Source organism: Anarhichas minor, unplaced genomic scaffold (assembly GCF_050575085.1).
Source record: "Anarhichas minor isolate MPS153535 unplaced genomic scaffold, ASM5057508v1 ptg000018l, whole genome shotgun sequence".
Classification (NCBI taxonomy): Eukaryota; Metazoa; Chordata; class Actinopteri; order Perciformes; family Anarhichadidae; genus Anarhichas; species Anarhichas minor.
In genome coordinates this window covers 10,357,189-10,499,043 of record NW_027466464.1, presented here as the reverse complement: position 1 = coordinate 10,499,043, position 141,855 = coordinate 10,357,189, and the positions used below count along the sequence as shown (strand labels likewise).

Below are 141,855 nucleotides of genomic sequence, written 5' to 3'. Positions count from 1 at the left end.
AAACAGTTTTTCAAATAAATCACTCTGCAGGCAGAGTCAGTGTCTTACAGTTTATAGATAACGTTGTGCAGTTCAACAGCTTTAAAGGTTAAAGGGAAAGAAAAAGAGGATGAGTTGCCTTGTGTTAATACCATCAGCCTTGTCACAGTAGAGTCAGACAAATGAGCCAGAGGTGGAGGAGACTGTGGAGCGTTCTGCTCCTTATCTGGCCAAAGCAGAAGAAGGAGTGTTGGCTGACCAGCCCAAATTAGGTCAGTGGCCACTCAGTTTTTCCTACGATGTGGAAATGATAGTGACGAGTGTCTAGATACACAAGCAGAGCATTCCATGTTCCCATCCCATCAATACTTGTATATCATACCCCAAAACCCAAATCTGAACTTCAAATTTAATTCTACGTTGCATAATGATGTCAAATGTCGGTGACTGACAGTACATATGGTGCCCTATATAGTAAATACGGAGTGATTTTAGATACAGCAGTTCTCTAACTTGGTTCAATTAAGTTCCATCTGTGAAGCCAATCAGTGCTCAGAACGAACACAGGAGGACCAATCAGATTCAGCGCCTTCAGCACGTTGCCTCACGGTTCTGTGACTGCAGTTGAAGGAGCTGAGAAGATATGAAATGATGCTTAAACTGAGATTTTGAGACGTTAAATATGTTTGTGTTATCAAATAAATGATCAAGGCAAAGTTAACTTCATGATTGATTAATTAATGAAAAATTCCAACTTGGTATTGGTATTTTTAAACTAGTTTTTAATCACATTAGCTACAATGCTAGTCAATCACACAGGTGCCGCTGTTTGTTATCACCAGTAACTTAAGTTGTGACTGTTGAGTTGCAGCAGTTCGCAAGAATATACTTTATTGTTAAAGTCACAGGGACTACTTAAAGAACAACAATTTAGATCAAAATGTTGCTGTCAAATAAATGCATTTAATTAGAAAATACAGTCTTTCCCTCTGACATTTATTGAGGTTGAAATAAATGTACTTAATTACTTTCCACCACCGACTACTGATGAAAAAAATCCAATTTTCCTTTATGAACACATCAGCTGTAAATCTTCTTGAAACCTTTTTTCTAATGATTGTCATGAAGGCCAGAACATCACATCATTTCTGGCAACGGCGCCACCGTGACATCAACAGCTATCCCATAAATCTGTGCACTGCAAAGTCTTTTCCGTCGTTCCTTCTGTGTTGCCCTTCTCTTTCTGGATTCACTTTGTCCATAAAGTCAGCGTTTAGTTGCATATTTGTCGTCTAAACTAGACGACGTTCTCATAACGTTTTGGAGAACTCCAGCGATGAACTGACGCATTTGTCAGAATGTGTTTCGAGTGTGAAGAAGTGGCTGCACGTTGTGTGTGTGTGTGTGTGTGCGTAGAGGCTGTCGCTGAATGTGTCATGTTGGTGTGATTCCTGACCTCAACACGGGGGCACGCTGGTGGGGCTTCAAAAGAGTACAACTGCAAATATCTGAGTCACGTCATATGCTGCAGTCAGAGCGGGGAGTAGCTTTCCTTCCCATAAAAGGAAAGGTTTCAAAAACGCGTGCTTTTCCTGTACCAACATTTAACAAACAGAACATATGTTTCCCGAAAGTTTAGAATGTCTGAGTTTGAAACTGACCAGACAATCTCTCCTAAAACATATCTCATCTTCTCATTTATCATATCAAAAAGTTTGAAGCTGGCTTTGAGCAGGAATGTATAAAATGCACCAGGCTGAGACATCTTTGGGAGGAATACAGGTGTGCTCCTCAGCAATCACACGTCGGCTACAGTTGATGAATGAGGCAGATTTCTGTCTCCTCACCAACAGTTTTAGGAGTACTGATATCTTAACAACGCAAAGGTGAAGACAGATCCTGCTCATGCACGCACTGGAATATGTGTGTAAACAGCAAAAACATCTGCTTGACAACTTCCTAAAACACTGTATAACTGTTTTTTTTGTGCAAAGTTTACAACCTCGAAGGTGAACCGGCAGAGACGGGAACAGTAATAATTAATAACCCCCCAAAAAAATTACAGATCGCTGTGCTGTGTTTCAAAAGAACAGGGCAGGTCCGGGTAATAAGTATCTCAGCGATGGTGAGGACATCGCCGAAGAATGTTCTCCATCGGATCCACACTAGTGACGTCACCACCGCTGCAGTTAAGTCAACCAGATGGCATGAAGATATATTGTGTGCCCTGCAGATCATTAAGACGAGGAAGTGCGGTGTCACGTTAGCAGCTACTGTGCTCCCCCCTAATGATAATAATAATAAATACTGATTATAAGTTATTGTGCCAGTACATTACGTCAACACGTTTGTTTCATATCCTCTGCGGACTGTTTTCCCATCACACCCTTTGTTTCTATGGCAGGTTCACAGCTATTGAACACGCTCATGAAGGCCCTGATGCATTGTGCAAGCGTGATGACTGATAAAATACAGGAAATGGTGGGAAAGTACGCACATTTTATTAATGTGAATCATAAAATGTTGCTGAAATAGTGACATTCAACAAGTCACAGACATCTGATTTCAAAATGTTTCAGCTGTCGTGTAGCCCAGGATCATATTGGCAATAATGTCAACCATGCAAGTGAGACTTCCATCCAAAGAAACCTGGATTCAGCAACACTAGACCTTTTGCCTCCCTTCAGTATAAAATGATCCCAGACCAGCTGGCTTGGTAAACATGAGGACGCTGTGTGCATTTTACTGCCATTACATCACGGCAGTTCTGCCGCGCTTCCAAGTTCATGTTCCCGTTCCTGTCATCCGGAGACATCAGCTCGTGTAGCTTTAAAGGGTAACGATAGCAGGGGGCTCGTATTTCCACGCGGCCTCTCTGGGTTCAGTGCATCACATGTCAACATGAGCTGAACTCCCCCACACACTGACTTCAGTCAGTATGATCCGAACGTGAGCCGGGATTCAAGTTTTGTTACGCTATGCATGAAATCAGAGGATACAGATGGTCATAAAACGAGTTTCTGTGCAGAAGAACAAAGGCGAGCAAAATGCCTGCTGTGGCGAAGCTGTACGCAGCGTGTGTGTGTGTGTGTGTGTGTGTGTGTGTGTGTGTGTGTGTGTGTGTGTGTGCGCGTGCGCGCTGAAGTCATGTCGTAGGTAACATCTGTTGATGGTTAAGATGCCGCTCTCGCTCTCACACCCCTGCTGCTCCTGCAGTATCTGGCGCGTGATGAGGTCATCACTCATGGACGGCCGCTTGATCGCCAATTAATCGGAGGGGAGCCGGGCTCCCCCCCAGCCCCCCTGCCCAGATTAACTTGCTTTTTAGGGGCTTCCAGGGTGAAACAGTCAGCAGTCGGAGTCAAAACCCTGCTATGATATAAGGTCAGAATAGAAAAGGCAACAGCAGGAGGGATGTTTATAATTGTACAGCGCGAGTGTGTGCTTTTAAAGAGGGTTTTCTCCAGGTTACTCCAGGATGTGAGCACAACTTTCCAGGACCCAGTAAAAGGAAATGATTATATCCAGCTAAACTGCATCATTCAACAACGCATTAACCAGAGTGACATTAAAGCCCAGTGCGACCTGGTGCCTCTCGTACTGTACGTGTCGAGCCGTGGCTGCCGGTCTCACAACACAGAGAGCTGCTTCAGCTCTCCTTAAACAAGTGATAAGTAGAGTTTCCTCTTGAAGGGCAAAGCTATTTTGGGGTTTTCAGTTTTTCTAGCCCTCTGTAATAATGTTTTGGACGGAGTGCAGAGCAGAACAGAAGCCGCTGAACAAACTCTGGGTTTTGTGCTCGGGTGAAGGACTGAAATGCCGTTTACTCAAGCTCCTCAGGGATTCTTTGTTTCTTCCCGAGGCTGCCTTGATGCCATGTCTACCTCTACATCTTTAGAGGAGTAGTGGGCTGTTACATGAAAGAAATGTATCTTCTTGTTAAAACGTTTTTCGTGATCAGCACTGGAGGTTTTGACAGCACATGGGAGTTCATCCCCAATTTTATTGGCTGCTGGACTGCAAGTTTTAAAAGATAAGTCAGTTTGTTTCCGCTTGCGTCTGATTTAGTTTTGTTCTGGGAACACAGGGACATCACTAAAACGGTACTGGTATTAGTACAAGCTTGTAACCTTATAGTCGATACCGAGGTGTAGTCTCAAGCGAGGGTTGTCTGGACAAACATCTCAGGGAGGGAATGAGGTATTAGAGGACACCTTCTGCACACACACCTAATACCTTTACACATGACACACGCCTAAGTCTGCACTCAGCTACGTAATCAGCGTTACGTCCACCTGCTGAGGACAGATGACAACATACTGAACACATACTTGCGTCTATGTACTTTTACTCACGCTGACGTCTGCTGTCGAACCTGAGGCTGAAAATATACACCCTCATCAACTATTTCCCTGGTAATCTGGCGTCTTGTTGAGCATGCAGAGTGATTGATGCTTCTCAGAGCCATTAGCTTCGTTTTTCTTTTTTGCTCTCCTCTCAGTCATATAAATCTTTCGCTTTTTCTCACGCGGTAATTAGCTGGACCCTGGACAGAGGCCTATTTTTCATGGCAGCCTTTTCCTTCCTGATCTGCCCGGTGACAAAGCGCAGGCCGCCGTCACACAGTCCGCCGGTCCAACTCAAACATTCTGCTGCGGCTAAAGTGCAATGAGGTGATAGACGATATGAAATGTTACGTTATGAAATGAAATGTATGGTGAGTTTTGTGTGTGTGTGTGTGTGATATTGCTGAGGAAGCAGTAAACAGAACACTGCAAGTGACTGCTCTGTATTTGACATCCACAGAAGAGACGCGTTTCCACCTCATTTAACACGTTATAAAACGGCAGCATAGACAATCTGATCGTCAAGTGTGCCTCGCTCTGAGCTGCTGCCTCTGAGCTTCGGTTGCACTTCAGCTCTGAAGAGCATGCTGACATCGACGCATGAAGACGCATCGTACCGTCAGGGCAGAGGAGATGACGGATGAAATAAGAGCGCTGCATCAGTCGTAGTTTCTTTGTTGGAAGACTGCCATCTTTTCTCAGTGACTTCCTGGTGTTAACTCGTACACTGACCTCTCGCGCTCCTGCTCCAGCAGGTTGGTGAACTCGTCGCTCTTCTTCATGAACTCTCCGTGGTTCCTCTTCTCGTCCTCCAGCTTGTACAGGGCCTGTTTGTGCGACTGCTCCACCATCAACAGCTGCTCCAGCATCCGCCGGTGCGTCTCCCTCTGCTTCTCCACTAACTTGTCCAGCTGTGGGGGCAGCACATAGAAAACACCTGTCACATCTGGACTGCTCTGTGACACTGTCACTGAGGGTGTTTCAGACCCTATATAGAGTCTTTTAATTGAGAGTTGGTGTTACCTCGACCATGGGCCTCTCGTAGATGTCCTCCTGGAAGACGTCAGCCTTGCCCTGGATGGCGTCCCTCTGCAGGGACTGCAGGACTGTCTGTGGTGTGACAAAGCCATATTTGGCCTCCAGCAGGGCCATGTCCATTTTCTCTGCCTTCAGCACTGTGATCACCTCATCTCTGGCCTGCAGTGGGGGAAGAAAGGGGCATTTGGTTAGACTCAACTTTGTGAAACAGGATTAACAAACAGCAGACTTCAAATATGCAGCAGCAGGATTACGTTTTAGCAGGAGAGACCTTTTAAATATTATATATATTTGCTTTTCTCTACCTTGTATCTAGCTTCTTTAACCTCAGTGATAATGCAGACTTTGCCATGTTCCTATCATACAATAACATTGATTGATTCCTGGATCCAGAGCTGGAATGACAGGAAGTAGCCTCAGCTGTTGGCTGTCTATTAACACAGGCTTTTAGTCTTTCTCAAGTGCCCACTGAGCCACCGTGTCTGACTCTATGTCTGACTGGGGCCAGTGCCATGTCTGCTGTTCCCAGGGCCCAGTCATCTCTCCAGTCTGGATTACCTGCAGCTCTCCCTCCAGCAAGCTCAGTAGAAAGACGAGGTCATCTCGGGAAAGGTCCCTGCCCTTCTCCCTCCGACCTGCTTTCGCAGCTCCGCTGGCGCTGCTACTCCCACTCTCACTCCCACCAGCACAGGTGCTGTTCTTGGCCGTCTTGCGATTCCGCTGAATGGTGCCGGTGTCGTCCGGCGGCTCCCGGTGTCGGCTGCGGCGCTCGGCCCTTCCCGAGGGCTCCACTCGCTCTACAGATCGCTTGCGTGTGTCCGCCTGCTGCTGCGCCGCCTTGACCTTGGTTATGTCCTCCAGACTGTTGCTACGGGATCGCATGTTCCTCGACCTGTTGAACGAATGGAAGATCGAAGAATGAGGCTGTTTTTTTTATATCCTTCATCCAGACGCACACACTGCACCACGTCTCCTGTTAGTGTCTAAGTGTCTTGCATTAGTCTTGTGTGTCTTGTGAATCGAATGCATTATTTATCTTTGCATTAAGTTAAAACGGAGGCAACACAACAAACAGAATACATAATGTGCCACATTTGAATCCATGACCTTGACTTTTAAGGGCTTAAACTAACGCTGAACAGTCTCAGATGCTCTTACACTGTCATGTGTAATCAATCTGTGATGTTTGTTTCCTTCCAGGAGTTACTGTGTGACTGAGATACCTTGATTTACATTTTCTGGCCAGATGATTCAGGCATTACTGGGCATGGATGCCACTTTTACTTAAACTGCTTCACTCATTGACGTCTTTTCTATTTTTCAAACAAACCCGACAAATCCCAAGAAATAAGAAAAACCCTCCGCAGTGAGCACAGACATGTACTGTGAGGTACATGTCCAGAAGCAGTAGAACTGTTTACGTCTGTGCTTGTAAATCCTTGGAGTTTGTGCATGTCTGAACATAACTTTTGTTTCATGCACGTGCAATTGGATCTCGTCACACCGTGCTGAGCCGTAAACTAGACCTAAGTACAGTTACACATATAGCGCAGCAGCATGTCGTCATTGCCTGTCAATCATTAGTCACTGGCAAAATATGCCACAAAGTCTCTTTTTTGGACCCCAGACTTTAAGTCCTGTCGTTATGAATTACCCAACGTTGCCAACCGTCATTCACGGTTAATGAATTTTCACGCAATGTGTCATTTTCGACGGTAAAAAAGGGCGGCTTAAATCAGTCCCGCCAGAGGATTTAAGCGCTGTGGTCGTCTTGTGTACCTACTTTGTCTTTTTTACAGATGATAATAGGTGGTCCGATGTGTTTGAGCCCGGTGAGTGATCGGAAAAGAAACGGTGACATCAGAGTAGATAAACAGCATCGTGGCTTCCTACCAAGGTTTGCTTGGAGTGTATAGTTTGTCTTTGTGACATCTGGTTCATGAATGGGCCTTTCAGTGACTCACTGATTTAGATAAATCAAAAGATGATAAATAGATGAACGCTGTAAGCTGCAGACTCGCGGGCAAAGCAACTGTAAGCTCCTTTGTCAAGTTAGTGTCGTTTTTCAGCGTTATGCTCAGCTAAAGTAAATATATTCAAAAGGCAAAGCAGGACTGAGATGAAAACATGCTGAAACTCATTTGTACGAGTGTTTGATGTGAGAGAAGGCATTACATCATCCATCCGTTTGGAATCATATCAAATTGTTTCCAGCTCAAAGGTTTGTGTTCTGGCTGAAGACAGAATTTCACAACAGTACCTGACTTTCATTTTGTCATTTGTCAAGAATTGTCATCTGACAGGCAACACACAAAACATGTAGATCTTAGATTTACTTCTGAAGATGAATGTTGAATTGCTCCACGTCGTTCTAAAAGCTCGTAAATGGTGATGATTCGTTGGCCATTAGGTAACTTAAAAACGCTAAAGTATCTCTTGAGCCATGACGAACCCCGTGAAGAGGAACCGCTCCCTATGTACGACAGGAATGGCTAAGCTAACAAAAACACAACTTCTTAGCTTCAGGTGACACACACTGATACAAATATAGTCACAAATATTTTATTACATTCCTGCTAATAGGTCGCCGATCGTAAATGCTTCACTCTGGACTTAAAGTAAAAGATACTTCTTCCAGCACTACTTTGCAAGTTAATATTTTCAGCCTCAGTGCAGTTGCCGCTGAGACAGGAACGAAGATCTCACCACTCCAACCTAAATTTCCTAATTGGACTTTTGCGAAACAATATGTGCAAGACTCCTGCAGTGTGTGTGCAGCCTCCGTGTGAGGCCCTCTGACAGTTTATGAGTAAGAAAGATGGCTGAGTGACTGCATTGTGCACACTCTCGGCAAGGCGCCACATGATTCAGAGCTGAGGTAATTCCCTGCAGTCTAAGACAGACTCCACATCGACTTAGTCAGAGATCGGGGCTACAGGCGATGGAATGAACAGTGTGTGTTTGTACAGATGTAGGTGATGGACATTCATATCGTTCATGTACAATATGTTTGTAACCTTCCCTTCATTAGAACAGTATGTAACCCCTCTAATGAGTAACTAGACACATAATTAAATCAGCTGTCAGTTACTCCTGCACAACGGCAGCCTGTTGCCATGATGCAACACACACACACACACACAGATGCTCACACTGACACACGCATGGATAAAAAGCTGCTGGATACAGACGTGAGCAGAGATTGTGCAACAAATTCGAGGGTCGCAGACGCGTAACGCGGCCCCGCCGGGAGTCCGACATGTGCAAGTATCGCGTATCTGCAGAATCTCCAAGATAGATCAGAAATGTATCACATAGTTCATAGAATGGTTCACTGAGGGGACAGGAAAACAGCTTCGTATTGGATCCGACGGATCTCCAACTCGGTCCATTACTGTCGTGGTCGGAGTCGAATGAATAGTTTTGAGATCGGTGTTACGTCACTGGTGAGCGCTCCTGATGGTCCTGAAAAGAAGTGAAATACTGGAATGGTGAGCAAGAGTTTAGAAAATCTGACCCAAGCTTTTCTGATTTGTGTTCATGGACTGAAAGGTGTTTTGACCGTAGTTCAAAACACCTTTCTTTCATTACCAATTTGTCATTTGAAGATTTTAATGAGATCAACCCAAAGCCGTAATTACACTTAATGTACCTAAATGATTAGTTTAACATAATGAGCTTTTATTTGAAGCTATGACAGATACAGACCCATAATAAACATTTTGAATGTGAGAAAAACAAAAGCAAACTGTTCAGACTTAAGTGGATAGACCTACATGGAAGCAGAGCTTCAAACCTCATCAGTTTTACAGTCCAAATCTAAATTTAAAAAAGGTGTAAACAGACTTCAGCAAGCCAACGGTGCCAAATGAAAGCACAGCTTAAGCAAAGATGCAATTTGGAAATTTCCTTTGCCGGAGGAGGCAGGAACACTGGCTCTTAAAATGCTTGTGTACGCTGTGTGCGCACATATTTACTCCATGACCGCGTCGTGTTGTCTATGTCGTCAGCTTGGTGAAGGTGTGAAGACAAAACTGCCAAAACACAAAGTTAATTAGCCACCATCTGGGGCGCGAGACCTTGAATAACCCCGACGAAGCCTTATGGGGCATTTCTTTAGCAGATTGAACCATAAATATTAATGGTAGTGAACACGTTTATGTCTTTGAGAAAACGTCTTTGGAAAGATGTTTTTAGTTGGAGACCTGATCGACACAGTCCAGTATTTCTCATGACTTTCAACCTACAGTTATCATGTTTGTACCTGTGCTTCTGACGCAGTATTAATACATCATGATCTCCATCTGTTGAAGTACTCATGGACAATAAAAGCATGAATGAACGGGTGTGTGACATGTGTCAAACGGCCCAGAGATGACTTAACCGTGCTTACTAATCCCATCCAGCCAGTGTGGGGCGTCTTTTTCTCAGAGCAGCTTGAATAAACGACAATCATTTTCATTCTGTTAGCGGGGATCAGTGCCAGAAAGTGATGTTATGATTAACAGGTGCTCAGATCTTATACAAGGGACTTGGCTGCTTAGGTTTTGGCAGTTAAGTCAACTGAAATTGAAAAGAATCATTCAAGCACAAGCCTGATAAACAGGGAGGATTAATGAATGTATTTTTTTGGTGTAACAGTTCCGATGACTTTTCATTTCAGGTATGCATACATTTATATATGCTTTTGTTGACGATCAGGGTTTTTGCAAGTGAACACACACACACACACTGAGGCAAAGCAGCTCTTTTCCATTTATCACGACTACAACCATGCTAGCAGCTCTGTGAGGCTGCTTTGAGCTAAATGCTAACGCTCACGATGACATTTTGATGACACAAAATACAGCGGCGTCTGATGGAAATTTGGTCATGAACTAAAGTACTGGACAGTTTAAAATGTTGGCCCGATGATGCCGCTAGATGAAAAGTCAGAGGATCACCAAAGTTGCTGGGAGTCATCCTCCCGGCAACATGAATGTTTGTCCAAGCTTTCACAGCAATTCATCCAATAGTTGTTGAAATATTTCAGTCCGGACCAAAGTGGTGGACCACTGCCATCCCTAGAGCTACACTCAAAATTAGCAATATTAATAGAAAAACAGCTTATTCATTCATAAGCTCTCTTTCCTTTTCCCCCTCCTTCCCCGAGGCCCTTCCATTACCTTGTGCTCTCATTAAGCAGTCAAGACAATGTCCAAAGCCAAAAGCAAAACTGTTCCTGGAAACAGTTGGCAGTTTGGACTTGTCTAGCCGAGACCACCATCGTTTCTCTGACTAGCTACCAGGTCAAAAGGCTCATTCATTCAAAGAGTTTTTATGCCTGCCAGCCAGTCACTAACTCATAAACCCTCATAAAGTCCGTCTACAACAGCCATCAAGTCATTTTATCACACAGCTGAACACTTCAGAAAGCGATATAGCTTATTGTTTTGGGGCATTTGGATCTCTTCTGTGACTGTTGGGACCCACAATCTAAACCAGCGCCACACCCCTGCCACACACACACAAAGCATTTCCCAGATGTTACACAAACTTTGTCGATACACCTTTAAGTACACTCTCAGCCCTCGCTGTGCCTGAACGCTAAAACAAGGTAGTGATGACTTCACTGTTTGCGAAGCAAAGGGAGGGTCGTTAATGTCAAGAAGGTGAAAGGTGAGGAAGCAGGTGTGCTAAAAAAGAAATACTCCCCTCTTTTCTCCAGCACACACACTTACTATGCATGGAAACACATACACATGCAAACAGGAGCCTGTGTGGTCAGTAACGCACAGTAACATACGCATCGCACCCACACACACACACACACACACACACCGCTGCACAGATTACAGAGTGAATTCCTGCAGCCTGACATCATGCTGCTGTCAATGTGATTGAGGGGGAGAGAAACGCAGATCAAAAGAGAGCAGAGAGAGGGGAGAGAGGGGAGGGAAAGATGGAGGAGCTGCAGTAGATCCTTTGGAGGTTCTGTATGCAGTTTACTGTACACAAAGCGTCCACTAAATCACCATTTTCAAAGAGGGGACTTTGGTGTTTAAATCAACATTTGAGGACTAAATGCTTTCAGGTGGCATGAGTAGATTATCTAACGTTTGTAAAACCTTTTCAAAATCACGGTCGGATACACTCTGACATGCAGTGCTGTCTTTTCAACAACTATTAACCTGCATTAGGAGGAGCTGATATATGCGATATATGGATACATACCCAAACGCTGGTTAGCATCCGAGCACATTAGTCTGGGGCCTGAGAGAATTGCTGGTTTTGACATGTTGTGCCTAAAGTTAAGGATTAGTTCTGCGTGAGGTCACACTGGACTGTGTCATCGAATATCCGTTTTTGGTGTTTGACAGTTTTTCACCCTCTGATGTTATCAGTTCAGTGGCAGTAAACAGTTCAGATGTCTGTTATATATCTATGTATATCTATATCTATATATATCTATCTGTACTGTGCTTTGCAGTGAATGTACCACACACGCTTGCATATCGCATTAGTTATTCATGGCATCAGTTATTCATCCGTAATTCTTTACACATTACACATTTCATCCGTGCACATCATTATTCACAACCATTTTCATGTCTTTGCATGCATGCGGAGGCCACACGCAGAAAGAGCAGCAGAAAGAGAGACAAAAACAGCAAGTTAAACGTAATGTCAGTGATGATTAGACTGCAAACTAACAGAACCAAAGGAGGTCGGGAAGTTCTGAGATGCAAAATTGCCACTTTTCCTTTTTGGCTCAGTGGAAGGCTCACATTGTGTTGGCTCGGCAGAGTGAAAGCATCTTGAAATAAGCGCGAGAACAATATAAAAGAGTCCATATAATGCATGTTCTTGTTTTTACGGTGCAGGAGTTTTGCATTCAGCTGTTAGCGCTACAGGCGGTGAGCTTTCAGAGCCCATTAATACAGCAGATAAGCCATCTATAAATACAACAGCACCGTGATGTCTTAATGACAAACAGACAGACGTATTGTGTGTGAGTGGTTTCAGATATTAAGTGCTCATAAATATGTTGTAGGTTGAATACTTTGGAAGAAGATGTGGGAGTTATTGAGACCAGGCTGTAACATTTAAATAGAGCCGTAGTGTTTCTACTTGCGTTGCTCCACTGTAACTGTAATTAAACGGTGTTAAATGCATCAGTAATGCTAACAGCACCCAAAGAGTGACTGTCAGAGAGTAGCACGCAGAGCCGGAGGGGTTTCCATCATCCAGCCGAAAAAAGAGGCTTGTGAAATGTTTACAAACAGAGCAGGGGTTGCTGCAGCAACAGGTAGCGATCAGCCTTCAGGCCTCGAGGTCGGACGAGGCGCCATAAAACCGTCGGAGATGTTTCCCGCGAGCATTACCGCTGCTGGACCGTAAATCAACAAGAGCAGTGGTTTTGGGAATTCCTCTGCTCTGAAGTCGTCCACAGCTGACAAACAGAGATGTTTCAGCTGAGACGTAGGCCTGCACGCTGTTATTCAAAAGCTGCAGAGCTCTGTTCAGATGCCGGTGTGGTGCAAAAGGCATCAAGGCCCCCCCTCTCTGCTAGATGATGCAATCCCAGGAAATATTTGGAGTGGCCAGAAACAGTGTCAGCTTAGCACAATTCCCCCATGTCTCAGAGACGGGGATCGTATTCAGCAACAATGTAGTTCCACTGTGCAGTTATACATCTGATCATCGTCAAGAGACGTCTTCCAGCTGGAAATGAAGCAACGATAACACACTTTGCTCGTGCGCGTAGAATTGACCAATCCATGCCAGCAGTCGTCCTAACACACCGGACTGTGCGTGTTATAGATCTGTTGTTTAGTTATCTCTTGTCATATAAGAACATATATCTTTCACCAGGGGGCGCCATGTTGCCATTACGACTTAAAAACTCTAAAGTCAGTATAGGTTCCATATGTGCAGAAGTAAATCAACAGAGATACAGCTCCTCAGATGTGAAGTGGGAGCAATGAATCTCAAACAACCAAGTGAAGTAACAATAAGTGCAGCAGACATTTGCATGAGTTTACAATGTGGGAGGAGAGCCAGGTCTGACGTTAAACCATGAAACGTGGCCACGCATACGCGCTTTCTGTAGCGCATGTGTAAACTCTCACGCACACACTTGCTGTCTGGTTGTTGGTCTGCTTTTGAGCAACAGTGTTGCCATTAGAATGTCTTTCTCATGATCTCATGGCTGGCTCCAAACGCTGCGTTTTACAGTGTGTGTGTGTGTGTGTGCATGACTAACATCTGTAATTGTGTAAGTCTTCACAGTGTATTAGTGATTTACCTCGTGCCAAGGTCTTCACATTTAACAAGGCCAAGCTGGCGAAAACAAAGACAGCAGCACAGAAGTTCGGCGACCTCTCAACCAGAACTGAGACCAAGTGACTTTTTAATGGGGCCAGTAATTCTGTAAATCAGGACATGAAGTGGACCTCATTCTCTCACTGTTGCTCTTTGCATCTATGTATAGCCCTGCTGGACTCCGCTTCCAGCCTCTATGCATGTTCTAAACACGCCCAATATATTTGATATCCTGTATCGACTTTCATGCCTTGGCAGGTGCTCCATGCTCAGCGTCATCAGACTGTAACCTTGTCTGTTTAGGAGCAGGTGATGATGAGAAAGGGAGGATGGGGTTTGAGTTGGCGATAGTAATATCACACGCATCACACCATAAGAAGGGTCATCCGGTTCAGGGGCAGGCTGGCTTCGTCTATAAATATTAAAGTCATTTACAACTAAAACTGCTTCTGATTCTTTAGCTTTTTTGTACTATTTGTTTGTTAAATTGTGATCCGAGTACTTACTTCTTTGAAAAAAAAGAAGAGAAGAAGAAGCGCTGCCAGAGCTGCATAATTGTGTTCCCTGTGAAATTAAATTGCCTTCGTTCAGGTTGATAGAAAGAGTTGTTTCCCCCCGATTAGGCAACATTTTAAAAACATCCAGATCATTTTCCCTGTTTTAAAATCCAATCCTCTGTCCCCCCCCCCCCCCCCCCCCCTCCAAAGTGTCCTGTGTGTCCAGACAGATCCAATGGTAGGAAGGTGTGAATAGCTGGAGTGATCTGTCACCACAAGGGCCACCAGGGGAGAAGACAAATCACCTACAAGCCCCACTGTCCTGACACCACGACCCACGATGTACACACAGACAAAAACACATCAAAAGAATAGCAATACGAGGCACAAACACGTTGCTTTTACCGACAAACCCGGACCCATAAATACTAGAAACCATCCTGCGAAGGGATCACACCGGCTGCGACACTAGATCAAGCTCTCCAGATTTTTCTACCCATTTAATTCCGGCTCCTTTGCTCGGACCAAACCCATCTGTGGCCTTCATTTTGATCTCATCTACACACCAGTAGAGTTTTGTGAATCTTGCACGGTTCTGTCCACAGGCAAAGTACCCGAAACCTCTTCCGTGGTAGTTCCTGCTACATTAGGTGTCTCCAGGACCACATTTAGCCAATAAGACACACACACACACACACACACACACAGACTCACTCGCTGTCACAGCTGGTAAATATTGCCACTACACCGGCAGATGTTTTTAAGTCAGGTTGCCTTCTTATCTAACAGGAAGTTACCTTTTTTCAGCTTCCTGTGGAATTCATGCAGCCTGGATTCCACAGGAGGAGAATAAAAGGGTGTTCTCATTAGTACAGACATTAGCTATAAAGAGTTAGATGTGTTCTCCCTTCTAATCACTGGTTTTAATACTTCAGGCTATTTGACCGGTTCAGAAATCAGCAGAGGGACACAAGCTTCAGAATGCATATTTTATTGAAGCTGACTGATGAGTCAGAGCCACATGTGGCATTTAATTAATCTCAGACTCGCACTTGCAAGAGGCGGGACACCAAGAGGCCACGTCGCTGTTTGTGCAGCCCCACTGCTCCTTCAGTTCAGCACAGTTGCTGTACTGGTCAGTGTAGGCACAGGGGTTGGCTGCAAGAGACGGAGAAAAATAGATGCGTGAATATAAAACTAAACATAACCCAGGAGCGCTCACTATTCAGAGTCCACCAAGCATCCTAAAATAGATGAGGAGGTTCAGTGTTTGCCACTTACTGCACAGTTTTTTGTTGCAGGCGTTGCGGCAGTCACCACAGGAGGGTCCTGTTGTGTAGGGGCGAGAGTACTGGAGGTTTCCGCTGTAAAATAGCCCAAAGCATCAAATATTAAACTGCAATGCACATATATATCAGGACCAAACATGTCACAGGCGGAAAAGCACCCTGAATAACTATTTAATGACTATTCAGTGATGTGTAGAAGAAGAAAAAAGAGAAAAATGTATTGTACTCACGGTGGGCAGTACTGGCAGACGTAAAAGTACTTGTAACTAGAGTTGGGACAGTAGGCCACAGCACAGCCGACCTTGTTGGACCTGTACCAGACAACCTGTGCAGAGAACAGGATCAGTGTTGGCCCATAACAATGCAAGTTAGTCATAATTAATAAGTGCTGTTCAGGCCTCAGTGCACCTGTGTGAAGTGTCCGATGACTCCTCCATTGGTAGATCCCACTCCGTAGCGCCAGTCCTTCACCTCGTCATACCAGTCCTGGATAGCGTCGTTCCAGGAGTCCTGCTGGCTGGACATGTACAGGTTCTCTCCGCAGCCGCTAGCTGCAGATAACGAGGAGAGAGAGGTGTACTTTAGTCTTCATAAAGACCATCACGCATGTGCACTCAACACATGATCACACAGGAAATTGATCGTCTTCACTGCACACTGTCTTTGGGGGAGCCAGGACATTTAGTTGAACCCTGACCCGGACATTTTGCCACTTTATGTGTGACTCACATACATTAAGTTACGAGCTATACAACCTCCCCCCCCAAACAATTAAATAATACAGAGGTTCTTGTGTTTGTAGAATGACAGTGTGGCTGACTTTTTGTAAAGTCTAGCTGCAAAACAAAACAGAGCAATGAACTTACTGCTGATCACTCTGTTGCTTTCCGGGCTGTGGTTCATGGAGCAGGTGTTGGCCCATCTCTGAGCGTTGGCTGCAGCCTCGCTGCTCCAGCTCTGTGGGGAGCAGAGGGCGGATCAGCCGGTACTATACATGGACCAGTACTGTACATATGCATCATTTTATCTTTTACTCATATGCTGCACGAGGGAGCACTCAAATCAAGCACTCGATCCAACGAGAATCAATGCGCAGAGTCAAAATCAGTGAAGCACACTATTCCTTTGAAATTACGAAGTGATTTGAATGCATCATCAGGATGTTACCATCTCCAACATGTTGCTAGCAGTAGGCTGAACACCTCTTCTCAGTTGGTTATGCTTGTTCACAATCTTAGTCGGGTTAGTTTGGACTGTGGACAAGTTTGTGGATTCTTCTGCGGGGCCTAAACAACCAAAAAACAAGATTTTATGAAGTGTGAGTGTGTATGATCATAATAAATAATAATAGTAATATTAATGATAATATAATAGTGATAATTTCAAACACTCACCTCCCTTCAGGTATGGTTTTCAGAGAGGGGAGAGAAAGAATGGTTGGTTAATTCCACATTGGTAGCAAAAATAACGATTTTTAAGACAATGTAACACAACAGTCAATATCATTTCCTATTAGAGATGAAAATTGATGTCACTTACCAGCCTGGAACCAAAGGCCAAGGCAGCGAAGACGCCCAAGGCGCACAGGACGGTCAAAGTGTACGTAGTCATCGTTGAGTCCAGGACTGGTAACATCCAAGAGCCACAGGTGTCGCTTATATACGCAGCACCGCACCGACACGTGACAAACTAACATACAGACTGGAGGGCAACGTGGCACCTGTAAGATGCCCTTGATGAGGTATGGAAAGCTGCAGGTCTGTGTTTACGTAGCACACGTGTCCATGATAACTGTGATAAAGAGGCATGACCTTCTTATGTGGCAAGGTTAAGAGAGGGTGCGCAATGTCAAACGGGACATGCTATCTAAACTAAACATTGATAATGAAAAGGTTAAACTAACGTTGGGTGCATTGATAAGATTTAGCTAGAGTCAATCTCGTGATGGGATCACAGCAGCCGCGAACCAGGGGCGTAAAGTGGCTGATGGCCCCTTCCCCACGTCTTACCCCCGTACTTCGGGTGCCCTTGCTCGGATGACACCCATCTTCAAACTCTGAACTACACACCTGTAAAGTTTCTTGACTGCAGTTTGCATGATGCTATCTTTCTGTCCTGACAAAGTACTCGCACCTCGTCTGTGGACGTTCCTGCTACAGTAGTTGTACTTTTTACAACGATGGCACAAACAGACTGACATAGTGAAAACAATATCGGCGTCGCTGGCAGTTTGCGTATTATATGGAAGTTGTTTTTTATTCTCTTTATTCGGTGGATAATGGTGATTCTTAACATCCAGTGTCCATCATACATTCTGTTAATGATAATTCTGTATGTTACAGAGCTTGCATGGAGCCTTATTTGGGACCCTTGGCTCTGTTCAGCCAGCAGAGGGCAGCACTTTTTTAGTTTTGGGAGTGGCCTTTTGGAGTTTTTGTCCTCAACAACAATGCATATTTGTTGAGTTATTTTTTGACAACTCGGGTGTGTTTATTAAACTTTTGGGGCTAGTTTGGTTCAGTGGCCTGAAAGTGCAAAACACAACCATATTTCTCCCAACGGATTTAACATTTCACACAATAGAAATAGGATTCCTAATTCTCTCACGTCTCAAAGCAACGTGGGCTCAGTGGGCCCCTGACTGCAGATTAGAGAGTCAGCTGGTCAGCAGGCTGCCACTTTGTCTGCAGTAATTGCGTTATATTATTCTATAGAAGTAAATGTGCTCATCCGTCTCACCAACCAGTATAGAAATAATTATATCCGAGTATGTCTGTTCAGATAACCTCTGGCCCTTCCCTTAATGTCCGTCAAGAAAAGAATAACAGCGACTGCTGCACTAGCAATACTCTGTTCCCCTTCAGATAGACAACGACAAAAGAAAGAAGTATCAGCATGCACTCATTCATCCACTGGTGCATTCTCAGTAGGTCCACCCATCAGAGTAGTGACAGACTGTAGAGAATTACAGGGTCACAGCATCCATCATCTGGTCCACATGCTGTCACACACAACCTGCCTCTCACTGAAAGATTAACTCAGAAGTGTCAGTCATTGAGTCCTGTGTTGACTCAGAGTGTGTAATTCTCTAGGTATCACAGTCACAGTCAGCTCCAAGCTGTATTATATTAAAGTTTTAGAATTAAATCTGGATTGAAGTGTATATCAATACATGCATATACATTAATATGCATCATTAATTGGCAGGTAACACGTAGTAATCACGTCAGCCAGCATAAAGATGGCGATGTTGGTCAGTCTACCACTTCAGTCTGGACTGAAAAGTCTTTTTTTTTTTTTGATTGACTCCCAGAGGATGAAGGCAACTTACTTCGGTGAACATCTGGCTTTTCCTCTAGCGCCTCCAGCAGGCTGACATTTGTGGCTTTGACAGAAATATCTCCAGAACTATTGAACGGACATGAAATGTGATCATAACACAATCCAATGAGAATAGTTGCTTGAGCTTGAACTCAAATAATCTGTCTTTGGGGACATACAATATGAAGTCACAAACTAAACAGAAATGTTATGATGTTTCTTATTATCTCCTAAGATAATTACTGCTGCGTCTCCTCCTTTTAGCCTGTAATCCAATCTGTCCAGTAGCTGACAAACCTCCGGGCTAAAATTAGGGGTCATCCAATCCCCTGCACAGTAGAAGCGAGACCAAGGCAAGAGCTGAGGCATCGGGGAACTGTACTGTAGTCTGCTGCATTCGTCCTTCAGCTGCCAAGCTTTCATTTATCGAGTGATGAAGGGGTTTCCCACCGATCAGCCTAAATCACAAAGTACAGTCGGCTTGTAATTGAGATTCCAAAATGAAGAGTTTGAATGAACTTAAAGGAGGAATTCGGAGCTGTCGCTTTAACAGCAGTGAGTCTCTTCACCGCCTCCAGACACCAACACACTGACGTCTGAGGAAGTTTAATATCAGTTCATCTGCAGCTGTGTGTTCCAGATGTCAGAGTTGATGGAACTGTTAGCTTCACTCTGAAGAAAAATCACATTTGTTATAGTTTGCTTTTTTCTGAAGTGTTCCTGGAGCTGTTGGTGAAGTGCATTGTGGGAGAGCACAGCTATAGCTTCCTTAAAACACCTTATATTTAAACTTCCTCATCCAGGGAACAACTCTCAATTGAACTCATCAAAGATCTAAAAATGATAATTAAATGTAGGCTTTGCTTCCTTCCATCTTTTTGTCCCCGCAGGTTTGCCCCCAGCCCAGTTGCCCAGCAACCGCCTCATTAAGATGTGCGCTGAGTCATGCTTGCGTCTTTTCACAAGTCATATGCTGTTGTATACACACACTACAGTGTGCCACAGTCTCAAGGATAATGCCAATCAGCAAAACAATTTGGTGGACTGTATTGAATTTCCAAACAAACAGGTAGATGTGATTTGTTTATAATGAGCAGTTTGTGCATCCAAAATGTCCCCCGCCGCTTCCTGTTGGCACACTATTACGGGGGATCAAGATCTCATTATAGGAATGTCTTGAGGGGAAGTGAGGTGATTGTAATATTGCCTGCGATGGTCAGTCAGTTTAATCACATTCGGAGCTCAGACGTCTGTGATTTGCCGCTTCATCAGCTCAGCACACAGTGTGAGGATTTTGATAACCCGATCGATCGCTTGCTTTGTACCACAAGAGACAGAGATGTCCCAAGGTAACCCCAGAGGGAGAGGTTCTCTGGCTTGTTCTCTAGCATTTTTTTAATATTCAGCTGCTTCCAAGCAGCAAAACAACATTTCTCAGTGAGCTGATTCATGTTTTCTCTTTCAGAATAATCGGTGTACTTTAGTCGTACACGCTGTGCTGCGATCCTGTTCTTTGGCCGAGGATCGGTGCATTGTTACACTATGAGTCATCAGTGCAACGTGTAGGCCTACATCAGGTGGAAACTTTTCCTTCAAGCCAGCTCTCTCTCGGAATACATTTTGGATCTCTTTTGCACATTAGACGACAGCAGACCTTTGTTTCTAGATCATGTCGTGCACAATTTCTCGGCAAACCGGTGATTCAGGTAGAAAGATGCTAAAAAAGAGGATGCGAGGATATTTTGAAATAAAAGCACGTCACTTTCAGGATGAGCTACACAAAGCCACAGTTCATCCTGCACAATTTCCACAGCAAACTCTGGAGCACTATTGTGGCTTTGGCCTCCTGCACTGCCTATGAGTCATCTTGGCAGATGGGTGTAATGCACCCTCCTTCACCCTCACCGACACTATGCGCTGTCGAGCCCTGGGCCTCCTCCCTGCAGCACTGCTGCCAAACACAACCCCACTCTGAACAAATCACACCCATTTAAAAGATTTCCCAAATCTGTCCAGTGTTGTTTGGACTAAAGTGAGTAAATTAACTGTCACAGGCTGCAACGCTGACTGTGACACGCCTGTCCGTCCCTCTTCTGTTCCTTTTGCTCTCAACATGTCTCTTGAATAACAGGGAGCAGGGAAAATGTTAGTGGGTCAGCAGAAAATAGCCTGATAATTGACCCTGTCATTTAGCGAATGCGAAAGCCACGCAAAGTCACAGCGCCATGCTAAGCCCTCTCCTCTCAGCCGGGTCTGTTTCTGGAGCAACAGCAAACACAGAGTGGGGCAACAATGGGGGCTTGTGCTCCAAGAACAGTGCTCCCAGCAGGGCTTCCTTGTTTATTCTTTCTCCGGTGCATATTTAGCATCAAGCTGCCACCTGTGTCGCTTTATCCAATCATGTTACATATGCCAAGAATTGCACAGCCAAAGCCGAGTCCCTGGTGGGAATACGACGCAGAAATAGCAGCGAGATGTTCACGTTGGCATGATTCAGAGCTCTGTAAGGAGTTCCTTTACATAATGTATGGCTACAAAGCAAGCTGTGCTAAGGTGCACCCATGGAGAACATGCAATGCTTGGGTGCAAGTTTAGTAAACTTGTAGTTTTTCATCAGTAGTTTATAACTGCATCTAGTGTGCTAAGAAGGTGATAATAATACTATATGATATATACTTTTTTCAAGGAACAGTTTACGATATTTTCTTTCTTGCAGAGTTAGGTGGGAAGACTTATACCACTCTCACATCTGTTTGGTGAATATAAGGATATAGCCAGCAGCTGGTTAGCTTAGCTTAGCATAAAGACTGGAAACAGGAGGAAACAGCTAGCCTAGCTCTCTCATTTGATTAAGCCATTAAAAAACAAGGTGTAAATACAACAGAGTCTCTGACAATTTCAGGAAGTTACTGCTCCCTTTTAAGAGGTAGTCCGGCGCATAACGCCCAATAAACAACGACGTGTTTATTAGTGAGCTCTAGAGATGCTGGTGGGCGTATTTTGTTACCATTGGACAGAGCCAGGCATTTCCATCTGTTTCCAGTCTTTGTGCTAAGCTACGCTAACAGCAATCGGCTGCTTAGAACTGCAACATCGTTGTAAAATGCAGCATTTGGTTTTGCTTCCAGATCTGACCTCTGATCCCAGACCAGCACACTAACTGTGACTTATTGACCAAATGCTGAATATTCGTATGTGATGAGTGGTATTTCCTCAAAGAATTCATATTAAAGTAGAACAGAACTCGACAGTGTTGAATGGTAATCGGTCTGACATGCAGACCAGTCAACAGTGGCTGAGGACTTCATCGTGCACATGCTCCCCGACCATTTCTGCTGCATCATGGAAAGCATCGGACCCGACTAACAGCTTGCAGAGGAATCTTTGTGGTATATTTAACAAAGAACATAGGCACTAAATAAAGTAAAGGTGGTGACGCACTGACAAATCCGAGCTACGTAGGATGACTGACTTTAATAGCATCCGGAGATTTAAGCACATTTTTTGTTCAAGAAGTGAAAGGCTAGAAATATGGAATCATAATTATTCTACCATCTCCTTTTTATTTCTGATGCAGAACGGTGCTTCTGATACTCTCTGCTGGCTCTCTTCCTGTTTAGTTATTCTTGTCACAGCATGTGTTGCATGTGGAGTGAAAATAGTAAATTTGTTTCTCTAAACCTACAGAAGAGCAGGACTTAGACGTAACACAAAATTGGTTTGAGCTGTTTGACTGCTGTTAAAGGAAACATGTAAAACTTCAAAGCCAGTTCAAAGAGTTTGCAGCGTTTCTCCTTTTGAATTCCACCATGTTGCATTTCCATACACAACGTTTGAGCCTCCAGCTATCATCCCCCTCTGATGGCTTTCAATGCAGAGCAGGCAGCCATCGGATGGCTCAAGCATTACTCACTTTTACACCGTGTCTGCCGCAGCAGCAAACGGCTTAAAGATATGTATGTGAATTATTTATGCGCCTGGTGTCAAGCTGTGTCTGTATTAATACGCCTGGGGAGAAGGCTCTGCTGAAGTAAGGTGTCAGCAATATATTGCAACATAAAGATAATACGACTATCCACATTGTGTTTAATCAAATCATTTGAGCTGACACTGACAGCTTCTCACTGATAGTCAGGAAATAGCTCGTTCTTCCCGTCAAAATCTGACTGAATCGCACGCTTTCCCTTCTTTATATTCACATGTCCCTGATCATCGTATCCTTGTCTTCAGTTGCTCTCATGGGAACGGGTTCTGCGAAAGCACCTTCCAGCTGGTCTTTCAAAGCCCACCCCGCTGCACAAACTGATCTCAGTGGGATTATTTTGACTTCACGTCAGAGAGACTAATGTGGGACAACATAGTGCGTTTCTCTCCGGGTATATATATAGTGCTCTTTTCCCAGAGCTGTGAGCGGCTGGTATTCTGTGAGAGAAACAGGATCCACGGGACTGAAACAAGTCACTGTTTCTGCAGCCAAACGCCATGTGTCCCTCAGTCAACGCTGCTCGTGTACTGGGTGACCCCGCCAGAACAAAATCGGCTTGTAGATGACTTATGGCGAAGGAAATGCATTCAACGCATTTTTTTTAGACCTCAGGGAATCAAACTAGACTTTCCTTTATGGATGTATGGGGCAGGACAAGTAGCCTTATATGGTATTATCATTACGGTATTACAGTCTCACTTTTTTAATTTCTTTTATATTCAACCGTTATTTTTCCGGTATAGTACCACTGAGATTTAAAATCTCTTTTCTGAGGGAGTCTTGGCCAAAACGGCAACATGAAAGTTTCAAACATAAAAGCACAAATAATAAAATGTCCTTGACACTTTTTCTGCCCCAGCTTCTTCTATTAATTCAAATTAATAACAAAGTCCAGCAGCTTTGAATCATAATTTGATGACAGCTGAATGGAAAGAGACATATTAAATGTGCAAGATATTTAAAACATGATACAATTCATTATTCTGGGCACAGCTCACCTCAACAACTGATCTCATCGACTCGGGGATTCTGATTACCCTGAACCAGGTTTCACAACACCCTGATCCAAAAATGTAAAGCAACACTTTATTTATTCTCCCGGCACCCCTCCAGCACAGAGCTTTGGTGTCCTGCTCAAGGACACTTCAGCAGACCTTTGGTGGTTACGAGGGACCGCCGCGGAATGTCAGTTACGACCCATGAGCTTCACCCCAACCGTCTCCTCGTATCATGTGACTGTTTTGTGGCGCAGAACAAGACATGATGGGAATATGAGAGCAATAAACCGTGGGAAAGTTCTGTTAATCCGCACTAGAAGCAACTTAAAACTCTTTTTCCAGGGATAGTGTTAAAATCCTGGAGGATGAAAAAGCAAGTTTGATCTATTTTTCAGGGGTTAACCAGGAAGAGACTTGCTTTGATTCGTTCACACACACATTCTCTCTTCCTACCGGGACACACACCACCAAGTTCTCCCCATTAATGCATCAAACACCGTCAATAAAGCCTCAGAGCCAGATCTTCTAATCCGACCTGCAGCTGGGGGAGCTCAAGGTGCCAGCAGGTTCAGCCTTAATGCGTGTCTTGTTTAATGATCTCTGCCCCACTTCTCTCAAACTGTCAATCACGCTGAAACAAAAGGAGTTTGCAGCAAGTCGATCTGCCGCAGAGAAATTCTGAATATTTTAAAGATATTTGAGGATTGAATAGAGGTTAAATTACTTTGAATGCCAGTGCGTCCCCGTCATGTTTAACACGCGCTGTTATGACCATATACGTCACACTTCAACCCTCATGACCCCGCAGACACCAGTCACTCTAAACCTGCTGATCAATCTGTTTGTCAGCCGCCTTGTTGTTGGCTCACGGCAGATTACGAGCACCAGAAGGCCGCGTGTCTCTCCGCCCCGCTATGATACGCACTTAAACAGATTAACCTGTCACTTCTAGTGACATGCCAAACCCCAAGCCTTTTAAAGCTGCATCTGGAGCGTGCTGGGGTGTCCTTCTGTCTGCCCAAATATTTACTCACAGGAGGGAAGTTTGTCTCAAAAGGAAGCTTTAACACCTGTTGGTTCATTTTGTGTTTATTGTTGTCTACTAAATGTCAGGAGAAAAAAAGGGGAAATGGCAACGCGGCATCTTCAAATTGCTTATTTTGTCCAACAAACAGCCCAAAACCCAAATATATGATTTAGTATACAGCGAAAGCAACTATGAATGCAACTGTAAGCTTCATTTATTCATAGCCTGTGAGGAACTGCAAACCTGAATGGATGGTGATGAACAGTGAGAGCTATGCTAATACTGTCTTTTACATGCTTACCACCACATACCAACACATCATCAAACTATGGACGTCAGCGCAGGACATCCAATCTGAGCAGCGTGACCTTTTTTTAAAAGGAAACGTGGAAAATAATAACGTCTGCGTCCGAGTTTTACAATTAATCTCAAGTGAAAATGCTTTATTGGCCAGACATGTCACTGTTGTCTCTCCCACTCCCCTGAGTGCGTTTCCAAACTGAGACACGAGTGCAGGCCTGGTAACTTGACCCTCACCCTGTCCTCCCTGCACTAGAAGCTGTACGACGAGCTGCCCTTTGGAAGTTCCCTGGCTGCAGCCAATACTACCCGTCGTGCGACAGACAGTATCGCCGCAGAGGAGCGGGTAAATTATCACCAGGGCTTTGATGTGGTGGGCAGATTGACCACGGGGTGCGTTACCGTCGCCAGGGAACCTATCACGTTTGCACTCGTCAGCAAATGCTCTTGAAACGCATCGGTGATTGACTGTGAGTGTGCAAAACTCAAGTATGACTTTGAGCTCGAATGCATCTTTCTCAGCAGCGCCATGTGCAAATGAAAGATGCATCAGCTTTGTTATTTAGATCTCTTGTCTCCTAGCAAAATATATTCAACCCAATTAGAGCAAATTGAATCCAGTTAGATTAAAATAAGATCAGCAGACATTCCCTGTGACCCCCCAGAGCCTCCTGTGGTCTCTCTCTTCTGGTGTCTAATCTCTATATCTGTCTAATTAGCGACAACCTTGCAGAAAAGCTGCCACAACGCAGATTACATACCGCTCACTTAGTGTTCTGTAAATCCACTCAGCATTTCAGTGCATCTGTACTTTAAGATATTGTTCACGAAGGCAAACTGCACCATGATCTGTATGTTTGCAGACAAATAGAATATCCAGATTTTTGTTTAATTAAATGCATAATTAATGAATAGCATGTTGAATATTAAAATAGATTATATTGCCAGACTGAACAGCAGTGATTTTTTCTTTTTAAGTCATGTGATTCTCTAAAATGCTGACTAACCTTCAACACACAGAGATGCATATTTGCCTCCAAGATGAAAGATGAATATTGGGCTCTGTCAGGGTTTGAGCATGAACACACACACACACACACATCCTCGGCCACACAGAGCCTCCCAAAGCAAAAGCCTCAGTCTTACCTCTTGCAGCGAAGCTTTAGCCCACTGTGCTGTTGTGCCTCTGCAGTGCCACCGGCTGTGTCTTCAACCTGCCGCCTCCAATGAAGCGGTATCCTCACTGAACGTTTGCTCCGCTCTCCTCCCCGGCGTTTCTCTCTCTATTCCGTCGCGTCCTCAGCTGGCCTCTCGTACAATCCAGGTGGTCTGATGAGGTGGGAGAGAAGAAGAGGAGTGTGTACTGACAGACCGGGGGAGCTGCTGTGTGGGTTTGTGTGTGTGTGTGTGTGTGTGTGTGGCTGGGGACTGTGAAGACAGACTGTGTGTGTGTGTGTGTGTGTGTATGAGAAAGAGAGAGCAGAGGGGAGAGAGACACGACCTGTCATGCAGATATCAGCCCTGTTGCAGTTAAATTTAAACCACCCTCCCTTCTGACACCGTGAGCCACGGCTGCTCTCCTTCGCCGACACACACACACATACACACACTCGGACACAAACACACACGGAGCTCTGACGGTACCATATGGCCCTTGACAGAAGACTGAGCCCTTGGGAGTCTGTGACTGTCCCCGAGGACACAAAGAGCGAGGGGGGTGGAGGGTGGCAGGAACAATATTTAGACAGGATATTTTTTCAGTTGTTGGTGGGAAAATAAAATAAAAAATGTCCCCCAGAACTGCTACGTCATGCATTCCCTATACCCTGCACTGTTTGGGTACAAAATGATGTGTCACATGATATATTATATCTGAAACTAACATTTCTAATGCATGCCACTGTCTTAGGGATGCATCATGGTGGATATGTCTTGATATTAATGTCACTATGGACAGTTTAAAACAAAAAGAAACCTTTTTAGTTCATCCCATTCATTCTTCTTCATTGTCAAAACCTGGGGGCCTACATTACCCACAATGCAACTCAAGCCTTTAGTGTGTAATGCTAGTAGAAGTAGCAATCTAGCAGACATATCTAACTCCACTCCCCCAGATTTGTTCCAATGTTCAAACTCGTAGCTTTCAGCCCCAACCGACGCTGACTCAAGTGACATCACTTAAGGCGATTCAATAGATTTTGCGCAGTTGCTTCTGGAGCCACAAAAAGGCTTCATACGACCCACACATGTCGTACGACTCCCTTAGAGATGGAAGCAGTCTTTCATGTGTAAAGTCGGTAGAGTTCCCCTTTAACAACTCGTTTTTTTCAGCTTGGAGTGGAGTGTGTACCTGCATTTTAAGAGCTGAGCGCTGCACCGGTTACTTTGTGATGCAGTCAGAGAGTCACAGACTGTTGAGTCACAGACTGCAGCGTCTTTCTCTCAGCCGACGTCAGAGCCATAATACAATTATGGGCATTGTTCAGCTTTAGAAGGCATGCAGAGCTTAAATGAACTGCTTTCAAATGATTTAGTTTTATATTCAAAGTCTGCTTTTATTTTCTGGACAAGACAAAATATCAGACGAAGGTCACCAAATAAGGATTGACCTGTATACATGTGTGTGTGAACGTGACTCCAGAGTCCTCCAGCTGTCAGAGGTTCCACTCCTTGACACGCTGCCGTAAATCTCCAGGTCAACTCTCTTTTCTTTTACCTTTATTTACCCAGGTGTGTGTGTGTGTGTGTGTGTGTGTGTGTGTGTGTGTGTGTGTGCGGCATGGATGTCAATGTTGAGTGCTTTACAAATACTCTTTTACGCACTATTAACTCCCCTCATTGCAGTTTTGACGTTGTGAATTGGGGAGAGTTGCTTATTCTGTGGTGATTATAGCGTTTACCGCTCCTGCTGGATACAGTACAATGATTAAGGAGGTTCCAGTGAAGATAAAAGCTGTTTGTTGTATTTTCACACTCAGCAGAGCTCTTCAGATGAACATCGTTGGGGAGAACTTTTATGGAGTTTCTTTGTCAGATGAGAAAACGTCTGCAGGAAGCAGAAAAACAAAACCACAATTAAGGATTTACGTATGTTGAAGACTTTACAAGTGTTGTTTTAATCATTGATGCCACATTGAGCCACAATACGGGCAGTCTGGTGTTAATGAGCAACCGTATTTATGTTGTTTTGTTAATACACAGCCTTACTTATGTATGTTATGAAAGTAAAATTTCATATTTAATGTAATCAAGCATGCACGTAAAAGCACATAAACAAACCCTTAGAGAATCACAGACTTTATATATTTATTGTGGGAGGAGTAGGATTGAATTAGCAGCTCAAACACACATTATCAGGTCCAGACGTTTCACAGTGTACGGCCCACGCAGGCTGGTCTGAGGCCAGCTGTAACTTTACTCCGGTCACTAATCACAAACATCGCAAAATTAACCTCACTGACAGCTCTGAGAGCAGCACGACAGAAAGCCCCGAAGTTTCCAACGAGCCATCTCTCATCACCCGCGGACGGTTATGAGTGTGTGTGCGTGTGTGTGTGAGTATCCTGTTACTTTACTCTCATTCTATCCGCTCACTACCATATTCAGTCACGTAGTTTGTTTACTTTGAGGGGTTTTTATATAGTCTTTACTGTAGTTTTTTTCTCGAGTGATATCAGGAACGTCTTGAGGGAATTTCTTCAAATTCACAATCGTCCACTTGGACTCAAGGATGAAGTGATTAGAAGTTTGATGGTTACAGCTCAATGTGACCATGAGAAACTGTTCACAACTGGTAGACATTTGCAACCAGTGATGAGGGATCATAGCAAGACATTCCTTTATTATTAAGCCAAACCGCTGCTCTGAACACATATTTAAATGATCCGTTTTACAGGTCTTGCAATAAAAAAACTCAAAAAAAGCGTATTTAATCTGGTTCAAATAATCAACATGATAAAAACAATGATTTTCATATGCGACACAATTTGTTTCTTTAATAAACAGTCTCATGCTAACTCTCTGTACTGAACTGCAGTAAATGACGTCATTTCTCCGTCTTTGTCAGAGTCTCAGTAAGTCTGGACACCTGTCTCTGTGCTCCTCCCTCTGTCTCACATCCACAGAGGATATAGAGAGGAGTGAAACTGGAACGTTTGGTTAAGAGCTTCTGGCTCAGAAGCTGAGAGAAAACAGCCTTTAAAGATATGTTTTGTAAAGTTATATACATTTTGGAGACACTGCAGGTGAATATTGACATCTTAATTCCTCTTTGAGGACAAAACACAGTTTTCAGTGACAGCAGGAGTGGTCCCAGAGGACCACCCGCTGAACGTTTCCTCCCAGTTAAGAGCAGATACACGGGAGGAAGAGACACTTACACCGGAGAGGAATTGTCGGTATGAAGAAGATGATAAAAGTAATTTTAAATTAGATTTTTATTGAGGAATGATGTGTTAGTGCAACGTAAAACCATGCAAATGTTTTCCACTCGGCGCGATGCCAAGGCAGTGTCACAACTCACCAATCTATCCCACACACTCCTCGACCTCTCCCTCGGCATTATGGGAGCAGGCCGTTTAAAAACAGAGGTATTTACGACTCAGCACTCTCCTCTAGAGTTCCTGGAGCTCCAGGAACATGCGGGACTGGCAGTGTGACACCACCAGCTCGGTTTAAAGATAGAATTAGTTAGCTATCTGGCTATTTTGTATCGGGGGGGGGTCCATCTGTCTGCCTGTCTTGTGCAGTTAAAGCAGGACCGGAGAGAGAACTGGGACTGTGAAACGAACTCAGCATGACTTTAAGAGAGAAAATCAAACACACGAGAGCTTCTTATCTACATTTGGATGCTGATAACACTATTATTTCATAGATTTTGATCTTAATTGTGTTTAATTGTGATTCCCTAAGCATTTAGATTAAGTACTTTGTTTAAGTAAAAGCAACAGTTAAACATTGTGAAAATATTCAAGTACATGTCAAAGTCCTGAATGTACTTGACCGTATTTTACTGTTGTAGCTGTTTGACGCATATCTAATTTAAATTCATGTTTATTCTTTTAGGTATAGTTTGAGCCATAAAAGTTTTAAAATGCTAATATTTAATAAGAAGCATATTGTTTTAAATGTACAATTTGAATTTGCAGAGTAACAACCGCTGTCTTATGTGTCCAATAAGGGCACAGTATAATTAGAGTATAATATTTGCCTCTAAAATGCAGTAAAAGTATGAAATAACACAAAATGTATTGCACTGTAAAGTACAAATACCTCAAAACTTAAGTACAGTACTTGGGTTAACATACGTAGTTGCTTTCCAGTTGGTCTGGTAGTGGTAATATAAGTACTGCTAGTGATGCAGTTTACATCATTTAAAAACGAGGGGTCATTATTCACTGTGTGTAGTTTTTAAAAGTTGTGTAAAAAGTGTAACATTTTATTAACTTCACTGCCCTTTTTTGACCTGATATAAATAAAGAAATGTGTTAAAACTTTCAAAAACTTCTTCCTGCTAAAATAAAAGGATATGTCGCCATCTACTGGTCAAGAGGAGTAATCACACAACTTTGAGCCACAGGTGAAAACAATGATGCCGTGATTTTTAAAACGCAGCGACTCCACCTGTCCAAACAAAAAGGGAGCGAGGAGGAATAACCAAGCAGCAGAGAAGACGAACCTGCAGCTGGTTGAACGGTGAACATGTCGGACAGAGTTTTAGAACTTCTGAGAGAAAGCTGTCTTTCGCTGAATCCCATCCCATCAGGGCGACAGCTGCCCAGGACTCCTCCTCCTCTGACGGGTGTGAAGAAACAACTCCATTTCTGCAATGAGGATGATGAGGAGGTACATGCGCATCGTTTCACTGCACGTCTTTATCACGTTGTATGTTTTTATTGGAATTATATATGTAATCCGATCTGTTCTCCTCATCAGCAGACCGGTGGTCTGGATCCACATCCACAAAACAGAACGTTTGATTTCAACACTTTTGGGACAGAATCAGGTACCAAATTATAAATACAGCACAGACTGATTGTTTTACTTGAAGACCTTTTAGTATTTTGTATTCCGCTTCATTGCAAATTACTTGGAGAATAAAAGCATTCTTGGATCTCAGTTGATCTCATGTGTTGAAATGTTTTCCCTGATTTTTATTTTATTGCTCAACAGAACCAGATGACCCAAACTCCATGCTGAAAGGAATGAAGGACTATCAGCTGACACAGACTGACTTGGAGTTTATTGAAAAGATGAGAGTAGAGAAATGTATGAAAAGACTGCAGGTGATTTTTGGCTTTCTCTCTCACTGCTGCTGCTTGATTGCAAAAATGTTCTTCACTTTGATTGCAATCAGTGTTGCTTCGTGTTTTTGTTCGTATACCAAGATGGCGTTGTACTGATGCTTTGACCGTCCTCAGGGAGATCTGGAGGAAGTGCAGAGGTTGTTAATGAAGGAAATGATGCCGTTAGAGCTGGCGTTGGCTTCCAGGGAGAAAGCACAGGCTGAACTCCAAATGGTGAGTTTGAATGACGATAAACAAGTTCTCTAATCTTAAACTTGTGTGTGTAAAAGTAAAGTGTAGCTTCATTCATCCTGATAAACCTGTTCTTTCTGTCAGTTCCCGTCCTGTGAAGACCTCACCGAGTGGGTGAAGGTGGTCCTCAAAATGACATCGCCATCAACCGTGTTAACAGACCTCGACACCAAGTCTCTCCTGGCCATGGTGACGGGAAAAACCATTCAACGAGCCAAGGAGGAGAAGAGGATTGAGCTCACTCGGATGGAGAAGAGGGTGGCAAACAAGTAATTACCAGCTGACAGAGGTGCCACTGAAGGCGGTCAATGTCACATTTTTAAGGATAATTTTACCTTTTTAACTGATGTTTTATATTTCCGACTGTTATGCAAGAAGCCATCAAAATGTCCATCTACATTGTAGGTGTTGTAGCATTTAAAATCCCCCTCCAAAAACATGCTAACAAGGATTTCTTCAAAACTTAGAAGGAAGAAGGAGGTTCAAGCAAAAGGGCAGCTGGAAAAACAAGTTGCCCATGAGCAGGTAAGAGAGGCTCCAATTTGTGCAACGTTTTATTGTTCCGTGAAGTTATTTTTTAAAGTGTGTTTTGTTCTGCTTCCAGCTGAAGGTACAGGGATTAATGAGCCAGTTATCAGACCTGAAATCTCAACTTTTACAACAAGAGGTGAGAATCTGCTTTGATCTGGTTTCAAATGTACATTTTTGGTGTTTGGCTGAGTGGGCAAAAAAGTAAAGCCTGTAAGGACTCTAAAGAATAACTATTGTTTCACAGGATGTCTATAAAGCTCTTGAAATGCAGATCAACGCCCAAGAATCACCAGAGATCACAGCAGAAGAAGACGCTCCAGAGGAACTGCAAGCCGCGAAAAGACAAGCGAACTGTCGAGGAAAGGGAAGAACAAAAGCTCTGGAATCTACTGAGAAGTTGCAAGACGCAACAAACCAAAGTAAATCAACAAGGAGCAAACCGAGGGACCGTCGCACCGGTGTGAAAGACGATCATGGAAAGAACACAAGTGGAACTCTGAAGCCCAAACAGAAGAAGACGGCAGCCAGAACTCCATCGCAGGAAGTCGAGACGACCGCACGAGAGTCTGTAGGAGGTGTGAGGGGGAGAAGGAAGCCTCCGGGAACCTCGACTCCACCACTGAAGCATCAAAGTCGTGCAAAAGCTGGGGAAGCCACGTCGAGGCGAGCTGCTGGTGATGCAGGAGATGAGACGCAGCACACTGTTCTGAGGAGGTCCAGGAGGATCGCCAGCAGGGCGGCAATGTGTTCGTAGCTTTATATTAGCTGGATTATTATATAGCGTACAGGTGCAATCCTCCACCACGAGGTTGACACTTGTGGTTTTTAGTTGTCTGATTATCACATTTTAATTTTCCCAGGATCGTCTTCATTTTGACTTGTTCCTGAATTAATTCCAACAGTGTTTTTAAATTTTTTTTTTTTTTTTTTATTTATGGATGTTTTAATGTATGAACTGCTGTTTTTAATTAAATGTTCATTGTGGCATTACGATACTTTGAAGCTTACGTCTTCCACTAAAGGTGTACAATAAAGTCAGAATATTGCACTTATGACTTGAATTTTAAATGTAAAACCTGATTAAGAAAGTTTATCGCCTTCTGTAAAGGTGGGGGTCAAAGGTCGCGGATTAATGCACGTGAGCCTGAAGCCGACACTCATGATGACCTGGATTAAATGTGATGTTTGATTTGTGGTTGAACAGGAATTGGTCGCATGTCACACATGGGTTTCTGTAGATTGATACTTGATTTAGAGTTCCGTGAGGTTTGGAATTTTTTTTTTCTCGTCTGTCGGAGCCAGCGGCCATTTTGTCACCGCCTCTCTGTCGTCCACTGTCACGTGTTCGAAATGAGCTGCAGAATCACTGCAATTTTCCCTCGAGTGGTAATTCGTGGACGGCCGAGCGGCGATTTGGGTGTAACGTTGGTTACCTTCCATTAACTCCCAATCGGTCTGAGCGGGGAAAAGGAAAACACTCCACGTTCAGGCTCCGTGGGTCTGGAGTGGGAGAACATCGTACTGACAGCTGGAATGTTTCGAGGCACCTTCTTAAGTTACAAATTAAGTTTGAACTGACGGTCCGATTTCTCCGTCATTTGCCAGGATTTGCTTCTCAAACGGCTGCAGTCTTGACAACTTCCTTCTTAACAGCTAAAGTTCTGTTCTGTTCTGTTTCCCACCTTGGGTCTTGATCCTTGACTTTTCCTGCAATCTGGGAGGCTGGTTGTTAGTCTGATTGTAATCCCCCAGAACCTGAAGAGGGATTTCCCTTGTCCCCCCCCCCCCCCCTGTATGCGTGGACACATCCATGATTGGTGAGATGTTTTGTCTGATGGTCAACGACCCGGCCAAGACCAAAGTAATACAAGCACAGGGTGGGAATCATGGCGCCACATCCTGTCATTACGTTTAATAGTCCGATACCAATACAGTCGAACTAATCATGAGCAATGAGTTTATTCTAGAAAGGTTTTAGTTCTCTTGTTATTCCTGCGTTTTCTCCTCTGTGGCTCAGCGTTCCTCTGCTCCTCTTTGCCAAACCTGGAACCCTGAACTGCTTTTCAGTAAACGAGGCATGGGAACGTTACCTCAAATGCGTCAAGCTTCAGAAATCAGATCTTGTTTACGGAAGGAGTCCAAGCAGACGGCCGGCACCCCGGCCCAAGGAATTCTGGGTCATGGATTATAAAGTAATTCCTCATGTCTTTCGCAGTGTGGCTGGATAAACTTCCCCCTGTATTTAGGCACTCCTATAAACATTTCACAGATTTACAAAATATATCAGTAGCCTCATGTTATTATGTAATTTAGTATATTAAAGGCAGCTTCTTGCAGTGTACAATAATAGCTTATAATAGTTGAAAGTTAATGCCATGATGTAGCAAAACGGACTATAACTGATGGTGTTTGTGCAGCTACGTTATGAACTGTACCAGTAATATGCTTTGTGCATTTAGCGTGAGCCACCACTAGAGGGCAGTGCTACGGACCCTCAACTTTATATATTTAAAATCTTACATATTTTATTAGCTGTTGACATATTTCTGCTGAATCATATGAGGGGATGAAGTGGGCATAACTTTGCATTTTAGAAAGCTTTTTAACACCTTCAAATCAATGACTCGAGAGAAGAGATGTCAATTCTTTGATAATGTATCAGAATCCTGATGAGATAACAGGCTTACATCTGTTCAAACACCAGTGTAAAGTTTAGAAAGAATGTCTTTGGTTTGACAAAGTTATTTATTTTCAGACGTCCTAACTCATCTGTCCTCTGTTTAGGTTTGGACGCCCGAGACAAGACGGACCCCCGGTCCCCTGCCAAGGAAAACCCTGGAGCAGTATATCAGCGAGAGCGAGAGCTGAGACCAGAGGAGGTGAAGCCCGTGACACATGTAAGTCCAACAAGGCAGGAATACGTTTGTATGTCAGAATGGAGGAAAAGTGGCCCACACTGCACCCCGACAGACTTTAGGATATCCACAACAGGCCAGCGCTTTTAGGACAGCTCTAGGAAAACTGCTGTAAATACCAGTAGCCCAAAAAAGGAGGCAAACCACCTCCACACACACACACACACACACACACACACACACACCTGTAGTCAATTAGTCCCTCTGCCTGCTGTATCTCATGTAACAGACTCAAGTTCACTTCAATCAGCTGAGCGTGAATTCTCACACGCACAGTTACTCTCATTGTGTATTTTAATTAATTTTTTAACGACTTCAATTACTAATTATAGTCGGTAATTAGTACCAGATGTAATTCATAAACTAAAGAAGCCAGCAAGAGGAAGGGGGCAGACTTGTATTCGAGAAGTTTTGGAACTCATTTTAAGGGGTTATTAAAATAAATGTGCAAATAGGTTTCACAGCTGTAACTACGGTTCTTTACTGTATTTCTTTAAGTTGAAGTCTTGTTTTGCGAGCCTTTGGATTTAGCGTCTGTGAACTTGGACAGACCTCCATCGCAGGTTCTCAGTCAACACAGTCTGCGTGTAATCTCCCTGCATGCGGCTCCACGGAGCCAATAAAAACTTGTTCTCCTGGCGAGCGAAGAGAGAGCGCGCTCAGTCCGTCGAAGCTGGACAAACAGGGTCCAGAGCCGAGCTGCTGAGGAGGCACAGACCCACTGCGGAGACCAACAGTAGTCTTCTGCCTTTCTTTTTCTTCGGGGTCTGGCTACGTTCTTGTTATTGTTCCGTCTCTGTTTTGACTCGGGTCTTTCTACAGTCTCTGTTCCTGCTCTTTGAAATGACGCATGCCCTTCAGACACTCTGAGTCCTACTGGCATCCGCACGATGTGAGGCAGGTCTGAGGTCAGTACATCAACACTGAGGCTTTGAGTTGAGAAAGCTGGATGGAGTTGAGGCTGATTTCAGCTGTTTCTATGTCTGGAAGTCATGTTGCTGCTAATAAAGAACAGTGAAATGTCTGAGTAACCTTTAGGGATATTCCTTTGTATTTAAGGGACATTTAACAATCATCTCCTAAGTTTGTAGGTTTTTTAACACAACCATGCTCTTTCACTTCACGATTTTGTGCATTTCAACTGCAGCAGTTGAAGATCAGAAGATACTTTTATTTTTGTACCAGTGATTTATTTTGGTTGACACAGACCTTTATTTGGAGGACTTGTTGCTCTGCAGATATCCACGTACCAGCGTTTTTGCTACAAAGAGGGAAAATCTATCTTATTATATTGATAAGCAATGAAATCAGGACAATAAAGTGTGTTTTTAACGGCCATATAATGAGGAACGTAGTGTCATGAGAAGAGATCTGCATGTGTGTTTTATGTTGCACCCTGTAAAGAGCAAAGTGGCTTTGGTGTTATGGCTGCAGCCTGTTTGTCCGGGAGCTTTTGGATGGAAGTGGAACTGGACTGCGTGTGTGTCTCCGTATCGCGTCTTGAGTGTGTGCTTTTGAACCCGTAATAGACGGAATCTGGGATCAGCAGTCGGTTTCTCATGCTAGCCAGTGCAGCGTTGTGGTCTGGTTGGCGAGGCGTAAAAGTGAGCCTGTTTTCTTGAAGATATTAATGCAAATATTTTGCCAAGAGCAGAAATAAAACAGGGCTTTGCAGGAAGGAATTCAGCCTTTTTTTGTTTTTTCCACTTGCACTAAAAAGTATTTCTGTTCATCATCACGCTCCAGCACTTGACAAATGTTCCCGACAACACATAACAATGCTCTCTAATGATACTTTCAACTGTTTCACTTCTCAAATACCTGTGGTTTGGTGCTCACCATAGATCAAAGCGTGTAACGTGCGCTGCAAATTACCCGTGACGGAGGTGGCTGTAAGTTCCCACCCACCCTCGACAGCATGACCTGTAGAATAGGTGGAAGAAAAGGAATCCATCATTTATGGGAAAATGATCCCTTAATTAGTCTGGACAGCTCTGACAGCTATGTTTCATGGAAAAGAGGCAAGGTTCGTCTACTTTTTAAAATTATATTTCATACCTTTGCCTCCAGTTGCATGAATGTCAGACAGCCAGCCGTTCCTGCTGACTGCAGAATGTGAGCTTGTTCACGTTTTAAAATGAAAGAAAGTGCGCGCGCACCCGAATATTTGGACAGTACAGCAATAAGTGGTCCAGCTGGTACTGGAAGTTTGATGATGTGTTATGTCGTTGGGGTTGTGCTTTGTTTGTGGTGAAAGGAAGAAGAACTGGTGTTGCTTCTTATTTAGCAGGACAGCCTTGAGACTAATATGCAGTCTTTATGTTTCGCCATATTAAGTTCAGAGTGTGAGAATGCTTGTGTGGAGTTCAAGGCAAACATTTATTCGATCCCCTGGACCCGACTTCTTGTTGCAGGCTAATTCTTTCTTTGGCCAGACTGCAGACCACATCAACAGACAATGACTCAGCAGCTTTCCCAACTGTGAGCAAGCTCTTTTTTTTTTTTTTGTGGAGCCACCTTTTAAATTGATTCATTTACTTCCCACCATCAAACACCGGGGGTTTCCAGTCCACACAGATATTTGGCTCCCGTTCCAAGGGCAGCAGAGGAATGACATGCAAACCCAAGCGTTTGGCTCAAACCTACAGCCAAATAAATGAAACACAGAGAGGGAGGCTCTCCTAAAGCTGCGGTATTCTCTCGTATACATGCAGTGATCTTGACGGACAGAGATGACCTTCATGTCCAAGGCCGGGGGAGAGTACTCAGAGTCAAATGACAACTAGTTCACATAATGTGGATGGAAGTGGGGAAAGTATTATCATGCTGTGGAAAAGATACGACTTCAAAATAGATTTTCTCAGAGAGCATGAATGTTCCATTTTATTTCAAAGTGGAAACTGATTTTAATTATTGGTATTCTGGCAGAAATAAAAAAACGCTGTTGTAAGTAAATGTCCTTATCCTGCGATTATATTCATTTTCAGTGACAGTAAATGTTCTTTTAGCCTCCAGAATGTTTAGAACATGCAATAATATTACACAAGTATGCAGTCTTAATGTGTAGGTACTTGCTTTTCTTTAAATAGGAGTAAAGTGACTGGTACTTTTAATCTAATTACTGTCTAGTCCAGTCAAATTTGTGTTTGTGTGTGTGTGTGTGTGTGTGTGTGTGTGTGTGTGTGTGTGGATATATGAGCATCAGGCAGCAGCCAGGCACTCTTTAGAAGCTGGTGACTGAAAGACTGCAAAGAAGTAGAAAAAGTAAACAGTTATGGATCATATTCAGCTATTTTTCATAATGTAACTACTCTAATCTTTTTGGAGGTAACCCCGCCAAGAAACACAGGGACACAACTTTGCACAATAGCTCTATTGATGGAGACTTTTTGAGAAACGTGAATGCACCTCGTGGGTGCTTAGTGTTGTTTAGTGTATTCTTATTTATTCTGCACATGGGGAGAGGTCAAGGTGGCCATGTGGGACTAAAAACACAGGACTTTCACCTAGGAGACCTCTGTTCGTGTCCCGCGTTTAGTTATTTGTCACATAACTTCCATGATTAAGAAATGTCACGATTATAGTATCTCAGAATCACGAGTTTTCTTGATTGCTCGTGTGAAAACACACCAGAAGATTAAGAAAAAAACCCTCTTTGAAAGATAAGGTAAGAGGTATGTATGAGGATACGCTGCAGGGTTAGTGTAGCAGTAAAATCACACTGCAGTTCTCCCAGAACCAAAAGCTAATTCAACCATTAACTTCAGCCAGTAAATTGGTGTGGAATGATTAATTCTTCCAGGTCTGCTGAAACCTAGACGATGGCATCATACTTGGGAAAACATCCACACCGGGATCTATCCACATTCCACACGTCGACATGTTTCCAGTGCGGCGACAGACAGAGCCAGAGAGGGGGGGCTTGCAGCACCGAGTAGAGGTGATTTGCCCTCGTACAACCGGGCTGTTTCTGCCTTCACGTCGGCCTTAATGACCTCAGGAAATGTTGGTGGAGGCGGTTAGCGTCTAATGACCCTTTTCCTGTGATATCACGTGGAACTGGCGTGCTTTGGTTTGCTCTGTAATTGCCCTGACTTCACCGAAAGGAAAACACACGGTGACAAAATGAATAAACGGTATTCTGTTGCCTTTCCCAACCGTAAGTGGCACGACCGCTGTTATGTATCATGTTTTCACAAGCTTTGACTGGCTTACTCACTGTGAGATGTTAATGATAATATTTGACCTTCTGAGCATTTAACATTTCTTAAAGGTTCGGTGTTTGCGAGGGCTCTTTATTTTCTCTCAAAGCTTACCGTACACATCTGTCGATTTAAGCCCCTGTGGTACTGTTTCACATGTGATTTGTGTGCAAATAGCAAATTCTCTTCAAGAAGTTCATCTTAGATTCTGCTAAAAAAAACTGCTGTGAAAGTGTATTACATCTTGTGGAGGTGCAACAAGGTAGTTTGAATGACGAAAACTCTCAAATCTGCCTTTTTCTGTGTGTTGTTTTGCATCTTAACAGTAAGTTGGTACAACGTTCTCCAAACCTCTTTCTTCTTTAGAGTGCTGCGTTACTGTGCCAGCATAGTAATACATTTTGGTATTACAAGCACATGTGTAGCTAGGTTACTCTTCATCAAAAACAGATTTCATGTGATTTAATTAAATGCGTGTTCTTGGAAATGTTGTCAGAGCAGTGAGACAGCTGTGACACTGTCTCAGCTCTGTTTTTTTAAATTTGTTTGTGTAGTAAAAAGTCGAAAAGGCACAGGTTTTGTATCGGAGTAAAGGTTTCTTTACTGTACATTCTTGAGTTAATGTGAGAAGATACACGTTTGGCATATTAAGCTGCATCATGACTTCAATTCATGACTATAAGACACAGTCTAGAGCTCAAAGGGAAAGTCAGAGGGCTAAATGATTTTCTTCGTCCGTGGCAGACCTTTGAACACCGCCTGCTGGCTTTAATGAAGGGATGAAGACAACCTATTGTCTCCAGAACCTTTTGTATCCGGCTGCCAAACTCTCAAACCATCCACCAAAGATGGAGAAGGAACATTGGAGCTGGAGCAGGCTCTGAGTCGGAGGGATTAACAGCCAGACAGAAACATTCAGAGGTGGTCATGAGAGAGAGAGAGAGTCGTTACCACATTAACTGGTTCCAGCAGGAATCAGTGGAAGTACAGCAGACAGTGTTGACTGATATATAACCTTTACTTTGTTCACCGTATATATGTTGTGACTGGAAACGTATGTACAGTTCTGTATTTAGTTTGCATCGTTTCATGTAATGACGTCATAGCTACAGTCAGTCTGTAAAGTGTTTTTGAGCCAAAATCTCACAAAAACAGACAAAAAAACAGATCCAGAATATGAGACAGAGCTCTGTTAGTCTTTTACAAAGTACTGCACGTAGACACATCGAACCTGGGAGACTTTTTATTTTGTAACAAACTAGTTGTAGGAAGGTTTGTTTCTATGAACATTAGAAAAATGTAGTGCTGGCAACAGTAAACCCAGACAGAGCTCGTGAATCTCTCCATGTCGAGGTCCTGTATGACAGACGAGGACTCGGAGGTGCAGTGTTGATACGTTTTTACTGTTGAGTTTCTCAGATATTTATGGTGTGATAGCTGCGCATTCTTCCATATTTTGGATTCTTTAGTATACACGTGTTTTTGCATCTTATACAATTCTACCTGCAGGGGGCGCTACAGTAACGGTAAAACATTATATTTGTGCAATCCTTGATGCTGTGTCTTGAGAACCGCTCATCCTATCGAGCTCACACTTGGTGGGTGTTTTGCTGGGGACCCCATGGAGTGCTTTGTCTAATTGGGTGCAATTTGGCCACAAGACATGTTCAATAATATCAACGTTGAATAAATTAGCAAACCCTGTGGAGCTGGAGCGGAGCATCAGGGCTCTGGGGACTTGAGGGGGGCTTTACACACTGCAAAGCCTGACTGCAGTTGACTTTTGACGCTGGATGCTGGATACACTTAGGTTGCAAAACAAACGCGTCTGGGTACGAAGCAATCGACCCGCTCCGTAAGGGGCACGCCACTAACGAGCAAGGGATTTGAGGATTGTTAACTTGCCCAAATCCAATGAAGAGCAGGACAGAGCTGCCGACATTAGCCTGAACACTGATGGCATCCAATGAAATGCTGCTTGGCCTTGAAAGTAACGCTCTGTTAGCTAGTTAGCAGAGCATGCAAATGTTTGGCCTTAAAGCAGCTAAATAAGAGTAATTGCTCAATTTTGCAAGAGTAAAAAGAGGCCTCTGCAGAAGCTGGGACTAGTCGACTCACGATAATGCAATAAGAGAAAAACCCTCTTCTTCAATTTTCTTTTGCCAAGTCAGTGGTCACATTGTAGAGAACCTGACTGATGTGAAGATTGTAATGGCCCTGCTTGTAAAATAGGTCATTGGCTCCGGTCTGAATTCTCACACTTTTCCACTTTATAATGAAACGTGGATCCTATTTCCCCTTCTTCGCTCCTAAATGCTCAATTATTTCCTTTCTCTGCCAAATAACCAAGAGGTGCACCGGAGGAAGTGGGAGGTCTGCATTTTTCTGAGTCGTTAGGTGACTTTATGAGATGGTCTACCAGACGGTGCCCATCGACCGCCAAAACCGACAGCTGTGGGTCGGCTAAATGGAAAAAAAGTCAGGCGATCCGAGTGGTACTCAAATATGTGGTGACAGAGCTGGAGCCAGGATACACTGTCGAATTCTCTTCCCTTCTCCTGCATCCAGCTCTTGTTTTTCTTTCTCTATCATAAATAAGCTCAATAATGCCCCATTTAAAAGAAACTGACCATTAAATACAACAACTCCAGATCATAGTGGAGGTTTAAAATGTGGTGTTTGGGCCTTGTATTGGACAGCTTTTCTCCAAAATATAGATCAAAGCTTCAGGAAACAGCATAAAAAGAAACCTCTTCTAGTGAGGTGATCGAGGATAAAGTGCGTGCACAATGCCCCCGAATATGTTCCCGTCATCCTCCAACGATCATGTCAGAGAGAGGTGCCAGAGAAAAAAAAATAAAGAGAGCGCTTTCAGAGATTTTCTTTTTTCCCAATGTCCACTTCACTTCATTTCAGTGTTTTTTTTTTTTTGGTTTTGGCGCATTAACTTATTTCTTTTGCCAAATGGCAGATGAAAACCATGCTCACCAACAAATTATGTTCATGATGACTGGATTAATCACATATCTGTCGATCACATAACTGCTGCAACGTTAGGAAAAAGGTTTGTGTGATGCTCATGGATAGAGCCATTTTTATAAAGACCGAAACATCAGACAATAATGTAAACGTCCCACTTTTGACAGAATCAGGACACATTAAACACAAACAAACTGTAACAAAGCCTCCACCTGTTAGCACCACTGCCAACACAAAGATGAAATAAGGCTGATTGAGGAACAGGAAAGGGAGTAATAAGAGTCATTGCCAGGGTTTTGTGCGCTCAGGCAACTTGGCCTGGAGATCTAAGTCGCAGGTTAATAACTACATGAACAGGAAGTCTGCATGCAGACAGGTATGAGGTCAGTGTTTCCACTCAGCCGACCGCTTGTTGTTCTGTTGGGAAGACAGTTTGCTGCTCTGGACTTTGTAAAATGAAAAGGCATTTCATCTGTTAGATTTCAAAAGTAGTCAAGTTTGTACAAATAAGTGTCTGGGATAAGTCACATGCATGAGCTACATATATGTGCAAACCAAATCCTCTAAAAATTGTGTCGATTTCCATGAAATTGTTTACAGATATTCATGGAGCCCAAAAAGGATCAATCCTAATCACTTTGGTGATCCCCTGAATGTTGCTCTTGCGCCACCGACAGCTCAAATGTTTCAGTTGTCAGGTCACCAAGTCCACCAAAATACCTGACATTCCCATTAGCCTCAGCTGTAGCTTGTTAGCATGCTATCACGCTAACATGGTGAACGTTATACCTGCATGTCAGCACTCTGACTTTCCCCTTTAACGTCGTAGAGCAGCTGTAAACCCTTTGTTTCGGGATTTGTCTCATTCCTACCTTTTTTTTAGCTCTCAAATAAAGGGAGAGAGATCGAGAGAAAGGTATAATTTTCTAATAATGAATGTATGTGAGAAAAAACAAGACATATTCTCTCTTTATAGCCCTTTAAGTGGACATTTAAACATGCTGGGAAAACTCCTGAGGAAGACACAATAAAAAGCTCAACAACAGCTTCTAAATAGACCTTGTGGTTAGATGGTTGTATTAACTGCTGTGTGTGTGTACTGTGGTCGTCTCTTAAACCCTAGATCTTCACCTCAGCCATTTGGCTCACCAAAGTGAGACCCTGCCCTGAAATCTTTCTGCATGCAAAGAATGCGGCGAGAGGTCCAAGTCAAACGAGAATCTTCCTCTTTGTGAGATACAGTCGTGCAGCTGATTGGGCCTCGGTTCGCTCCTGTCTTTAATAACGTCTAATGCTGCAAACACGCAGTTCCAGTAGTGGTTTCTCTCTCACACAAATCCTCTGTTCTTTCTGTTTTCCTCCCTCCTTCTCATGCACAGATCCAGAGCTTCTCCTTTCTCAGCTCGTGCAGCTCCACCCACCTGCAGATAAAAGCCAAGCCCTCAGCAGAGCTGCTGTTCAGCGTCTGTCCCAAACCCCTCAAAGCTTTCTGATACTTCCAGCCTGCAGCAGCACACACAAAGGTGAGTGATGCGTCACCTCTGGCACAGCAGGATTTGATAATGTTTTGGTTGGCAGGGGCCGCCGTGTTTAGGTTTTTTGGTGCAGCAGGAACATCCAGTGAGCACTCGTTAGCTCATGGTTTGATTTTGAACGTGTTTTTCTTGCATGGTTATCCGATTGCAACGACTCGACTGGATCATTCAACCGATTTCTCTTTGGAAAAAAACTGTAAAATCATGTCTGGTTTGAACTCTTGGAACGACACACAAATAACTTTTGGGGGTTGCGTGAGGAAAAAAAATGCGAGAGATAAAAAGGCAAAGCAGAAATACATTTCATAAGACATCCTGCTTTACAAAGCTCACTGCTGTGAAGCCTCTGCTGACAGAAGTCTCTGCTGATAACGTCTGAGTTTTCCAAATGCAAAGAAACATCCAACAGATACACCTGGGAAGAATAACTCGGGCTTAAGCTTGTTAAAATAAATGTACGCTGCAGCATCTTGACAGGATTTAGCACCAGTTAATGGAATGTCTTGACATTTTGGAGATTTCAGTTGTACGTCTTTCAACACAGAGGGGGAAGAGTTGGCACTTTTTCATCCAATGTTTGAGGGAGAAAAGGATTCAGTGTTACGGTTATTGTAGTTCTAACTATCCCACATAAATAAAAGAAAACAGGATTAAAGGCAAAGCTTTTTGGCAGCACAATGGCTCAGAGAAATGAGTCAGAGAGGGAACGTTTGGGGTTCAGGAAATCTTTCTTGTTTTTTAGTCTTTGGTGTCCCCTGCTGAAAATAGATTGAATAGAATTGCTTTGATAACATGCGAGTTCAAAATGACAAACTTCCGCCCATTCAAACTGACCAGAAGCTCCAGTGCAGCCAGATGTTATGCCTCTATATCCTCTCCATAACTTGATTACGGAACATCTGAGTGTGTGCACCTGCCAGAAAACAGTTGGGAATCCCTGCTTCACACCTGATGTGGATTTATCACAATGTTGAACATGTCCACGGTGAGGCTGTTGTGTCTGTTTTCTGCTGCAGGCGGGTGGAAATGCGTTCTAATCGCTGCGATAACTTGCATGCAAACATAGCTCGCGAGAGCATCTGTTTTGGTGCCGGGTAGAAGAAGTGGAAATGTGCCTCTATAGCTAATAGCAATAGTAAGCTAAGTGTCTCAATAAAAAGTTTAGATTTACCACAAAGGTCAGTTTTTATGGAACTGAGAGAAACTTTGTTCCGTGTTTTTAACTTTCAGCTCCTTATTGCCATTTAAGGTCGTCATGTTTTTCCTCTCTTAGGGAGAAAACTCTTAATTAGGGGAAAATGTGGGTTAGCTGACATAGTTGAGGTTGCACAATTAAGTCGCTGATTACCGTAAGTGTAATCCTCGGTGCTCAGAAAGGACTGTGTGTTGGCATCAGCAGAATGTGGTAGCAGGCAGCACCGTGGAAGCACACCGAACACCGATCTGCAGATGTGAGGAGGTCACAAACGCTCTAATCAAGAAAATCTAGAGCGCACCAATTTAGGGCAGCGCATTTAGTTTCGGTCTGACTGTTCTGGAAGAGGGTACGGGTATGTGCATTGATATCATGTCCAAACCAACCAAGATGCATGCATGCATTTTTGGGGGTGTTTGTTTTGTTTTTCTGCACGCTTCTTTCCTCCATGTTAGAAAGGGGAGAACAAGTTAATGGTTAGGGGTCTTCAGGTTATGATCTGGGTTTACAGAAACTGAATTTTTGTGCATTTACTTTTCATGAAGCGCAGCTCAAATCACCAAATTAGCAGGTTGAAGTGACCTGAAGAGGTTTGCGTCAGGAAGGAGTCTTCGAAGCAGGTCCAAAGAGAAGAACTTAATTAACATGTGAGCTTTAGAGGTGCTGGTAGGTGGCTCCTGTTACCTTTGGACAGAGCCAGGCTAGCTATTTCCCCTTGTTTCCAGTATTTATGCTAAGCTAAGCTAACTGTCTTCTGCTGCTTCTTCATATTTAGTGTATGATATGAGAGCAGGAAGAAACGGTCAGGTTTGTTATCTGTGCAGGGAGTGAATCAGATGCCTCTGTCAGCAGTTTTGTGACTTTATGTATTTGTCACTCAGTTAATGACTCCCTCGCAGTTCTCACCTCGTGAACAGGAAGTGTTTATGTGGCTCGGAGGGAATGTGTCTCTTGATCCCTCAGCTGCAGCCTCTGTGACTTGAGGCCATGTGTCCAAACATTCTCCTGCTACCGTGCAGAGCACTGCAGCCTTAGAAACGTCTCAAAATACGACGTAGAGATCCCTCTTAAACTGCAATTTGCATTGTTAATCATACCCATGTTTACGCAAGCGGGGTGTCTCTCACATTGTAGTGATCCGTGTGGTATGGTCCACTCTGGAATGAAAGCTTTACATTTTTGCAGATTTACTGCAAAGTATCTCTTATCTAAACTCCCAAGTAGACGGAGTCGTAGCTCTTATTATCCCTCGTAAATACTCCACTGCAAAAACATCTGGACAGTAGGAAAAGGGAGGATCATATTTTTTCTCTGAGTGGCATATTTTACGGTGTGACTGTATAACACATCAAGCTTCCCGGGACTCTCGTCATAATCCATTACTGTCACCGGTCAAACGATGCTTGCATGTTGTAGCAAGAATTTGATAATCCCGGGTGAGTAGCATTTTACTGTTGCAGCTGGTCGAGTTAAAGCTAGTTTAAACTACTTTATATACAATTAGCTAGTATGGTCCAGTGGTTCCCAGCCTAAAGGCCAAGGCCCCTCCAAAGGGTCACCATTCATCTGAGGGGTCGTGAGATAATTACCGCGATGTGAAAGAAGTAAAAACAATGAGCTACAACACAAATTTCTATTTATTATATATTATATATATTGGACTTTTCTCTAAAATTAGCTTCTTTTTTTATGTAAGATCTTCATATGAAATGTAACTAGTAAGCAGTAAAACTGTCATGGAGTAAAAGTACAATACAATACAAATTAGTATCCATGTACAGTGAGTGAATCTACGTGGTTTCTTTCCACCACTGTGTGTTGGAGAGAAACAGAAGACTACATGTGGCCTCTTGCACAGTATGAGGTGTTCTTTTTACGATTTACACAGTACATAAAATGTATTTATGCAGCTGCAAACTGCAGAATTCCCCACTGGAGTCTGTGGTCTAAGCATAGTACAAGTGATCAGATCTGATTATTGGCCAAACGTTGTTATTGCCTATGAAAATAATCATTCACTCGTGGAGTGTCCCTCTGAGAGCCAGTGCAAATATGAGCGAGAGCAAGAAAGAAATGTGACACAACCACATGAAGTTCAGGCGAAAACTTGGATGAAGTTTGGAAAAAGTCTGAAAAGCATCGCAAGTGTTTCCTTCCTGCCGTGAAAGATAGTGGAACAAAGTGGAGTAAATCAAAAGTTCTTTCTTCCCATCCGTGTTTCCCATCGCTTTCTTCTCTCTAAACGTTTAAACAACTTCTGTAAAAGTATGTAAAAACCTGAAATGACTCTTAGTTCTGAAGTGCTATTAAATGCCGTCCACCGACACGAGATACTCTGTTTTGACAGAACTCAAAGCTAATAGGAAAATCATTCTCTTCCCGCTCCAATTTTTGCCTGAAATGAAAATTGTGGCCAGACATCGGGTGACTTGTGGTTCCCGGAGCTGTAGGAGAGGGAAAATCTGTCAATGAGATGGGGTGGAGAGGTTGGACAGAGGGAGGGAGGTGTCGGAGCAATTATGTGCGTGTACGTACGTGTATGTCAAAGGTCAGAGGAGCACTAAGCAAACACTGCGGTTGCCAATTTGAAACTCATCCGCATGCTACTTCCCCTCGCGGTTATTTGGAACATCAGTTTGAAATGTGCTGCCACCTTTTAAACAAGGCTTCTCAATCCAGCTTAAAGGTCAGCCGACCTCTCGTCTGCCGTGTTTGAGGACGCAGACGTCTCCGAAATGGCGACTCCAGGCCTTCGCCCCTGCAAAAAAGGTCGAGGAGGTGTGAAGGAATGCTGTAAAAGAGGTTGGAGAGGAACTGGAGGAGACGTAGAGAACTCTCCTCTTCCCGTCAAGATAAGCCTCGTGGTGGGGGGGGGGCACAATGCTACTTGATGATTGAGGCGGGATAAATCACCTGAATATTCCCACAATCTGATTTGTGTTTTGTGAGGATAATGCAGTGAGAGACTGTTGTAGATGGAAAATGAACGGCGTGATACACCAAACCAACGTCCAGTATTCATGACACAAAAACAAAAAAAGGAACCTGATTGTGCAAAAGTGGTAAAGTCAGCCAGCAAACACAGTCTTCTGCAGGATAATTTGGTCCTTTTTTTGCCACTGGAAGCATATGTTCTCCTCCCAGTCTGTGGAAAACACCAGGAAACAAAACAGACTGATACGAGTGTTAATGGCTTGAAAATCTAGTTATGGAGTTTGGCGCCCTCTGTTGAACTTGGCTTAGTTTGCAGTGAGATCGATCATTTGTCTGACATGTGCTGTCAAAATGTAATTATTTATAGAAACGATTTCTTTACATCGACTGTAGAAGGATGCATATCTATATGTTTGTTATAAGCAGGGCTGTATATGATCGTTTGTTGTATGAAATGTCAGAAAGAAAGTTACCCTAAAAATAGTTTTCTCTGACCCCAAAGATGTTTCATTTGTTATTATCTAATCCACAGGAAAGCAGCAAATGTTTTCATTTTGAAAATAAATTGTTGGCATTTTAGAAAAATGTGTCAAAATTGCCATTTATTTTTCTGTTGATGCGGAGGAGGAGTGTTTGTCTTATAAAGGTTAGATAACAACAACTCACACACGCATGCATGCAAATAGTCACACACACACACACACAGGTACATTCCCCAGATGTTGTCTTGGCGCTTTTGCTGCTTCTGTCAGCTGATCGTTGCATTCCTTTGTGTGTGTGTGTGTGTTTGTGTCTAAACGTTTTCACACTGCACTGACAGAATAGTTGCATGCATTTAGCATTATTTCAAAAGTAGTGTTGCAGGGCTAAATATTAAAAAAGCCACCGTTTAGTTTTGAGCATTTGTATTCAGCTGCCCGCTCTTATGAGAAAAGAAAGGCCCTTAGCAATCAGTTTAAAACACAACAGCCAGGCCTGACCACAAGCAATTAAGACTGGCCCCCGTATCTGTAAGCAATGACACGCCTCTGTTCCTCTTCCTTTATTTATCGAGCGCTGGAGTCCTCCATCTGGAATCGGTCAGCAGAGGAACACAGAGGAGAAATGGAAATTTGATTATTTTCAAAGCCAAGCTGGAGGTGATAACAGACTTGTGGCTCGTCACCAAGCGGGGCCGGCTGTGGTCGTAAGCGTTGGCAAAGAGGTTGAAGAGGAACCAGCATCCATCATGGGATTGTCATCAAGTGAGGGCTGAGGAGGTGTCTGAGGAGTTTGCATTAAAGTTCATGCACAAGATCATAGACTTGAACTAAGCAACAGCCTTTATCTTGTCCATCTCTAGGTGAAAATTGTAAAAGAGTGACAGCACCTGGCCAGGAAGTGGCCAACTTGTTATTTGTACACTTTGTTTTTTTGTATGGATTTAACAAACAAGATTTAAAAATGAAATTAGTGAGCTTTAGAGGTGCAGGACGGCAGGTTCCCTTTGGACAGAGCCAGGCTAGCTGTCCCCCCCTGTTTCCAGTCCTTGTGCTAAGCTAAGCTAAGTGGTAGCTAAGTACTTGTAAGAAGTAGTTTAGTAGAAAACACTGTTTGGGTTCTATTTCTAGAAAAAAGTACTTTAATTTTCATGGTACACTTAGACCTTATTATGACATATGTCCGAATGATAAGGTTGCAAAAACTAGACCCATCGCGATCTGGATTTTGAAGTGAATGCAAAAAGGTTAGCGGGTTATGGTCGGTACATGTCACCAAAGTAGAACCAGAACCTCACCAAACATAAACATCACAATGTTGCTGAAGACAACCGGCTCTTCGCTTGGTCAAATGCCTGTTGACAAATTGGGAAACCAAACATTTTTAACACCAGTCTTCAACAACTCAGTCAGCGGGGCCACAACAGAAGCAAAATTGGCACAAACACAGCACGTTTGTGTGTTTGATACCTCAGTCAAACAGATGTTTCACTGGCAGCAGGACGTATGCAATAACAACACATGTTTAGACAGTTTGGGTGATTGCTTTGACTCAGTTTTCACTCGATTCAGTGTGCATAACTCTGGGCTCTCACTTGTGAAATCACTTAATAAACTTAATATAGTTGAGTGCTTATCAACTCTATCATAGCAGCACAACATTGTGTTCATTCAAATGTGATGTTTGAGAACGACCGCAGTGTTTCTGCAGTAAATATCCAGAACAATGTTTAAATAGTGGCTACAGAACACAAATTATAGACATTAAATAAGTTCAAATGTTTTGTTTATATATATATATATATATATATATATATATATATATATATATATATATATATATATATATATATATATATATATATATATATATATATATAATATAAAGTTGCTCGAGAGCTAAAATAAAATAATTTTATGTTATTATTATATATTTAACTGAAAGCCAAAAGTGTAAACATTGTCTCACAGTGGTTAGCCATGTCCTTGACCCTTACCTGTGGGTCTCTAAGACATTACGTCACCTCTGATGAAACTTTGAAGCTGCATCCAACTTCCGAAATGAGCTCTGCTACTCGTGCATCTCGTCCGGTAAATAGGTTGTTATCTGCTTCGTCTCTGTAATAATGACTTGACGTATCCTTGGAGGTTCGATGGAACATGTGTTTCAAAGCTGTCTTCCTTCTCTTGCTGTCTTATTGTTTCTTACGCCGATCGTCTCATTTCCTCGCCAAGCATATGTTCCCTTTATGGTGTGCAGAGAATAGCTTGAATTGTGGGAGTCCCGGCAGTTTTTTTTTAGACCACAGCGATGATCAGTTTAACATCACCATGTGTGAAATCATGTTCAATTTAGGAGATCAATACTGCTTTTATATCTGAAAAAGATGTTGGAGTGGCTCAAGCTTTGAGGAGACATACCAGGAGAAGTTATTTAGTCTGGGTGCATGTAGCCTTGAAACACTTAAATCACCTCGTGAGTTGACAAGCTCTGCCTGTTACTTTTTATTGGCCCATTTTCTCTACAGATTTGATTGATTCTCACAGGTGGACATGTCTGCAGGATCTGTACATGGTGCTGGATCTGAAAATGTAACTCTTTTATATATTACATTTGTAGCTAACTCTCTAACAAAGCCCAGTATACAAGCAGAGGATGTTTTATAGTGATACCTAGCTCCTAGACGGTTTTATAATTGTACAGTTCTGTTACATTTCTTTGTGATACCTCTGTCCCTACATTCCTCAAGGAATGAGGTGTGTCTCAGCATAACTGTATCAAGGCCAAAATATGTCTACCAGGTGGAGATGGCAGCTGAGTGTTACAAACCTCAGGCCTCTGCGAAAGGTCACCGCCTGACATTCATCGAACCTGACGTTCATATTTTCACAGCAGGACTGCGGCTAACACCTGGCTGGATCCCGTGCATGGCCGCCGTCCCACTCGTGCCTTGGAAAAGACCCAGAAAAGCGACCTGAAGTGAGGGGAAGTAGAGGAGAGAGCAGACGAAGGAGGCGCAGGCCGGAGAGATAGACGCCCTTCAGTTTGAGAGGAGGCAAAATCTGAAAGTAAGAGAATTTGTCGTTTTTGCGTGGTGGACCCTGTGGATGTAAACTGACCATAAAAGACAGAAGTTATAACACATTTATCGGTGAATCGCATGTCAAACTCTGTTGAGCACATTTCTTTTGATTCGTGTATTCAAAACTTTGCACAAAAACACCTTAAGCTGCAATAAGTAAAGTGCAATGACTGTTTTTGGGCTTAAATTCGTTGATTTATGATGAAAAAGTAGGAATTAACACACAAAATGATTTACATTTTTAATTACATGTCAAATTTAATGTAAACCAAATATAAAATTCATATTAAACTTTTATAAAGTGATTCTCACAGCCATAGTTAGAATTCATAAATACTGTATAGCAGCCATCCGAAGTATTAAAAAAAAACATACACCCCTACAATATTATCTAAATGTAGTTTAAAGCATTCTTGCTACCATTTTTTAAGAGAGTCACATTATTAAGTTAATAAGTTAAAGTTCAGTTTTTATTTGTGTTGCTTACTCTGATATTCATTTGTATCCGAGTATCCTATCAGAGTACCATACATTAGGACTTGTGTGCTAAACATGTTGTACAGTAAACATATTCAACCTGACACTACTTAGCTTGCTTTTTTTCGTATTTTTTCCACAAACTTTGATCTCTTCAGTACTGTTTCAGGACATAGAAATACCACATTGAAGGAAAACATACATTCACCCATCACTGTATATTTCCCCACTGTGCTCTTGGCAGCACTTAGCCAATCTCTTTAGCAGAGACATGTTTAAAGAATTATGTTCAAAACGCACCACGTCCCCTGAGTTGCCTCTTAATTACGATATAGGTTTTAGCAGCATGTGCTTTGTGTGTAATTCCCCTCAAGGATATGAGACTGAGGCTTTTCCACAGTATGTTTGAATAGATGTGTAAACAGGGGGAAAGAAGGACCAAAGTCAGGCAGTAGAGGGGTTTTGGTTTCACCACTGTGGGTTTCATGAGTTCTTGACTCAGCTGCAAAATCGTAGAGCACCACCTGCTGGCCGTGGACAAACATGAGGGCTTAATTGTAGTTAAATGGTGTGTGTACGGTGTATAACCTAGTGGTGTAAGCAGCATATTAGACTGCAAGGCTTCTTCCCAGGCTCTTACTTCTGCTTGGCTGTAAATGGTGAGGGAAGGAAGATCAATAACCAGTTAAAGGTGGAGTCAGCGATTCTGGAGGACGATTGGTGATATTTAAACTCAACAGCAAAACAAATACTCCCACCCTAGATTTACCATCCCTCTCGCTCCCACTGCGTTTCTCTTTATACATCCATGGCCTTCCCCCTGTCCTGTTCCACATACAACAGTCTTAAAGTCAAGATATCTTAAATCTACCAAAAGCCTGCCAAATCCTCTAAATTTGTTATGTTTTAATCTGTTATAGTAATGTTTTTTTCTTTCAAGTAGTTCAGGGTTGCAAAGAGACATCTCTGCATACACTGTGTTACATTTTTACTTGCTTTCTTCTCCACTGCAGAGAAATGGCAGCTGTACCCCTCCACTCTCTCTGTCTACCCCTCACAGTGCTCCAGCTGTGTTTATTACACCTGGCCCATGGCGGGGCGTATTATGGACATAAACAGCCTCCTCAACAGCACCAGCCCCTGCCACAGTACAATGATGGGTATCCTCAGCAGCAGTTTTTGGGGAACGAGATGCCACACCTGCCTTACGGCAAAGGAGTGCCATTGCTGCCTCAGTATGGAAAAGAGCTCCCTCAGCTGCCTTTGCAAATGGGCAAAGAGAGGCCACTGATTGAAGGCAAAGGTGAGGTCAACTAGTGAGTGAAAACTGCTCGTGGTCATTTAGTTTTCACTTAATATTTGCCAGTTTATATATATTTAAACATATGTATGCCCAAACTGAAATTATTAACCAGGATCCCGATTATCACAAACATTTTACTTTTTCTTAAATGTTCATGTAAACTCTTTAGTGGTCTCGATATGCCATCAGGAAGCTTGAAATCAGAAAAATGGATGTCAGATCATATCAGGTGCTTTTGTGATTGATGTATTTGATTGACATGGTCAACTATTCCCATCTATCTTTCCGCTCTGCCAAGGGGGGGATTCGATTTTTGCTAACCAATCACTGGTGACCAACATATTCGTGTGAATCTAACGTCAACAGGTGATGTGATGCCATGACTGTTTTAACAGAGTTCAAAGAGTACAATGTTTGGCGATATAAGACATGACATATAATTCAAATTAATTAGTTATTCAATGGAGTCATATCAAATTCAACTATTATTCGGCAGCCCAGAGAGGAGAGAGAGGATTCAGAATGTATAGTAAATTGGTACGTTATGGACACAAATGAGGAAGGCTCCAGAAGAGTAGAGGATAGGGACCGGGATACGCCAACAAAAAACTGAAAAGACCTTGTGCCAAAGTCTCATCCTGGCATCTCATAGCAGTATGACAGAGGGAAATAATACATTTTCCACAGGCCTCAAGCAGAGTATTGTTCGGTACTTTTAATCGATTTAGGAGAACCTCGACCACATCGTCAATGTCATCTGTCATTATTACTCCTTGTTTCTGGAACACGGCTGACAATGCTTGACAATAGCTTGAGAACGGCGTTGGTCCCGGCCATGGTGCTGATTAGCTAATTGTTAGTCCCCCTTTGGCACTAGAACTCGGAGAAGTAGGCGGATTCAAAGGTCTGGACCCAGGCAACATCTATCTACCAAATGTTCCCTTTTGTTTACAGGACAAACATTCCCCAGAGGGGCGAAAGGTCCACCTCCCTCTATTCCCGGTGGAGAAGGTCTCAGAGAGGGGCCCCAAGGAGTTCAGGGCCCCACTGGACCAACAGGACCGCCAGGACCACAAGGCCCCCCTGGGCTACCAGGCCAGGGATTACCAGGGCTACCAGGACAGCCAGGGCTTCCTGGTCCTCAAGGCTACCCAGGTGTCGGAAAACCTGGCATGCCAGGATTGCCAGGCAAACCTGGAGGGACCGGATTACCAGGACCAAAAGGAGACCTTGGTCCTTATGGTGGTGAAGGACAAACTGGACTTCCTGGGCCTCCAGGGCTCCCAGGTCCCCCTGGGCTCCCAGGGATTTCAAAACCAGGAGGTCAAGGGCTTCCCGGGCAGCTGGGTCCTCTAGGGGAGCCTGGCACAAAAGGTCCACCTGGGTATCCTGGTCCTTCAGGCCCCAAGGGAGAGAAAGGACATGGTCAACCTGGTTTGCCAGGTTTGAAAGGACCTTACGGACCACCAGGTCCACCTGGAAATGTAGGCAACCCTGGGATTGGCAAACCTGGCTTGAATGGTCTACCTGGACAACCAGGGATACCAGGAAAACTTGGTCCTCCTGGAGAGTCAGGGCTTGCAGGGCCTCCTGGTAATAGAGGTCAACCGGGACCACCAGGCTTGCCAGGAATTGGAAAACCAGGAAAAGATGGTTTAAGAGGACAACCAGGGCTCTCTGGAGGGAAAGGAGAATCGGGCCCTGCTGGTTTACCAGGGGGTCCAGGCTTGCCAGGTTATGGTAAACCAGGGTATCCAGGACCTAAGGGTCACAAGGGACATGCTGGTCTTCCTGGACCTCCAGGTCTAAAAGGTGATAAAGGTCATGCAGGTCTTCCAGGGGTAATTGGTTCCACTGGTCCTAGTGGTATGCCTGGCCCACCAGGACCAATAGGGCTTCCCGGTAGTCTTGGCTTCCCAGGGCAAAAGGGAGAAGATGGTGTTTGGGGAACAAAAGGATATCCAGGAATGAAGGGTGATATAGGGCCCCCAGGTCTTCCAGGACAGCCAGGTTTGTCCGGTGGGGGTGGACAAACAGGACCAAGAGGTTTACAAGGGCCCACTGGCCCTAAAGGAGAACCCAGTATTAGGGGTTCACCTGGTGCCCCTGGTGGCACAGGATTAACTGGATCAAGAGGAGAAGGGGGGCAACCGGGAGAGAAAGGCTACCAGGGACCAAAAGGTATCCCTGGGCTTACAGGACCAGGGGGACCACTTGGACCTCCTGGGCTGCCAGGGTCAAAAGGTGAAACAGGCCTACCTGGTAAACCTGGCTATCCTGGTGAGGGAAAGCTAGGACCCTCTGGTCATATGGGTCCTCAGGGTAACCCTGGGCCAAGTGGCCCTGCTGGACTTCCAGGGCAACCAGGACAACCTGGACCCCCTGGTCCTCCAGGACTACACGCTGCATCTCCTGATCTCGGACAGATCCTACCAGTGTCCGGCCCATACACCGGCCAAAAACAAGGTTACAAGAAGCCAAAGAATGGAGGCGACATTGGTGGAAATGGCGTGGAGATGCCTGCGTTTACAGCTAAGCTCACAAATCCATTCCCTCTCGTTGGCTCTCCTGTCGTCTTTGACAAACTCCTGCACAATGGCAATCAGGACTACAATCCCCAAAATGGTGTTTTCACCTGCAGTGTACCAGGGGTCTACTACTTTGCCTACCACGTCCACTGCAAAGGGGGTAATGTGTGGGTGGCATTGATGAAGAATAATGAGCCAGTAATGTACACATATGATGAATACAAAAAGGGCTTGCTGGATCAGGCCTCGGGGAGCGCTGTACTCCCGTTACGACAGGGAGACACTGTGCATATACAGCTGCCATCTGACCAGGCTGCAGGACTTTATGCTGGTCAATATGTCCACTCCACATTTTCTGGATACTTACTGTACCCAATGTAACAAATATGTGTAAACAAAGGAGATGACATTGATGGCGTCTTTTACCATATGTATGGTAAAAGTACAGCAGAATAATCATCATTGTTCATATCGTAGCAACATATTTCCTTGAATTATTCTTTGCATTACATTCATCACATCAATAGAGTCTCAGAAAGTTATGCAGTTATGAAATAATGTGCAGGTTATGTTCATTGTTTAAATATATCTGGTCATTGGCTATGACATGTAAGAAGTAATGCTTCAGGTGAGGGTTGTGGAGAGCAGAGGTGAATCAACTACCAAATATCGCAGTTGTCATAATTTTAGTAATTTTACATTTTGCATGTATTCTTATATCCATCCACACACAATATATCAGTGCTCATGTCACAGCTGGAATAATTCCTGGAACAATGAGGCTTTATGTTGCAGAATTGTTTTCAAACTTTACTTATTTTTTGCTTTACAGTTATATACTGTATACTGGGCACATAAGAACCTATTGGTTTCATTGTAAAATGCATTTATTCGTAACTGTCAGTACATAATGTTGTGTTATGTATTTAGGGTCATCTTACAGTTATTAAGTTATTGTAAGTGTTTTGTGTTATTTTTAAAATCCGTCTTTTTAATACAATAAAATGTTAATTTGAATATTTACATCATCTGACTGTAAAATAAGTATTTGGGTGAGTTTTTAATCCAATTTCATACCATATCTAAGTCCACAACACAACAGTTTTGTCCACAATTTGCCGGTTGAACTTTAATTTCATTGTTGTGCTTTTGACTATTTGATCATGATTTGTCTTGTTTTATTTGTAATAGACATGAATTCTTTAAAAGGTTTTTGTCAGTTTGTCAGTATTCTCTGTAATTTATTTGTTTGACTACTGATTATTTGGGATTGTGTTCATTTCTGTGTTGACAGTAAATGATGGAATTCATTCCAAAATGCAGAACGTACATGTTCTGCGTCAAAACATAACAAAAACATTGAAAAATGTGCTCATACCCATACCCATTCATACCACCGTGTGTCTTTTTATTTTGTACTTTATTTCCTTAAACTGTGTCATTTTGTAATGTTTTTTCTTTACTTTGGACAATAGTGCACAGCATAACATGGGAAACAGTGCCTAAAATATGTGAATTTTGTTGTTTTGATTGGTTGATTTGATTGGTTTAATAAAAAAATCGAAACATTGGTCTTTACTTGATTTTCATTCACATCACATTTCAACTATGTGCTGCATGCCACGGACATTATCCTACTACAGTTTAGTGATAAACAAGACAGAAATAAAAATGACTCAAAATATTTCTAGGCAATCTGTTCCTACTCAATTCCACGTCTTTTATTTATATTAGGTCACAGATGAGTCAGACTTCTTAAAAAGTGCTTTATGTGACAAAATTCAGCTTTCTGCAGACAGTGATGTCGTCACAGGCCAAGTCTGTGACCTCATAATGCAGAATGGCCCATTTCAGAATATCTGTCATATAATTGGATTATAATTAAGTATGCATTCATGTGTAAGCATCACTTTAATTTGATGATGGTAAAGATTGGGCTTATATTAACAAATTTATATACTTCCAGGTTGCTTTATCTTTAATAATGAAGCATAATTTATTTATTAATATAATGTGGTATCAATAATCTGCAATGTAACCAGTAACTACAGCTGTCAAATAAATGTAGTGGATCAGAAAGTACAATATTTCACTGAAATGTAGCAGATTAGTGGTTTTATGTGGCATAAAATACCTCAAAATTGTACTTGCGTACAGTACTTGAGTAAATGTACTTTCCAACACTGTCTACATGAGATTTGAGATTTTAAATCTTCCAACTCCACATTGAAAGTAGCCTCAATAAGTCTTTAATTGGCTAAATGGCAGGTTTTGCAAGCCAATCCATTTGCTGCTCGTACGAGGAGTAACGAGAACTTGCGAGAGAACGCGAGAGTGAGTCTGGCCAATCAGAGTTTGACACGTCACACTTCCGGTCTGTGCATGGATCTACTCAGCTAGCTGGTCTCCCTGTTTCATCCAGCGTATTTATGGTTTAATGCTCTTTATGAACAACGGCAAAATAGCAAGTAAGTGCTGTGATTACTCTTGCATATATTTCCACAAACGTTATGTGACAGTTTGGCAACTTAGCTCCAAATGTATCTCAAGCTACCTTGCTAACACTCGCATCTGGATGACCTGCTAACAGCTGGCTAGCATTAGCTTGTCTGCTCAGCTGCAGCTAACGTTCTTCATATCTGTATAATTGGCCCACCAACATATTTTTGAATTTATTCAACCACTTCATCCTATATATGTATATATATATATATATACATATATAGCTAGCAACAAACTTGTTGTGTTTTGCCTCCAGATATCCACTATGGCTTCTCGAGCAGGACCGAGAGCAGCAGGTACAGATGGCAGTGACTTCCAGCACCGGGAGAAGGTTGCCTCACACTACCAGATGAGGTAGGATCTGTTACCATTAAAAAACAGCAGATCCATGCACCCCAAACCTCTCTTAATGACTTCCTCTGTTGAGTGAAATTCAACTGATATAATTTGATCCTGAGGTTTTATCATGAATGCAATGCGGAGTTCAGTAAACTCTTAAATCTGTGTGTTTTGTGTGTGACCGTACCCATCTGTCTCATTTGGCACAGCGTTGCTCTGAAGTCTGAAGTCCGTAAACTCAACATTGTCCATGTGCTGATCTGGGTGCTGATGGCCGCTCAGGTAATGGCCAACCTTTTCTCTGACTTGACAGTTGTACCCGTTTCTTATGTAGGATAAGTTAGTTGTAACTGCTAGTTGTGACTCTGTGTTGTCAATCTTTCCTCAGGTGATAGTGAGCCAGCTGAGCCTGGTGTCGCACAAGGTTGTGGCCTCTCCATACCAGTGGGAGTACCCTTACCTCCTGAGCATGATTCCCACAGTCTTCAGCTTCTTGGCGTTGCCCCGCAACAACATCAGCTACTTGGTCATCTCCATGATCAGCTCCGGGCTCTTCTGCGTGGCCCCGCTGATCTACGGCAGCATGGAGATGTTCCCCGTGGCGCATCAGCTGTATCGGCACGGCAAATCCTACCGCTTCATCTTCGGCTTCTCTGCCGTGACGGTCATGTACCTGGTGATCGTCATCGCTGTGCAGGTGCACGGCTGGCAGATCTACTACAGCAAGAAGCTGCTGGACCAGTGGTTCACCAGCACACAGGAGAAGAAGAAGAAATGAGTTGACATACTCAGCGCTAGAAGATCTCAGCGCTGAGGCTTTTATTGGAAAGCAGCGACTGAACTGGTGGATCGAGCCAGACAAGACAAGAGACTCTCAAAAGTATTGTCTTTTTCTATATTTATATTTGACAGCGATAACATCATTGTTCAAAGTATTCCCTGGACTGCTTGCGACTGCTGCCATCACTCTGTACATTAATCCTGCCTCATTCAAAATATGAAACTGTAAATGTTTTCTGTTTGTACCTTACATTAGATACTGACAGTGTAAACAGACCAGGGGTAACTGGAAGAAGACTGTGATCACATGTAAGTTCATGTTTTGGAAACAAACCCAAAAATAAATTTAAATATTAAACTGGATATTTTGCACTTTAAGTTGCCCAAGCCAGATCTCAGAATAAGGTTTCACAAAGTCTTTATTATCTGTGCCAATATTCTCCCTTCTCATCTGTTTGTTTCATTTAGCAACACAGCTTTCTCAGCATATTGTGTGTGGTAAAAACAAACCTTGCAGGGCAACACGTGTATGAGGGAGTTAAAATGTCCCAACTGACGAAGCACATGAGGTTTTTGAATGGTTTATAGATCTAGATGACTGTTTTCCAGGTCATCTGCTGTTTGAAATAAAGGTAGGAACTTAAGATGAGATCAGATAAACCTTTAATACGGTACATTCGGAAATTCTGTACATTGATCATTTGAAACATTTCGAATAAAACAAACGTTTATAAAAATGTATATTGTTGAAGAAACAAAATCTAATTTAAGTTCAGTTTTTCCCTGAAAATACCAATTTTCTTTTTTTTTACAGTCACCCTAAAAGTTTCAGTACAGTATATATTTCACTCATTTTGAGTGAAATATATTATGAACACCAAATTATTTTTGAAAAAAACAATAGCTAAACTGTTCATCAAATACAATGATATGAAGCATAACATTTCTACCCACGATAGAAAACCTACGTTTATAATCCTGCAATATTATTTTCCAGCAATAACCGATTTACAGAACATGTTTGCTCATTTTATTGCAATCTTAAACGTATCACCTTAATCAAACTCGCCTACCAAACAGGGGTGAGCCGTCTCAGAACAGACCCCGCCCCCTCGCCTGCGCGTCATCTCGCTGAGGCTCTACTTTGCCCTCACCGGTGAACTCTGGCCCGATGACGCATGCGCACACGAGTGACAGCAACTTGAGTGGATCCTCACACGGGAGAAGTTCTCGAGTCCTCCTGAACCTGCTCCATAGAGACGTATGGAGGATACAGTGAAACAGGAGAGGAAGGAAAACAACATGGAGAACTGGAGTTTATTGTGAGTTATTCTGTCATTATTGGGTTATTTAGTCAGAGGCTGAACGGACACACAAACAAACACGGACAGGTAGCTTCATTTGTAGCTAGCTCAAAGCTAACTTATGCTAACGTCTCTACAGTTGGTACTTTGACTGTTTGGGGTGAATAAACGAATGACGCAGCGGTCAAATTCACCTGAATCATGCGAGACGTAAACAATAGATTATTAAACATGGCGTTTTATATCGATTTTATATACTTTTCGTGTTATTGTCAGAGGAAATCAACGCCACCTGTGGATGCGCAATGAAGTTAGCGCACATGCTCTTGAACTACATCCGGTTGTGATGATCCTGTCTAGTCGGTTTCCGGTTTTATTTTGAAAGTTAATTTATGAATGAAATAAAAAAAGACTAACGTTACATCATCAGTTTTTCCTGAGTGATGAAGCTGTTTGTTACATAAATGAAATTTTTTATTGTTTGTCAATCATATTTATTGATACTGAGTGATACATGTGTGACATGTGCCCACTGATCACAAAAAAAATCAAGCTCTTAGAACAAAGTCACGTCCACTTTCGGTCTGTGGGAACTCTGGAGGAGTCTTCAGGTTTGTCCAAATCCTGCATATCTCTGTCATTGTATCCTTGAATGTGTTGCATGTTCAGTGCTTTTATTTGTCTCACACTTTTAGATGTTTGGCCTCAATGACATCTGGGAAGAAGACGTGATGAAGAGCAACTGAGAGAACATCGTCTCTGTGTTACAGCTCTGAGGTAGGATATTTATTTTCTCATTACCAGCTGCATTCTGCATATTGACAGCATAAGAAATATTTTAAATGTAGTGGCCTCTTTAGCTTCATGAACTTGTTGATATGATCTGTAATGGACATGGACGTTCAGTGTGAAGATCATTATCTCTGATGTCTCCTCAGAATACCTGAAGATGATATTACAGCACATTTAAGGAGCTCATTTTCTTCTTTGTTGGTTCTCAGAGAAAAGATAAGAGGCGGTGGGGGAGGAGCAGCAGACAGGATGGAGACAATGGAGACGAAGTGTTCAAGGTGAGAGACGGGCCCCAAAAACACCACCGTTCTTCCACATCTGGAAACTGCAAATGACATGATACTTGTATGTGAATGGTTGTGTGTCTGTAATGTGTTTTGTTCGCATCTCTGTCCTTCAGAAAACGCTAGCGGAGCAGCTGGAGAACCTCAGGGAGGCTCATGAGAAGCAGCTCAGCCGTCCGAGATCTCAGACAGAGGAAGCTGGACCGAGTCAAAGTAAGGGAACACCAGTGAATCAAAACGTTGTCTTAATACTTTGATTATTGTTTCAGTAAGTAAAGTATGCCATAAACATTTCTGATTAAAGTATGTCATTAAAACTTCATTAAACATATACAAGTGGCCATAAAAATATCTTGATACGGTACGCTTTAAAAGAGAAGTGAAAATATCGTTAAAATGTACAAGTATAGTATAATATGCCATAACATCTTTTATTGAAATATCATATAGTCTGTTATAAAAAATAGTATAGTATTCCATAAACATTCAAATGTCTTTTGTAGTATATTGTAAAAAAAGTCAAAAATATGTTTGTCATAAAAATGTACTAATAAAGTTTGCACTATGAAAACGTTGATACCGTTGTATTTATTGTTGCAGTAGTAATAATAATACATGTATGTGATGCATTGTCTAACGTTGTCCTTCTCTTCTTCTCTCCTCAGATGAGTGCAGACTTTCCAGACCAGACCTGAGGACGACGGGGTTTCTTCTCTTCACTGCACAGCAGCAGAAGAAGACGTGGGTCTTCTTCTGTGCGGTTGGGTTACTCTGAGATCTGAAATAGAGAGTGGGGGGTGGATCAAATTTTGAAAATTTGCTGTGCAGCTAAATTTTTTATAAAAACATTTCCATAACCCTCTCCGTTCATTTCTCTGAAAACCCGGGAGGAGACGGACGTCTCGACCCCCGGGGTAGTGGACATTGATGTCCTCACATAGGTGAGGAGCGAACCCGGGTCAGCGCGATCCAAACCGGGAACTGTGTAACCTCACCATCACGTCACTCACGCTTTGACCTCTTCTCTTGGTCTATTTGACTTCTTCCTTTGGCTGTTGGACCTCAAAAGTCACTGCACCACATAAGGGTTGAACCCACAACCTCCTGTCTTCTAAGCAGTCGTCTATCACCTCGAGCTATCTGATCTGATACTCGTGTCTGGTTCATTGCATATTTGTCTCCTCTGTTTTGACTGGTTGACCTTAAGATGTAACGCATTACTGAAGGTACAAACTCATAACCTCCAGTCACTCATAACCCAGCCTCACTTATGTCAAGTCGTACATCTTCATACAATATTTAACTTCCTCATCTTGGGTGTTGGACCTTAAAATTCACCGCGCCACGGGATGGAGCCCACAACCTCCAGACTCCTGATCAGTCCTCTATCACCCTGAGCCATCGGATCTGACACGCTGAGCTGCTGCAGCGTCACACATCCTGCTGCTAAAATAAACCATCACTCTTCTCTATAAAGCTCCTTCAGTTTTGTTGTTAGTGTTTCAAATGTGTGGAGGAAACAGACTGGACCTTCCTGAAACACAGTTAGGGTTTCATCCTTTCACCTCATGTTGTGACGCATCACTTGTGTCAGCACTTTCACTCACAAATCACTGCACCTCACAAGGAGCGAGCTCATGAACTCAGGTCTTCTGAGCAGTCTGCTAACTGACTGAGCTATTTGGTCACACCGCCTTCACTCAGCTCTTAAACACAGAAAACCTCTGGAACAAAACTAACATTTAAGCTCCTTTACAACAATGAGAGATTGTTCTGCACATTTACAAATAAAACACCAGATCACATTATGAATCATCTTCAGCTCTGGTGTCTCTAATCGGTGGTGGAAACAGACCGGACCTTCCTGGACCAGAGATGGATTTGATCCCTTCTCCTCAGGGTGCCACGCATCACTCACTGTCAGCTGCTTATCTCGGTGAGCTATCCCTGAAGCTCGAGGCCCGCCCATCTGTTCTGGGATTTGTTCTTCACACTGCGAAAACCAGGAATCCAAACCGCTTGACCATCTATGACGCTTTTAACCCTAACCCTAACCTATACGAAGTACACAATGTAAAATATTAGAACTCACAATAGAACTCACAATAAACTCCAGTTCTCCATGTTGTTTTCCTTCCTCTCCTGTTTCACTTTATCCTCCATACGTCTCTATGGAGCAGGTTCAGGAGGACTCGAGAACTCCCGTGTGAGGATCCACTCAAGTTGCTGTCACTGTGTGCGCATGCGTCATCGGGTCAGAGTTCACCGGTGAGGGCTAAGTAGAGCCTCAGCGATGACACGCGGGGGTAATAAATACAATTGATAAATACAATTGAGATTGTAGCTGTTGAATATTTTAAATGTATTCTTTTGTAATTTGGGTGAACTGACTCTTAAATGTGATACTTTGTGGATCTTTTTGACACCAGACTTAAAATGATGCATAAAGTGGAATTATGACCACAGCAAACAATGCAATATTGTGTTATTCATGAGAAGAATGTGATTTTCATATAGACCTTTAATACGCTTTCCTCGTGGGCATGATATTGAATATAGAGCAGACTTCCATCGCTGTGTCTGTGGGAGCGTCGCTCATTAAAATCGGATCATTGAGAAATCCAAAAGACAAATCTTCACTTACAAGAGCAATGAGACAATATTCCTAAATGTTGCTTGATGAGTTGTAAGGTGTGCTGGACTGAATTTAATCCCCGTTGGGACTTCCTAACACGACAGAATAATTGACGACAGACATCAGAAGAGAAGAAGAAGGAAGACCAGGCGGTTTACTTTAAACACGTAAAAGGAAATATATTTTTTTTTGAAAAATGAAATAACAAAAAAAGAACATTTCATACAGAAGAGCTGCTTTTGTCATTTGCAGAGGTAATTTACACAGGACTTGAAATGAAAACACTTTACTTGAAGTGGAGCAACAGCAACCACACCACACAGTGGAAAATAATGACTTAAAAAAAAACAACAAAACATTTCATCTTTTGTCTAAGACCCTTCACCTGATGTGCTTACTTACCGAGATACTGTAGGTGGGGCAGTGTCGTCTCACTTCTGGTAAAGCATGAAGAGGCTATGTCACATACTGAGCTTCTTTTAAGGGTTAATATACACTGGCTCTTGGTTATTCACTCGTATGACGTACGCACCATTGAAACATTTACACACAAAATGTAGTTATTTTCTCTCCCTCAAAACAAGGATACTCCTTTATATTTTTAAAGACAACAGTTAACAGTTCCAAAATGGTGGCTCTAGGATTGGATTCATCCCCCCCCCCCTTTCCACAGATATTCCTATAAACACTTTAATTTTAACAAGCATGGCTCACTATTTGAGTGTGGGCAGAGAAGAAAATGGTGGCCGTGGCGGTGTGCCGGGCAGACACCAGGGGTGTGCATAGGTGTTACCGACTTCTTCCCCGAGGCTCTGATAAGGCAGTTTATTTTTTTCCTTCGTTTGTTTTTGTCGTCCAGTTCAGGAGCCAGAGTTTGTGGTTGATGGAAGCGCTTTTCGATCGCGCCGATCGTGCCCCGAGAACGATATTCCAGGTCCGTCGACCACCGATTGGCATTTCATGTACGGAGGGGAGAAGGGGGTAAAAGATGAAATATAAACCGTGAGGTGGACGAGGTGCAGAACACGTCTTCTTCATTGTCCATTTTGTGCAAACTGAGGTGTAAACAAGGACCGTCGGAGGCTTGGAGGGGAAGCATGGTACAATAGGCTAACACACAGAGAGAGACAGCGTAGAGGGATGCAGTGTGCTCCTTCGACAAACTGACAGGCACAGAGGGCCAGTGAAATAAATAAAAGAGGTGGGGGTGGGGGGGGGGGGGGGGGGAGAAACTGCCAAGTTTCCTGTGCTTTCTGCTTCACTCAAACTTGCATTCGGAGCTGAGGGAGTTACTTGTCGCCACTATAGCAGCTTCTAATGTGCTTTAAAGGTTCGGCGTGTATGTCACAGGGGCCGAGGAGACGAGGGGGTGTTGGAGGGGAGGACACAAGATTACCACAAGAAGTGCCTTAAAAAGGTCAACGCGCACACACACAGGCACCCACGTAAGACTGCTTTATGGTCATGCTCGCTATTGCCTCGCCAATATTACCGCCCATACGTCGATTACAAAAGAAAAGTACAAAATATCTACCACACTGCCCCTCCACTCCCACTCCTTCAGCTAGGACAGAACCGTATTCACTTTGTTTTTTAATCATTTATATATATATGTATATATGTACACAACAATATGCCTTTGAGGCTGCTGAGAAAAAGGGGGCGGGGGCAGGATGAAGTCTCTGTAGTGAGTCACTGGTTTCTTCATTTCCCTCTTTTTCAACAACAGTTTATCTACAGAAATGTGTGATTCTGATGAGAGACGTGAGAAGTTTAGCATCCGTGTTGGATCAGAGATGGATCGTCCAGAGCGATGAGCGGATTGCCGTTGAGCGTGTGTCAGTAGACCCAGGAGACGGGGACCCACTGAGAGGTGGTGGACACCAGGTCTACGGCCTCCTCCAGGTGTCGGATGGTGTCGTCAATCTCGTTGTTGATGATGGTCTGGTCAAAGTAGTGGGCGTAGGTCCCCTGCAGCATCTCGGATTCCTTTTGGAGCCGCTGAAGGGAGTCATCCTGAGGGAGTGATGGAGAAAGTTGAAATCACGACATTGATCAGAGAACAATTTGTCATCCACGATACAGGGAGGAGAGGAAAAATGAAACAGAGGGGTAGGGTTGGTCCCTAATAATGAAGATGCACCACTGAGAGGATTATTAGAGGGATTAGAGGAAGTCAAGAGGAATACAAGTTGACCCGGATAAACAACGACTAGAGCTACACAAACACAGAGGCCTGACGCGCCTTTCTACAACATCCAGACGAGCTGAACTCACAGCGCTGAACCAGTACTCACAGGCAGTTTCTTGCACCACTTTGGAATCTTGAGTGCAAATGAAAATAGGCACGGCAAAGAAAATAAAGACATGCTTAAAGCATACAGGGCACGTGCAGTGCAAGAAAAAAGGGATGACAGGAACGCAGATTAAGGCGGTTTACACACAGTGCAAGTTTGGAAGCGGTTCGGTTAAATCAGTTGGACTGAATGAGAGTTAGAGAGTTTGTGCAAATAAAGTAAACTTGAACAATGAGCGTGAGTGGGAGAGGAAGTGAGAAAGTATTTGTACCTCGGTCATGCCTGGGGTGACAGTGGGAGCTGCGATGAAGACAACATAGGGAGCAAAATCTGCTGTCCTGAGGATCTTTAGTGCCTGATGAGAGAGACAGAGAGACACACTTTTATTTTGTAGTTCTTCCAAACAAACTGCCCTCCGGACTTAAGAAACTTTAGATGTTTTGATGAAGCGATGGCATTGATCAGCTGGTGGTGTAGACAGGAGGTCCTTTGTTACCTGTGGTTCCACATCCAGGATGGAGACCATGCCCTGCACATGGATCTGCCGGATCGTCTCCAGCCTGGTTCCGTACATGGCGTCCTCGTGGCTGCCGTACTCCAGGTAGTCGTTGTTGCTGATGTCCTGCATCATCTGGTCGTGGGACACAAAGTAGTAGTTCTTTCCGTTCTCCTCGTCCTTCTTCGGAGGCCGAGTCGTGTCTGAGCAGAGAAGGAATAGATGAAGACACTGAGTCACTGTGTTTCTGGCTTTGTTGCAAAAGGCTGAACAAGCAAATACATGAAACTCTGGCTTCACGATTGCATCTACAGCCGACACTTAAAATCAGACTCGACTGTATTCAAGACTAGCTTTTGTGTGCTGTTGCACAGGAGCGTTTCTACGGGTCTCCCTGCATCTGCAACCACCTCACGCCGTTCCGTTAACTCGTGTAGTCGCTATGCAAGTGTGCGTCTGTCCTTACGAGGGATGGGGTAGGCGAAGCGGTCAGGATGTTTGGTGATAAGTGTGTTCTTGATGTGCCTCCGTCCAACTCCATGTGCACCTGAATGACGGGATACAGCAGAAACAATTCAACAAAAGGCTGGTCAATCCGGAAATAGATTCTAAACTAGGACTATTCTATGACTTTTTTATTGCATGCTGTATCGTGACTTTTGTAAAGACAAACTACACCTATAATTAAGTCTCTCTCTCTCTCTCTCTCTCTCTCTGCCCTACACACATACAATAGTTAACTCACCAAGCAAGACCAGTGTTCTCCTTTTGAATGATGGCACTCTGACCACTTCCTCGTACGTCACCAGATCTAGTTGGTCGAACACTGCAGAACAGAGGAGGAAGATTAGTTCAGCGCAGCATCGGCTGTAAAGGGGCCAACATGGTGGTTACATAAACAATAATGTATGAAGCAAGTGGCTAATATACAGGCACACACCAGTTTATTAGGTACATCTAGGTAAACCAGTCTAATACAACAGCCCTGCAATAGATCCTACTTCATGAAGGTTATAGTGTTGATTTAATGTTATTTTAGAGGCGTTTTTCCATTTATTGCTATAAACAGGGTGGACTAAATATTAGAAAGACCTCTCAGTATAACAGAATGCTATTCTATATCTCTATTCTTCTCCAAGCTAACACTAGAATGAATCAACAGTTTAAACAAAGACTCGCTTGCAGGGCTGTGTCAGACTGCATTAGTTATAACAGGATGTACCTCACAAACTGGCAACTGTACATACTCAACAATAGTGTGAATACAAACATCTAACGGCGAATCATAGGGGACACAAGCAATGCTAATAAGATTAACATTAATTCCGATGTTTTGTAGCCGTGGCTTAAATCAAACGTGGAACAAGACGGCGAAATAAAAACAAGATACCGTGATAAAGCTTTAAAACTGGATTATTTCTAACAAGAAAATAAATAAATAGCCAAGCCGAGCAATTCTAAGCTGACTGGCATCGCGTCATCTTTGCGAATAACAAAGCAGCCGTCATTCAAAAGTCAAGGGGACGTTTGGAGGAGGACGAGGTACACGAGCAGAGAGAGGAGGCAGAAAAACACAGAGGCTGGACGCCAGCTGTCTGGAGTTACTTACATGCAGCCATGTCATTGGGTAAGAGACAGCATGAAATATGGACAAAGGGTTGGAGCGGAAGGGTTAATAAAAAGACACCATAGAAGAAGACAAATTGAACAAAAAAGAAAACACCGTAACAGAACTGTTAATTGCAACGCTGTTAGTCACTGAAAGAAGTCTAGACAGCAGTAGGAGGTCAGTCAGAGGGGAAACGCTACAGACGTGCAGCGGTTACACAAACAATGTGATCATTTACCTTCTATAGCAGTGCAACTCTCAAGTGTACATTTTTAATAAACTGCACAACAAGCACTTCTTCTTCTTCTTCTTCTTCGCATTGTACGGTCTGAGCTCTAAAATGAAATGCCTGTCGTGCGTTAGCTGAGCTCCGTCGCACTATTTGCACGCTACGGTGTGTGTTGGCTTACCTGCATTGTGCTTGGCCAGGTACTTGTCTTTGTACTGTTTCTTCTTCTTGCCAAACCAGGTACAACTGGCCTGCTGCTCCTGTTTGGTCTTCTCCATCGCTATACACGCCACACGCCTGAAAACAACACTTGTACTGTTAAAGGGCCTGGCCTCCAGGTGTATGCGTGACAGACCGCTGCAGGAGGCCTACTCACCACTCCTGTAGCTCAGGTGAGGGGATGAGGCCCGCTGTGGCGTTCTTGGTGTTCTCCAGCTTTCCCTGCCACCAGTTGTGGTCGTCCTTGGAGATGATCTGAATGATGTCACCCACCTGGAAGCGAATGCCGGCCTCCTTGCATGGGATGAGGTCGTCTTTCGTCGGGTCATACTCGAACTGAGCGCGAACGTAAATCTGGAAGGGCGGGACAGGGAGACAAACACTAAATGCGTCAGTTGTTGACAAAGTGGCAAAGAATAGCGTAGCGGTCATGGGAGAATATGCGGGAAAGAATATGATTGGCCAAGCTGCCCACACAAAAAAGGATACTGGCTGCGACATTGTTTAGTTAGAAATGCAGCGGCGACGCTCGTCATTAGGAGATAAAAAGACAGGAAGAGGGAAAATCAAGAGCGTGTCAGCCGAAGCAGGAAAGGGCACAAACATTTAGTTAAATGAAAAGCCAGACGAAAATGATCGAACAACGTACGTATCGTTTATTAATCGCACGCACATCCACATTTTCTGTTGCCCTTCATGTCCACTCACGAACAAGGTATGAAGACTGAGCCTTGACAGCTTGCATGGGATCTAGACACCACTATGATGAGGAACCGAGCTTTGCGATGGGGGTGGGAGGAGCTGGGATCTACGTCTACGAAGAGTCCACTTAGAGACATCTTACCTTGATGGACAATTTGTCCTTGATGGCAGGTCTGGAGATCTAAGGGGTTGAGAGCATCACACACACACTTACACATATATCATGCAGTAGAAAATGTTGGGGGCATAAACAAAGGAGGTGTGATGAGGGACCCACATATGGACGCGGCATCTTATGTATAAAAATGTACCGCATTGTATAAATGTGTGTGTGTGTGTGTGATCTCAGAGCATAATAAACATAAAGAAACCGACAAAAATGGCAGAAATCAAATGATGAATGCATTTCAGATGCATTCTTTTTAAAATCAATCATCTGCTCAACTGTGAGGGAAACCTTTCCGATGTTCAAGGGAGGCGAAAACACAGTCGAGGTCTGACATTGGAGAGCAAAACCTAATAATATCTTAAAATAGATGGTAGATCGCATGAGTGCTTTTAAGTGCATACGTGCAGATTTGGACTTGTTGGGATGAGTGTTAGTTCGTCATACCAGTAGCGGATTGTAAAGCAAAGGGAGGAGCACACAAGTGAATTAAAAAAGGAGTGCAGTCGAGGTGTAAAGGAGGAGCAAAGCTCACCTGACGCCCTTTGGGCTGGATCGTCGCTGGCAGGTCCTAGTCGGGAAGATAGACGTTTTTGTGTAAGTATTTGAGACGATATTCAATGTATTCTCTCCGGCAGTATTTTTACGAGCCTGGTGCCATTTCTGTGTGTGTGTGTGTGTGTGTGTGTGAGGGTGAAAAGGAGGCACAGCAACATACCAGGATGGAGCTGGTGACACTGGCATGACCGTTTGCAGGCGACTGTCGTGACACATCTGGCGACTCTTTCTGCAACAGAAAATGCTAAATTAATATTCTTAACCCATATAGAATATGCAAAAATGCATGAGAGTGTGTGTGTGTGTGTGTGTGTGTGCGTTTGACTCCCGACCTCACAAGACATGGACTGGGACCGGTAACTGGGCACAATCTTGAAGGTGATGCTACCTCTCATCTCCCTCTGTGTGGACAAGGGACAAACACGGTTACTCCATTGGTCCACATAGCAACATCGTTTGGTACAAATGCAAATCAAATGTCACACGATATAACACAGAAACACATGCTATGAATACTGTTTGTTGTGGCGAGCGAGGAGGAGAAAATGGGTTCCGTGCGACTCACCAGCATCTTTTGGAGCTGCTCTACCGTCTGATTGGCCACGCTGATGCCATTAATCTCTCGGATCTCATCTCCTACATGCAGAGTCCCTGAAGCGGAGGAATAAGGATTTAATAAAGGCTACAAAAGAGGCTCTTGGGTGTTGAAACACCAGCGCTTCACAAAGCAGAAGGCAGAGAAAAACCCCAAGAGGTAATTGAGACTGCTCCAGGGGAGCCCAACTTACATAAGGAAGACTTACATTTCATTGTTGTTTCAATTAGCAGAAGTTCGTCCAATAAGAGTAACCGTTATCTCCAGCTACGTGTGGCTGAATGGGCCTAATAAATACGTACATGTGGCGTAAGGTTGCACGTGATATGGATGCATACCTTGTCGATGAATCATTCCACCGTGCATGATTCGGGCCACAATACAGTGGTTCAGTTCATTCATTTTCAGAGTGATGCCCTAGAAGAGACAGAGAGGGTCAATACCTTCTACTACATACTGAATTTAAATTCGTCCACATGTGAAATTTAGTGCAGTGTGCAATATGTGCGTCTCTTGTATCCGTCTACACACCATGGGCTCATCGGTGTTCTTCTGAAACTGGACCAGGCGAACCCTGGTGACGTTCTCCAGGTCCATGTCTCCGTTGGTGCTGTCTGGGGACTCTCCGTTCAGGTAAGGGGAAGTGGGCGGGGGGGTCACCCTCAGCGCATCATCGCTGTAGACCTCGTGGGCCACCACATCGTGGGTCTGCAGCAGAGCCTGGAGTGAACACGGACGGCCACGAATGTGAAGACACAACTGCGTCCTTGGATCATCACTCAACAGGAAAAGGTTTAAAGGGAAAGAATGCGTCTGTTCCTCCCATGTGCTGCCATGCCAAAGCCCTTCACAGCCATTCAGCTCTCAGCACTGTTAAATGTCTGTGGCAGCATGAAAACACCCAGCCGGTCAGGCCAGAGAGCAACACGGGCTAATTGGATTGAACCAAACCGAAGGCGTGACGTGACGGCTCCAGTAAGTGTCACAGACTGAATCAGCAGAGACACCTCTGCTTCTCACTGGGCTAAATACACGGCAGCACCACCGTACATTTATCCACTGACATTATAAATCATAGACTGTTATAATAACACTTCCTCTAGATGAAAACTGCAGCCCCAAAACAAGCTACACTCCTTCTGGTATGGCAATGACAGACAACAGATTTGTACCTTTACATGAAATCCTCCACTGGTTTCTTCTGCCTCAGTTTTTTAACTTTCCGTGTACGAACAGTAATATCTTCCCAAAGTGTTGTTCTACTGACGCTACTGCAGATCCACGCTGGAGCTCTTCACTTCTCCCGGCCACTTTAATGCCTCCCTCTCTGTTCTTTTCCCCTTCCATGTGTCGATCCCTCGCCCAAGCTCAGGTGCTAAGCAGCTTTGTGGATGGAACCCTACTTCTGACACAGTAGGTTATAATCTCGCACACCAATAAGCGTGCGCTACGTGCACAGGACCAAACACAAATATCCCACCATGAAGTGTGGCTGTGTGAGGATCCTCCTGAGCTCCTTGGCCTCCATGTTCTCTGGGTAACAGGAGAGGGTTTCCAGTACCTGGTGGAGAAAATAAAGACGAGGAGAAAAGAGCTGTGAACATTAAGAATGATCCGAATATAAAACATTGAGCAGAGCAGCGAGTGCCTCACCTCTTTGGCTCTCTGCACTCCGTCACTCGGAGGGTTTCTGATCTGAGGGGACGACCTGGTGTTGATTTTGTCATAAAGCTGAAAAGACAACAACTCGCATGTAAGAACAATTTGACTCTCATAAAAGATGAAAACCCAACCAATACCAAGTCCGCATGATAGTTAGTCGAAGGTACACGTTGGACAGATACTGTCTGCAGCCGCCTCTGGACTCTTAGTGACACCTACTGGGCGCTTTTGGTATCCCAGAGGAAGAGGTCCTGATATTGTGGTTTACTCACATCTAACAGGGTGTGGAGGTGCTGGTCCTGGAAGACACTGTGCAGAAAATCCATGTCTTTCTCACTGCAGTCCGTCAATGCATGAATCTCCTCTAGACTGTCCAAAACCTGTGAAACTGCCCCTGCACACACACACACACACACACACACACACACACACACACACACACACGTGTAGAAGTTATGCACACAGAACAGATACACCAACAAGTACACCAAGCATTCCCCAATACGCAAAATGCAAACACTGAACATGACAGACACACTCAACAGGCATTAAAAAAAAGAGACGAATAACAAAAAAGACAAGCAACACATAGTCACAACAGAAAACGCATAAAACACTCAGAACTATTTAACCCCAAGTACCTGCTGCAACGCCCACACATGCAGCAAAACCAGAGAAACAGCGGTACATAGCATCAATACAACATCAGAGGGAGGTCACGTCAAAAAGTCAGTGTGGATGATGGGTTGGGAGGAGTACGCCCAAGAAAAATGCAGATTATAAATATAATATATATATATAATATATATATATATATATATAATATATATATATAATATATATATATATATATATAATATATATATATATATATATATATATATATATATATATATATAGGAAAATGTAGAAAAAATAATCTGATTTCTTAAAAAGCGTTCCGAGGCCTTTAACTTGTACTGTATGAATAACAGATGAAAGATGAATATGGAGATCACGTGTATAACGCTGGGCTCATGATGAGACTGTGATTCAGATATTACTGTGAGGCATGAGAGAGAAAACACAATCTAACCCGTCACTAACTTTGGGAAAACCTCGTTGGAGGTCTGTTTACATGCTTCATATTACTCCAATTAGGGAGACTCATTTCAAGCAATTCCTAGAATTGCTTTTACAGCAGATCAATAATAACTAAAAGCTTATTAAATGCGTACTTACAATGGCTGCCTCTTTGAAAAAAAATAAGGTTTTCGCTGAAGAATTGAGTCACTGCCCATTATTACTTTTCACCTTATGTTTTTATTATTTTCCATCTGACACCTTTGTCATATACTACGTACAGAGCAGAAGGGAGGGAAGGTGGGTGTGTTAAGAGCACGTCTATATGTATTTATTTCTCTTTATGTACGGTGTTCTCGTGTTAAACATCTTGAAACCCGTTAAATGCCATTTTGGAGGATTAGGACCCCCATATATCATTTAACACTCGGAAGACAAAGATGCAACTAAAAAAGCGAGTGATGATGTCATGGTGTCACACAGAGATTCTATGGGTGGGGAGAGGGATACGTACTTTCAGCAGCTAGCAGTCCTAGAGACAGCACAGCAGAAAGAAACAACACCAAAGACAGAGAGGCTGAGATTAGAGGAGGTGTTCTGCAACTAGGGACGTAGAGTTTAACCCCTCACAAAGACAGAAAAAAAGGCAGACAAAAGGCAGACAGAGAGCAGGCGGTGTGGGGAGGCATTAAGGCAGGTAGGGAATAAAAAGGATAGAGGAAAGAGCAGCAACAGAGAGAGAAAATCTGCAAAATCTATGAATAATCTGCCAAGCTGCTGCAAGCATCGACTGTACTACACAAGTCTACGACCGGCAACATGTCTGGAGGTCTGCGACGGCAAAAATGAACCAGTCGCCAGGAAGCATGACTGCTACAGACTGCCAGCCTCAGCAAAAAGGACCTATCAAAGGCACATCTGGCTGCAGCGGCTACACATAAACCTGAGCAGAGGATGTGAAGAGCTTTGCACTGATTCATTGGGAGACGATGAATTACACCGCTCAGGATTCTACCGTTTATCAAGGCGACACAAGTGGTTTATGTTTGCTGATAACTGCTGGCAGGCACGGCCTGCCGTCTTCTTATCAGAGGAAGCGAAAGTCGGCGTATGAGACAGGGAAGTGAGGCCGTTTGGCAACATCTGTCTTCATCGAAACAGAGGAAGTTCTACACAGACAGCTGGAAATCACATATATAGAATAGAAACTGGAATAGAAAGTGAACGTGTTCTTATTTGACCCGACATGACAATATGTCGGGAGACCAAACACAGACACTTCTTATTGGTTATATTATCTATAATCCAGTGTGTGTCACAAACTAATAGCTAAATCCCTCCGTTACGAACACATTTCTAAAGAACCAAACCTCGCTACACCAGGATAGTGTTGTGCGATTTACCTGAGGAGGTGGGGTCATCTGAGAAGTCATGTAGCTCCTCTGGGGGGTCGCCATAGTAGGAATTAAACTTATGGCTGGAAACAGCTGCCAGCACTGCACCCTGGGACACGGAGTACGGATAATACGGCTGTTACATGAAGCCTCGACAGAGCCCCGTGTTGTTGGGCGTAAGTACATGCTTTGTATGTGTTTACATGCGAGGCCTTCAGAGGACAGGCCTGTTGAGAATGTCGGGAAACATTTGACGAGATATTAATCTGGGTCATCAGAAGGAGCTGCGCGCTGTGGAGGCACTTCCTCTCATCTCGGATTCAATCGCGCTGTAATCTTTTACTCAGATCTTAACATCAATGCTGACCTTCAGCTTCCTCCTGCCGTTGAACTTCCTCAGCTGTTCCACTGTTTCAGGCAGGTGGATCTTGTAGGCGTACCTGTCCCTCTCCTACACACACACACACACACACACACCAAAAACACAGATAAACATAAGTAGAAAACACATCGGTGGGGACACGAGCACACAGACGGATATAAGAGCAGTCGCACAACGGATGTGAAAGCAGAGCTGTGGTTCCAAGCAGAAGGAAGTGTTCTTGAGTCACATCAGACCAGTAAGGCCAAAGCGCAAACACCAAATCCCCACATCACACTAAATGTCTGTTGCTCTTAAAATGTTACCACATAGCTGTAGGGAATGCATCGCTAGCTGTATGTGTGCGTATGTGTGCGAGCTTGCCTTCAGCCAGGGGTGGTTGAGGGCCTCGTAGACGGTGATCCTCTCAGCCGGGTCCAGCATCAGCATGCGTCTCACCAGGTCCTTGGCGCTCTCCGAGATGTGGGCCCACTGGCGGGGGTTCATCTGGACGAGCACACACACCCAAACACGCAGACACACACACAAGGACACTTTGAGACGCATGTATAACATTATCACATAACACCAGTAAAGTTGTGAAGTGATGAAACAAACATCAGTTGTCTGTAACCCTTGACGCACAGCGACTAAGAGGAGCTCGCGACTGTGCTTAGCTGCGGCTAAAGGGCACCAATGACGGTGTCGCGTAAATCAGCTCCTACCTTGTATTTCCCCTTAATGATGGCCTCGAACAAGCGCTCCTTGGTGCCGTAGAAGGGAAGGCAGCCAGAGAGGAGGATGAAGAGGATGACTCCACATCCCCACACATCCACCGGTTTGCCGTACGGCTCCCTCTTCACTACCTCTGGGGCCATGAAGTGAGGTGTGCCGACTCGACCTGGAGAGAGAAGACAGAGTTTTCAGTGTTAATGGTAAAAAAAAAAAAGGGACATCTGAGGAAATAACTTCTGTTACAAGGTTATAAGGATGCAGAGGCATATACTTTGTAGGGCTGCTTTGGGAGTTATGCGTTAGTTTAGTCTTTAAAAATGTAAGAAAATGCCTTCATGTCTGCAAACCAAAAGTCATGAAAGAGAGACTAACCCTCCATCCACTGGGAGACAGGCGGGGTATGTGTGTGTGCAAATGTACAGTAGGAAGTGTTCTCTCAGTGAAATGAGCCTACTGTACCTCCAGCTACTAAACCAGACTCTCCCAGCTGGATCGCCACTCCGAACCCCCCCAGCTTCACCGGAGCAGAGTTCTCCTTTGAGCCCAACAGCACACAGTGAGGCTGCAGAGAGACAGAAGATGAACAGTACATGTATGCTCCATATAGTTCAGATACACGACATACATGAGATATGACTTCGGGTTTTTTTTTTTTTACTGACAAAGAAAAAAAAAATTTTCTCTGCAGTTTACAGAAACTGTGCAGAGCATCGCTCTTTCTCTGCAAAAGTGCAAGATGGGATCTTGCTGGTTCGTGAGCCTGTTTCACAATGACAAGACGACGTGCACAACTCTAACCACAGTCTAATCATGATGCTGATTCTTTCCCCAGGAAGAAGTCAGCAGATGAGGGATCACAGCAATAAGTGAGATGCAGGATTCTCTTTAGAGACCTGGCTCTTGGAAAAAGGAAGAGCAAGGTGTTACATTAGACCAAGAACAACATTTTTGTTATGCAAATTAAAATTCCTTAAAACTGTTGGGTTAATCTTTTTTTTGTTTGTTTAAGGGCAGGATGGATGAAGTATTCAGCCAATTTCAGAAATATTATTCAGACAGGGCTGAGGCTGAGGAGAGCTACATGGCAGATGAGAGTGTGGTGGGCTCACTTCCTGTCTTCACTTCTCGTAATGGGGGAATTGAGGGGTGTGGAGGATGTGGACTGAGGCGTTGCGAGATCAGAGAGAGAGAGAGACGCAGTGAGAAGAAGAAGGGGGGGGAACAAGAGCCTTGAAGTTAGGTGCGAGGACCGGCAGACTAAACAGTCACGTCTGGGAGAGCAAGAGAGGGGAGAGTGCATGAGACATCTTTTCAATTCATAAAGCAAGAGAGGACAAGAGCTGAGAGGAGCAGACAGTCTAAAGGATGGAAAAGAAAAGAGTGGCGCAGGATTTATGACTCATTAGAGACTGAAGAAAAAAGGTGAACGTCACAATAAAAGGTGTTGAGGACAAGGACTCTTCTTGCATAATATCGTGTCATACAAGTACGTTTTCTAACTAATAACAGTTTGATGGAGGAAGAAAACAGTCTGGACCGCTGTGCTCCAACACCTCTCTGCACTTTCCCAAACATTTGAACCTGAGGCTGTGCTGAAAGCTCTACGCAACCATTGATGGTGAGTGATTTTCTTTAATTCATCTGTGTGTGCATGCGAGTGCATCTGAGCTCCTCTGCATTATTGTAATACTGGAACGGGAATTTATGGGTTGAATAAACAGTGAACTTTCAGTTAGTCGTGAGTCCAGCTCCCATCCGTAGAATACTACATCTGTTCAGAAGAGAATCCAGATCTTTTACAAGGCTCGGCATCAATAACAATGATTACATGTGTGACCTTTAAAACTACAACGCACATATTACTCACCCGTCTGTGTCTGTGCATTAATCATAAAATATGTAAATGCAGTTTCGCTGTGGGGGCGCTCAACCTTTTCTTGTTTTTAAGTTCAGCTGTTAAAACTCTATTTGTTCAGTGAACTAACTGCGTTTGTTTCTTCTCTCTCAGAGGCAAATGATCGACAACCCTGAAGTGAACACCGCTCAGCCACAATGACCACATTCTCCTCTTCCTTCCCCTTCACTCGTTCAGCCTCCGCCTCGTCTAGCTCCTCTCTTCCTATCTCGACTTCCTCCCTCCCAGTTGCCATGTCATCCTTCTTCTCTGCCACCTCTCTTCACCCCTCTTTCTCCACCTCCTCCCCAAACCAGACGGCGTGTTCGTTTGATGACGCCGCCCTCCGTCTGCCGCTGGCAGTCCTATACTCCCTGTTCTTCTTCTTTGGCCTTGTGGGTAACCTCTTTGCCCTGTGGGTCTTCCTTTTCCTACATTCAAGCCGCAACTCCGTGCGGGTGTTCCTCATCAACTGTGCCGTGGCTGATCTGGTCCTCCTGGCGTGTCTGCCCTTCAGGGTTTTCTACCATGCGAACGGGAACAAGTGGGTTCTGGGATCTGTGGCGTGCAAGATGGTGGGGAACCTGTTTTATATGAACATGTACATCAGCATCACTTTACTGGGCTTCATCAGCTTGGACAGATACATGAGGTTGAAGGGGAAAGGCAGAGCACGGAGGGGCATGAGGATGGTGCTGTGGGGGCGCAGCCGGCCGTGGAGCTGGGTGGCATGCGGGGCTCTGTGGGGGCTGTCGCTGGCGGCGGTGGTGCCCATGATCGCCACAGCAGAGGACAGAGAGCACAGTGACCAATGCTTCCAATACAAGCAGCGTAGCAGCAAAGCCAAAGGGAAAGCCTACTTCAACGCGGTGCTAGTGCTGTTGTTCTGGCTCGTCTTCATCATGCTGGTGGTCTCCTATGCGAAGATTGCGTCTCAGTTGCTGAGGGTGTCCCGGGACAAGCCGGACCTTCCCAACGCACAGAGGTACGGTCGAACCGCCAAGAAGTCCTTCTTCGTCCTCTTCCTGTTCACCGTGTGTTTCGGGCCCTACCACGCCTTCCGCCCCATCTACATCCTCTCCCAGCTCAGCAGGACAGACTCGTGTGACTACTTGCAACTGATGGACCGCACCAATGAGGTGATGCTGTTGCTCTCCGCCTTCAATAGCTGTTTGGATCCCGTCATGTACTTTCTGTTATCCGGCTCAGTGCGCAAAGCTGCCCTCCGAGCAATCGGACACCGACTTGGCAACCGGCTTCCTTTCCTAAACGACGCGACATCCAACAGCTCGACCACGGAGTTCAGACGACCGTCTGCGCTGATGGCTTTCACTAACCCCAACACCCCCTCAGCCACCCCCAGAACAAGTATCTGCGTCATGAACTCCACCCTCCGCTGCACAGGACTGATCACGCTTCCACTTACTGGCCAACAGTGATCACAAGTTAATATCTGATCACTGGAGAGATAAATGTGTGACAAACGCCGGACGCGTCGGCTAATTCTCTGTAAAACTTACCTCCTTTTGTTAAAAAAATAAACGTTTTTCTTACTACTGAGCTATTCTTACTGTGTTGGCTTGAACACCTGTGTTGTGTGGGAATCACTGTTTGAATTCTAGTTTAATGTCTGAGTGACGGATTTGAGGAGATGCACTTCAGTGCTTTTCTGAGAAAGCATTTCCCATCAGAGAGAGAAAAAGGGTGTCGTGGTAATAATGGATCGAGTGTCTCTGATGAATAACGCTAAAACAAACACATCTGGACTCTTCTCTTAAAGTGGAATATGAGATGCATAAACAGAACTATCTTCCCGTCCTCACACAGTGTGTGCTTAAATACCATACATGTCGAAAACAACAATTTTATTTATTTCACTGAAAACCAACTACACTCGTTCCGAATTGCTCCGAGTTAAAAGCCGACCATCTGTCTCCCCCAAGTTAAAACAAACCTCGCAGTAATGTGCAAACTTCACCCAGGTTTGACTCCCCCCCCCCCCCCCCCACCCAGCACACACTGAAAACAAAGCTGCGTTGATCCCTTCGGGGACTCTGTTGTGTTGCTAGTGGTTCAGGACTGCTCCATCTGGTCTGCTAGTGTTTGATGGCTAATCCTGTTGGAATCACTGGTTGGTGCTAATCTGACTATAAGAACTCTTAAAAGGGCTGACCTAGCCTCTCCGACATGCGATACAACCCAGCATGACGCACTGGTTTGCAAACCACAGGGGCTTCCAGGCGGTGAGAAATGTTTCTTCTGAAAGCCACATAAGAAAACTAGCAACAAGTCAATGTGGAGAGCGGATGTTGTGCTTTCTTTTGACCTTTATTGTCACCGCACAGACTGCACAGATAACCATGTTCTCAGTGGAAGGACGTTCATTTATTACCCCTCGGTATGAAGAAGTGTAACGCCTCAGTTAACGGAGATTAGGAGACATGTTGGGTGGTTTCAGAAGCTTAGTCTGGGACACACGAGAGAGATCTCACCTTCACGTCACGATGAATCACATTGTTGTCGTGGCAGTATCGAAGAGCCTCCAAAATCTGCCTCATGTAGTGACTGGATGCACAGAAAGCAGAAACAGAGACAGGACGGGGGAGGGGGAGGGATTGTTTACGGCATCCAGAAATTGTTGTTTTATTTCAGGCTTCATTAATATTTAATATGTTCTACCCACAGTTCCCAGACTGGTGTCCTACCTGGCCACCGCTTCGCTGTACACAAAGCCGGCATCGGCTCGCTTCACGATTTCAAAGCACAGGTCTGCTCCGTCCATACTGAGAAGACAGAGAAAGAGGAAGGAATGAGGGTTCTACCGATTATAGATAAGAGCATCTCTAAGAATAGTGCATGACTCTAGAGCTGTCAGGGAGGCATTTTATGACCCGCTGTCACCGGCTTGAACATATAGGAACTGTATCTTCATTATCGCACTTCTCAGCCAGTAGTTGATTTAGAAAATTACAAGAAATGCCTGGAAGGCGAAGCAGAGAGCCGACTCTCTAACGTCTCCTGTGGATTCATAGAACTGGGCCGCAGGGCCGCAATAGAAATAAATCTGTCACCATTCAGTATGATTCTGTTGCTCGCTGCCATAAAAAAGATTTATCACTTCAGCACTTATTATTTACAATAAAAATGATAAAGCTATTATAACTAATAATTCATATTTCAGATATTCTGGGAATTTCTGAGCATGATCTCTTTAGTTATTCCTCTCCAACAGAAGATATTAAATTACAGTTAATATGGTAACCAGATAAAGATCTTCACATACACACGCCTAAAACCACGGAAATGAGGGGGCTGGTGTGAGATCAGCAGGTGCAAACATCTGCAAACTGCTGGTTAGATTTAGCCTGTGGTCTTAATATTCAGCAGCTGAGCAGAAACAGTCTGACTAGATGGTGTGATGGTGAGAAAGAAAAGGTGTTTCCTGTTTAAGAACAAAGACGAGACATAATATCAAACCCTCAAATAAGAACGCATCAAGGCCGACGGAGACTTACAATTCAAAGACCATGTAGAGCATGCCGTCGGAGCTGTAGGTCTCCAGCAGCTCCACGATGTGGGGGTGCTTCAGCATGTGGCAGATACTGGCCTCTCGCTTCAGATCTGGCAGAGAGAAAGCAAGTACGATGAGACACAACAAACATACTGTAACTCATGATTTCTCTACAGCACACTGAAACATTCCAACCGATTCATCTTTTGAATTTCTCACGAGTTCAAATTTCACAGTGAGCTTCCTCCACTGACTCACTCGAGGACTTTGTGTTCCTCGTAGCATCAGTAGTTCCGGTGTTGAATGTCTGAAACTCCTTTGACATTTTCCAACCACTTACTGTATTTTATGCCCCTAAATGTCAGCACTGAGGGACAGATATGGCTTTGTGCTATTCCCCCCCAAATAATAACAATATGTAGAGATATTAGATGAGGTGGGAGGTTCTAGTGAGACTTTCTAAAGCTCAAAAAGCTTTCATGGAGGCGATGCTGCGGCACAAAGACACGTTATAGTGACATGATGAGAATGCATTTAAACTAAACATCATTTAGAAAACATCAGATGACCTTTGGGGCGAGAAAGCTCCCCGATGTTCATTAGAGAAAGAAGAGACGCTCCCTTGTGGTTGGTCGGCGCCTCGCTAAACCCTTCCACGTCCCTGGAGGACGAGTTAAGGAGATGAAAAGCAGAGAGGCCGCCCCTCCTCCTTTCACACCTCCACAGACCTGCTACAGCTCAGCTCCACCACCAGAGGGAGTTACATGTCATCTACACACAGAGGGAGTCCATTCTGCATGGACGGCAGTACAAGGTGAGCCTTCACATGCCGGGCAGAATGACAAGCGAGCTGACACGCTGGTATCTAGCAGACAAGACAAGTGACACCAGATGTGGGTTCACTAGAAGATAATTTTAATTGCACATTTAAAAGGCACATCTGGCTCACGCTCATTAACATCATCCCCTCTCATTATCCTCCGGCTCGCACGGCAAATACAATTACGGCCGTGGCATTCCTCGTCTTTTGACTGCCTCATTAAAGGAAACAACACTGAGGGGGAAACACTGCAAAGAGGAGTGGACAGTCTCTCTCTCTCTCTTTTCTCTCTCCTTTATGAAATGACCAACAACTGGAGAGACAAGTGGTGAAACATTTAACGGCGAGTGCTGAGGAAGGCTGGCAGACGTGGTGTTGTTGAGCTCCTCACTCCATAAAAACCTAATTTACACACTCCACTCCCCATCTGCAAGTCTAGTGTGTGTGTGTGTGTGTGTGTGTGTGTGTGTGTGTGTGTGTTCGTTGCGTCGTGACAGACCAGTATCATTATGCAACTCAGAGAAATGATGCCGTGTCCCCACTACAGAGCCCCCATTCTACTGTTCCTTCCCCTTCATTATTTCCCCCCCACTTTACACTCGTCTTCCGCCCGTCTCATTGAGTATCTATTCTTGAGCGCAACAATGCTGCCCAGTGTGTCCGCACGGCAGCGCAGGGAAGCGCTGCAACAGAGCGAGGGAGCCAGAGAGGCCTGGAAGCGTCTGAATGAAAGCAACACCAGTCAACTGGGCCCGTTCCAAATGCACTCTCACATGGACGGTCTGGGCAAGACGAGGATGTGGGATGCGGTGTTTAATCATTTCACTCGGTTTGGTACGTGATGGTTTTGCATCCGATGGCTGTGGGACAAAACCCGGCTTACGGAGCTCGCACTGATAAGTCAAAAATGCTCCGTCATGCACTGGTGTTAGTGTGTCTGGGGCTATACAATACACATCTAACTAATATTACTGCAAATTGCACTAATGTATTGTTCAAACCCCATAGAGCTCTAATGTTCACTCTCTATATTCATCTTTATTATTGTTCGTCCACCTCCCTCACATGCTCATACGCACAGAGTGATATTAATACATAAATAGGAATGTTTGTTAGCTTGTAGCAGTTCTGCCTCTTTCTCCTTTCCACTCACATTTATGCTGACACAGATTCCTTCGGTATGAGGTCCCAGGAAACCACTCTGCAGGTCTGGCTGCACTCCAGTTCTCTACCTTGACACATTGAGTGTCCACTTGCTCATTTCTTCTCTTAAATGTCAGAAATGAGGGCGTCACAAAGGTTTCCTTCTGGATTCCTTGAGATGCACACTTCATTCAATATTTAGAGAAGTCTAGAATCCAGTGTATGAGATGATGCATGTTAGAGACATTTCTGTATTGTTGTCTATAGAATAAGTCAGAACAATACTTATTACAAAAAGCCCAAAAATATTTAGGCCTTTGCTTTTAGGAGACACTAGCGTACATCTCTACATCTACGGTTTCTCCTCCCTTGGGTCACTTCCTTGTCTTGCTGTTATTGGCTACCAGGCTGATCTCTGACTGAGGCATCACAGATGGCACATAGCGAACGCCAACATGAGCCCCAACACACACGCACACACACACACACCTATGATCTTTGTCTCCATCCATCTCTTTTTTAAACACAGACCTCAGCGTGACGGAGCACAAAACCACATGGTGAGACGTCGCATACTCACCGCCACACAAGCAGCCAATGGAAAGCAGTCCCAGCATATTATTCATCTGGGAGCAGCGTGTGTGTGTGACATTATGCCTCGTATATTTGTGTGCGAGAATGCCATTATACACTCGGTGTTTGCTATCGCATCCAAACAGTATTGCACAACACAGGTTGGTTAGACTTTTCAAAGACGTAAGTAAGTCTCTGTGATTGACAGCATTGCTAACAGCTATCCTCTCTTGTCCCTCTTGTTATTTGCAGCCACGGCTGGCGTGAGGTCTGCCGCGTTTCTCACCTTCCGTGCTGAGGCCGGGGCTGGAGGTGAAGCTGGCCACATCCACGATCTTTACGGCAAACTGCTGGCCCGTGTCTCTGTTGATGCAGCGCCTCACCACGCTGAAGGGACCCCTGAAACACAGACGTGCCCAGTTAGTGACAGACACCTACAAAAACACACAGAAACCTCGGTGCATATGTGATTTCTTAGTTCAGTTAGCACTTAGGAGAAACACATACATACAAAACGCACACACACCATCGTAGCCGTGCTCGCGCCAGTGGGAATTATAGAGCAGTGGTGTGCAGCACAGCTGTAAAAGCTCAAATAAAAGCTTTATTATAGAGACCTGAGCGAGGGAGACCTACCCAACTCAGGTTATTTCTGGACCAATGGGGCGGCAGATATTACACGGTTGCGTTTCTTGTTATAAATGCAATGGAAGCTAGAACGCATGTGTTCCTTCCTACAACCCTCTGTGAGTGTTTGCACACAGTCCAAGCCACACTGAGTGGTACTCCTCACATAAACACAGAAGTCAAGTCCATGCAGAAACCATCAGACCGTATATTTCATTAGTGTCACAGGTGCATATGATAATTCTTTCTCATAATGCCAGAGCACCAGTAACGGCCACTGAAAGCCGAGACATGTGCGCGTTTTGTGTCTCCTTGCCCACTGAGAGTTACACACACCCCTGCCGTGTTACAGCTGTCTCTACATCTCTCAGAGGCGGAACCAAATGCTACTGACACACACACTCAAAACACACAAAACACACATTTTGCTAAAGCAAAGTGGTGGCCATTAAAAGTTGGTTTAACGGAATGAGCAAATGAACTTGTGTGACGACGTCCGTGTCAAACAGTAAAAGCTATTCGCTTTTATGTGTGCATGTTGGGAGGATGGGGGCTGCAGCTGATTCGCTCTCACATCTGCTGGAATGATTAACCCACACAAACAAAACGCAGGCAGCATGTGCCCACTCTGGGCCCCGGCAGCCGTAAAACGCAACACTCTTCCCTCCAGAGTTCACAGGAATTCTGCAAATTATCCGACAACCCCACTGACCTTTCCCCCCCTGGGTGGATGTGCCGTAGCAGCTGTGTTTCCTATTAAAAAGAGGGCATTGGGTGCGTGGGAAGCTTCCTGGGTGCATGTTGGGGCTTCTGACGCCCCTATTCCAACCCTACAATAGTCTCGGATCTGTTTAAATTGTGCTGTACCGGCTCAAGAAACTCAAGTGTTGGTAATGTTGAAGTGTTGATGTCCACCGTATGCAATAGGAAAGTTTAAAATCCTTCATTACATCATGGTCACTGAGCCGCACCGTCTCAGATCTGTGTTTGACGGGAGAATATTTGGGGGAGTTAAGTTAGAGGCTGCAACCACGGGGACACAGCGATGCAGCGGGGGTAAGGCCGTCTTGGCACCGATCTAATGTGTGTCAATAAAACTCATTACCGCCATTAAGCAATGAGGTGGGGTTGGGTGAACCTGCCAGATTTTATGCATCAACCCCATTTGTAATCTTGGCTGTCAATTCACGGGAGCTGCACGGAGAATCAATTCCCCGAATGGGGCTGTTTCTACGACGTGAAAAGGGGGGGGTTGTCATGGACAGTCGCTATTATAAGAAAGCAAGCGTAACAGAGAGAGAGTGAGCGTGAGGAAGCAGAGAAGGCCGCATGCCGTACTGACATCACTGCAGCTGTGCTGAGTGGGCTCATACAAAACGCCCACACATGGCTCACATCCGACAGCGGCAGTCATCAAACATTAGCCCAAAGTGGCAATCCTTACAGAGTGCTCCGAGGCTCATTTCAAGTCTCCGCTCTATGTAAATCAAAAGACTGGATATTAGGTGCATTTTCAACATCCGTGCTGGCCACGAGCCAAAAAAATCTCTCTCTCTCTCTCAACAGGGAGAGGACACATCTGTAGCTGCAGACTCAACATCACCGGTCCTGCTCTCCTGAGAGCGACCATCTTTGCTTAAAGCAGCACTTTGCTCTTTAGCTGAGGCCAGCAGCTAGCATAATTCACTTGGTTAGTCTGTCCCCAAAAAATAAATTGGGGGGGGTTTGTCCAGCTGTGAGAAACGGAAACATAATTAGAGTTTCTCAGGTAGTTAGTGGCGATGCCCGTGGACACACGGAGCTGACGGTCGTCTCGTCATGACTTCGTACAGAGGCCCGTGCTTTAAAAGGGGAAAACAACATCTAAAGGGATTCTCAGATAAGTGCTGTTTGCCCTACTGCCCAAAATGAGCTCAAGTGGCAAGCTGTTAATTTCACAAGTTAAACAAAGTTCAGTGCTGTTCAACAGTAGCACTGTGAATGTCTGAGCAGCAACAATAATCCAGAGTGCTTACTTATGCAAATGAGAGACCCCTTTGAATATTAGTAGGGGGAATTAATATTCCGGTTGCAAATTGAAATTTAGAGCAGAGACACCCTCAGGAGGTTCTAAAGCTTTGGCATAAAAACCCTTTCCTCTACAAAAATAAGCCAGAAGAGGATCCAGGTTTGTTTGAAGCACCATGTGGAGTCCCTGGCCTTGTAGTCTGAAAGAAAGATCCAACTTCACACCATCCGTTCACACCTATTGATCTGCGTTCACACCTATTGATCTGGCGTGTAGCGGCACATACTGCACATGGAAGGGCTTTAGTTCAAATAAACAATTAAGATTATTATACTAAACATATTTCACAGTTCTGAAATGACTGTACTTATATATATGCTGGTTAAACTAGCTTGAAGCTACTACAACATCTGATAAGTGACAGCTAAGATGTTGCTTTACATAAGATTAAGATTAATTGTAGGAGATGCTACTAGTGGCTTATAAAGTTGGCCTTCTTGCAGCAAAGCATTTTGTGGAAGATTAGATTTGTATGCTCAAGATTGCATCTGCATTCATTACACCACCAAAAGCTATCAAGAAAACGCAAGATTGAAAAGTGTCGTCCAAGCAATTTCATTATCCAAATCAGACAAAGCCAGAAGGCTGAGAACTTCATCGGTTTAGAGTGAGTCGCACATCCCGACATCATTGGCTCTAATGAGCACCCGAGGGCTGAAATAAAGAGCACTGTGACTCCGACAGTGCGTCTCAACAACCTAAGTCCTATTCACACACAATCATTAGAGACAGAAATGGATCCAATTGCTTCAGCGCTTTGCAAACCCTTCAACGTGAGCTGAAATCCCCCGAAACAGGCCTGTGGTTTAGTGCATTATGCTCCCATCACATCATGATCACATATTTACTATGTCAACGACAAAACAATGAAGGTATAATGAGCGGGGCCTGCGCGGCCCACGCCCGTTCTGTTCTGTACCGCGTCGTCTTTCAACGGAGTTAATCCAGTTAGACGTCGATTTGACACCTGACCCGTTTGATCTTCCTCCATTGAAATAAGGCTAGTATGACCACGGGGGAGTGGAATGAACATTTACATGCATGAGCTGTAAAATCAGTCGGTCCCTGTGTCTCTTTATAGCCGTGCCACACAGACATATGCAGCTCTTGCTGTTGCCATGCAACTATAAGCCCTGATGAATGAGGAGTCCGACTTGCTAAAAGTTCCACAAAAACTGTTTTGACTGTTTTGTTCATTCGCTCTCGGTTCTGAAACCTTGCTAAGCTCTCAGTGCTGCAAAAGCACATCTTTCCGTCAAAAATAATGAGGAAAGCAGCACTAAGGATGAAAGGAGCCCACTGGACAAGGAGACAAGGAGCCCCTGTTAATACTAAAGTGTGCACTCACACAGCACCTTAAAAACAATCGTTCTAGACTATCACAGAGGTTGATAAAAAGCCAATCAGGAAGACACCCTCAGGGAAATAGGATCAAATGAAAGATGTCAACAATACTCGATACAGAAAAGGTTTCTTTAAATGAAACTACTAACCGTCTTTCAGTAGCAATCACCCTAAACATGTCTCTCTGTGCAGTCCCAGTTCAGAGGAGATGAACAGTGACCAGTGCTCTCTATCCCACCCAGCCAGGCTGCTCCTCTCCGACACAAGCCGATCAGGGACAATAATAGACAACTTCTCTGAGCAACAATAGGAGGAGGAGGGCCGGATTGGATAATAGGGTTTATGCACAAGTTTCAAAGGAGCCGAGGTCAAAAGGTTAGCAGAAGGCACGCCAGCGTACAACAGCACCGGGATCATCTAATGATGTGAAACAAATGACCGCGAGAGCTCTTACATTATGTGTCAGGAGGTAAAGGACTAACTAGTTATAACAAACAGAAGCAGGAATATTCTCCAACCAGAAACGAGAACATCGAACGGAATGTTTACGATGGTGTCCTGTAGCTACAAAGCATTCCCATTTGAAATGTGAATTAATTAACATCCTCAGGTTTCGGTAGTGCTAACAGTACAACATGTGGTTAAAAACAGAGTCGGAGATGGCAGAGTGCTGCAGTCAATGCCTGCTGGCATTATTTATATCCATAGCCTCAGGGCCATTACATTCCCAACTCCACTTGTCTCCATTGATCTGCCTCAGCCTCCCTTCCCCTCCCACCACAGGGAAAAATGATCATGATCCCCCCCCTTCTTCCTGCAACACATCCCAAGACACCAGGACTCAACACACTTGATCCATCAACTGCAGTTTCACAAAGGACCTGGCAGGATGAGAGGGATGTTCTGGTCCTTTCTTTGACATAATTGTGGCATGCGTCTTCTTTACTAAAGCTTAAAACAGACTACTGTTCTCTTCTACTGACCTGTCTGCACTGTGGGACCATACCCTGGCATGCACAACTGCTCAAACACTCAATAAGTATTGGCAAATACTGCATTTATCAGTGTTTACGTCTGCAAGGAGCACCAAAATGCAGCCTGGTTGTATCGACCCCTGCAAGCAGGATATATAGGTATTTCTATGTAGGTTGATGTTTGCAGGAAAATACATTATATTCTCAATAATATCTATGCATCTATTGCACACCTTACATGGTCACCTGACAGCTAAGGTGGATATAAAACTATCAAAACAACATAAAGGTTGTATGATCCACGGCTAGGGTCAAGCCAAGTAGACATGTTTTCATCCATCATTCTCAAATTGAAGATGGTTTGCACCATTTTCCGCACCAGCCATCCCCAGTGGCTCCACGTACTGGGACTCTAGTGGTCTTGGTCCATCCATCAATTAGTAACAAAGACAAAAGGAAGTCCCAGGATATAGAACAGGGCCTGAGATTTTTAATATTCATAGCACCGGGAACTTTTGCCTCCCCTGGTTTAAATGTGCTTCCGTTAGTCTCCTGGTTCCTATGAAAACATAACTACCTCACTGGTGCATCGGAAAAAGTTATGCCTCCTCTGACTGACACATTTTAGGAGGATGCATATGCAGGTTTGGCTGCTGTCACACCAGGGGGGTTAGGAGGAGGACAATCCTGCCTGCAGACATTTTAGATGTGCAGCCAGATGATTCTCCCACATGTCCTGTGCCTCAAACCCCCTGACTGCCAGTATGACAGCTAACTGTACGGTAGAAGAACACCAAGACATGTGCTCCTCCATCTATTGAACCTGCAGTCAGAGACACAGTCTTGCATGGAGGTGGTGATGGCAGGCACGGTCTGCAACTCCTAATATATATAAAAAGGTAACTGTGTGCATGCTATTCAACCAAATATATAAAGTAAATGGCACTTTGAGGAGCGACCTCACCTCACCCACCCAGCCCAGTGCACGAAAGTCCCCTTGAAAAAACCTGCAGGGCCAGCACATAGGGAACAGTGTACACAACAGAGAAAATGCGGTAAAAAAATATACAAAGCAGAGACAAGCAAACAATGGACGTTTATTAACGACGGGTACTTACTTGCCAATCACCTCGCACAGCTCGTAGACATCCTCGAACAGCACGTCGTCGTCCGCCATGGTCATTTAGGTAAAACGAGGATGCTCTCCTCAAGATATCACACCCACGCGGATTTTGTATTTTCTTGTTTAGGGTTTAAAAAAAAAAATGTTAGTGACAGGAAAAATCAGTGGCCGCTGAAATAGTCCCAAGTTAGCCGGCTAGCCACATTAGCTGGCGTCCAAGAGACTGTCACTCCGCGGCCCCACCTTCTGGTAGGCTGGCTAGCCAGCGAGCTAAGCTAAATAGTGCCCACAGAGCAGACCCCAGGGTGTGGAGATGTCCTCGCTCGTTGCATGCCTCGGGTGTGTATCTCTGCCAGCCACAGGACTCCCTCAGTAGCATCCACGGAGGCGTTACGCACCGACCAAGATGCTCCCTGCACCGCAAGCTAACGGAGAACCTCGAAAAACGGTTGGCTAGCTGGGTTTAATATGAGCTCGCTGTGCACACACACCCTGTATCACAGATGGCTTATCCCACCGACAACGTAATGTGTCCTGGCTGCGATATGCTTCAGCTTCCCGAGCCCAAATGGAAGACCGTCGCGTGCATGTCGACGACTAACTCTGCAGCACACACCGTCTGTGCTTTGTGAATATTAAAATTATATTCCAACACAGCAGCCTGGACCCGTTTAGTCCACCGTTGCTCCGGTTCCTATCGCTGGCTTCAGATGCTGGCTGGCTTCGACTGGCTGTTCCTCCGACTTCCAGAAATGCCAGGCTCCTCCCTCTATCGTCCAGGAAACTGGTCCGGCCAGAGCCGAAATGGTCCGGACCAGACTCGCAATGTAGCGTCGCTCGAGCCAAGATGGCGTACGGCGGGGGTCCGATTTAGGCGCAGTTTCCTAATCCTCCTCCAACGATTGCATCTACTGTATCCCGCGCAAGCGTCGACCATCCAAACCCCCTCCATCACCTTACGTCAGCCTTCTTATGCAGTTCCTTCTTAAGCTGTCTCCTCCGACAGTGTTACGTATTTCCCCAACACATTTGACTGTCAGCTGCACGAATAAACAGAAGTAATTGTCCACATGGTAGGGAAAAAGAAGATTGCATATTCCCAAGGGGCCCCATCTGCAAAATGAGGGACAGTTCAGAGTCTATATTATTTCACAAAAAGGGGAAAAGTGACACATTTGATTGAGGTATTATGATCTTCAACTCTACCCACTGGAAATGATGTGATATCCAGCAAATCTTAAGCCTTTACTTTTAAGAAATTAGTAACATTTTGGCAAAAGGGACATTAGTGTGTAATCATGTGAGGATTAAGTCGATTTACTTCGTTTCATGTAATCTTTCTGCAGGTGCGGGGCAGGTGCAGGGACGCAGGTGGAATTACTTCAGGTGTGAGAAGACCGGCCCTGAGATGTGTTGGTGATGCCCCCTAGAGGTGATGAAAGGAATCGCATCCCTCCCACTGCTCCATTTTGGACATCCTCCAATGAGGTACAGTGCATTACAACATAACATGAGAATAAACTGAAATCAATGTACTAAATATCACTTTCTAATGCAACAATTGATCCATTTTACCCTCTCTGTCATTAATATTATGAACTAGAATCTGTTCATATATGTTGAATTTTCTCTATGGAACACGCCACATAATTCAGAAGTTCATAATTACAATTATTATGTATGTATATTATTCAGTTTTCAAGTAAGACCTTGTCCATTTCCACTACCAACAGACATACTTTGTCAATGTTCTCCTCCAAAAATAAGACATACGTTGCTGGAGTGGTTGAAGTTTCAATGTTATGATTAAATACAAATCTAAATAATAATTTCATGGGTGTGACAACCATTTAAAATATATTTAGGTATATTTTGTTTGACCTAGCAATGCGAAATGTTCAAACCATAGAAATAGAATAGCCCTAATATATTAAAATTCAAGATTAAAGCAAACTACCAATTTAATAAAATGAATTTGAATACTGAGGAAAAGTCAGCCAAGCCTTTTCCCCGGTGCCTACTAGAGACAAAAAAAGAAAATCTAACAAAAACAGAGGGATATACGTAAACAAGTACCCCACAAGGCAACAGAGGTTCTCTGAAGCAGAAAGGTGAACTCATCCATGCAGACAGGAATAAACAAAGACATCTGGTGCCACTAGAGCGCGCTGTACTCTTATGGCACACTCTGCATCCCTTTTTTTTTTTTGCTCACCCATCATCTGCGAGCCTCCCCCATTGGTTGAAGCCCCCACTTGCAGCTACCGATAATCCGATTGGCTGTCGATGTGGTCATCTTACTGTAATGTATGGCAGTGTATGTGCTGTTGAACTGCTCTCCATTCAACACACAGGTGCTTGCAAAACAAACAACACACAAACACAGGCTCTGACACATTTAGAGTAAGGGCAAATGTAAGATAAGAGATAATACAAGTGAATGCTTTAAAGTGAGAGTAAGAAAAGACAACTGGGGAAGCACCTGGGGGGGGGGGGGGGGGGGGGGGGCACAGTTTCCATGGTAACAGGGAGGGGAAGGGTTTTGGTGGTTGCATGTGAAACTGGCAGCTAGTGAACACCACACCGATACAAATACACACGTTTATTTTAGTCACTTAGGAAGATGTGTGCATTGACTTACAGTCATTCCAAGGAGACTTGTTGTCCCCAGATGGAAGGTGACATCACATACTGTGAGTAACACACACACACACACACACACACACACACACACGTGTATCCGCACATTTCATCCAATGTATATGTCCTCCTGACTCCTCCAACATCCGTCCTTCATTCATTTCTCTCCTACTTGTCAAACCTTAGTCGACCTTTTTGATTTCCTGTTCTGCCATAGAACATTTCAAGCTGTACAATACTGTACGATATCAGTATGTTACTGTACAATGCATTCACTCTTTCTCTGTTCTCTGATATTGAGGTGTTATTTGAAGTATAGGTGACAACCACCAACATCACAAGAAGACACACATAAAAAGGAGGGGAGCAGTTCAATGCAAAATAATGAGATATTTTCTGCACAATTTGTGCACAATTACAGCTACAAAAAGTCAAAAAGAAATAAAAAGGCTTGGACTGGCAGTTTCTTCGGTGGGAATGCGTTGGGAAACATCCAAACACAGTGCCTTACAGCCTGTTAGACTCATCTGAAACACTGATGGATATTGTATTCCAACCATTTAAAATGATCTAGTTTAACCATACATATCTTTATTAGAGCAGTGTTGAACTTTAATTTACTGACTGTCCAAAAGGTTGATCAGTTTCACACCAAAAAAGGTGTGATGCAAGGTTAATAAGGTATAAAATGCCACAGAACAAATAATATTTTATTTCTTGAATAATATCGAAATGTGTGGTGTCTCTCCGTTATAATAATAGCAATACAATTATGTTGCATAATTTCAGATTCGGTGACAAATCGTTTTATTTTATAATTTGTGTGCTTATTTTTTACTTTCACTCGCTTTTTTTCTCGCGCTTTACCTTGTTTATTGTTATATATTACTTAATACATTTTATATTTCATTTATTGTGAAAAATATGTTTGGAAAAAAACTAATAAATCCACTTCCTGTTTGGATCGACGTGATTGGCTGATTGTAACCGCGCTGACTCCTGGGAAAGCGCGATGTTTAAATCTGTTTCCGGTTTCTGTCTGCTTCGGCCGATCAGTACGCCAGACATGGAGCGACATCATAACAGGTAGAACTCTATCTTATTACGTACTTAAAATATTATTTTATACATAAATCAAAACATAAGTATGTTTTCCTTCGCAAAAACAAATAAAGCATACTTTTGTCAACATTGTATTAGCTTTGCGGCCGATATAGCGTCGATGCTAGTCGCTCTCAGGCCAAATTACATTCAATAACAGAGTAGTTTAATTTTGCCTTGGTTTTCACGAAAGGTACAAATCTGTTTCAATTATATAAAAGTCATTTTAGGAATCGTTTGCTTCCACTTTTCAATTCGGCATATAAATAAACTAAATGTACCATTGGATGATTGGTTCTCCTGTTGCTTTCACAATGGTCGTCAGCCAAAATACTAGTACTACAGCTGTTTTGTATTCAACTCTACTGACTTCATTAAGTGGGACCAAGCAGTAATCCTGCACCCAAAATCTATCTTTTGAGTGTCAAATCTTCAGCCCATGTTGGATAAACAGGTGGCTATAAAAATGTGTAGTTTAAGACCATGGTCACTACAGCTTAATTAACACATAAACACAGTCTCCTCTATAAAGAGCACTGCAATGACTACCTTTATTACTAACTGGAACAATGAACACCAGCTGATGGTCTGTGTATGATTTCCAGTGTGACGGGCAAAAGTAAGAGCTACCGGATGTCATACCGCAGCTCCTTAGGTGCTGCTGCGTCACGTCTCGGCTTAACTCCAGCGCTGACGGGACGGAGGCTCAACGCCAGCAGGAGGGCTCCGAAGTTGCACAACATCACTGTGAGTTGGCCCCGGGGCCGTTGTTCTCCATGTTTTCATTCCAACTAACATGCGTGAACAGTAGCAGACTGGTACCCAGAATGCTCATCGTCTCCATCCTCTCCTTTCCTTGTCAAAGGAGAAGGTGAATCCGGAGCAGCTGGCCTTACTGACGAAAACCGAGTGGCAGCTGTCGTACGTCACTCCTCTCTATCGGTTCAGACACACCCAGCTGAAGAGCTACTCCGGGCAGCTCTCAGCGTTCATTGCTGCAGGGAAGCAGCAAGGTCTGGCAGTGGAGGTGTTTGACCCGCAGACGGCCTTCAGGGTCTCCTTCTCTTTGGTGCAGGGGATGACTGAGTCGGACGACGATGCTGAGACTGTCCTCATACAGGTAGGCACAGGATTCCATAGAGGCTGATGGTGTCAATTTGTCCCTCCGGTGTTATGGTCTGACTCTTCCCTCGCCCACCACAGATCCACTCGAAGCCGTTGTTTGCCGGGCAGGACGAGCCACAGAAGACAGTGTGGAGCGGCTTGCTGACCTGCGTCAACGGAAACCCCGAGTACCTGCGCTCACTTCCGGAATACTTCATCTGCCTGCCGCTTTTCGGCAGCAGTGGGGCCGAGGGTCTCACGACGTTGGTCAAGTCCTGGTTCCAGCAGTCCTTCGACTGCTGCTTTGGCCCCCTGGAAATCAGCCACACGAGCCTACAGTGGCTGATGGCATTGTGGACCAACTGCCACACGGAGTCCAGCATCCAGCACCTCAAAATGATTTGGACTCTTCCAGCTGTGCCACCGCTGCAGGTCACCTACACGGTTAACCCCGAGGACGCCTGGGAGCTGTGGAGCAGTGTGAGAAAGACGAGGGAGAAGAGGGGAGGGGTGGAGGAGGAGGACTGTATCGACATTGAGGAGGTGACGAGGTTCATGCAGGGGCTGAAGAGCCACTTCTACAGACACTTCAAGCTGGATCTGTCAGCGGGCGGCCTGAACCAGGTCTCCACAGCTCTGGGCTCAGCCAAGTCCAGCGGCAGAATGAAGGTACCACCTGACGACTGTTCTCATGAGAACATTGTTTTCCATGAGACTCTTACACACGGACTAAATGTATTTTCTTTTTATTTCAGATCTCCAACAGCAGATACATGGTCACCACCCTGGCACTACTGACAGAGTGCGCCCTCCTCAAAATGCCCATCTGAGTGACCGGATACAGACTTTTTCTTTTCTTTTTTAAGAACAAAGCCAAACGTCCGCTTCTTTTTCTTAAACTCTTTTCAAAACATGAAATGGAGAGTAATTTTGCACAATATTCTCTTCAATGAAAGTCATATTCTGACCCTTTTCACCCTGATTTGAACTTAAATGCAGGAAGTCTTGTGGCCGTAATTATGACTTTCCCCGGTCTAGCGTTCCCAGTTCGTAATCACCTGTTGTAAATACTATACCGTATATATATACCTGTCCAGCTGTTTATATATTTTTGTCATTTATGGTTGTTTAATAAATAAAAGCAAAAAAGGAGGTTTGACTGATGCATGATAAAATAATTCAAAACAATGATCCCCTTCCAAGCAGCTGTGGGTGATGTGTGTTGTATCTGTGGGTCACCGGCTGAATTTTAGGCTATATATGACATATACATACATGTATACATATAACCCCCCCAAAAAAAAACAGTTTCTAGATGAAAACAAAATCTTTATTTTGAAAGATACACGCACAACCAAATTCATACAGCTGTGATAACAAAATAACATCAAATAAACAATGAGGGAGTATGAGCAGCCAAAATGCCAGTTGGAAACACAAGCTCTTAAAAAAAAAAAAAAAAACCTGTATGTAACACCGTATATTGCACTGGTAGAAAAAGGCAAAAAAAACAAACTCATCAGCAACTCGTGATCAAATTAAGTGGACTCTAATGTGTGGCTGTCCTCCCTAGATGTGAACACGCACGACTCTGCAGCATCTCTAAATGCACAATAGCAACGGGCGTATTAGTCCCGACCGCTGCTCCATTATGCTCTTTAATGACGGGACTGGTGTCGGGCTTGCTATTGTGGTAATTAGGGTGCAGCAGATGCTCATCCTGTCATTAAAAAGGCAGCGTGGAGCTGAGGATTATGGGAATAAAGGGTCTGTATTTAATATTAAGAGAGAGAGCACATTCACAGATGTAACATTTAGTTGTGATTTATGCTCATATGTGTTATTATATATTAATAACTCCTGCTCAGGGTGGAAAAATAACCCCCCAGCCAACTTTAAAAACTGAATTGTGTTTGCTTACATGCTTCAATAGGCACATAAACTTCACAGCTATTAGACTGGGGGATGGTGTTAACTTCCCACTCTGCTGCCTTCCATGTTTATATAATATTTACCCATGTGTGGGTCTTTACACCTCTGAAAAAGGGGGGTTGGCTACGTATTTACAATGGCGCCCACGCATGCCAACTATCGGAGCTCAGCGTCCACCAGGCAGAAACACGAGCGGACGGACAAACTCCGATCAAAAGCAACAAGGACTCTGTGCTCGTTTGTGGCAGCGTGACATATTCAGCAGTCTGGCATAGATCCGTTACGGGTCCCACGAACAAAGTCACAGTATGATCAACCCAGACACACACACACACACTCCAGAATGTGTCAGTCTTTCAAAAGGGAACTCATTAGCTATGATTGATTTGAAACAGGGGGAGTAGAACAATGTTATACCGTTAATACAACAGATCATGCTTTCATTTTGTTGTTAAAAAGGTGAATGGATGCACACATGGGGCCCCCCCCCCCCCCCCCGAGAGGTAAACAGCGGGGGAGGAAAGTGACCGATGTAGTGGTGTGATTCACAGTAAGTGGAGGCTGCGGCGCGTGCAGCGGCATTAGGAGGCCAGACCCAGAAAGAAGCCGCCGACGAACCCGCTGGACAAGACGATGTTCCTCTTTATAAAGTCTGTGGCCTGGGGGGGCAGAGAGTGAGTCCATAAGAGATTAGAAGCATCATACTGTATTAACCAGTTTAATTAATCGACTGCAATACATGTTTAAGACCATCTTATATATACTTAGAATGGATACATCATAAAACATACATACGGGTATTAAAATGTATTGTTAATGTGTCTAGTGGGTGCAGTGTGGTCGGCTGTACACTAGAGGGCACTGCTGGTTTGCAGATAAAGAAATAAACCTCCCCCACCACAACCAGGACATCCAAAACAAACATTTAGTTGTCAATAATTACATGTTACGGGTGATTTTTTTTCTAATACAACAAAAGTAAATGACAGTCAATTAAAAGAAAGGGTGAAAAAAAGAGCAAGCTTGGTTACAGGTACCTTTACCTCCTCAATGAATGTGTTTATTTCAGGGACTGCTTTGTTTGCTTTCTTCTTCAGGTGCTTCTTTGCTTTGTTCACATCCTTCTCCACCTTCTTCCAGTCCACCTGTACGTAGCCGCTGTGATTGGCGATCTGTGGGCGGGGAACAAAATGATCATCTACTTGTAAAATGGTAACCTGATTAACACACTGACAGCATCGCAGCACAGAGTCCAGCGTCCAGATGGCCCGCGTTCCTCTCGAGCCAGCTAACACACAATGCTGGTCTTTCTGCTGTAGAGAGGAGACCAGCTGAGCGTCATGCTGTGCAGCTGGCATGGTCAGTCATATTCAAAAAGATTCAAAACATTATTTTGGTACGCTTGCCTGTAAAAGAAGGAACCCTCCTCCAACAGCGGTGGCAGCGATCTTCCCAACTCTCTGGAAGAGGTAACCAGCACACCTGTATGTGGTTGAGAGGAACACATATCAATCAATCAATAATAGATCCTCAAGCCTTAATGAATTAATTCAGACAGGTGTGTGTACTTTTACAGACATTCACATGGCTTACCATCCAGTCACCCCTCCCATCGCGATCTGAGTGGCCACAGAGTACTTCTCAGCAATCGGGCCGGAGTTGCTCCCAAACACCCGACTCCACCACTGGTGCCTCCGAGCATATTCTGTCAGGTCCACGACCTCGTAGACCTCCTCTTCACTCTCCGGGTCGTCCTGTCCTGCAAGCAACAAAACGTATGAAGTCATCGATCACAATACTTTGTGTCGCCCTTCAGAATAAGAGCTCAGCTGCTTGTTTATTGTGTGTAAATGACTTGGGAAGCTATAATTAGCCGGCTAGCGTCAAATGGGTACCTATTCGATATCCTGCACACTGACTATTATAGGTTACTATTTATATATACTGTTACAAGAAGGATACTAATTCCATTATTGCTGGAGGGAAAAAAGTTCTAACTTCAACTGTTTATTGGGGTAATGAGGCCCGTATGCACAACAAACAAAATCACCAACCTTCTCTGTGATCCGCCGTCGCCATTTTGGAAAAGCTGGTTATGTCACTAGGATGTTGACAATACTAAACCACGCCCACACCATGACGCTCTGCCACTTCATGTTAGAACGTTGTGATCTCGCTCGATTAGGCTCGTGCAATTTAGCAGCGTTATTGCTAAAAAAATAAAATAATCTGCAACTTTCAAACAACCAAGTGTCAATGCATATTACTGAATAGAAGATTATATTTTATCAAGTGGAAATTATTACATTTCTCAGGAAAAGTAAGATTTCACTTTATTGCACATGGGTGACACATGTTCAGATAATACATTATTTTAAAATATGTTTCCAGAATAATCATAGTATTAAAGATGAGTGGTTTGCACGAGGGAAAACGAATATTTAAGATTAAAGAACGTTACAATTCTTATTTTTTAGAATTTAATTATTTTTTTATTTAAAATAATATTTTTTTATTTTATTACTTATGGTGAATAGAAAATTCCAGAATAATCACGTTATTAAAGAATATTTATTTAAGATTAAAGAACGATATATAGCAGGGAAGTCATATGGTGGGATGCGGACGCTCCTATTGGCGGAAGAGGGGAGAGAGGGCGTGGCTAGAGCGGCGCGTGGGTTCGCTTGGGTGACACAATTATAACAACTTTTATCTTCGCGGCCGAAAACGCATTTTTACTGTCAAATTCTCACATCTTGGATTCCTGTACTCAAGTTATTCGTATTTCAGAATAGCGCAACAATATCACTTTGTGATGAAAAATGTGACGTTTGAGGAGAGCGCTTCTGTCCAACCCCGAAAGGATTTACTATATCGAATCGCATCGTTTCATCCTGGGAAAAAGTTTTTGATCGTTTTGTTTTCCTCAGTTTTGCGTCTTTGATTTTCGGCGGAGCAAACCCGTTTTGTCCTCCGCGTCCGCGATTTTTTTCCATGCAATCGTGCGGTGTGTCTCTCGCCGTCGCTGCTGCTGCTCGGAGTCTCGGCTCGGCTTGTTCTTCTAGTGGTGATGAGGGAAAGAAAATGGCGGCGGGAAAAGCGAGTGAAACCGAGGAGGACTTTCCGACACTGACAGCCCAGGAGAGGGACACTTTGGCCGCGATCGACAGGTCGGAATAGTTGCCCCGTGCACTCACTCAGACGCACACGTTGAAAATTAATTGTTTTCTGTCCTTTTGCATGTCGACAATGTGTCTCGAGCCGCTCTGCGAGTGATTCTGAGCCGCCTATGTTGTCTTCTTGCTCTGCAGCTCACTGTTTGGATTTCAGAAGCTTCATGAAGATGGCGCCAGAACGAAGGCCCTGTTGATGAAGGTAGCAAATCTAAACTGGATGTGTTTTTACAATTGATGCCCGGGATTTACTCCACAACCTCACAACTAGTCAATGCATTTGCCCTCAACGAATGTAACTGAATGCAAAGTGGCCCACTCGCAAAGGAGACAAGGAGACCAAGGCCAGCTAGCCGCAGCCCCTCTGTTAGCCACTCAGCTAGCTCTGCTAGTTAGTTCCTCTCATCCGACGCACAGCGACTCTGCACCTGCGGCACACTTAGCCAAGTAGCCACGACTCTCTTGACATAACTGGCTTGTTAGCGTTAACATATGTCAATGTTTGTTGGGCAACCGCCCTTCGCCGTTAGCTTGCATAGCTAACGTTATCCCCCTGCAGCGTTATATCCTTGTGTACTTTGCAAATTGTACCACCAGCGACCAGAACGTCGTTACGGTTTTTGTGCAGCACATGGAAACATTGCACTTAAATGAGAAAAGTTATCTCGTTGCACACATTACAGCGCCGCTAATAACTCATATGTAGGTTTATCTGACTACAAACTGCTATACTGTTGGTGGAAGTGACGTTGTAGCCTCCTTCAGGGTGCACCAAATACAGCTTAGCATATGCCTTGGACACGCTATGTTGGGTGGTTTCCTGACATTGCACTGCTCCACCAAACGTACTCTGGTCCTTTCTGTTCGGAGTTGACAAGTAACAAGTAACGTTATAATGGCTGGCTGCCTGTCCAAGATGGCGGGACATGGCGGAGTGACACCGATAGCTATATAACACGTTTGATTTGAATATATGGCTCCGAATCGTTCGCGTGTGTCTTGACTGTCCTCTCGGGTCTTTGCTCCTCGTAGAGACGTGTTCCCCTCGCTGACCTAAGTGGTGTAGGCGTCCTTTGTTTACACCTTTCATTGCCCCCCCCCCACCATGTTTCGGCTCTGCATGTGCTCTCGGGCTGCCAAGCTACATTGTAGACAGACTCAGTCTGAGCAAACGCACACACCCTCTCCACCTATCTTGTGACTGTATCTTGAACAAGTGGATGGTGTTAGAGAAGATGGTGTTGACAGCTCGTCATCTTGAGGGGGCATCTGCTCGCTAGGTGGTGTGGGATACCTAGGAAGTGTGACTACTCATCCAGCTGCGCAGAAGCAGCAGAAACTAGGTTTTTGACAGTGTGCAACACAATCAATGCAATCAGGCTGGATTTGAACTGTACAGTCCCTATGTTGTGCGTGTTTTGCAGCACATGTGGGTTATTCTGTGCCTTGCTCGACGCGTTTGTGGCCCGTTGACAGCGCTGGTTCTGGTGGCAGAAAGACAGATCGTGCTCCATACTTGGCACTTTCCTTGTCCACCTGACTCACAGCTTCATGTGTCGGGGATAGGAGTCTTGATTGTGATACCGACCCATCAAATGATCCAGAGCACAGAATGACACTTTATGTAAATTGCTGATTGCCCCCCCCCCAGGCAAAGACACTATTGGTGTCTTAGAAACAGAATGATGGGCTTTACTTTGCCATCCATATAGGCGTGTGGTAAGATTCCATACAAGGTTTCTGCTTGCAGATTGTTAGTTTGATTGTTAGGCACTTGTGGCCCCGTTGCTGCGCTGCTGCTTTATCTGCATGCAGATAACTGTGTGTTCAACGTTTGTGACAGAACTGGGTCACCGTTTCACCACCAGTAACGAGGTGGCAGCGACGTAAACTTGTGATAACTAGACGGGAGATGAGCTTCGAACACGAGTGTGCTCTTATTTTCGTTTTCTACGCGTGAGAATATCTGTCCATCCATTATTTATTTTTTTTACACTTTCTGCAGCAAGAAGAGTTTGAGTTTAATGGTCGCGTTGGGACGACTGGTGCCGGTTTCGGTGAAGTTTGCATGTTCTTCCTGTGTTTGTATGTGTTTCGTCCGGGTTAGGGAGGCCAAGAGAGATGCATGTTGGGTATTAGGACTCTCTTTGGCTTTGATTTGCAGCACATTGACCAGCCGAGTCCACCTTTGGTGTGATCTCAGTGTGGCTCCAGAGAAACTTAAGTAGCAGAGTCGCTCCTTCTCAAGTTTGTTTGGGAGGTGACCTGGACAACATGTGCTTTATTTCTTTCTGCAACTCGACTGGTTCTCTTTTAACGGATACCTTTTAAGGGACCAGTGTCGGCTGAAATAAAGCTGCTCCTCTACTCTACTGTGCTTCGTCTGTTGGTGTTGCTGCTCTTTTAAAACATCGGAATGGCCCTTTAACTTACTTAAGATCTTAGAGTGAAGACGCAGCAGCGACTTTTTTTGTATTTATCAGGGCAGAAAGATCTTTCATGGACTTTTGGGGGGAAATAAATGCCTTAAGCACAAGTCCTTATCTGCAGTAAAGCTCATTCCAGTTAGTTAGTCTGAGGCTGATGTTTATCTGCTGAAAATAATGTGAGTCCACGCGGCCAGAATTAGGGAGCTGACGTTAGTCATGCTGTGACTTTCAAAAGTTCTGAGTGATTTTCTCTCACTAGTCCCGCCCCCTTCCTTCCCATGTTTCTGTTCTTAACATAGTACAGACATGTATGGTGCACGCACACAGTTGAGAGACACTTTTTGCGTGTGTGTGTGTGTGTTCTCCCCGCAGGCCGTTCGCTGCTACGATTCGCTCATCCTGAAGGCCGAGGGCAAAGTGGAGCCGGAGTTATTCTGCCAGCTCGGCCACTTCAACCTCCTCCTGGAGGATTACCCGAAAGGTGAGTAATCCCCCCCCCACCACACACACACACACACACACACTCCAGTGGTTCGTCGAGTCATGCTCTCCTCACACGTTTTCGTCCGGAGAGTACGAACCTCTGGAGACGGGCAGTTGGCTCAGTTCCAGCTAGACGTAAATGCTGACGGTGCGCTCTTTCCGCAGTGACGTTGATAAATTCTCAGCTTCTGTCCCCCTTTTTTAATTTTTTTTTATTTTTATTACAGCATTATCGGCATACCAGAGGTACTACAGTTTACAGTCAGACTATTGGAAGGTAAGCGACACACACACACGCACGCTCACTTTCTCTTTCAGCTAGTGATATTCTCACACACACACACACGCACGCAATCTTTCTTTCCTTTCCACTCGCTCGTGCACAGGAAGCACGTATGGTTTCACGCTGGTGTGAAATGCGGTTTCAGGTTTCACGTCAGAGTCATTTTGTGCTCCTTTCCCATTCAGTTGACACTTTGCGGTGAGATTGATGGCTACTTGTTTGTTTTCTGATCCGCGTAGCTGCAGGGTTGTGTAAATATGTACGGGACATTTGATTACATCGCGAGCTGGGTTTTGGGTTTCTTTGTTGGTCTTATAAATCTGTATTTAGTTTTTTATTGTAGCTATTTCTCATAACGCCCTTGCGCCTCTCACCCTCCCACCCAGAATGCTGCCTTTCTGTACGGCCTGGGAATGGTCTACTTCCACTATAATGCCTTTCAGTGGTGAGTACCAACCGTCTGCACGCACTCCTCGACTGTCCACCATCATCCTATGCCGTCTCTTTAATGTGATTTTCTTACTCAGGGCGATCAAAGCATTCCAGGAGGTGCTGTACATTGACCCGGGTTTCTCCCGGGCCAAGGAGATCCACCTGCGCCTCGGTCTCATGTTTAAGGTCAACACAGACTACGAGTCAAGCCTAAAGGTCGGTCCCCCCCCCCCCCCCCCCCCGAAACCGCTGTAACGCACAATCCGGGGCTCTATCGTGATGTTTTACTGATTCCTACCCGTGTTCTCTCTCAGCATTTTCAGCTGGCTTTGATTGACTCCAACCCCTGCACTTTGTCCAAAGCTGAAAGTAAGCACCTTTCTAATTTATTTATTGACTTGTTCATAAAAGAAAGCGCCCAGTCGAGAAAATAGCCGTTTTGTTTCTTCTTCATGTGATTATTTGGCACGTCAATATGTTTTTCTGAACCGTTGTTTTTGCCGCAAGTATTACACTGCCAATAAAGCAGCTTTTTCGAGCGAGGTAGATTTATTTATTTTTGAGCGTTCACACCTTAAATAGGCATCAACCGATCACGTCGTGCCGAAAGGACATATGTGGAACCAAGACGGCAAACTTTGAGTTCTTTCGACCAAACTCCTTACCTTTCAAAATAAAAGCCTTCGACAGATAAACTCAAATTCCCTCAGAGCATCGGTAAAAATAAACTCCATTAGATGGCTTACAGTAGCTCAGGCTACACCACAATGTGACACGCACAGCTCATTACAGCTGCAACAACCGCTGCATCTTCTCCAGCGACCTAGAAAACTGCAGCAATATCTAATTATTTATTTTTTGCACCAGCGTATAGCTGTTTGCCTCTTTGTGTCCCCCCCCCCCCCCTATTCCTCTTCTCTCTCTCTCTCACACACAGCAAGGGCAGCCCCCGTCTTTCTTCCCCTCTCTCTCTCTCTCTCTCTCTCTCCCTCGCTCTCTCTCTCCATCTGCTGAGAGTCACTCAGGCGGCTTAGATCAGACACTGCAGCGCTCCAGACAAAGGAAGGTGCCGCCAGGAGCGCAGCTACCTATCTGGTCCGTTACATTAAATCGGGCAACCTTGGCTTTCCGACACCTATTTATTGGCAGCGCAGCACTACTTTTCAAAAGCTTGGGGGGGAGGGAAATAAAAGACCAAGTGGAGGACTGACTCTCCTCTCAAATAACCTCGACCTAACATGTTTCCTCTTCTTCCCCTCTTGCAGTTCAGTTCCACATCGCTCATTTGTATGAGATTCAGGTAAGTGCTTGCTTTTCTATTTGCTCCAGTTATTCTCCTAAGGGCGTGAGCCGTTTCGTTTTGGCTCCCGTCATTTGTAACTTAGAAAATTAAGTGTTGATTGAATGCCGTCCAAGGCGACGGCTCATAAACCAGCCGGCACTGTGGAGCCACAGGGCATCTGAATGCGGAGGGAAAGCCCTGTTCTTTGGGGTTTATTTTGAACCAGGTGCTGACAAATTGAGGAGGGAGCAGGGCGCATGAGTGGGTGGCATGCGGGGGGGGGGAGGAGATTACTCTCAGCCGATCGGCGGGGTTGCCACGGAAACAAGAAAGTCTGTCGTCGTCGTCGCCGTCGTTTCCCCCCCCCCCCCCCCCCCCCCCCCCCCCCCCCCCCCCCTCCTTTTTGTTGAATGCCGGTGGTCTCCCTCTCTCTTCCTGCTGCTTTCAGTGGAAGTACAGTAGCGCTAGCCGGCTGTGTCGGGTTCCTCGTGTCAGAACACGGAAGGCTTTACTGCAGGCCGGGTGAAGACGACCGGGTGTTGAAACAATTCAAAATCTGTGTTTTATTCTCTCCTCTCGTCCCTCTCGCTGTCCTCCCTGTGGTCCACTCCTCGTGATCCAGAAGAGATACCGGGCTGCCAAGGAGGCCTACGAGAGCCTTCTGCAGACGGAGGATCTTCCTGCACAGGTGAAGGCCACTACCCTGCAGCAGCTAGGTAAGAGCGAGCACAGAAGCGTATCTTTTTTTTTTTTTTTTTTTTTTTCTTTTTTTTTTTGCGAGGGAACTTTTATTTAGTTCGTCGGAGGTTGATTATTAAGGCGTCTTTTCCAGGCTGGATGCATCACACGGTGGAGCAGCTCGGGGACAGAGCCAGCAGGGACAGCTATGCCATCCAGTGTCTGCAGAAATCTCTGGAGGCCGACCCCAACTCTGGACAGACCTGGTACTTCCTTGGCAGGTACGTCACACACACACAAATGTTTTCCATGTCTGTAGCACAGCGCTTACAGCCCGTGTCTCCTGCAGGTGCTACTCTAGTATTGGGAAGGTCCAGGACGCCTTCATCTCCTATCGGCAATCCATAGACAAATCAGAGGCCAGCGCAGACACCTGGTGCTCCATAGGGTAAGCGTCAATGTGTTCAGAGGAGGCTGCAGTAAAGTCATCATTTAACATTCTTTTTTTGCAAACATTGCTCATCTCTCCATCTTCATCATCATTCCTCCTCATTTTCACCCCTCCTCACTGCTCGCTCTCTCATTTCCCGGTCTTTCTCCCCCCCCACAACCCCCTCAGGGTGTTGTACCAGCAGCAGAACCAGCCCATGGACGCCCTGCAGGCCTACATCTGCGCCGTGCAGCTGGACCACAGCCACGCCGCCGCCTGGATGGACCTGGGCACGCTGTACGAGTCCTGCAACCAGCCGCACGACGCCATCAAGTGCTACATCAACGCCACGCGCAGCAAGGGCTGCACCAACACCACCGCGCTGACCCACCGCATCAAATGCCTGCAGGTGGGTGGAGGAGGGGGGGGGGATCAAAGTGAAGGGCAACCCGTGCAATGGCTGTCTTGATGCAGCATCACAGCTTTCCTGCTAAGTTATTTTTGTAGCCGGTGTAAAAGTGTTCGCTCACAAACACTGTCAACCGTTAATTGAACGCTCTGCTGTTTTATTTAATTTGCGCGCTCCGCGGGGTCAATCGTTCCCAATGCTGTTGACTTCCGGTGTTTTGCTCAGTCGGGCGTACGAGAACAAACGGATTTCTATGTAGCGGATACAGATCCATTAAATCAAATAAAATGCCCGGATCGCTAATTGAAACTGCTGAACCAGCTTCCCCGTAAAGCTGTCTCGTGTGGGTAGAGGACATGCAATTAGTAACACAACTTATTATGCAACTTAAAACGCACGTGTAGACAGATTGATTAACGGGGAAGCTAATGCTAGCCGGTTCAAACTTGACCTTCCATGGATTTATCAACCGGGGGTGCTACCAATCCCCATATCTCATGTGTTAATCTATGATTTTTTTTGTCCGAGCGATGTCATTTTCCTTTACATATGCATGAAGGAATGTTGCGTTTCCCACCACCAGTTAGCATAAATCCATGGCATTAAGACGAGCTCAGCGACTCGTTTTAATGGACCTGTCGACTGTGTCTGGGATCACTGTAACTGATCGTCCGCGTGTGGTCGATGCTGTACATGACGTAGGAATGTTAGCCAGCCGAGGCCCAAGTTATCGTTTCCAGCCTAGCTTCACTTGTGTTATAACCTTTTATCTATTTACCATTGCTGAATCATTTCCTTGTTTTGAGGTCATCGTTTTTTTTTCCTTCCAAAAAAAGAAGAAAGAAAGCCTTGTGTTTTTATTTATTTTTTTGTTTTTTCACGTCGTTTTCCATTCCCCTAGGCTCAGTTGAGTAACCCCCAGCTCAGTAGCCCCCAGGGTAAAAGTAAAATGCTCCCTCTTATTGAGGAGGCATGGAGTCTGCCAATCCCAGCTGAGCTAACCTCCAGGCAGGGAGGCCTGAGCAGTGCACCACAGCAGGTGAGAGACCAGATAGAGCAACTTACACCTCCACCCTACTCTCTCCCTCCCCTCCCCTCCCCCTTTGACTTGAGTGCACACTCGGACACATAGCCACGCAACGTACGCACAGACAAACCAGCGGGTCAACGGGTAACGCTTGAGCTTAACGCCACCTTCCACACTGTGTGTGTGTGAATGCAGATGTCTAAAGAGGCCAACACAAAAAAACAACAACCCCTCTCTTGGAAAAGCATTTTTTTTACTCCACTGTTCCTCTCACATTGGGGACTTTTTAAAAAACGTTTTACTCGTAAGCGCACTGTTTCTGCGTCATAGTTAAATAAAATGAAGAAGTCCATTCTTTTTCCCGCACTTTATTTCAAGTGTACCGTGTCCGGGGTCATGGCTGCTTTACGGCATCTGTTTTTCAACGAGGAGGGGTCCGGCCAAGTGTTACCCAGTCCTGCGCATCCCCCACCCCCCCCACCCCCTTTCTCTTCTCCACCGCACAGTAGCCACTCGGCTTCACCCATCACGCTCACTTCAAGTAAACCCTCCCTCCCCCCCCCTTAAACAAATACAAAATGAAATAAAACAACAAAGCACTTTTGTTAATTCTTTCCCCATTCGATTTCTCCTTCTAATAATCCTGTTTTTTAATCGAATGTGGTATTCAGGATTACCCCCCACCCCCCCTGCAGTTCATTTAAAAATCCAATCTGCACCGCTCTGCTGTTTGCTCCTAATCTGCTTTGGTGTAGACCGGGAGAGCCCCCCCCCCTAGTGTGATCGGTGAGGTCGTGCTGTCGTAGCGTTAAACCCCCCCCCCCCCCGGCTTCCCATTGCCTCTGTCCACACTTCCTCCTCCCCCTCTTTTTCAGTAGTTGACCTTAGCTGTCCTGCTCACAGAGGCCTCCAGCGACGCCCCCTAGTGTTTCCTCACCTCTCGCTCACGCCCATCACACGGGTCCGACGCGAGTAGCTCTGTTGTGTCCGTGTCTGTGTGTTGCGATCGCTGTTGTGTCATCGACTTCTAGCATTGGAATGTGTTGGGTTTTATCGGCGTTGACTTGGTGAGAGTCAATTCACTGTGAGACCTAGTATTCCAGGGGGGGGGGGTCGTCTTCAATGGGCCAGATGTGACTTATTACATTCCACTTTTTGGATTGCAAAAAAAGCATAAATGAAACGAGCAATACTAGCTTGAGATATTGAGTTCTGGTGTCTATTTCCCGCCCCTAAATTCCCGGGCAGTCACATCTGGCTCATAGGCCCCCTCCGAGGTAACGGTAAGGCTGCCAGTGTGCGGAGTGTGTCCTAACCGTTTTGCTTTTAAAGGTAGAGTCATGCTATGCAAATGCCTTCATGTTGCTCGAAAGCGCAATAGGGAAATACATGGAACTGATGTATTAAAAGAGTCGCTATGAAGTCGTCGAGGGCTGCAGGTGCAGCGACGAGAGAACTGCCCCCCTCTCCCCCAGGGCTGTTGTTGCCCTATGGAGCAACACCTTCGGATACACAGGGATGTTTTTGCTCGACCTGTCCTGCTTGTGTGTTTAAGCACCAACACAGAATCACAGAATTGCTCTCTTTTTCTCTCCTTTCCTTATTCTCCATCCCTTGCTTTGCTTTGACCTCTTTCCACTTGCCGTATCTTTTCCTCCATTTTGCTACTTGATAAACATGCTTGTTTGCTTTAAATTTTTTACCTCCTCCCCCCCACGCTTGCTTTTTGGCTTTCTATTCCGACCCCCGTCCTCCTCCGTGGCCTTTCATTATGTCCCTTCCATTCACGTTCTTTTCCTCCTTGCTTCGGTCTGCACGCGCTCCCGCCATCCCCCCCTCCCCTCCAGGCTTGCAAGCCCAATCACAGTGCGGAGGGCGGGGGTCAGTCTCTGCCCCCTCACGTGGGCCCACTGGGCCAAGCAGAGGACCAGTCCTGCCCTGCCAAGAGGAGGAGAGCCTCCAGCCCTGCCAAGGTAAACGCCACAGAGACGGCATCATTTACTGCGTTCCTCCTGTAGTAGTTACAGTCGTACAGTTAAATTTGAACGTTGTGCTTGTTTTTCAGGGTGACTCATGGGTCAGTAACCCACCACAGCAGCCAGTTCCCAACTGGTACCTCTCCCAGCAGAAATTACAGGTCAGTAAATTCTTTTATCTCATATTTTACTTTATGCACGATCTGCGCTTTTTAAAATCGAACGGAAACTCTTTATCTGCTGTCCGTCTTCAAGGCGCTGGAACAGTTGCGCAGTAACCGGGCCAGCCTGAAGCCCCCACAGCTTCAGATGCTGGGGCAACTGGAGGCTCAGTTCGCCATGATGCAGCAGCACCAGCACCAGGTAAAGAAACCAACCTTTTTTAACATAATAACTGACGTACGGTACTCGTTTTCAAGCTGTGACTATATTTAAACTGTGTTGTCGTCATGTTTACAGATGAGACAGAACGCCTCGGGAGGTCAGGCGCGCCCCTCGCTCCCCAACGGCCCCACCGCCAACTCCCTCCCCTCCCCCAACCCCGGCCTCCACCCCGCCCGGCCCCACCTGGGACTCCACCGGCCCCTCTGCCCGCCCCAGCCGCTGGCCAACGGGCCCGGTGGACACGGACACTCGGAGCCCGTCCCCGCGGGCGACAGCAGTAACAGTAGTAATAATCAGCCGGGGCCCGCGGCCACGGGACCCAACGGAGACGTGCCTTACCTGCAACCTGCCGGCGGCGGCGGCGGCGACGCAGCACTGCTACCTCACACCTGCACAAGCGCGCAGACGCAGGACGCCGCGCCGCGCCAGGCCCTGCACCTAAACTCCTCTCAGGTTGGGCCTCACTCACCGGTCACCCTTTGTTTGTCAGTCCTTAAAAATGCAAACCCCCTCCGGCCCGTTATCTGTCTCTCAGCTTAGAAACGGATATAACTCTGTTTTCATCCTACTGACCTACTTGACTCCATCGAGTGGTTGCGAATGAAACGAGCTGTGAACTCCCTCCCACGAGACTGTAAATGAAAGTATGCGGGGATTGTTACGCACTGAGCCAAGATGTGTACGCAACACATGTGAGAATAGAAAAGGGTGCGGCTCACACCTATTATTAAGTTACAGCACCTCAGTCCACACAAGGATCAAAAATGTTGTGAGCATGGTAACTTAATTACTAATGTCACCTTGCCTGTGCTTCCTGCTCCCCCTGTGTAACAGTTGCTCTCTTCTTCCTCCAGGGGCTTCAGAAGGGGTGTGTTCCACATGCGACAGGCTCCAGTAGTGAGGGGACCCTCTCTTACCCCCAGACCCCCAACTCCTCCATCGCCCCCGTGCACCCCAACAATCAGGTTGGACATTCCACTAGCGCCCCGTCGCCGCGACAGCAGGCCCACAACCACCTCCCGTCCCCTCCCTCCCTCCCCCACTCCTCTACCTCAGGTGGAGCAGCACCCGGTGCGTCCGCTACCAAAGATAGCAGCAGCAGCAGCAGCGCAGCCGCTCTCGGCAACGGGGGCTCCGAGGGCAAGTCGCCGAGGACGCCCGCGGATGGCAAAGCGGTGCAGGCGGACGGCCTGGCCAATCACGTACACTCGGGGGATGGCAAGGGGGCGGAGGGTGGCGAGAAGCCGAGCCTTAGCGCAGACAATCCTAGACTATCTGCCCTGCTGGCAGGGGGGAAGGGCCCTGTGGCGGGCGAGGGGCCGTCACAAGGGACGGCGTCCACCACGACGGAGTCCCACAAGAAAGTCAACAACATCCACCCGGCCGTCCTGCCCTCCACCCCCCACGCACAGGGCAGCTCGGCTGCCTCCTCGCCCATCTCTGCCATATCCACCGCCACGCCCTCGCCCAAATCCTCAGAACACACCCAAACAGGCGGCCACAGCCCCGCCGCCGCCGCCGCCACCTCTGCTGCACCTGCCGTGAACGGCAACGGCAAAGGAGGCATCTCGGAGGACTCGCAAAGCCCGCAGAAGGCCGAGCCTCCCACCGTCACCAGTCTGAAAGCTACGCCTCCGCACGGACACGGCTCCTCCTCCTCCTCGTCGTCGTCCTCCATATCCATCTACCCCAGCTCCACAGACGTGCTGAAGGCCTGCAGGTGAGGCCCCGGTTGAGTCGTCTCTTGGTACCGAAGCGTTACGTGTTACGGTGACACTAGTTTGTGAGCTGCGTCTGTTGGCAGGTTAAGAGGCTTTTTGCTGTATGTTAAATCGCTAACGAGAGAGAAGGATCAGCTGAGCGGTGTGGTTTGTGTTGACGATGTCTCCCCCCAGTGGACTTTCAGAGCTACTACACAACCAAAGGGAAATAATTATGTAACTGTAAACAACACCGAAGGCTACTGGGCAGTCTTGTTGCCATGCAGATATTATTTAGCACAGATTATTCAGTGGAATATTCCTCCATTTGGTTGCACGAGTTCCCGCTTGTTTTACATATTTATGTAGTTTCTTCTCCAGTAAAATGGACCGCTAGGAGCAGATATTTTTAAGATCTGAGGTAGGTATCCTGTAACGGTGTGTTACTTCTCCCTGATTTATGATCTCGTCACCCGTGCTGCTCCCACTTAAACATTCTCTGCATTGTGTGCAGAAACCTGGGGAGGAACGGCCTCTCCAACAGCAGCATCCTCCTCGATAAGTGCCCCCCGCCCCGGCTGCCCCCTCCACCCTCACCAGCCCTGCCCAAAGACAAGCTCAACCCTCCCACACCCAGCATCTATGTGAGTATCGCCCAAGAGGGCCGCAAGCCACTTCAGGGAGTGTTTGGCAGTTGTTTTTTAAGAAGTCGCGTTCGCTTTGACCTGATGAGTCTTGTTCATTAAAGCAGGTGGTCATAGTGCTATATGATATCCTTTAACTTCCTGTTTCCTGTCTGTGGACCAGCTGGAGAACAAGAGGGACGCTTTCTTCCCCCCACTGCACCAGTTCTGCACAAACCCTTCCAACCCCGTCACCGTCATCAGAGGACTGGCTGGAGCACTCAAACTGGGTAAATGCTTTTGCTTGCAGCAGCGGGGAAGGTATGCCGATCACAAAGACGTCCGTGTTTTAATTATTTGTGTGTCCCCCTCCCCTCTCCGGGTGTCCGTTCTCCCGGCAGACTTGGGTCTGTTCTCCACGAAGACGTTGGTGGAGGCGAACCCGGAGCACCTGGTGGAGGTCTGGACGCAGCTCTCGCAGCCCGCCGACGAGAACTGGGACCCGGCCGGCACCAAGAAAATGTGGCGCTGCGAGAGCGCCCGCGCCCACACCACTATCGCCAAATACGCCCAGTATCAGGCTGCCTCCTTCCAGGAGTCTCTACGGGTCAGTCCTGCTTCGTCTGTGAAACCAAACTTTTTGACGGCTTACGGTAGCATACAGCTGGCTTCACGTGTTCCTCTTTGTTCTCAGGAGGAAAATGAGAAGAAGGCGTTAAAGGAGCCATCGGACACAGAGCCAACATCAGCAGAGAGGTACCTGATGTTTTTCTTTAGTGATTTTTATTTTGTTTATTTAGCCCCATAAAGAAATGGTTGTATGTGTTTTGAAAACCTTTTGTGCACATTTAACCACATGTGGCAAATTTGTTTGTGTGTCTTCAGTGTTGCCCGCAAAAGAAGGGGACCGTTGAAGCACATCAAGTTTGGAACCAACATCGATGTGTCGGACGAAAGGAAGTGAGTCTGGATCTGGATTTGTTGTCTTTTAAGACGCTTTGTAAACGTTTTATGACAACTCGCCCCCCACACTCTCTCTCTCTCTCTCCAGGTGGAAACAGCAGCTCCAGGAGCTCAGCAAACTGCCGGCCTTCGCTCGCGTCGTATCAGCCGGCAACCTGCTGAGCCACGTGGGTCACACCATCCTGGGCATGAACACCGTTCAGCTCTACATGAAGGTCCCCGGGAGCAGGATAGCAGGTTGATGCACAAACCGGCCTGAAAACGTACTTCTGGTACAAACGATTACTGCTGTTTCCAGAGCGTGGATTCGTGCACTCAAAGAGGTTTTTGTCCCTCTCAGGTCACCAGGAGCACAATAACTTCTGCGCCGTCAACATCAACATCGGACCGGGCGACTGTGAATGGTTTGCGGTGCCGGAGCCGTACTGGGGAGTGATGAGCAACTTCTGTGAAAAGTAAGCTGGACGGGAGGGACGTTTTAAAGATGGCCGTCTTCTGCGTAAGTCACGGCCCCTCATCCAATCCATTCCTGTATTCATCCCGACTGTCTTCCCCCTCCAGGAACAACATCAACTTCCTGATGGGCTCGTGGTGGCCCAACCTGGAGGACCTGTACGAGGCCGACGTGCCCGTCTACCGGTTCATCCAGCGCCCCGGCGACCTGGTGTGGCTCAACACCGGCACCGTCCACTGGGTGCAGGCCATCGGCTGGTGCAACAACATCGCCTGGAACGTTGGACCTCTCACCGGTACGCCCGGGATTGTGGGACGTGGGTTCACGATACTCAAGCCGCTAGAGTTCTAGACAGTTTGCCTTGTCTTACAGAAATGATGTCTGATATGATGACCTTTACTGTGATATTTGAAACGCTTTTCTGCTGATTGGTGACCTTTTTATTTCATTACTGCGGGATTTGATTCCCTGCATTTTCTTTTTAGTTGTATGATGGCACGAATACACTTCCATAATAACCAGTGCACCTGTTTACGCCGGCCACATAATCATGTCAAATAATGTGAAATATGTCTTTCAGCCCACCAGTACAAGCTGGCTGTGGAGCGCTACGAGTGGAACAAGCTCCAGAGTGTCAAGTCCATGGTTCCCATGGTGCACCTCTCCTGGAACATGTCACGCAACATCAAAGTGTCCGACCACAAGCTGTTTGAGATGATCAAGTGAGTCACCGAGTCCCTCGGCCGGGTTTACTTTGCGTTATTACGAGCTGGCTTTTCTTTTTTCCGAGCGTGACACAATGCGTCGTCGTCGTCACAGGTACTGCCTGCTGCGGACGCTGAAGCAGTGCCAGTGGGTGAAGGAGGCGCTGGCGACGGCCGGCAAGGAAACGGTGCTGAGGCCGCGGACCAGGGACGAGCCGGCCCACTACTGCACCATCTGTGAGGTCAGTAAGCACACGGGGAGGGGGGGGGTCGCGGATTTTAAAAGTTTTTTTTGTGATTCAGTGTTCAGATGCTCCGTTGACATAGAAGGCCGACGCAGTTTTTGTGTGAGCCAATTAATGGGCACGCTAATGGGTTTAATTTGAATGCAGGGCTTTCGGCTGTTCAGCTGAAATGTGTCCGTATCCAATTAAATGTCTGCCGTCGTGTCCTAGAAATTGCTCTGTTATTCACGGTCTAGATGATGTCATCTCTGCAGTCTCAGATTCACAAATCAAAGCTCCGTTGCAATATAACAGGAGCGACACCGAAGACGGTCAGTCGCCGCCGCCCCCCCTCACGTGTGTGTGTGTGTGTGTGTGTGTGTGTGTGTGTGCTCTGCAGGTGGAGGTGTTCAACCTGCTGTTTGTGCGCCGTGAGCTCCTGTCCAAGAAGCAGCACGTGGTCCACTGCCAGGACTGCGCCAGGAAAGGCAGCGCCACTCTGGACAACTTCGTGGTGCTGGAGCAGCACAGGATGGAGGACCTGATGCAGGTCTACGACCAGTTCACATTAGTAAGTCACCAGACCGAGGGAGAGGGAGGGGGGGGGGGGGGGACTTCAAAATGAAGGGAGATGATTTAGTTTTTCCTGAACTAATTGTCGTGTGTGCTCTTCCTCCCCAGGCCCCTCCTCTTCATTCATCTTCATCTTGACATTAGGTGACACCTCCTTCTTCGTCTTCTGCTGTGGAGCCATGAAGCCCCCCCCCCCCATTCACAGGAACTTGTATTAAGAATATAATGAAAAACAACATCTACATACGCGGACCATTTCTGATATTCAGGAAAGCCAAGGCCCCCCCCCCCCCTTCCCACCCATTATGGCTGGTCTTCATAGCCACGGCTGGAGGCTGAGGCGGCCGAGTGTGTCTGTCTATGCAACCTGTTTTTTGAAGTGCTGGGGCCTGGCCCTTCCAGAGGGGGGCGCCACCGAGCTCACAAACAGGACTTTGTTTCTCCCCTTCTCCCTTCCCCTCCCAGCCCCCTCTAGTGACAATGGCTCAGCCCTGTTTTAATGGAGGACTTAATCAAAAAACGGTTGGGAACGGGGGGGAGGGGTGGGATTCTTAATGCGTGATTAAAAATGTTTTGTAGATACTTGTTAACTGTCACAACTGGCAACACCACCCGTAAAAGACTACTGACTTGACAAGCTCTCTCGCTCGCTCTCCCGTCTTTACGTTTTCTATTCTGGTAACAGGATGAAATGTCGGCTTTGATTTATAGAATTTCCCCAAAAATTTTGTTCAGTTTGTCCTTCTAAGGAGCACTAGCCTAACTGGTCTTTTTCTATGGTAGATAGTCATTTTAAGACTCTTTGGACAGCAAAGTCTCCAAAAAAATTTGTAATGTGAAGAGTTAAGGTGATTTTCTTTTCTTTTCTTTTTTTACAGATTTTATGTTTTACTTTTGTCTTGTTCTTTTCAAAACTATGACTTTTGTTTCTAGGTAAAAAAAGGAAAAAAATGTAGAAAAAAAAACAACTTACTAGCCAAGTCACACAGAGAATGGGTTGCACATAGACTTATGGAAAAAAAGTTTAATTTGTGATTTTTGTTATGTTTCTAATCTTGATGTAAATTTACACTATTTATAAATACATATTTATTGCTTGAAAATATTTGTTGATGGAATGCTGTTATTTTTTTCCAGAGTACCTGCCATTAAATTTGAAGGAGTTTTGTCATTTTAACACAACTCCTCTTACATTTTCTATATATAAATAAAATTGCTTAGCAAGCATTGTACAGAAACGGACATTTAAAATTGTTTTATTGTTTGAAGAATGTTTTATGATGAGTCAATAAACACAACGTTGTCAAATTATCCATGCTCTTCGCTTTCTCAAACGCACCACAATAGTTTCATAACCCTTTGGTATCATTTACAGGAATAATACAAACGGATGCATTGATGTTTAGAGTGGAGGCCTGAAACCCAGCAGACAATGTAGCTGTAGACTGACACACACAGAATCCTACACTGTATGCCAGGTCCAGAACTTGCCCAGTATCTCAAAATGTCATTTTTATTTCAAATATAAATCACTCTGTCCTCTGAACTACCCGTGCAGTCAAGGATTAGCTGCGTCGAAGGCTTTCCTCTTCGCAGTGGGTGTGCATTCAAGACATTTTCTTTGAAATTCAAAAGCCGCGTGGTAGAAAAACCACAAGTGAAATTGTGTGGACTTCAAATAGAAACCGCCGTTCGGAAAAAAGGGATTCCAAATGCGTCTGAAAAAAAAATACTACAGCGCATTTGAAAAAAACGTACAAAAAGAGCTGCAGAAACATGCTCCGAGTGACGTGCCTGCCAGCGGAGACCCAGTAGCCAGATGTAGCTGCTGCCAGCCCCACAGGATCTACACTGACTACTGAGCAACCGCCGGGGGGCCCTGCGGCTCGGGAGCCAAAATGGCCGCACGGCTGCCACATTTTCAGCCGAGGCGGGAAACAAAAACTTCGCACGCAGAGGGAAAGTGTCAATGGTGTCGGCCACTGCTGATGTGATGCAGGTGAAGAAGTGACTAAGAATACTCTCAATTAAAATGTGTATGCTACGATACAGCTCTAATGCAATGACAGTCCCTCAAACATGACAAGATGGCAAACCGTCTTCATTGTAACCAGACAGAAGCTCAAAGATTGTCGGAGTATCTAAACAGTAAATCAATAAAAATAAAAGACAGATTAGAAAAGAGCATTTACAGGTTGTGCTGCATGCGGCTAAACAGCCATTTCTCTCCTCGTCTCCCTCTTTGCCTTCTTGAGCTTTTCCAGCCATCGAAACCAAGATGGCCGTCTGCTGCGGCGACCATTTTGACTACCACAGATGGACGCTTCCACCACCTTTCCTGGCGTGTCCATCTGTTGTTGGAGAGTCTGATGGGAGTCCTGAAAAAGAAAGACACTGGGGGTGAGAATCGGTCGAGTTGGGAGATTAAGAAGCCAAAATTTTATATTCAACCTTTGAAAGTGAGAGTTGAATTCTGTGGTGGTGATAAAGCAGGGCCTAACGTGTACTGTGATATTGCTGCTGTTGTCTTTCTTAAGTACTTCCACAAACGCTTTTACTTTGGCGGAGGCACACGGGGGACAAAACCAAGGGCGGGCTGTAAAAAAAAAAAAAAAAAAAGGTGATTCTAGGAAACGAGATGCTAGTTTTAGAACAGGAAGTCTTCATCAGTTAAGAAGATTAAGACTTCCCGTTGGCATGTCTGAAACGACAAAGACAGGAAACTTGAGTTCTGCGATACAGTGACAAAAGTGTTGTATGTTACGAGAGACGGGGGGGGGGGGGTCGTCAGTCGTAAAATGGTTACGCAATGAACATTCTGTATGCTAAAGTGTTGCACACCACACTATCTCACGCTCTGTGATCACACGAGGTGTTCAATGGGGGTCAGACCCAAAAAAGTTGGACTAGTCCTTGAACACTCCCCGTATATCCTCCACCGATATCCTGTATATGGCAGTGATCCAGCAGAGAGGTATGTGAACTCTGCTTGGCCCGGACCACAACCAACCCCCCCCCCCCTGAAAACCAGACCTCCTAACAATGTCTCCCTGTGTCGCAATGGGGGGGGGGGGGAGGAAAGGAGAGAGAAGGAGTTAAACCAGCAGTGTGTGATCAATGCCCTATGCCCCCCCCCCCCCCCCCCCCCCCCCCCCCCCCCCCACCCCTCTCCTTCCTTCCTGTTCCCTCCGTCTCTGCCCTGCCTGCTTTGGCGTTTCCGCCTTTGTGAGAAACAGACAGGTGGCCATGACTGCTAATTTAAACCGGTCCGATTGTCTCTGCATGCGTTTCCCACAGCTATGTATAGATGCCTGCAATAAACCAAGTAGGTCAGTGTGTGTGACACACACACACACACACCTATAGACGCACACACACACACACCGGGCCCTGACCTCTAAAATTGTCCCTGACTTGTCCATTCATACACTCCCACCTCTGCTGCAAATGATCCTCCCTGATTGGCTGTCACTATCAGCCAATGGCACGGCTTCCTGCTGCCCATTCATAAAACCCTGGGTCATTGAGGATAATGTAGCATGAAGGCACGTGCAAAAGAAGAGGGCGAAACCCTTTAAAAATAAATGAATTACTAATTTAGTAGTGTAAGTGGATTCATGTCACATAAATATGGATTAAAGAAAAAGAATAAACGGATGCTTTTATGAGTTTATAACTGATATTGATGCATATTGGTGGTGTAATATCAACTGAGTCTGTTTATCGTCTGTTACGTGTCTGTAATTGCAAATAGCAAATTCCCGTTTGTGCGTTTTGATAATCTAAATTTCCATTTATTTAAATTCTAAATTAGTGGAATTTCAGGTGAAATTGCATCCTTTAAATTTAAACGTTTTTAAATGTGTCCTTAAAAGTCCCACTCTGACCCAACATTCCTGTGTGTTTAATGAGTAATGAGCCGAGGGCCCCGAGGGCCGGGATTATTTCCCCCTTTTTTTTGTTTTCTCAGGCTATCGCTCTCACTCTGTTTCCTCCGCCTCGTTCGACTCAAAGGCGCAAACTCACACAACTTGAATCCATTCCAGTGTTGTTTCATCCCCCCCCCCCCCCCCCCCCCCGTAATTACAACCCCTGCTAGTTTTCTGACCGTTTTCAACCTCCTCCTCCCTTGAGTTCCACGTTACTATAAGGAAACGTGTGACTGTGTCAAAGTGACTCACTTATATGGAGTCTAATGTGTGACATTCACAGCACAGACCTATAGCTGAGAGGGAAAGATGGGGGGGGGGGGGGGGGGGGGCAATCAATCATACAAGCTGAATGGAACCTTTTAGAATAACTTTGTGAAATGTCCCCATTGAGTGAACAATTCCTCCCACTGGTCAATTAATAATTCATAATGTATGGCAAGAATATTCCATCTGCTCTGGCAGAACGCAGTGACAGGAAGGATGTAAATCACCAGGTAACGTCTGGGCCTCTTTGTCTGTGTTGCGTAAGCATATATTCGTATAAATAATAACATGATATATTTATGACTAAAACAGCAAAGATTGAAGTAGTTATTGTGGGAAATGTATGAAATAACTAACTTAAAAACCCACGTATGAGTCACAAATAACAACACTTCATCACAAAATGAAGCATGTTAAATCACAGACGGATTATGAATGACTATCTTATTATATAAAAGGTGTTTTTTCCTGTTTTTTTTACGTTCGTTCTCTGTAATTTGGGGGATGAATGTCGCTTTGCTTAGCCGCAGGATAGAATCCATACGCTCAACAATACAAACTGTCGCCTTGGCCGCATGATGCGATGGGAAGGCATGTTTGCGAGAGGCTATCCGAGATAACACAAAAACGAAAATGAGAGGTGCTACCCATTGCTATGGAAACAGAGAGTAATTAGCACAGAGTGCTGTTGAGAGAGAGAAAAGCAGCGAGAGTGAGAGGCAGCGTGATATTATATTAGGTGTGCGAGTGGGATGTTGGCCTGCTTTCAGGAGACGAGCAGCGAGAGGAGGAAGAGGAGGGGGATGAAGTCACGGTCGTGCAGGTTTTCAGGTGTCGCTACACGCCGGCGGAAGACGATAACTTCCTTCGCGCCGACTCAATCTTTCATAGTGAAGTCGATTAAGAAATTAGCTCTTTTTGCTGGAGGAGGGAGTGCGACACATTTCCTCCGTGCTGCTGATCTGGCTCACGCTGCTACAGCCCCCCCCCCCCCCCCCCCCCCCATGTTCTACACGGATGTGTCTGTCCATCTGCTGGTCATGACGGGACACATCTTCCCATCGCGTTGGAGCACCTGAAGAAAGACTAGGGCGAAACAGACCACAGTTTGTGAGGTTATCTTGCTTTTATAAATTGGATGCATGCAAGCAGGAGGGAAAGGAAGCATCATGGGATATGAGAGTGATGAGCATTGATGTTTGTTTTCCAGGATGTAAAAGCCGTATACATTTTGATACACTTCTTTTGCTTAAACTAACAAAATTTGGTGAAAACATTACTTTCATTTTATATTACATTATATACAGCCGACCTGGTTTCTAACTGTTTGGAAAGACTGCGGCTGCAATCTCACCGGTACAATTTTGATAAAACTGGAAGCAATGGTGCTCCTCGTCACCGATTGGCGCCTTGTCTCGCTTGCATCATTTTCACGGCGGGTTTACTTTTCTTTCTTTTTGTAATCTTGTGCAATCTTCATTTCCGAACGTTTATTCATAAAAGTGACTCTACCGCAGATATCCTGCTTCAAATTCACACATTTCTACTTGTTTGCACAGTGGAGCAGCTGATAGTTATTGGGGTTGGACGCAGAGTAGGGCCCCTGAAAGTAAACTTCCACCCCCTTCATACAGCTGCTCTTGTCCACCCCCCCCCTCCGCATCAGTCGACAACAAATCTAATCTAACAACAATGTTTAATATGTCAACGCTGAGTGCATTTTCAGAGGCTCACACTCAAAACACCCACACAGTCGGCTCACAATTCTTCTGTTCTTCGAGCGTCGAGCGACTCCTCAATCACCCTCTTTTCTGCAGCGGCTAATGGCAGCCAGGAGCCCACGGGCGCGTATACGCTACGAACAATTATGCAGATGTGCGCTAAAACCACTTTGGCGGCATAATCCAACAATCAGTCCATTATGGTAATTGTCATTACCGAGTGGGCGATTAGAGCTCCGACAGAAATGCTGAAGAACAAGGCAGAGCGACACTGGTTTTATGCAAATGTCCCAAAGCCCCATTTATGTTCGATGTAATGTCACTGTATTTCTGTAGTTAACGCCAAGTGAGCGTGTGTGTGTGTGTGTGTGTGTGAGACCACCTATTGGTTTACAGGCAGGAGCTGTTAACCATAAAAAAAAATTGTATGATAGAAATTTCAGGTTTTTAAGGGACTGTGCACAAATGATTCGGGGAGTAGGCGGGGTCAGAAAAGGGGGCGGGTTATGTCGTTTTTCGTTTTGCTCGAGATTTTTTGGCTAAACAGGGATTTTTTTAAATTTGTTGTTCTCTTCTTGCGCGAGATGCTGTAAAAAAAGATTGAATAGTTTTATCAAAGTAATTACGTCGAGGATTACTTTGTTATAAAGGTGCGTTTCGCCATTTATTTTGAAATGTTATGTTAATCACCCACGAGAGCTTTTTGTTTTTAGAAAGTTAAACATCGGGTTCGGCCCCCTTTGTCAGCAGGATTACGGACAAACTACTGACCTGATTTTCAAAAGGGTTTCGCGAAGAGAAGAACCCACAACATTTCGGATTGGCCGTGGCGTAAACCATAGTTGTGGCCAGTTTAATTTTTCTTCTTCTATGGTATCGCCATAGTTTTTTTCCCCAGTGGTATCTGCGTATCATACGCAGATACCACAGGGGAGCGCTGAGGTCATCGGACCACTTTGTCCAGTTGTAATGCATCAGCTGGGAGCTTAAGGGTGTCATGTGAGGAGGCAACATGTCAGCAGCTCCAATAATGTGGTTAACTTAAAGAGGAAGGCGAGGAATGTATACTGAACTCAACCCCAGTCCTCCTCCTCCTCCTCCTTCCCCCTTCAGTCATGGGTTCTCCACTGGGTAATCGCATACCAAAAACACAAGAATTTCCCTCTCTCTCCTCTCCAGCCCCCCCTCCCCCTATAGCTGTCAAGCTGGCCGGAGTTCACCAGGAGCAACCCGGAGAGTTTTTGCATTCAAACTAAAAGCATCTAGCTCTTGTGGGTGATATTCTAGCCTTAACTTTTATTTCTGGCGAATTAAGACACAGTTAAAGGGAAGTTATATTTAGCTGATAGTAACATCGCATATTGTTTCACAGATGAAATATTAGAGAAGAAGATTAGTTGATCAACAGAAAATTGATGGAGAATGTGATAAGTTCCCTCTTTCAATTGAGATTATATATTGCTCTTTTTTGTTTTATGTTATAGTATACTGATCATTGTTATTTCATAAACAGACTTGCAATATGCCTGTGACGAAATAGGGAGAACAAAAATCTATCTATCTCACTATTGCAACTGACCCTTATTATGAAATAGGTAACCGGAAGTCTAGGTTTTATTGGAGCTTCTTGACGCTCGTGGCAGCGGTTCGGAGAGCGGCTTCCAGAGCGGTTCCCAAACTGCCTGCAATGTGAATGAAATACAGAAGAAACGCCGGGACGCATTCCTGAGACCCAGAGACACCCATGCCCTACCGCGACATACAGACAGAGCGCGTGCGCGCGTGAACCGTGCGTCTCTGCGGGGGTGGAGAGCTTGGAGACCACACACTTTGCGCATTACCCCCCCCCCCCCCCCCCCACCACCACACACACACACACACGGGAACGAGCAGCACACTTTGCCCCCAAAGTAGCAAAACATTAAACTTACAGAAAAAGAAAAGTGAGTGTTCGGCAACGCTGTAGATGTGGCTTTGGTTTTTTAAAAAAACGACAGTTTGGTGCGTAAAAATGCCCCTTTTTAAGCAAGCGGAGAGACTCAAATGTGCTCCCTGAGAAGCCCCCGCATGGCCAGAGAAAAGCATAACTGAGATGATAAGGTGGACTTTGGTCGAAGTGAGCAGTTAGTAGCGACAGTCGCGTTGAATATAAACAATAATACCGGATTGTTTTTCACGTTTTCCAGTGCGATCACACGCCGCGTTGCGCAATCTGCATGGATCGACTGCGATCGGCGGAATGGTGCCGCCGAACGTGAGAAAAAAAAAAAGTCTGTTAAATTTCCCCCTTTCTCCAACAACGAGTGACCGAGGCGGGAGGGGGGCAAGTTCTTAAAGCCCACCGGGAGATAAAGTGCCGAAAAGTGGCTCCACTTACCGTAGCTGCGTCTTGCTGGCCGCATGTCCCCATGAGAGAGTGTTGTGAGAGTGTGTGCGTGTGTGTGTGTGCAACGGAGACGCATACCGATGCTTGTGGTCGGAAGCGCAGCGCGACACGTCAACGCGCGTTGCTTCCATATCATAAGGGGGGGGGGTTCTTCAGCTGCTGCCTGGCTCAGCGGTGCACAAACCAGGGTCCGGGGACCTCCGAGGGGGCCAGACGCAGCCGAGCGGGGAGTGTAAAACAAGACACACAAGTGGCTGTGGTTTCAGGTGATGTAGAGCTCAGAGGCGTTGTTGCGTGAAATCAATGTCAGTTCATTATCGTAAGACCATCTAGTCCCTGCTTCTAATGGGCTGTGGAGGCAGAGCTCCCACTGACTTTTGTTACATTTGGTGTTTTGTGCGTGAGCTTTGGTCTCTGAATTGACAATCAAAACTTTATTTCCAGTAAAATGTATATATTGTTCTTGGCATTATTGTCGTGAATATTAGATGAATAGCATTTTAAACCTCATATATACGTTACTTTTTGTAGTTTATTGGTTATTTTACAAGACCTACTGCATCACCACAGACTGCGGCTATCATATCCAAAATTCCAGACCAAATGGGAATATAGAAGATACAAGGAATACCACAAAGTGCATGTCTTAACACTGAACGTGAGATTTTAGGCTCAAGCAATGATGTCCCTATACGGTGATTTATTTAGGATGTGATGGAACAAGTCCGTCTGTCAATCCCTGCTGCAACATTACATCAATTTGACATTTCATAGAAAACACTGAAACACCAATTCATGCACACACCACACACACACACACACACACACACACACACACACACACACACACACACACACACACACACACACACATACACACAAAAGCTGCTTCTGGGGAATATCACTCCTATTTTCTCCTTGTGAACTTGAAAATGCAAGCAAGTCTGTGTGTGATTTCCCCACCCTGACACCTTCTCAAACACACACACACACACACACACACACTAACACACACACAGTCTGAATGAATCCCTGCAGCAGCAGGAGCGCGCTGCTGTTTTTAATTGAACAGATAACGGGACTGAATGGTTTTGTCTGCAGTGGAATGGGAAGCTTTTGGAGATTTGTTTCTCCTGCTGCTGCCTGCTGCACCAAGGAGACAAACACCCGGCATCTCTACCAGTCTCTCTCTCTCTCTCTCTCTCTCTCTCTGCAGTGGTTCAACACCGAAGCATGGGCAGCACGAGACACAGACAGGCATACAAATAGGCACCCAGGCACATATATGGCACGTAGAAAACAGAAACATCAAGTGCTTACCGGCGGGCTTCCTCCAGACTGTCCCCCCCCAGGGGCAACCCCAGACTCCGTGATCTGCCTCTTTAATTCTCCCTCATCTATCTCTTCACACACTTGTGTCTGTCTTTCTTTCTCCACCTTTTTCCCCCTTCCTCTTCTTCTTCATATCTGTGGTGCTGCATCCTACAGGACCCCCGGTATCCTCCTCTCCATCCCTCCCTCTGCTCTCCACCGGTCTCTACACTGATCTTTTAAGTCTGCCAACCTCTCCACTGATCAATGGACAGCCGGCGAAGCGAGCTCTGCTGCCTCCACCTCCCCCAGCTTTCTGTGTGTGTGTGTGTGTTTCGCTGCGAGGAGAGGAGGCTTCCAACCCACACACACACACACACACACACACACACACCACTCTCCAGAGCTCTCAGCCTCCACAGTGCCTCATCAGTTGACCACTCCACACCCCTACGCATCAATTGTGTGCACACCTACACACACAGTATATAGGCCATTAAAAGCCGAACCCCACATTTCCCTGTCACCTGAAGTAGATTTTCTTTTGGGGTGTGGGGGGGCAGAGGGTGCACGTCTTAAGAAGGGAAGCAGAGCATCCTCAGGAAAGAGCTCTGAACACCTGTGACTCATGTTGCTCCTCTTGGAGTGGCTCGGTTTACGTGTATAACCAGGTGGCTCGTCGGTTGAACAGGCAGCTCCGGGCCATGCGGCAACTTTCGGGGGGGAACGGCTCATCCTGTTGTGATGCCATCAGTGTAACAGAACATAGCAAAAAATAATAATAATACTCGCTTTTAGTGGATTCTTTTGCATGACACAACGCCAAAACTGGAGATTAGAACTGGAAAGGGGCAGCATCACTTCGGCAGTGTCGTCGCACTGCTAAAGCTAGTTTCAGACGAAGAGAATCTGTGACCTGCACTGCAACAGGGGTTATAAATACAGAGCTACACTTATCCTGCACTTCCCTGCTGCGTGTGGCAGAGAAGCCATCAGATGAGAATAAATGCGGGCGATGCAACGGTGGCCATCACCAGGGGTTAAATCTAATAACAGCAAAGAAATGACCGGTTTGAGGCCTTAGACGGAATGTTAATGTTGACGCTAGTGTTATTTTTCAACATGGAAGTTGAATGATTCATGCGTGCAGCAGATATAAAAAGAAGTGGGTAATGAGCGGTGATTGGCACCATGGCTGAACAGGCAAGGAAGGCTGATTGACAGGTGACAGATGCCGGGCATAGAACAGCATAATTACTGGGAGCTTAGAGGCAAAGACGGAAGCAGCCTTAGGAGAGAAAATGAGCTTCGGGCTGCTTTTACGGTTTTATCTGGGCAAAATGGTGCCAGTATGGCAATAGGGAGATGTTCATAATGCTATGGAGGAGGTCCTGGTTCAAGTCTGTACGGACAAAATTGAACCAGGACCAGCATCTTTCCCCAACCTTAATGTTATAACTTCCAATTTGTTGTTGGTCTTTAATCTGCTACACAGACAAAGGATCCACACTCTGTAGCGTTTGGATCGAACAGAGATCTTTGTCAGGATGGACTCTCAATCATGCAGATCACAAACACATGAGTGACGAATGTGTTTGTGACTATATTGCCTGACAAAGACCTCTGTTGGATATCTTCAGAGTTTCTTTCTGATGTCCATCTGCCCATCTGTTGACCCGGCCCTTGCTGAGCTGCACATGCACGAAGCTCGAAAGATAAAGACGCAACAATGGAAGGTGTTCACAGAAGGCGGCGATATCTCGCAGGCCTTGTGGGGTCATTTGTCAGAGTTTAACTTGCTCACACACAGTTCGATGAGGACAGCTGCGTCCTGATTTCCACGTAGCAACAGAAACTCTCTAAATTGAAAGCTTCGGCAGATGCGGCAAGTCATCAGTGGTTCGGAATCCGAAGCGATTGATTAATTGTCATTGAACGGACCGGTTGATTAGCTTCACGGTCAGACATCACAGTCAGTTGTTTTCAAGTAGGGTGTACATGTGTCCTGTCATGCTAATGAGCCAAGTTGACCATGAGACAGACAAAGAGAGAGGCAGCAGTTGTGGTTTGACTGACAGCGTGCATTTCATCCACCGCGTTCTTCTTCTGCGCGGAGGTGGTAAACAAGCGTAGATAAAAGCAAGGACACTCTGAAAAGCCCGTGGTCCGTAAGTAGCTGGCGGCGCGTGGGCGGCTTTGCAAGGCTGAAAACAATTTTCAAACTGCTGGAGATGGCGGATAGAAAAGCACTCCCGTGGCTCGTGTGCTGCTGTGTTGCCAGGTGTTGGTCTGACCAACGGGAAAGCAAAACAAAACTGTTCACATGTCAGCGCGCAGAAGAGCAAGGGGGCCAAGAATGATTGGATTGCGGCGTTGCTCGCAGAAACTTGATGTTTAATCTTGCCACGATAAAGGTCACAGTCAGGCACTTGTAATGCGGAGCGCTCGAAGTATTTAATTGTCTGGTGTTTCTTTGTGCCGCCGACGCCGCGCCGACATGTGCAATAAGGTTGGCCTCAGCTCTACCCGCTCCGTCTTCAGGGCCCGGACCCTGGACCTGCTTCATTTATAAACTGGCAGACTCTGTAATGCTCGGTGGACGTTTTTATTCAAACTAATATAGCTCATCTTGAAAACTGAGCTCATAAGGTTGAGGGGTTGTTTTACAATGAAGAAGAAAATGTGGTTTGGTTGCAAAGTGAACAGGTTGGACTTTGCATAATTATCCATGTGCTTCTGTTTGTTGCATGGAGAGTTTTCGGAGCAACGGGCTGTCGGACAAATGGACCTGAGGTCCAATGGGACATCGTCGGACTTTTGGGTTTTCGGAGTAATGGGCAGTTCCCGACTGGGCTAGGTTCTTCTTGTGGATAACTTTAAAAATCGATCTTACTCTTGCTGGTTTCTCAGACGTTACCTACCCCAGCTTTAAGTATCATTTCGAGGTACTTGTATTTACTTGAGTATTTCCATTTCATGCTTCTTTATACTTCTACTGCACTACAATTCAGAGGCACATGTTGTACTTTTTACTACACTAAATTTGTGTTACTTTGCAGATTCAGATTAATAATACAAAACATAAAATCAACTAATAAATGAGTTAGCTCCACATTCACAAGTAATTTACACATTAATCATTATAATCCAGTCATATAATATACACAATTCCGAGTGTGTCTTTAGCGTAAAAAGCACATAATGAATAACCCCAAAAATAACACTTGTTACTTTACATATCCGCTATGCTCATTCACGATGTAGGAAGATGCACAGGGACAGGTTTTTTTCCCCCCTGAATGTTACCGCAGTACGGATGTGATCTGGCATCCTGTGTGCGTGTAAAAGCACCTATTTAGTCACGGTGTAGGAGAGGTGGTTCTGTAAACCGCCTGTCTGAGCCCAATTCATTTACATAGGTAATGGTAGGGCTAGGTGCTCAAAAATGTGTGGGGGTGGAAAATATACAATCCTCCACCAGCATACAAAAACAGCCAGAGAGAGAGGGGGGGGGAAGAAAGACTGAGGGGGAGATGTAGGTGTCAGGCTCCTGAAGCACTCTAAAATGATGGGTAATTACATTTCAAATTACCGATGGGAACAACAGCGAACTCCCTGACTTCGGTCCGCAAGGGAAATACATTAAAGGCGCTGGAATCAGCGGGCAATGTGTAATTTCTTGTGTTCAGGCCGCACTGATTTGCATAGTTGAAAATATCAGCTTAAAAGGTCCACTCCACCCAAATCTCATTTTAGGGTACTTCCCAAAACACGTTACACAATTTCATTACAGAACATTCGTAAGCGCTACAGCGCTCTTCTTCTATCTTCTTCGTCTTTGCGGGTCCATAGCTGCATTTCTTTATGGTGGCAATACCGCTCACATGTACCAGCCTTCTCTGAGTTAGCTCTCTGAGTTAGCATTTTATTAGCTTGAAATGAGCTTGTAAACTGGGTACTTGTAAAACAATCCGGTCATCTACGTTGTCTCTCAACTCCAATCTCACGTCTCTGACGTCTCTCCATACTAATGACTTTTCTATTTCAGCTAAGAACAATCTTTAATCCTTTCAAGGCGCCGTTACAAATAATTAATAAAAGCGATGAAAATCCAAATAATCTGATCAAACTAGACTGTGGTCTTTTGGGAAGTAGATGCTCAAACCAAAGCTGCTGCAGAATAACTTCTCCGTATGTCTTTCTATACCAGTCTGAGGTGTTCTTTGTTTGTTTTTTCACCCCACTATATTTCTTTTCATTTTTCGCGGCTCCTTGGCTGACGGGTCAGATTGTTGCTATGGAATGTGCTGTGGGACAAAAGGAAAGGAGATCCAGAAACTCAGTGACCTCCTGGAGAGGCCTCACTCTCTCTCTCCCACTCCCTTGCTCCTCTCACTCAACCTGTCCACTCTTTCTCTCTCTCTCTCTCTCTCCCCCTTCTCTCTACATCCACAGCTTGTTTTCCCTACACTCATCTTGCTTTCTTTCCGTCTCTCACTCACTATTTCTCTCTGTTAGGCAGCTGTACTTTGATGTGCTTCTGTGCCCAGGTACTCTGGCTTGGCCTCCTTCATTCCCTCTCTCTCTCACACACACACACACACACACACACACACACGCAGCCTTAAACACACACTCTCACAAACAGGAATGTGTGGGAATCTCCCTCTGGCTACCGCTGTAACCTGCATCTGAAGCTGGTGAGAGGCCAAGAAGCCAACAGACCCAGGAGACGAAATGCAAATAGTGGAGAAGCTGGTTGGCTGCCTGGCTGAGATCAAAGATCCTCTCCACATAGCTCGGCTCTACTAGACATGCATGAACAACATTCGCTTCCACACACAGTCTGCACCTATGTGTGTGTGTGAATTTGTGTAGGTGTGTGCGTGTATGTGTTTGCACGTGCATGCATTCCTTGTAGGCTATGTGTGTGTGTGTGTGTGTGTGTGTCTGTGTGGGCTAACCAGCAGCAGGGTTGTGGGGGTGCGAGTGTGAGCGCAGCAACATTCATTTTGACACAAGTTCGTAAATATACTTTCAAGGAATTTGCGCTCGAGGCAAATGAGTCACGCTGAATAAACGATGATTGACCTCGGAGGGGGGCAGGTTTCGAACATGCGCTCTAAATGAGATCAATCACATCTTTTCTTTATTTTGGTTTTCTCTGCAGAGAAAAAGTGTGTTTAATTATGCCCGAGAGCTTTGGCGCAGTTTCATCTGTCTCCAGCTGTGCGCCATCACCTGCTTTTTCTTGATTGAACTGTTAAAAATCGACGACTGACCACAGGTCTCACATGGTGAGGCAGTTATTTTAAACACCGGCTAGCTGTAGCGCGGATGCACTCAGAGAGGTGGAGCTAAGAAGCGGTAAACGAAAGCAGGAGACATATTCTCCAACCGCGCCTACGTTTTGTTGTTGTTTGTTTCTGTTTATGGTTCAGAAAACACACAATTTTACAGACATTTGGGTGAAATTCAGGACAGGGGATTTGGGCGTGGGCGCGGTCACGTGGCCACAGTGGAATATGGCCTCCAGTACATGACATGGAGTGACAATGAGATCCTGTAAGGCTGCAATGTTCCACAGTTGGCTTTTCGGCTGGATGTCCCTTTTTAATTCAACGACCCATGCGTAAAACCACAACAGCCATCATTCACGCAAGCGATACGGATATAACAGTGCCCGTCTGTGGCCTCACGACGCTCAGCGTTTCATGTTTTACAAACGGGTAAAGGGTTCAGGATTTTGGGACAACCGCTCTTGATTCTGGACTGTTTGGGACGTCTGGTCCCCCTCGCCCTCAAGTCACAACGAAGCAGCATTTTCACAGCAATTTTCTTCCACAATTTGATGTTTTGTTTGCAGGGAGGGATCATCATTTAAAAAATTCCAAATCAGTTGGATACAGAGTACCAGTCTGGGAGAATCTACAGTACGCCATCTGTTCGAGCATAAAGAGGCACTCTCTTCCAGGATTTCATTTAAATCCTTGTTTTTTACATAAAAAAACAATAAAGTGAAGTCATTTTTTTCAGCTTTATTCGGACATTTAAGGCGTTTCTGTTATTCTTCATAATATGCTCATGCAGCAGGATCATCCACTGCTGAATGTAATCAATCCATATGGTGTGATTGTGAAGTGTGTATCATGTGTTCTTATGAGTTCATCATATCTGAAGACAGGAGTAGGTCTCTCAAAGCGCAGGGTGCGATGTTGTAAACGTTAGTCTCACATTAGAAGACAATGAGCAGCTAGAGAACGGGGAGCTGAGTGACACAAGAACAAATTTGGTGAACCAAAATTACAATAGAATAGACTGTGCACAAATATATTGGAATTTTTTTTGCCATCCACCTCCGGGGGGGGGGCAAATTGGCCTCGGAGAATGTGTGCTGAGGTACAGGAAGGTACATTCTGCTTATAATTGGATTCAATTGCCTAAAAATACAAAAAAAAAGAATAAAAAAAGGAGCTGAAGTGCATAAATGAGTTAATTGAAGAGCAGCAAACTTTAGATTTGCAGTTAGGATAGCCTGTGAAAACAAACAGTGTGAACTGCTCTTAAAACACTCTGCATGAGCATGAATAAAACATAATAAATAAATCAAAAATAAGGGAAGAATTCATTTCAGAACTAATAAATTCTTCTGGACAAAAGATAATGACCTGACTGTGCATTTAGAACAACATGAGAGCGTTTAATAACACAACATATTTTCCACTTGTGAAATATTTGTATTTATATTTCATCATTCAGTACGTGTAATATATAGAGGAGATAGTCACTTAAAGTGTTGAATGATACTTTAATAAATCACTTTTCTTTCTTTTCCAAAGACGACTCACTTTGAAAGAGAAATAGATGGTCAGATAAATAGATGGAAACCTGAAGTATTCACTGTATTACCACCCACTATGGAGACAGATTCATCACTATGCAGAGTAGGAATTTCACGCATACTGAAGCGTTTCTGTGCGTGTGTGTGTGTGTGTGTGTGTGCATCTTGTGTACAACAGAAGCGAACGGGAACACATGGGGCGCGGGGGCGTCTTCTGGCACAGAACAGAACAGCCACATTGCCTCCTTTACAACAAAGACGAGAAACGTTACATTTCATATCTGCCAGAAAGATTCTCAACACGAAAACCGTAGAACGCCAGTTTTAACTATTAGCACTTCGTGGAAAAAGAGTCGGAACGTTCAGTGCGGTTTCTTGATGTGTTTCTTATGAATCACGTGTATCGAGCGGTAACCGTGTCGAACAAAGCGAGTCACAGAACTTCGAAGGCCAAATCCCCGGCTAATCCTCTTTTATTGGAGCTCCTGTTTGCCGAGAAAGACATTGTGTTAAACTTTCATATGCTTGTTTCCCTTGGCAGGGTGGACAAGCACAAGCACACACACACACACACACACACACACACACACACACACACACACACACACACACACAGACACTCTGGCTATTGAGTGCAAAGTGAATCATCTTTCCAGACAATATCTTTGTCAAACACACCGGCCTTGACAGATAGACATCGGCAGATTCGCAGAGCCATGGCAACAGTCAAGTGTGATGAGAAGAGTGTGCCTGTGTGCTTCGCAGAAATTGCTTGCTTAATTCCTGCGTGGAGTCTGCTGCAATTGCTGAGAGGAAAGAGCTGCCAAACGCAACACAGATAGAGAAAAAACAACAACAAATCAGTTAATTCTAGTAATTAATGATGCTGTCACTTCGGCTGTGGGGTTTTGCAAACTAAAAGTAAGCAAAAGATTACATTAATGCAATATTCTGTTCATCCCATTCTCATGTGTCAGTCAGCAACATGTGACGGATCACAATTTCAACTTTCAAACCCTGCCAGCACCTCTTTTCTCTTCTAAGAGAGTGACGAGAGATACGCCCACTCCTGGTGCATATTTGCATCTAAATCACATATATTTAGAATCCATGGTGAACCAAATCGAAGCAGCTATTTTCTTGCGTCTTTAAGGATGATGATTAACATATTCGTCTGGTTTCCCTCCCGCCAGCAAAATGTACCATGGCAGCGGGTCCCCTCCCTGTACCTGCAGCAGAAGCCTTATAGAGCAGAAACTAAGAGTGCTTTGTAAGAGTTGGGGGGGGAATAATGGCAAAATAGCACACCAACACACACACACACACACACTCACTCACTTTGGACAAGAGTCAACAAAAGCTGAGCGTGGGTGGAAGTGGTGAAGAGGAGGAAAAGGTGGAGGCGGAGGAGGAGGCAGGTGATGAAGAAGAAAGGCTGTTTTCAGATCAGGGCTGATGGCGGGGGCGTTTAGGCGGAGGCCCATTACCCGACAAACAGGGAGAGTCTGCAGGATCAGACTTTATCATGTAAATGATCAGAGATGAATAAGTCAGATGTTTAGCTCCGTTAAAGTGCTCCAGTAAGTCTGACGCGGTGAAGCGCTTCGGATCATCACATATAATGGTACACAGCGCATTTAACCTGAGCACGGAGGAGCAGTGGGCAAGCTCAGAGGATGTGATTTAGATTTTAATCTCATTACATCGACCCAAGATGTCAGTGTGTTGGTTCATTTAGTACGGTATACTTTTTGTACCTTGTCATTTTGCAAGTGCCTTCATCATTTCACGTGTGTTCAAATTGGGGTTCTTATTGATTTTATGAAAATATCACATTGACATAAGTATGCAGACCCTTTGCTCTGTCACTTGAACTTTAGCTCAGGTGCCTCCCATCTCCCTTGATCCCCTTCAAGATGTTCCCACACCTTGATTGGAGGCCACCTGTGGTGAATACTTTCTGATGCACTTTAGCTGCACGCAGGGGAAACACACTTAAACTACAGTCCTTATTTTGCAGTTAAAGATGCAACATGTGCCACTCTGGTGTGGAACTTATCATCATGCCTCGACTACTTTAAATGTCATACTTTAGCATTTACAAATGAGAGCCTGTTGGTGCTAATTAGTAGCTAAAGTTGACATTAGCGTTGATTTTGGAAGCGTCCCCCCCCCCCCCCCCCCCATCCGCTATTATCACACTCTTAAAGTTGTGTTTGTGGAAGGCACTTTTGGTTTTGTGCCATGAGGGAGAAACCGCAGAAAAACCTTCAAGATCTGACCCTTTAAACTCTGACCCCGGCTGCAGAATCCATTTTTTCCCGAGGCTCATTGAAGAGTGCGTTCACTTGTGTTGCAAAGTCAACTCCACACCAGTCACAACTCGCATATAAATGTGTGTGATGGCTCTATTGCGCTATACCCACACCTGTATGTGTGTTTGAGGGATGGATGGAGAGAGCGAGAACAGCGGAGTCAGAGAGCGGCGGCGACGATGGAGATGGAGATGGAGAGGGGGAACAGACTGGGAGGGAAGGATGGGAGAAAAAGAGCAAACGATAGCCGAACCTGCGAAGAGATCAGCACTGCTATGAATAAACATGAACCGCTCAGCCCACGCCAAACCTGTCTCTCTTAAATACACAGGAACACATCGCTGCGTCCGCTTTTTCTCACGCAGACATAAAAGACAAAAGCGCGCTAATTTTCTCAAGGAGTCGAGCTTCAGACGTTTTTTTCCACACGTACATACGAATAAGAACATAACAAAGGTTTTAAACAGGATGCTGTTGAATGCTGGAAATCAGAATCCGTCCTGTTTCCAAAGATTATTTAAACATTTCGAAGCCAAAGAAAATAATCAATACAGTGTTTATGCCGGTATTGATTTTTTCTTTTTCCTCCTCTAACTTTATTCTAACTCGGGGTCATGACACGCGCGTCTTCCCTTTTTTTTATTATCAAGCATCGAGGCCAACAGTGAGGAGTTTAAATAAACACACTCCTCTCTCAGAAAGCAGGATCCTCTCCCATCAAGCGCTGCTGTTGCCACGGCAACGGCTGGAGAGCAGCCATAGGTGGGCGGCGATGCCCGGCAGCGATCCGTCTGGAGGGCTCTCATTGGCCTCTCCACGGTTTCCCATAATCCTTTGCGGCATTGCTTACATATCCCACTCCGAATGTGACCCGATGAGGAGGTCAAAGAGGAGGTGGAGGCGTGTGTGTGTGTGTGTGTGTGTGTGTGTGTGTGTGTGTAGAATTTCACAATATTTCTTTTGTTAAATTTATAAGCTGGATGTCATTTTACATGAGCTATTAAACGATAGGTTTTACAGGATGAGACAGGTGTAGAGTAAGTTCAGAAAGGAAAGCTACTGCTCTAATTATGGAGAAAACTGTGTGACAGAGAGGCGGGAAAAAAAGCAGGTTTCAAACATGTGAGTTGAAGTAAACAGTCTGAGAATCACCAACTGTGAAACCAGAGGATGAGGATTAAAAACTCACAGCACCAGAGATAAAAAAAAAAAGGTGTTTCATTTTGACTACTAGCCCTATTTTTAGCCCTCTGCTCGAAAATTGCATACTCTTACTCTCTTGAGTAAACTACCCAAACTACAAGGTCTATTTTAATAATTTTGATGGTCTATACAGGTAACACTTGTGAGATGTGTAAATATTGTGTAAATATTGTGTATATGTTACTGGTTAATACTTATGAACACTTATGGCACAGCTGAAGTTGAAAAGGTTCCAGGTTCGCCTGAAAAAAAAGTATTTTTTTGGAATTATTGCAGAGTGAAGCCTACAAATACTCCTGTGTGATAGCAAACAGGGTTGTGGTCTCTCTAAGCTCATTTGACTTAGATTGAGTGAAGCAGGCCAGCATAATAGGAGGTCAGAGAAATGAGCATTCGGCTTGAAATTCTGTACTCACTCATGCTCTATTCTAATTTTATATACTATATAACTATATATTTCACTTTTTTTTATCACTCATATTATTCAATACATCCAAATACAGATGTTAGGAATCATTTTGAGATTCCTAGCATCATCAGAGCCTTCTCTGGCTCTCAGCCATAGGATTTTCTCAGTCCCTGTGTGTGTATGGCGCTGTATCTCAGCCTATCATCGGTCGATTTCAGTGAATAAGCCCTCCTTCGACGCGTCAGCGTCTCAGGAAGGCCTCTGTCGAATTTGGTGTTGATTGGCATAAGTTTCAGCCAAGAAACGGCGTCTCCCCGTGCGTAAAATTCCATTGGCCGAAAGTCTGACCGCTGGCCCGAGGTGGGTTGACCCCCCTTCCACAGGAAACAGCTCGGCATAAACAGGATGCGCTTCGCGGCCATGACGGTGACTCTGAACCGGAGGATTTTCGATGTTTTTGTACAAATATTTCATAAAACCTGACCAAAAACCATTTTTCCGGTGAAGACCAGTGGCATTGGACCGTTGTACGGTCACAGCGTTGCGGTGCGTCCACGGAGAGAAGAGCCGACGGTATGTACGTGTTCTCTGCCTGATGCTAATGCTAAACGATGTCCGGATTAGCCTGCTAGCTGCTAGCTTCGTGGTGAAAATATTGATTTGAGGCAGACATAACGCCGATTTCTGCCCAGGATTTCATGATTTTGTGCCACGTTTTATAGTCTATAGTTGTGTTTGGAGTGTGTAAAAAGTGACTTATATGATAGTGTTGCCCATACGTTGCTGTTTAATCCGGAAACAAAACTGCACAGATCCACAATACAGGCGAACAATAAGGCTATTTTCCGAACAATATTTTTAGGGGTGCTGAGCCAGAGTGCCCCCAAATGGGGGAGACTCGTAGCCAGAAGGTTTTAAGCTTCATCTTGTTGTAAAAAGTACAAGTGTAAAAAGAGTCTGTCGGTGGTGGTATGTAGCATAAACCAACACCACAGCATTTATAGCCTGAGCCAATTTGCAAAATGCCATCCTTCCGCCGACATTTCGACCAGACATTCGTGGTCCCCAGAGGACGAACCATCAGGTCTACGGCCCTCGACTTTTTCTCCAGCGCCACCAGCAGGTCAGTGTTTCCACTTATCCCGGGGAATCTTCTCAATACATGATAGATTTGGCACAAGACATTCGTTGTTCCCAGAGGATGAATCCTATTGACTTTGTCATAAATGTCATTACCTTTGTAATCTGCCGCCATATCTTTTGTTTCCAGCTATCATGTGGCTAATCGAGGGGACGGTGTGCAGAGGTTTCCTCTTGAACTGTGCTTTTTTCTGTTTTTAGTTTTATTCAGTAGTGCAATGGTGTCCGCTTTCCCCAAAGTAATTTGGTTCGTTGCTTGTTGTTAGTCCACAGATGGAGGTTTTTCCCTTAAAAAAAAAAAAAAAAGCACGCCACAGGCAAAATATATGGCTGAGAAACACATGCTTTAGCTTATTGTGCTGCGCTTTTGTAGCCTGCATATTGTCTTTCTCAAGTGAAGATGCCAGAAAACAAATTCCAAGCTATGCTTTATTCAATATAGTGTCTCCGGTGAATTCCTCGGTGATCCAGGTGATATTTGCGCTGCTGAGTCGCAAACAAATGCTCTGAGAGCTCCAGCACTAAGGCTCGGGATCCGTGTGAGACATTTTCTTGAGCGTGTTTTTCGTTCTGCCTGGTTTCCCACGGCGGGGTGGTCGCCCGGTGTCCAGTTTCAGGTAGCTCTGGCTGTTCCCAGAACGTGAGCGGGCAGGAGCGCTGGGAGCCATACCGGGACACTCCGGGATCAGTTAAATTCCCGGCATTCCTCACATAGTCCCTTTGAGGGGGAAAGCAAATAGAGAGGGGTTTAACGGCCCCCCCTCTCACACATCCAACCAGGGCGAAGAGGGGAAACGCAGTGTTGGTATCAGGGCTTATCACAAGATAACAGCAGTACCATGCAGGGCTGGGGGTCAATTCTCCTATTTTAAGCGGGTTTCCTCGTGTTTAAATAAATGTGCATGTACGTACAAGTATTTAAGAATGTCCCCACTTTTAGACAAAGACGTTTCTATCATCACGTGAGCTGCAGTTTAAATGTGAAGCTGTAATGCTGCCAGGCTGCGTTGTTGGAAGAGCTGATCCCTTCCTCTTTCACGACTAAGGCCGTTTTAGCGCTCAGGGAAAATACTGAACTTCAATCCATCCTTGGGTAAAATACATGCCCTGATTCAATCAGCTATAGCTGTGGCCTTGCGAGCACACCGCATCCAACAAAATCACCAGCAGTCCATTATGTCCCATATAGAGCTGAGTGACCAGGGGAAACTATTAAAGCTGGTGTGTGGGCGGCCAGCAAGCTCGAGAAGAGAAGTTAACCACTGCTGAGATTGCCACACTTGCTGGTAAAAGGCTTTTTCTTCCACACTGATGTGACTTCAATATTTGCAGTGCGGGGCTGCACAACAGGAGCTTTATTTTGCTGGCTGTAGGGGGGCGCACCATGGGCCATGGTTTCAGGTGCTTTTTAATCAACGATGTTGCCAAGGGAGCCGCACAAACACACCACCAGCACTGTAAAGTCAGTACAAACACTGTGATGTAAGGAAAAGCAAAGCACGCCGATGGTACATGACTAACTTAAAGTGTTAAAAGCATGTGTGGATGATTACATGCAGTGGATGCAATCAGAGCACATTGTACTGCCCACTAGGCAGTCAGGAGAGGAGGACTCATCAGCACAATGGGACTGTGAGGCTCCTGACTGTTTAAATGCTGACTTTAAAGTGGCTCAGTTTGGACACAAGACACATACACAGACAGATTATCACACCGCTGTTGTCGACAGGGTGGAAGAGAGGAGAGGTTTAGCATTTAGGCATAAGAGTAAACATTTTCAACTGTCACAAGGTCTGCACCAACATCACGGCACCGCCCAACACCGTTTGATTGACAGGTGATCTCTGGGAAAGCGCAGCGCAAACACCCAGGAACGGATGAGCTCCGAGTGCCAGACAGAATAAACACAGCAAATACACAACACCGAGGAGCTGAAGGGTGGGTTGCACCAACACGACTTTAACCTGGGCGGAAGAGCAATCAATAATTCAACACAGCTAAAGGATAATTCCATTTTTCCTCCTGGATTTGATTTTTTAAACTTGTTGAGTTGAACAAAAGTTAGAGGGCATTGCCACGATGGTGGGAGCCTAACTGATCCCCTTTCCTTCCTGTCACATGTTGCATGCGACGGCACACAGGACGACCAGTGTGGCCTTAGGAGTGTGCATGTAAAGAATTCAGACATCTGTGTGTGTGTGTGTGTGTGTGTGCATGGAAACGCGCGCCGCATACCAATTACGAATCAGACTGCAGCAGAGAGGCACAAAACTGCTCAACACCGCATAACTTACGCATCTGTTGCCCAGTCTGGCGTATTCTGCAATAAGATGATTTCTTTTTTGTTTTTTAAACTTTTTTTCTTAATTTATGAAGCGAGTGTGATGGGGAGGGCCGAACAAATGCTCCAGCAGATAAGTGAGATTTATTATCACATCTATTATAAATACTTTTTTGGCAAAGGGTGAACCTTTCTCTGTTCTCTTCTCCCCCCCTAGTGGAGAGTTTAAATAGTTACAGCAGCTTGTGTTGTGCCTCCTCCATGGTTGTTACTGTGCAGTTTGAAGCCTGCAGCACGGCACTCGGACTGAGAGCAAACACCGTGCACAAATACAAGTGTTTGCTCTTCTCTGCTCATGGAGGAGTTTGTCTAAGAGAGGAAAGCGGAGTGTGTGTGAGAGCATTCAGGCACTCTCAGATATTCATATACAAGGCGTGTTATACTTGGTCTTATCTGGGAGCAATCATAATGCAGTGAACAACACACAGCTACTGGTTTAAGATCAAAATAAGTTGAACCCCAATGCTGGAAAACAGGGTTTGGATCCAGGCCTTCACAGACTGTCAAACACTTTGAGACACTGGAGCTGTGGATGCAACTTAACACATCACGGTCTGCCTCCCTCTAGTGTCAAGAGAGCAGATGGAAGAGCAAATATTTGTGTTCTTTTTTTAGAACGGTGCACATGTGTTTGGCTGATTTTCAATTCAATGGAATTGCATTTTGGGATTGTTAGCAGAGCGTAGACAACATGCCGTGGACACTTTTCAGGGCACTACATAGATCATGAACACTTTAGTGAGAGGGCTAAATATTAGTTCAGTGTGGTAGCGTGCTGATGATTGGAAATAAACACGTAACACATCCATATCTGCCTCAGGTGACATATTTCAGACTTGTAAAGTACTCAACTTGCAAAGTGGAACTTCTTTATAGAGAGTGAATAGCGACACATTCTTATGACGGACACCTATTTAAACTCATGCACTGCAAAATGTTTGATTTCCTGTGTGTTAAAGGTGTTTCTATCCACTGCCACTGGAGGGCAGTGTACATCTTTACTACCCCATCCTTCCCCTCTCTCTCTCTCTCTCTCTCTCTCTCTCTCTCACTGTTTCATGAATATCTCCCTTTCAATGATCATATTAAGCCCCTGCTCGTCACACACACACACATTGATAATCACACAATATGCTACTTTCTGGAACTATCTCCCTGCAGATACCTCCCGAATACAAAACAGAAGCGAGGGTAAAAACAAAGACACTGTGCCGATCAAACCTCGACCACCTGGGCCTCACCTTGGTCCACTTCAGTCAGGTGTAGCAGTGAAGATGCTCAGTTTTGATATGCTTGTGGCGATCACTAGCTATACACTCAATGTCACTTCAGTCATTTTAACTGACACCAGGCACACGGAGACCAGAGCCAGGAGGATTTGCGAAAGCTCCGCTACCTCAGACGTTCTCCGGCGCTGATGCTAATTTGGACTGATAGTACCCGGGATGTTTAGTTCCTCGTCTCCCCGTTTACTGCCTGACTCAGACGTCAGAGTGACATCTTCATGAGCGATGAAGCCAAAAGCAGCTGGCGAGGCAGCGTCTGATGTTATCACTGCGAGCAACAGCGAAAAGACTCACAGCTAATCCTCGTCTCGGTACAGTACGTTTCATTTTAACCGTGCCTCTGGACCAGACGGGACGCCCTGGAATGGAAGATTTCGTCAACTCGTGTCACGGTTTCATGTGTCACACTTTTGCTGCCTTGCAAAACTGCAAGCAGAGATAAAAAGATATTTATTTAGCTGTAAGTATGCTTATTAATTCGTTTAACCTGGACAGGTTGGCTGAGAGCTCACTCTTATTTCCAGGAACAGCCTGGGGGGAGAAGATGGAGGGAGGGTCACACACACACACACCCACACATTCACACCTGGGAGCTGCCCAGTACAACCTCAGTCTCACAATGTTGACCAGTGAGCAGATCTGCCGGGCGGGGTTTGGTGTTGGTCCCAGGGCAACTGCAGCAGAGACTGTTTGTGTTGTTCCTCTTTACCCAAGTGTTTGAACAAGTCCACCTTTCTGGCCACGAGGCTACTGCTGCATTAACACTTTACCCAAATGTACCCAGAGAGAAGCGGGTCTGCAGTATTGCACACTATGTGTTATTTGTTATCCCAGACGTCAGTGTCCGGGTCTGAACAGTGCAGAAGTGTCTTCAACTTGCATTCTTTCTAATGTCCACCAGGGGGCGACTCCTCTGATTGTATAGAAGTCTATGAGAAAATGACTCTACTTCTCTCTTGATTTACTACCTCGGTAAACATTGTAAACATGAGTTTATGGTCTCAATCTCTAGTTTCAAGTCTTCTCCAATACAACATTTTAGAGTCAAACAGACCATAAAGCAGGGTATGCTTTAGGGCGGGGCTACCTTGTGATTGACAGGTCGCTACCACGTCGTTGTCCG

General features: G+C 45.0%; 9 protein-coding genes and 1 long non-coding RNA gene across 15 annotated transcripts in view; 6 read left to right on the top strand and 4 right to left on the bottom strand.

The window, feature by feature from the left end:
• filip1l (filamin A interacting protein 1-like) overlaps positions 1–6,245 on the bottom strand; it is a 32,560-nt gene extending 26,315 nt beyond the window's left edge. Inside the window, exons 1-3 of the mRNA XM_076094605.1 lie at positions 5,922–6,245; positions 5,349–5,522; positions 5,058–5,236 (exon numbers count right to left, since the gene is read on the bottom strand). Of these exons, the coding sequence (XP_075950720.1) occupies positions 5,058–5,236; positions 5,349–5,522; positions 5,922–6,245 (677 nt within the window). The remainder of the gene's footprint in view (positions 1–5,057; positions 5,237–5,348; positions 5,523–5,921) is intronic.
• Positions 6,246–15,194: 8,949 nt separating this feature from the next.
• Positions 15,195–17,064, bottom strand: LOC142953053 (cysteine-rich venom protein TEL1-like). Its single transcript, XM_076095120.1, has 8 exons — positions 16,993–17,064; positions 16,848–16,851; positions 16,621–16,739; positions 16,320–16,410; positions 15,862–16,004; positions 15,684–15,778; positions 15,446–15,528; positions 15,195–15,322 (listed from the first exon to the last, which is right to left on the bottom strand). Exons 1-8 carry the CDS (start codon positions 17,062–17,064, stop codon positions 15,195–15,197), a joined length of 735 nt encoding a protein of 244 aa, XP_075951235.1.
• Positions 17,065–52,967: 35,903 nt separating this feature from the next.
• Positions 52,968–56,162, top strand: LOC142952969 (uncharacterized). Its single transcript, XM_076095016.1, has 2 exons — positions 52,968–53,253; positions 54,208–56,162. The coding sequence occupies exons 1-2, from the start codon at positions 52,968–52,970 to the stop codon at positions 56,160–56,162; spliced, it is 2,241 nt and encodes a 746-aa protein (XP_075951131.1).
• Positions 56,163–58,143: 1,981 nt separating this feature from the next.
• Positions 58,144–59,765, top strand: LOC142952668 (protein jagunal homolog 1-B). The gene is made up of 4 exons (XM_076094530.1): positions 58,144–58,249; positions 58,540–58,637; positions 58,832–58,904; positions 59,011–59,765. The coding sequence occupies exons 2-4, from the start codon at positions 58,549–58,551 to the stop codon at positions 59,398–59,400; spliced, it is 552 nt and encodes a 183-aa protein (XP_075950645.1). The 5' UTR covers positions 58,144–58,249; positions 58,540–58,548; the 3' UTR covers positions 59,401–59,765.
• A 990-nt stretch (positions 59,766–60,755) lies between these two features.
• LOC142952669 (uncharacterized) lies at positions 60,756–65,936 on the top strand. The gene is made up of 5 exons (XR_012954699.1): positions 60,756–61,317; positions 61,402–61,483; positions 61,708–61,776; positions 61,899–61,995; positions 62,448–65,936. It is a non-coding gene; the product is annotated as an uncharacterized LOC142952669 (long non-coding RNA).
• caskb (calcium/calmodulin-dependent serine protein kinase b) lies at positions 64,571–91,330 on the bottom strand. Of its 4 annotated transcripts, none has more exons than XM_076094524.1 (27): positions 90,575–91,330; positions 84,730–84,842; positions 81,912–82,017; positions 81,102–81,179; positions 80,889–80,961; positions 76,962–77,064; positions 76,493–76,668; positions 76,152–76,274; positions 75,774–75,857; positions 75,416–75,515; positions 73,223–73,344; positions 72,942–73,019; positions 72,769–72,849; positions 71,820–72,008; positions 71,627–71,705; positions 71,259–71,344; positions 71,026–71,094; positions 70,854–70,922; positions 70,671–70,706; positions 70,112–70,150; positions 69,425–69,621; positions 69,230–69,345; positions 67,956–68,036; positions 67,677–67,757; positions 67,211–67,413; positions 66,986–67,069; positions 64,571–66,433 (listed from the first exon to the last, which is right to left on the bottom strand). In XM_076094524.1, exons 1-27 carry the CDS (start codon positions 90,637–90,639, stop codon positions 66,257–66,259), a joined length of 2,808 nt encoding a protein of 935 aa, XP_075950639.1. In that variant the 5' UTR covers positions 90,640–91,330; the 3' UTR covers positions 64,571–66,256. The 4 variants fall into 4 exon arrangements, with proteins under 4 accessions (XP_075950639.1, XP_075950638.1, XP_075950641.1 ...); XM_076094523.1 differs by having other exon boundaries at positions 76,152–76,293; positions 76,494–76,668; XM_076094526.1 differs by lacking the exon at positions 70,112–70,150.
• gpr34a (G protein-coupled receptor 34a) lies at positions 77,519–79,952 on the top strand. The gene is made up of 3 exons (XM_076094529.1): positions 77,519–77,924; positions 78,012–78,120; positions 78,511–79,952. The coding sequence occupies exon 3, from the start codon at positions 78,555–78,557 to the stop codon at positions 79,833–79,835; it is 1,281 nt and encodes a 426-aa protein (XP_075950644.1). The 5' UTR covers positions 77,519–77,924; positions 78,012–78,120; positions 78,511–78,554; the 3' UTR covers positions 79,836–79,952.
• A 1,911-nt stretch (positions 91,331–93,241) lies between the features above and the next one.
• Positions 93,242–97,854, top strand: cenpl (centromere protein L). Its single transcript, XM_076094520.1, has 5 exons — positions 93,242–94,305; positions 94,926–95,067; positions 95,186–95,440; positions 95,524–96,093; positions 96,180–97,854. The coding sequence occupies exons 1-5, from the start codon at positions 94,232–94,234 to the stop codon at positions 96,252–96,254; spliced, it is 1,116 nt and encodes a 371-aa protein (XP_075950635.1). The 5' UTR covers positions 93,242–94,231; the 3' UTR covers positions 96,255–97,854.
• LOC142952664 (FUN14 domain-containing protein 1) lies at positions 96,733–99,567 on the bottom strand. 2 transcript variants are annotated; one of them, XM_076094521.1, is made up of 5 exons: positions 99,411–99,567; positions 98,950–99,115; positions 98,763–98,838; positions 98,394–98,528; positions 96,733–98,015 (listed from the first exon to the last, which is right to left on the bottom strand). In XM_076094521.1, the coding sequence occupies exons 1-5, from the start codon at positions 99,433–99,435 to the stop codon at positions 97,938–97,940; spliced, it is 480 nt and encodes a 159-aa protein (XP_075950636.1). In that variant the 5' UTR covers positions 99,436–99,567; the 3' UTR covers positions 96,733–97,937. The 2 variants fall into 2 exon arrangements, with proteins under 2 accessions (XP_075950636.1, XP_075950637.1); XM_076094522.1 differs by having other exon boundaries at positions 98,400–98,528.
• Positions 99,568–100,021: 454 nt separating this feature from the next.
• On the top strand, positions 100,022–116,894 carry LOC142952662 (lysine-specific demethylase 6A-like). Of its 2 annotated transcripts, XM_076094518.1 has the most exons (30): positions 100,022–100,526; positions 100,668–100,731; positions 103,331–103,439; positions 103,669–103,718; positions 104,111–104,169; positions 104,252–104,372; positions 104,471–104,525; positions 105,422–105,456; positions 106,061–106,154; positions 106,271–106,397; positions 106,466–106,564; positions 106,736–106,955; positions 107,857–107,994; positions 109,830–109,955; positions 110,048–110,119; positions 110,214–110,321; positions 110,418–110,795; positions 111,197–112,062; positions 112,557–112,686; positions 112,850–112,955; positions 113,067–113,272; positions 113,360–113,421; positions 113,551–113,625; positions 113,717–113,865; positions 113,969–114,083; positions 114,190–114,377; positions 114,663–114,804; positions 114,902–115,028; positions 115,411–115,581; positions 115,692–116,894. In XM_076094518.1, exons 1-30 carry the CDS (start codon positions 100,351–100,353, stop codon positions 115,719–115,721), a joined length of 4,398 nt encoding a protein of 1,465 aa, XP_075950633.1. In that variant the 5' UTR covers positions 100,022–100,350; the 3' UTR covers positions 115,722–116,894. The 2 variants fall into 2 exon arrangements, with proteins under 2 accessions (XP_075950633.1, XP_075950634.1); XM_076094519.1 differs by lacking the exon at positions 107,857–107,994.
• Positions 116,895–141,855: the final 24,961 nt, after the last annotated feature.

Excerpts from the sequence above, each read along its gene's own strand:
- LOC142953053 (XM_076095120.1), bottom strand. The coding sequence starts at position 17,064 with ATGACTACGTACACTTTGACCGTCCTGTGCGCCTTGGGCGTCTTCGCT. Across the intron at positions 16,411-16,620 it reads CTAGCAACATGTTGGAGATG|AGCTGGAGCAGCGAGGCTGC; the intron begins GTAACATCCTGA and ends TGCTCCCCACAG. Across the intron at positions 15,323-15,445 it reads CTGCAACAAAAAACTGTGCA|CCAACCCCTGTGCCTACACT; the intron begins GTAAGTGGCAAA and ends CGTCTCTTGCAG.
- LOC142952969 (XM_076095016.1), top strand. The coding sequence starts at position 52,968 with ATGGCAGCTGTACCCCTCCACTCTCTCTGTCTACCCCTCACAGTGCTC. Across the intron at positions 53,254-54,207 it reads GCCACTGATTGAAGGCAAAG|GACAAACATTCCCCAGAGGG; the intron begins GTGAGGTCAACT and ends TTTTGTTTACAG.
- LOC142952668 (XM_076094530.1), top strand. The coding sequence starts at position 58,549 with ATGGCTTCTCGAGCAGGACCGAGAGCAGCAGGTACAGATGGCAGTGAC. Across the intron at positions 58,638-58,831 it reads GCCTCACACTACCAGATGAG|CGTTGCTCTGAAGTCTGAAG; the intron begins GTAGGATCTGTT and ends CATTTGGCACAG. Across the intron at positions 58,905-59,010 it reads GGGTGCTGATGGCCGCTCAG|GTGATAGTGAGCCAGCTGAG; the intron begins GTAATGGCCAAC and ends ATCTTTCCTCAG.
- gpr34a (XM_076094529.1), top strand. The coding sequence starts at position 78,555 with ATGACCACATTCTCCTCTTCCTTCCCCTTCACTCGTTCAGCCTCCGCC.
- caskb (XM_076094523.1), bottom strand. The coding sequence starts at position 90,639 with ATGACCATGGCGGACGACGACGTGCTGTTCGAGGATGTCTACGAGCTG. Across the intron at positions 76,294-76,493 it reads ATCATTAAGGGGAAATACAA|GGTGTGTGTGCTCGTCCAGA; the intron begins GGTAGGAGCTGA and ends TCTGCGTGTTTG. Across the intron at positions 70,707-70,853 it reads GTGTCACCAGCTCCATCCTG|GACCTGCCAGCGACGATCCA; the intron begins GTATGTTGCTGT and ends CTTCCCGACTAG.
- cenpl (XM_076094520.1), top strand. The coding sequence starts at position 94,232 with ATGTTTAAATCTGTTTCCGGTTTCTGTCTGCTTCGGCCGATCAGTACG. Across the intron at positions 95,068-95,185 it reads CGAAGTTGCACAACATCACT|GAGAAGGTGAATCCGGAGCA; the intron begins GTGAGTTGGCCC and ends TCCTTGTCAAAG. Across the intron at positions 95,441-95,523 it reads CTGAGACTGTCCTCATACAG|ATCCACTCGAAGCCGTTGTT; the intron begins GTAGGCACAGGA and ends CGCCCACCACAG.
- LOC142952664 (XM_076094521.1), bottom strand. The coding sequence starts at position 99,435 with ATGGCGACGGCGGATCACAGAGAAG. Across the intron at positions 98,839-98,949 it reads ATGGGAGGGGTGACTGGATG|GTGTGCTGGTTACCTCTTCC; the intron begins GTAAGCCATGTG and ends AACCACATACAG. Across the intron at positions 98,529-98,762 it reads GAGGGTTCCTTCTTTTACAG|ATCGCCAATCACAGCGGCTA; the intron begins GCAAGCGTACCA and ends CCCCGCCCACAG.
- LOC142952662 (XM_076094518.1), top strand. The coding sequence starts at position 100,351 with ATGCAATCGTGCGGTGTGTCTCTCGCCGTCGCTGCTGCTGCTCGGAGT. Across the intron at positions 110,796-111,196 it reads TGCACCTAAACTCCTCTCAG|GGGCTTCAGAAGGGGTGTGT; the intron begins GTTGGGCCTCAC and ends TTCTTCCTCCAG. Across the intron at positions 113,626-113,716 it reads GATGTGTCGGACGAAAGGAA|GTGGAAACAGCAGCTCCAGG; the intron begins GTGAGTCTGGAT and ends CTCTCTCTCCAG.